Source organism: Pinus tabuliformis, chromosome 3_2 (assembly GCF_031772625.1).
Source record: "Pinus tabuliformis cultivar Carrire ecotype Pingquan chromosome 3_2, CPIR1, whole genome shotgun sequence".
NCBI lineage: Eukaryota > Viridiplantae > Streptophyta > Pinopsida > Pinales > Pinaceae > Pinus > Pinus tabuliformis.
Window position 1 is genome coordinate 191,479,529 of NC_142302.1, and position 144,179 is coordinate 191,623,707.

At 37.3% G+C, this 144,179-nt stretch overlaps 2 pseudogenes; both read left to right on the forward strand.

Moving 5' to 3' along the window:
* Positions 1-25,106: 25,106 nt before the first annotated feature.
* On the forward strand, positions 25,107-110,480 carry LOC149180414 (hyperosmolality-gated Ca2+ permeable channel 4.1-like; annotated as a pseudogene).
* A 2,233-nt stretch (positions 110,481-112,713) lies between these two features.
* On the forward strand, positions 112,714-113,916 carry LOC149180415 (hyperosmolality-gated Ca2+ permeable channel 4.1 pseudogene; annotated as a pseudogene).
* Positions 113,917-144,179: the final 30,263 nt, after the last annotated feature.

Genomic DNA, 144,179 nt, shown 5'->3' on the forward strand with positions numbered 1-144,179 from the left:
CTTGAAACCCCCAAGGCCTCCAAAAAATAAATCTAAAGCCTAAAAACAAATTCTAAATGGATGGAAATGCAAGGGAGGATGTTGTAGAATACCTGATGAGAAGGCGTTCGATTTCGACGGTCGGATTCTATGCAATCTCCACGGGAAGTTTCTTGCCAAAAGCCCTTTTTCTCTCCTCAACAGTAAAATGGTAAAAATGAAATGGTAAAAGCTCTTTTTATAGGTTTTTTGAGTAAATGAATGTCAAATTTGTTTATTTTCCACCATGAAAAGGTATTTTTCAAGTATTTTTATCTATCTTTAAACAGGTATGAGTAATGTGTTGGTTTTTGCGTAGGATAAAAGGATTTTCAGGGAAAAATCATTTTTCACAAACAAAAATATCAGAGTCATCTTTTAAGCCCTTTTCTGACTCCTAAAATATGAAAAGATTGCCGAGCGTTTCTTTTACACTCGTTAAAACGGAATCAAAAGACGGTCCCCTTATAGCCCTTTTCTGACCGTAAAAATAGGAAAAGATTACCAGATTTTTGTCGTTTCAAATTCGATACTGGAAATAAAACGACGTGTCCTTGATCGCTTTTTACTTTTCAGGTCAAAGACACTAATCATGAAAGTACTCCTTGGTCGTAAGATCAAGCGGTTCTCTCAAGTATTATTTTATACTTTTTCGGGCTTGGGAGACACTACTTTACGAAAAAGTTCAACCTGGAGTCTTCTTAAGTTTTTTCAGACTCTCTAAAATTGAAAAATGCCGAGTTTCTCCTATACTGGACTCGTTAAAATTTCACAGTAAAGGACCTGTTCGATTACAAACAGGAACGAACCACTCCTTCTTAGGGTTCGAATCAAAACTAAGTTGGACTCATCCGAAGGATGAGCTTATAATCAAGCATATGTTATCCTCCTCAAGCTTGTAAAAAATAAAGAGGTACTTGCCAAAAATGGTGGGGGAAAAGAGAGAAAAATGAGCCTATTTGTTATCCTTTGTCTCAGAAGAAGCCTTATCACCACTCTTGAACACGACACTTTTCATTCACCTGGGTTGGGAAATCCTTTTCCTCACAGTTGATCAAACCACATTGAAAGTCTTCAGCCGGGTATTAACTTTGGGTCAAATGTCACCAAGCCATCTGTTGTGTCGTTATGTGTTCAAGAGGTCACTGCATATAAACCATTCATCTGCAAAATACCCGTCATCCATCTCGGCCATCCCTGAGTCAGTGCTTACAGCTACATTTCTTCAACTTGATCTATGATTTCGTGTTGTGGGCTTGCCTGCAACGGGTCGCTTTCTATCGACTTCAGCACATTATCTAGAAAGATGACCTAGAAATCGTCAGTACCTTGAAATATGCATGCATCAATGGCAGGTTTCTCGCCTTTGACGACGATTTACATCATTGACTTTCGATCGAAGGATTCCGTGAAATGTTCGACATCAACTCATTCATTCACATATCATGGATTGTACTGGGTACTTTGAGAACCATTGACATCACTGGTGGTCTCTCTCACGCTTGTTAACAGTTTACATCATTGACTGGTAATCAAGTGGTTTCTACCATGTTCGACATCAACTCATTTATTTGCATGGATAGAATCATACCTGTTCGGGAAGTAGAAATGAAGACCCTGGATCTAGTTTCCACCATCCAGGCTGTGAGGAGTTTTGTATTCATTATACAGTAGACTAATCATAAACAGATGGCTGTGCCCATACTGTGTCTACAAAGTCTATGATTATGATGTACTGCAAAATCATTCCTGTATCAGAGCAGTAGATAGTTTGTTAGTTAAAGTTTTCAATCTGAGCATGGGAATGCCTACCTCAGCGATGATATGATCTTATATATGTATTTTGTGTTGAATACTTGCAGGTTCTGACTGGGCTCTCCACAAGATAATCCTTGAAATGATAAAGTACTTCACCCTTCCTAGATGATATGAAACCCTTATCTACTATAGGCTTCGCACTTTAGGGGGCAATCTGTTACACTAAAATTTGTCACCATGACTATTTGCAGTTAGTATGGCTTCATCAACTGTCATACTATCCTCCTTGGCAAATCTCATACCTCTGCTCTCCATGTCAAACTCCAAGAAAGAGAGAAAGTCTTTAAAAATCTATATATCTCTGGGTACGCAGTTTCTCTTAGCCTTACCTGCGTGTACGCACCCCAAGTTCACAATACCTGCGTACTTGTACGCTCTGTCTGTAAAGGGAAGGGTGCGTACTCCTGTAAAGGTCAAAAGGTGCAAGTTTCACTCTAAAAAAGTTACTTGTAGTCATTTCTAGAGCATTCTAGAAGCTTGTTTGACGTGTATGGAGCGCCTCCAGATGGTTCATGTATCCCTATGAAAGAGGAACTTATCCCATTAAGAGGGGAGCTATCCCATCCAAAGAGGGGCTTATCCCATTGATGGTGAACCTGAATAACTTCCTCTAGAGCACTATAAATACATGCATTGGGCCAGAGGGAGGGGAGGTTGAAAGCTAAACATTCCTAAGGGTAGATGCTGCTGGAATTAGGACCCCCTTGTAAAGCTTGAGAGGAGAGATTCCCATCCTTTCCTAGCCTTATTTGGAAGTGGGTGAGCTTATGAAAGTAAAGGAAAACTCTTGCTGGACCCTAGGAGGGACCTGCACAACACCAAGGCTCAGGTTGTAATGGTTTCTTTTGTTTCCACTTAATACAAATGAACTCATTTTTCTCAACAGATTGTTATTCATGATTTGTTTCATATACTCCTTGGTATGTATGATGGATATGTGTTATTTTATAAGTTAATCAGGTGTTATTTAATCTTTTGGCTTGTTAATGAATGCAGGTTTCGAAGAGAAGGAGGAGCTCATCCGGATCGGCGAGGCTGGAGTACTACAAAGCGTTGGACTAAAGGTATGTTAAAATCACCTGATTACTTGTATTCTAAATGCATGTTTAGAGAAAGGTAGTGTTTATTTGTCTTGTTTGTCACTAGAAAGCTTTTGCTTCTAGGGAGGTCGGTTTTGTCCGCAATATCGACTCTTTCCGCTTGACAGCTCACATTTAGCTAAGTAAAACATCCTCAAAAAGACTTTTAGTAGGCTTTGACTTCAAGTAGTTTTTTATAGTTTGTAGCTCTCAAAGTTAGTCATTTTCATTAGTTTTGAGTGTTTTATTTACAAAATATAAAAAATCTCTTTTGAAAAGTTTGTTTTTTGTAGTGATTGAGTGCTTTGAAAAGAAAAGGGAAATTTGTGTGAAATAGATAGTTGTCTCATTTTTGAGTGCTTTGGAAAGGAAAAGCTCTTCTTTTAATTTGTTTAATTGAGAAAGATTTGTGTTTACAAAGTATTTGCATTCTCAAACTATTTCTTAGTTTAGAAGTTCATTGAAGAGAAAAGATTGTTTAAATCATCTTAGGTGCATCTTTTTAGTGATTTCAAGTCGAGTCTTTACACCATGAGTTTCATCTCCGCCACCTCTTGACTTAAACAACAACCACTAAAATTAACACTTAAAGTAAAATTCACCTAGTAACATTTTATTTCTAGGGTTCTGATACACCAACTTAGCTTAGGTTAGTGTCTTGGAGTAGGAGAGTAATTAACTCTCCAAGACAGTGAAAACAAACAAGTAGTTGTATCTTGTGGTAGGAAGAAATCCAATTGTTGCATTTATGCTCTGGGAAAGCTCCTATTAAAGGAGAAGCACGAGATCGTGTCCGAACCAGTGTGGGAATCAATCCTTCCTCATTGGGAACGACGCCAGATATTCACGTATTAAAAACGGTACACCTCGGATTAACCATTGTCGAGGAGCCTGGGGTCACTTGTCGGTAAACCTTGGATTATGTCAAGGAGCCTTCAAGGGGATTGAGCTTGCTACTCTGCCCTTGCATGCATATCGGATCGTAGACTATTCCCCCAGGTGTATTTGTCTCAGTTGGTAGCCTTAGTGACCATATTCTTTAGGATTCTTCCTAAGGTGACAGTGGTGGGAAGATCCCACTGTACCTGGAGCAGACGTCAGCTAGACTCACTTGGATTTTCTGGGGGGTTCACTTCACTCGAGACGGTTAAGTGGAGGAACTTGGTCCAGTCTATTCATTAAGCAGGTTGTCGGGGTAACTGTTCCAACCGCCATTTCTGTACTGAATTCTGCGACGTTGGATTTCATCACCAACTAGTGTTTTTGGTCTGAAAAGTTACTGTTTGTGTGTGTTTGATCTCTAGATTCTTTAGGCGTGTGATTCAAATTTGTTTGGTTCTTTAGAGGATTTAGGTGGTTTTCATTGAGATTTTACTTTGTTTGCGTGTGAAGTAGTTAAAAGTTTTTAACTGTGGTTGAATTACCAAGACAGTCCCGCAGACTTCGGGGCCAGTCTCCTGAGTTTGTAGCCGTGGCTGATTTACTGAGGAAGTCCCGTAGACTTCGGGGCCAACCTCCTAAAGAAGTCCCGAGCCATTTTGAAGGCTTGAAAGTCCTCATAACTCCTAATGGCAGTAAAGTTGGGTCACCTGAAGAAGGAGAGTCTTTGTTGGTTGTACATCCTGATTACCAAACTCTAGTAACAGGCTATAATCCTGAATCTATTTTGGTTTCCGAACTTGCTGGTAGTTTTTCATCTACTAGTGATATAGGTGAAGAACCTGAGATATCTGAACCTATTACTCCAACATCAGGGTTTGTCTCTCCAACTTCTAGTGGTCCTAATTCACCTAGGGTAGAAAGAGTAATCACTGAAAATCTTCCTTCTGGTTTGATAGCTATTGAAGGACTTGCGCCGAAAGAAGAAGTAGGCATCCTTATCCCTGAAAATCAACCTATTATTGATCTAAGGGAGCATGAATCAATATTTTACAGTCCACTTAGAAGTACTACTTGGTATCTTTCTTTGACTAATTATTTGGAAAACCCAACGTTAAGTTTTTCACCACCTCGTGCTCCTTATCATCCTAGAGGTTTTTATACTCCTGTAAATATGTCAGGTCAGTCGTCCATGTTTACTCAATCGCCTGAATCTTTTTTGTACGGCCGTCCTTCTGTTCCCTCTGGGTATCAGTCACTTTCTGGTACTTTTTAAGGAGCATCTCCTCAACCCATTGAACAAGGGTTATTCACTGGAAACAATGGTGCAAAGCCGTTGAGCGTAGAAGACATTCTTATGATGTCAGGTTCTATTCCCAATTCTCAACCTCAAGGTGGCTAGTTACCGCCTAGGGGGCAGCCTCAATTAACGCCTGGGGGGCAACCTCAAGGACAGTACGTACCTACGGTACAATACGTTCCTTAAGGTCAACCCCAGACTCAATATGTACCCCAAGATCAACACCAGTATCAATTTATACCTCAAGGTCAACCCCAGTATCAGTACATGCCTCAGGGGTATCTACCCCAAGGTCAGTACTCGAACCAAGGTTTCCAAACACCCCAAGGTCAATCTTATGTTCAAGGAACGGGAAATGTACCTTTCAATTATCAATCCTACCCTCAACCTGGTTATGGTCCTCAATATTCTCAACCTGTTTTGGGTCAGTACCCCTGAATGAACATAATGTGGGATCCATCGCAAACTCAACAGGTGTTGCAGCCAAGTGTACAGTTGTCATCTAAAACTGGACAACCCTTAGTTTCTAGTTCACCCCAGCAACCAGTCCAGTGTAACATTAAAACTTTTGTACCTTCGGTAGTTTCTCAGTCTGGGCCTACTGCGCCTCGTACTCCATCTCAAACGACTGCTGCAACTGCCGCAACATCTGTTCAATCTACCCCACCTACTTCTGGAGTATCGACAGCTCCGGTTTCTACTATTCCTATATCTACTCCTCAGACATCTTTACCACTGTCTGGATCTATGATTCAAACTACGGTTCAGATGCCTGTAGGACAACCTGGTTTAAGTACGGTTGTAACAAGTCAACCACAATTCACCTATCAACCATACCAGGGACAGTACCAATTCGGTCCTGCTGTCTAGCAGCCACTTTATCAGTATCAACCATATCCTGGGTACACCTATCAACAACCTCAACAACCCCAGTACGGTCCGATTAATCCTAGTTTTCCGGGAGGATACAATATCCCGAATGTGATTCCTATTCCTAGTTATCCTAGATATCCTCCTCCTGGGGCTAGTCTCATGACCCAGAGTTTTAGGGATCCTAATTGGCAGTTACTGTTCATCACAACTTTGGACTTACCTGACTTGTCGCGCCTAACGAAAGATTCGATTAATTATCTTCCGTTTTGGCCGCCAATGCCGAATAAGTTTCCCAGTGACATTCCCAAGTTCGAAGGTAAATCTGGAGAGGACCCGTCGAACCATGTGATGACTTACCACCTCTGGTGTGCATCTAACTCCATCACAGATGATTCGATCTGTCTTAGACTTTTCCAACGCACTCTAATTGGTCTCGCGGCCAAGTGGTACATTGAGTTACCGCGAGGAACTTTTTATAATTTTAGTCAGTTAGATACCTCGTTTTTAACTCATTTCCAGTTGCCAGTCCGATATGAAATGGCACGAAATTGTTAACTTCGCTAAAACAATCGACATCCACGTACATTTTAGATCATATTCATGAGTGGAGACGTCGACGACGTTTAGTGAAGGTATTTAATCCAGATCAAATCTTGGCTGAGTGGTTTGTAAAATCTTTGTTGCCAAGGATCACTGAAGATGTTGCTAAAGCCGGAGTTGTTACTGAGGAGCAAGTGATTGCTCAAGCACAGTACCTTGACTTGCTCTATACTCAGTCAGGTACGTTACACAAAAAGATCCCCGATCTTCCCAAGTCGAATCAAATCACTGCAGCTCCTTCGGGATCTCATGCCGCTGACGGTATGATTGGTACGGTTAACACTAAAAGTAAGAAGAAGTCTTCCAATAATTCTTCTCCTATCATAACCTTGCCTGATTCCCCAACAGGAGATTCTTTTGCAGAGGTTTCTGCCGATATTCACGTTGTAGAGTCATCTACAGCTAAATCAAAATCCGGTGGGAAGAAGAAAGGAAAGAAGAAGAAGAAAACAGACAAAAGTTCAAAGGAGAAACCTGAAAAGGCAGAATCCAATGATGAAAAGCACAAACCTTGTTATCCATGTCTCATTTGTGACGAAGAACATTTTACAAGAGACTGCCCTCATCGAGCAGAGGTTGCGAAGATTGTCAAAGGTTCCCAAACTCCTGTTGCCTTGAAGGATCCATTTCCAAGTCAAGACAGTAAGATGATAGGTTCTTCCTCGAGTGCCAATGAAGAACCCATATTGATGATGTCCCATGTAAGGATTGCGACTCGGTCGCAAGATTATGGTAGTAAGAGTCCTGTTGATGGTAAAGAAGAAGAATTTTCTCATTCTAACCGATCAACCTTAGCTCCCGGTTCCAATCCACTACAGATCAAGAAACCTAACCTGGACTTAGTAATCAAACCGCCCGCCAAGGGTATACTTCGAAAGTCTGCTTTCAATCCACATGCGATAGCGGCCCAGAATTATAACATTGTTGAGGATTTAGCTGTTTCACCCTCGGAAATGTCGGCTTTGGAAGTGCTACAATCATGCCCAGCATAGCGTAAATTACTTTTGTCGGCTATAGGAGCTGTTGATGTTCAGGACCCGAACCTAATAATTTTCGATCTAGAAAATAGTACACCACGGTTGCCTCATCAAATGGCTTTCCAGATCCCAGTGATAGTAAAAAACAGGCCTATTCATCGGACTGTAATTGATGAGGGAGCCTCAACGTGTATTATGTCGATACAGTGTTGGAGATCGCTTGGTTCTCCTTCACTAAATCAATCCCCGACAATTCTTAAGGCCTTTGATGGCCGTGGGTTTCATCCTTTTGGCATTCTATAGGATTTGCCTATAGGGGTTGAAGAAAAAATCGTTAATCTAGATGTGGAGGTGGTTGATGCCCCTCTAGATTACAACCTTCTATTGGGTCGAAGTTGGTCTTACGCTATGACAGCGGTCGTTTCATAGGTCTTCCGAGTAATAAAGTTTCCACATAATGGAAAGATCGTAACAATAGACCAGCTGGCTTACTTTTCATCCGACCCAGCCTCTTCGGAGAGTATTCAGCATGTCGGTAAAACGACTATCCCATATAAGGATGTTGGAGTAGGATTAGTTAAAGATGCCGGTTTACTGGGAACTTTTCCTTTTCCTCCAATCAACGCATCATCTTCATTTGCAACCATTCATATGATTACATCAGATACTATTTTTTATGACAATCCTTGGATCATTCCTTCTGAATCTGAAATAGACTCATTTGGTAATTCCATGCCTTTGAGTCCATATGAAATTGCCTATGAAGCCGTGCAGTCCTTTGCCGACCTGTGTTCAACTGAAAATTACTTAATGAATGTGGTCCGTGAGGGATCACTTTTCACATCAACCTCGGATTTAACTAAGTTTTTTGAACTTGTTCACTCTGATGAGCAAATTCGTGAAATCCTATGTGTAGATGATTTACCATGGGAAGATCTCCATCACAAATCTTCGTTTTTACCTGAGGATGATCGTTTTGAAAATGATTTCTCATCAATATTTATGACTAAATATGTCAAGGAACCTCAGAATCCAATGAAACATCCTGATTCAGAGTTAAATTTTGGAAACATCTCTCGAACTATTCCCATTGACATTTCGGTTAAGCCTGGAATTGTTGAGAACATTCATATAGGTGCCTCGTGTACAGATGACGAAATTCAATTATATAAGGCCCTATTTCAAGAATTCCGTGACGTGTTTGCCTGGTCCTATGAGGAGATGCCAGGAATTGATCCCGCGATTGTTATTCATGAGATCAAGACTTACCTGGACGCTAAACCCGTCCGGCAACGTTTGCGTCAGATTCACCCACGAAAAGTTGCTGCAATTAAAGTAGAAGTTGAGAAACTGTTGAAAGCAGGTTTCATTTATCCGATCCCGTTAACGGATTGGGTATCGAATATTGTTCTGGTTAACAAAAAACAGGGAACAATAAGAATATGCATCGATTATAGGGACATTAATCGAGCCTGTCCAAAGGAAAATTACCCAACTCCCTATATCGATCAAATCAATGATGATTGTGCCGACAGCGAAATATTTTCCTTTATGGACGGTTTTTCCGGATACAATCAAATCAACATTCTACCTGCCGATCAACCAAAAACGGCTTTCATTTGTCCATGGGGGACATTTGCATATTGCAAATTACCTTTTGGGCTTAAGAATGCCGGAGAAACTTTTCAGAGGGCGATGTCTTATGCGTTTCATGACATCAAGCACATTGTGCAACCCTATCTCGATGACTTGCCTGCTCATTCATTACATCGAGCTGATCACCTCATCCATTTACGAGCAATCTTTATGAGGTGCAGGCATTATCATATTCGGTTGAACCCACACAAATGTGTCTTCTGTATAGAAACGGGTCGATTGCTGGGATTTTTAGTTTCAAAAGCCGGCATTCGCGTTGATCCCTCGAAGGTCGAAGATATCATCAATTTGCCTCCTCCTTCGAGTCTTCGCCAACTCCAAAGTTTGCAGGGGAAAGCAAACTTTTTACGACGATTCATTCCTAACTATGCCGAGGTTACAAAGGGTTTTACACGGTTGTTGAAAAAGAACACTCAATTCTCTTGGGATGAGATAGCTCAGAAATCTTTTGATGCACTCAAACACGCGTTGACCCACGCACCGTTGTTGCATCCTCCCAACTACAACCAGGATTACTTTTTGTATCTTGCCACCTCCCATTCCACCATTGGAATGGTCTTAGTTCAGGAAGATGAATTCGGAACGGAACATGTGATATATTACCTTAGTCGAACGTTAAATCCAACTGAGCTGAAATACTCACATGTGGAGAAATTGGCATTGGCAGCCGTTCAAGCTGTCCAACGTTTTCGTCACTACATTTTACTACGTAAAACTACAGTAATTTCGGATTGCAACCCTATGATCTACATTTTGACCAAACAATTGCTAGGGGGCAAGTACTCTAAATGGATCGTTATCCTGCAGGAGTTCGACTTGGAGTTTGAGAAATCTAAGTCTAAGAAATCTTTAGTTTTTGCAGAGTTAATGTGTGACTTCCCGCGTGCTGACACGGAAACTGTGGCAGAGGAGCCCATTGCGGACGAATCTTTGTTTCTAATCAGCACTTTAGATCCGTGGTATGGAGATATCATCGTCTATCTCTAGACCCAATCCTTTCGGTCAGAAATTTCAAAGTCGGAACGTCGGAAAATTCGCTTCCAGTCCCAACAATTCAAAATTATTGGAGATACTCTTTATCGCTGTGGGGCGGATTCTATTTTTTGACATTGCTTAACTCATGAAGAGGCTGAAAGGGTTCTAAATGACTGTCACTCTGGAGCATGTGGCGGTCATATGTCTGGGTATGCCACAGCCCAAAAGATATTGCGCGCTGGCTACTTCTGGCCGTCTTTATTTAAAGATTGTATTACGGCGGTCCGAAAATGCCACAACTTCCAGATTTTTTATCGTAATATGCGCGCTCCACCTGCCCCTATCCACCCTATAATTTCCATTGGTCCTTTTGCGAATGGGGTATCGATTTTATTACATGTAACCCTCACTCGGCCAGGGGGCATGCGTATATCATCCTTGCGGTAGATTATTTTACTAAGTGGGCCGAGGCGATGCCTACACTCGAGGCAGACATCAAGACAGCTGCAATTTTCATGTTCAATCATATAATTGCTAGGTTTGGTGTCCCACAAGCGATAATCACTGATCATGGGTGTCATTTTCGAAACGTTATGATGACCGAACTTACAGGCCAGCTTGGTTTACGTCACAATAGTTCAACTCCTTATTATCCACAAGCAAATGGTCTGGTTGAGTCCATCAACAAATTTTTAGTTATCATGATCCGACGAATCATTGGGATTCATCAATCGAATTGGCACAACATGCTATTTTCAGCACTTTGGGCGTACCAAACTTCAGTAAAAACATCAACAGGGTTCACTCCTTTCCAACTAGTCTATGGTTTGGAAGCTGTGTTACCCATTGAGTGCGAAATCCCATCACTCCAAATGGCCATCGAGTTACTTCCAACTACTTCCGAAGAGGAAAAGCGTTTGTTATACTTAGCTCAATTAGATGAGAATCGACGTGATGCTGCATTGGCGATCGAGACTCACACAAAACGTATGAAAGCTCAGTATGATCAGAATGTGACCCCTCGAAATTTTTTGGAAGGAGACCTAGTGTTATTGTATGATCAAGCTAATGATAAATTAGGCGCTGGAAAATTCGTTCCTATGTGGCATGGTCCCTATATTGTTAAGCGAAAGCTAGCAAAAGGGGCATATGAATTGGTAGACTTTGATGGGGACTCTTTGGGTAAACCCAGAAATGGCCTTTACTTGAAGAGGTACTATGCTTAAAAGAATGGGTATGGAGATTTTTAGTTAGGATAGTTTTTTCTTTCTAGCTGGTGTGTTTTAGTTTAAAAAGTGTGCTTAGTTTAGAGAGTGTTTTTTGTCATTATTCCTGCTTATCTTGGTTTTACTCTTGATATTGCAGATGTCGATGCCTCTCCAAACATACATTGGATTTGCTGATGGTGCTTGTCGTAATACACGGAACATCTCTTCCGCAGCTTGGGTTATCTATTCACCCTCTGACGAGTTAGTTTCTATGCATGGGGTAAGCCTCCGTCAAACAACAAACAACATTGTAGAGTATAGTGCAGTGATTGAGTTATTGTCTGAATCTATTTCATTTTGGATTCGGAGTTTGATAGTGAGGTTAGATTCTGAACTCATTGTGTTACAGCTTAATAGAGTGTATGTCATTAGAAATCCAGTGTTATTAAGATTGTTTTTTAGAGTGCGTCTCTTGGAACGTGAGTTTGATTACATTGAATATCAGCATATTCCAAGGTCTTTAAATACATTAGCAGATGCAATTTCTTCTCGAATGTTAAATAGACATTTGCAATAATCATACATGTAAATTTAAAACCATTCCATAACATGATTTACAAGATAAGCCGGTAAGAGTGATATATATATATATATATATATATATATATATATATATATATATATATAGGAGTGTGTCAAAAAATACATCGTCTTCGATCATAGGTTGAAAAACACCTTATGATCGGCAAAAATGATAAGTACAAAAAACAAAAATGTCACATGTGCCCATAAAAGGCGATCATCATATCACTGGTGATGATTTCTATAAGAAACCACTGCCCGGGCCACCTTGCAAAGGAACCTCCTAAAAGGTCCCGGGACTCCAATCACATAGTGCTGAAGTCGACGATGAATGTCGTTTATAGTGGTCTCAGGAATATCCCCTGTCAAGCGCTCAAGATGACCCTCCAACTCGGCCAAAACCTCTGTTGTTTCATCCTGTGGGGCTGGCACGGGTGCAACTGGTTGCCTCCCCTCGAAAGGCTGGAGAGAGGCTGGTCGCTGTGGACCCACATCTGCATTTGAAATTTTTACGATCAGTTTTGAGACGATGAAAAAAAAAAAAAAAAAAAAATAGGAAAAGTTGAAAAGGATTCTACCTGACTCGTCCCACTGCTCTCCTGGTGGAAGAGCCATGTCTGGGTCACCACGGAAATCTATCCCAGCGTAAGGGAAGTCCTGAATGGAAAAAACCTGGTTTTCCAACCATTGGAAATACTCAGGTTTGAACCGAGCAACCTCTGTCCTCTCATCCGGGTGACGGGCCATGATTGCGACCCATCGCATCAGTTTGGGCTCTCGAGGAAGCCCATCTCCAATAGTAAGATGCTGTGGGATCAGCATAAGAACCCTCTCCAGGCCAAAACTCATGACCAAAGCCCCATAACCAAAGGTCTTTAGTCGTCCGCTCTTGGCCCTGGTCAATTGGCCTTTCACATTGGCCAGCACAACATTGCACCAGTTGAAGATGGTGCCTTGAAAGAAATCAATTGCCATACGCATCTGGGATCCGGTGGCAACATGTAATGCAGCAACTCCGCAAAGTCTGGTGGCTGTAAACGTAATCACCATGAGCTCAGGACAGGATATGGTTTTTATGTCTATCCCTTTGTCTTTAGCCTGGCTGTTGCAGTACTCTAGCCGAAGGCTATTGACAGACTGGCCACCTGGCCTAGTCCCGTATAGAGTCAAGTCTTCGCCTCTCTTAGGCAAACCAGTCAAGAAATAAATGTCCTTCGGCTCAATTTCGAGCCGGTGCCCGCCAATGAAGAAGCACTGGTCCTGTATGCTCCATCTGTCAACCAGCCACTGCAAAACGTCCACTTGAGCCCTCATGCCAGGAATGGTCCAGAACTTGTACAATCCGCACGCCCTCAAAGCATCAAGTGAAGGCTGATGATTCCATGTGGTGGTATCCACGTCCTCATGCTCTCGTTCACGCCAATCTAGCATGATATACTCTCTGCATCGAGTATAAAGATTAATTAGATTGCTAGAAAACATTTTGATTGGTCCATTTTTGAGGAATTTTGGGTTCAAAACCCTTGCTGCGGGGTACGCACCCTCCACGTTAGACACAGTGCGTGGGTCCGCACTTTGTCTACACGGAAGGTGCAGACCCCAAGCTTTTTCCCAATGGATAAAAAGGTCCGCAATGGTAAACCTGCGGACCCCTACGCGCGGGTTTTGCGCCTAAAAACCCTCCCAAAAAATGAAATGAGGGACTAAATCAAAAAACTAAACAGTTGAAAATGAAGAGTGGGATGATGTGGATTACCTGGAGAAGACGGCGCTCGATTCCGACGGCTGGATTTTCCACAATCTTCACGGGAAGTTTTCTAAGCAAAAGCACTATTTTCTCACCAAACTCGAACGGTAAAAATGAATTGACAAAAGCCCTTTTTATAAGTTTTTTGAGTAAATAAATCACAAATTTGTTTATGTTTCACTTTGAAAAGGTAATTTGCAACGCCTTTATCCTTTTTAAACAGGCATGAGTAATGTTTGTGTTTCTGTGCAGAATGAAGGATTATTCAGGCGAAATCTATCATTTTGAACGAAAAAACAAGTAGAGTCATCTTTAAGCCCTTTTCTGACTCCTAAAAAATGAAAATATTGCCGAGCATTTCTTTTACACTCATTAAAACGGAATTAAAAGACGGTCCACTTACATCTCTTTTCCGACCGTAAAAACATGAAAAGATTGCTGGATTTTTATCATTTCGAATTCGATATTGGTCATAAAACGACGTGTCGTTGATCGCTTTTTTACTTTTTCGGATCAGTGACACTAATAACGAAAAGTACTCCTTGGTCGTAAAAGATCAAGCAGTTCTCTCAAGAATTATTTTATACTTTTTCGGGCTTGGGAGACACAAATTTACGAAAAAGATCAACCCTGGAGTCTTCTTAAGTTTTTTCAGACTCTCTAAAATTGAAAAACGTCTAGTTTCTCCTATGCTGGACTCGTTAAAATTTCACAGTAAAGGACCTGTTCAATTACAAACAAGAACGAACCACTCCTTCTTAGGGTTTGAATCTAAACTAAGTTGGACTCATCTGAAGGATGAGCTTATAATCAAGCAAATGTTATCCTCCTCAAGCTTGTCAAAAATAAAGAGGTACTTGCCAGAAATGGTGGGGGAAAGGGAGAAAAATGAGTCTGTTTGTCATACTTTGTAACCACTCTTGAACACGACACTTTCATTCACCTGGGTTGGGAAATCCTTTGCCTAACAGTTGGTCAAACCACATTGAAAGTCTTCAACTGGTTTCTGGGTATTAACTTTGGGTCAATTGTTACCAAGCCATCTGTCGTGTCGTTATGTGTTCAAGAGGTCACTGCCAATAAGCCATTCATCTGCAAAATATCTGTCATCCATCTTGACCATCCCTGAGTCAGTCCTTGCAACTAAATTTCTTCAACTTGATCTATGATTTAGTGTTGTGGGCTTGCCTACGACGGATCGCTTTCTATCGACATCAGCACATTATCTAGAAAGATGATCTAGGAATCGTCAGTACCTTGAAATATGCATGCCTCAATGGCAGGTTTCTCGCCTTTGACGACAGTTTACATCATTGAATTTTGATCGAAGGATTCCGTGACATGTTCAACATCAACACATTTATTCACATCTCATGGATTGTACTGGGTACTTTGAGAGCCATTGACATCACTGGTGGTTTCTCTCACACTTGTTAGCAGTTTACATCATTGACTGGTAATCAAGTGGTTTCTACCATGTTCGACTTCAACACATTTATTCGCATGGAAAGAATCGTACTATTTCAGGATATAGAAATGAAGACCCTGGATCTAGTTTCCACCATCCAGGCTGCGAGGAATTTTGTATTCATTATGTTGTGGACTATTCATAAACAGATGGCTGCGTCCATACTGTGTTCACACGAGTCTATACTTATGATGTTTTACAAGATCATTCCTGTATCAGAGCAGTAGATAGTTTTCTAGTTAGTTTTGATCTGAGTATGGGAATGCCTACCTCAGCAATGATATGATCTCATATATATATATATATATATCTTGCATTGAATTTTTTTACAGGTTCCGACCGGGCTCTCCACAAGATAATCCTCGAAATGATAAAGTACTTCACTCTTCCTATATGATAAATGAAATCCTCATCTACTACAGACTTCGCACTTTAGGGGGCAATCTGTTACACAAAAATATCGTCACCATGATTATTTGCAGTCAGTATGGGTCTATCATCACTTGTATTGTCCTCCTAAGCAAGTCTAAGACCTCAGCTCTTCAAATCAAGCTTTAGAAATGGGAGAAAGACATTAAAAATCAATGTAACTCTGGTTCCGCACTTTCTCTCATGGTCACCTGCAGTCCCGCACCTTCTATATACAAAAGCTGCGTACCTACCTGCTCTGTTCCTAACGGTGTAGGTGCGGACCCCTGTGAAAGTCAAAATGCGCAAATTTTATCTTAAAAAACTCACTTTGGGTTAATTCTAGAGTTTTCTAGAAGGAATTTTGACGTGGATTGTTCGCTCTGAGGTGATTCATGCATCCCAAAAGAGAAGGAGCTAATCCCTTGACTAAAGGAGCTATCCCTTTGAAGGAGGGCTTTATCCCTTTGAAGGAGGGCTTTATCCCTTTGAAGGAGGACCTAGTAACTTCCCTCCATTGCACTATAAATACAGGCATTGGGGTGAGGTCTAGGGAGGTTAGAAGCTGAACATTTTGAGGGTAAATGCTGGTGAAATTGAGACTCTTTGGTTGAGCTTGAGAGGAGAGATTACATACCTCTTGGTTCCATTGGAGAGTGAGTGAAGCTTGTCAAAGTAGAGGAGACATCTTGTTGGACCCTGGGAGGAGCTTGTACAGCGTCAAGGCAAAGGTTGTAAGGTTCTTCTTCTTTTGAATTAATACAATCAAACTCATTTTTCTCAACAAGTATCTTATGTTATTTGTTTCATGGACTCCTTGACTTTCATGTTAAATATGTTTTATGCAATTGGTTTTTCAGGTGCTATTTAATGTGTTTGCCTTGTTTGTGTTTGCAGATTCGCGAAAAGGAGCTCATTTGGATCAAAGGAGCGAGGGCATCCACAAGCTTGCGTTGGACCAAAGGTAGGCCCTAAAAACACTTGTTTGCTAATTGTTTATTGAAACATATTTAGAGAAAGATAGTGTCTAGTTGGTTTGCTTGTCGTTAGGTCTTCTTTAGATTCTAGGAAGGTCTATCTTGTCCGCAAGATCTACTCATTCCGTGCGACAGTTCCCATGATATGAGGTCTAGGAACTAATTCCCAAGTATTATTCTATTCAATTTGCTCAAGTTCTTCATTCATGGCCTTGACCCAACATTCATCTTTGTATGCTTCATTTACATTTTGAGGTTCAGAGGAATATAGTAGAGCTAGATAGCTTGAAGCTTCTGTAATAGTTCTTCTTGTCTGCACACTGTTTGGTCAATTTAGTGTGTTCTAAATTTCTATTTAAAATGTCAATCCGGGATTCGTAATTTGATGAAGTGAAGTATACTATATGTACTAGACAACCATTTCCTTAATCTTTTGTCGTTTTTGAGTTTTTTTAGTTTTTTTTGGATTTATCTTTCCTAATGTGTGATGGCGAAAATGAAAGTTAGGTATGGATGGTGATGGTGATTTCTACAATGATTTTCCAAAACTTAAAAGTGCTCAAAAAGAAAGCTTTAAAACAACTGTAATGAAATCAATTCTTAAGAAGAAGTAAATGTATCAAACAATGAACTAATGACAACGGCCCAGTATCCTTACTGTTGAATGAAAAGAAATTAAAAAAACTGAACTTAAAGTAACTCAAAGCAAAGCAACTAATTCACACTACTTCAACTCTTCAGATCCTTTACCCTTCAGCTCAATCTACCTTGTGGGAAGCAATCATGAACAAGTCAAGAAATATGATATCTAAATGGCAAGAAATTAAATTGCAGAAAGGAAACTAATCACACTACTTTAACTCTTCGGATCCTTTACCCTTCAGCTCAATCTGCCTTGTGGGAAGCAATCATGAATAAGTTTAAGCAATATGATAACTAAATGGCAAGAAATTAATTTGCAGAAAGAAAACTAATCACACTACTTTAACTCTTCTGATCCTTTACCCTTCAGCTCAATCTACCTTGTGGGAAGCAATCATGAATAAGTTTAAGCAATATGATAACTAAATCACATTACAATAAGTAATATTCTGATTTATTGCCAATAGAGTCACTTGACTATAGAAAGAAACCATAAACTGATGAGTAGTATGATGTCTAAGTAACAGAAAAATAAGTAAGAAAATCACAACTTGAAAAAGGACAGTGCTGGAATTAAACTTCAGAAAATGAAAGTTAGCAGGAAGGACAAGATGATCTCATATGTCAATAGCTATCAAAAAGATGAAAATTTGCCCGGGCTGCCTAAGAAAACCTACAGAAAAGCATTGATCAGCTGACAGCTATAAGAAAAAGGAAGTGAACATATAAACAGTAGTGAATTTAAAAACATCAAAACGGCATGTTATATACAAGCTAATGATTATGAAAACAGAAGCATAATGAAATCAAATGACAACTATACATGGCTTTAGTACGCAGGGGCCCTCTGCCACCTCAGCCAGTCAACGAACAGTCACAAGAACGAGCTCAGCAAAGTAGTCTTCTCATGTATTAAAGCAACAACAACATATATAAAACAAAGTACAGTGGGGTGCTAATAGAAAACAATTCTAAAAATTACATCGCAAAAGCTTCTACACAGCGTTCATCAACGCGTTATTTATAATGAAAAAGTGTTGAAACTAACTAACTGAATCCTATGCTATTAATTGCGTTGCCAAAGACACGTAGATCTCCTCAGCCGAGATCTAGCGTAACTGTCATCATGTCTATTAAATCTTCGGAGTGGTAGCTGTTGGATTCAGGTTACGGGGATGATCTCCAGGTGTGCCGGTGTCTCTTTGGGCTGAGGACTGTGCCACGTAAACGTTCACGTGCTCAAAACAAAGACGTGCCACCGCTAAATTCCTTGGTTAGATTTGCCTTTGATCCTTGTTGACCATGACCTTCCATGGATGATTTGGCTGATTTGAAGGGACACGTTCCATGTACCCGTCACCTGTAGCTTGCCCATGTGGCTCGTTTCTTCATAGGACACCTGTAGCATAGCTTTTAACAAAATAGTTGTGGAATCCTGTGCTGGCTGCAGAAACCTGTGCTGGCTGCGGAAACTGGCAAGTTTCTGCAGCTGCCTGAACAAAAATCTAAAGCAAACAACAGTCATAAGCATAGTCAGAAAACCATGTAAAAAGCTCTTTTTAGACTATAATGCAATGATTTAACGGCTTGGTGGATGAAGTAAGTGTAAAAAGAAGGCTGAGAGGGTGTATAGGAAGGTGCAGGTTTGAGGCTCAACACACACCTACCTCTTTCTGTCCCAAAATTTTTGAGTTTCTGGATGATTTTTCTTAACATACATGGACAGAGTTTTTTCTTCTACCATTATCTCTTCTTTTGGTGCTTCATTGGTTTCTTCTTCAGTATCAGTGTGATTTGATGTGGGAGGATAATCCTCATCTTCTTCATAATCTTCGATTTTTATCTGTTTTGGATTTTTGCATGCTTCATCAACCTCTATTATAGGACAAAATGACATCCTCATCAACTTAGAGGTGAAAGACAGCATTACTGAAGCAAAGACCACAATTTCAGGCCCACAATAATGCTCCCTGCACACTTCTAACCTGCTTTATAAAGCTTTTTACCAAGCATAGAGGAGCGTTAGTCACCCTGCTAACTCAAGTTGTTAAACCAAGGGGAGTGTTAGTGAAACTAAGAGATGTTCAGTGGGTCACGCCAACGAATCCGCTCAAAAATATCTAGATATTTATCCCTAAATTTGCTCAAGAAAAGCAAGGAATCTCCAAAAATTGAATTATTTGGGGAAATTCCAATCTGAGAATGAAGGCAAATGGGAAAAATCTTGAAAACAGGACAGGTTCATGGATTTTTCCCTAATGAACTCTAGGAGGAGCTTGGCAGCCCTAACTTGATTGCTACATAAGCAGTGAGAGGGCCACTATGAAACGGGTCAGAGCATTTGAAAGGATATCCAATTAAGTTGTTGTGAATTATCATATACTTGAAGAAGTGACCTGAAAGAGAGAGAGAGAGAGGATGAAGGGGCAAGGGAACATTGATACAATGGATGGTTGTAATCACTCTTCCATTATAGATATAGAACTGAAATTGTGTTCCCTACTCCATAGTTTCGGTAACATTGTTCATTGAGTTGTTCACTTCGATACTTGTCAAGTTGAGTAGTTTAAGTTGTATACAAATATATGTTCATTGTGCATTCTTATATTAGTTTTCTAGATTGTATGTTGTGATGTGTTTGCCTTTCCTTTGTGTATGAATTGTCTTGGAGCCGGATTTGGAGGAGTTCTTCTTGGCTGCATTAAAATATCCAAACAAATCTAGAAGGAATTTTGAGGTAAACACTCTTTCCATACTTGGTTAACTAATATTTGATAGATGACCATGTGTATAACTTGGTAGCTCCTGTAGATAAGCTTACAATCCGTCGAAGGTCCCGGGAAGACCTATGAGTGTAGTTTTCATTCTCCATACACCGTGCATTTTACCCCATAGCAGAATTGGTGACTCCGCTGGGGACTATACATCTAGTTCCCGATTTACCCAGACTCTTCTCAGCTCTTCTCTTTCTTCTAAGAGGTCCTTACTTCTTCAAATCCTTTTCTGATCCACCAACTATCTTGTTACATCCTACTAGTTTGCATTCTCCTCAAAAACTGATCATTAAGGCCCTCTGTTTGAGCAATTTCCCTCACTAACACAAGTTACCAGGCTAAATAGAGCTTTATAAAGCACTGTGCCTGTGTAAAGGGAGACTTAGTGGACCAACTAACTCTCTGTTTACACTTAAACGGAGCATTAGTCTCCCATTTCCATGATTTCTAGTAGTGTCTGTGGACCAAAAGGGGGGGGGATTTTCTCATGGGCTGAAGTAGGATCTGCAACTATATTATGTTAGCAAATTTGGTGTCCTAAAAAATTATTTTTAGGAAAAAGTTTCAATTTTTCTCTCTTAAAATACATTTTTTTTGAAAGAAAGACTGATAAATTGTATCCATCCTTCTGTTGAAATAGTTGTAAGCTGCTTCATTTTGGTTTTTAGTAGATTTTAGGACATATTGGAAAAAGAATCTTTTGGTTATGCAAGTGTTGAATGGCTTTAGATGCACAGATGAATATATGAATATGTGAAAAGATGAATATGTAGAATAAGACTTGTTTGCATAAAAAATTGAAAAAAAAAATTCAGAGGATTGTTCTGCATGATTTATTGAGTCAAGAGTCTCACCATATTCATATGTCAACACCCCTACCGGAGACAAATAATCAAGTACACTTAAAATTTACATTAATCAATCAGTTACTCTTTTGAGCAAACCAACATTAGCTAGGTTAGGATCTTGGGATAAGCATGTGAGTGAGTTGCCCAAGGTTGAAAACCAAAACTAGTGTCGTTAACGAGTGAAAAATCCTTCAGCACTCATATTACGAGGACCACTCCACTAACAATGGAGTGAAATACGAGACAACATCAGACTGTAATTGAAGGTATCCTGCCTTCTCTTACAAATCCTTTGGGCATTCTATGTACTGGGGGTCCCTTTAGGGATTTTGGAACTGAGTCAGGGACTCAGGTTTCCTGCCCACACAACATGTTGTCTACGACTATATCCCCCCTAGTAATGTCTGTGATTTGAGGTATCTCTAGTGGCCAAAAATTCTAGGTACTTACACAAGGTGACTGGGATAGGTTGTCTTGGTACCTAACACAGACGGATCTACTCAGTCTTCAGTTTTTGGGAGGGTGCTCGCCTTCTTGAGAGTACTTGGCCCCTCAATCTGAGGTTCGGGTGAAGCTCTAGAGTAACCGTAACCATACATTGGGCCATCCTTTTCTGTTATTCATTGAGATACTGAGTTTCATCTCTAGTGATCGGTGCTTATCAGACGAGGTACTTTCCCTCTGTTTTTTGATTCATATATTTAGTGTATTTTTTATTTTTAGGTACCAGAGTGCTATCGTTTTTGAGACTTTAAAGAATATCACATTAAAATTTATTTGATAAAACTTAACGGTCACCTTGGCTGCATCTCGCCATCGTCGTCACTCTAGATGATTGTTAGGACTTCCTCCACTCATTGTGGAAGATCCGTCGAGTTCCACTGACTCGGATTCCTCATCTTTGAGGAATCAGTCTCCTAAATCTCACATAGTATCTGTGTGGACGACCGACAATTCCAGTTTGCTGGAGGATTTCTTCACGGAAGGATTTCTTCCTCACTTTAACACTTCGCTCACAAATCCATCAGACCCTATCGTGGTTCCCGTGGTACCTATACTTCCTTCTTTAGTAGACGGAACTTTCCCATCTATCTAGTCGACGAATCACAGGTTGTGGAATTTTAGAGACACTGTTGGTCCTCTACCACTTCCCCAGTCGACGGTCATCACAACACCAGTAATGTGGAATCTCTCTATCCCATTTATCCCAGGTATGACAACTCACATAACACCCTCTAAGTGGAATCTAGCAGATGCTAGGTTCCACTCCTATGGTGCCACAATGCATACCTTCAACAAGTGCCACATACAATGCTCCACTCAATGCAGTACTATGGGCATCGTTCCCGTTTACAAATAATATGGTCAGCCGCCAATGTATAGTTCCAACCCCCAAATTCATATATCTGGGGGGGTTCCCAATATGCACATGCCGGTAGGGAATGTCACAATTCCCCCTCCATTCTCAGGCATGCATGGACAGTCGCTAATTGACATGAGTGTTCCCTCTATCAATCAAAACCATATGGTTAGTTCTGTGTCGGTCGGAAATCCACAAGGGATTGCCAACCAATCCATGGGGGAACCCTACTCATAGACTCAAATGAGTCAAGGGGGCACCGCTTATACTGGGGGCAATTTCATACCTCAGTATCAAAATCCTCATGGAAATCCACTCTACAACACTGTACCACAAAGCAACTGCTACACCACGCAACCCATGTACACTATGGGGAACCAAATGATGGGAGGAGCATAGAGCTCCTCAGGTCATCCATCATCACCATGGTCTGAGTCGAGGGCACCTAACTCTCTGCCTTTTTTGGAAATGTTGGATATTCCCGACTTATACAAGCTGACAAACGACCCCATCTACCACAACTTATAATGTTCGCTGATCCCGCATAACGTACCAACGAACATCCCAAATTTCAATGGAAAATAAGGGGAGGATCCAGGCACCCACCTACCATCTCTGGTGTGTTTCTAACTCTATGGTAGATGATAGTGTTTGGTTACGTATTTTTCCCCACACCCTCACTGGCAATGCTGTGAAATGGTATATTGATATACCATGCATGTCAATAAATACCTTTGATGCTTTAGCGATGGAGTTCCTAAAGCACTTTCAGTTACCTATCCGCTATGAGACTGGGATAGAGATCATTACTTAATTTTGTCAGGATACCTCCACCCACATCTCCGATCATATTCATCAATGGAGACGTAGGCAGAGGTTAGTCAAAGCTCCCATCCCTAATTTTCTCTTAACGGACTGGTTTTGTAAGTCCTTACTCCCACAAATCGCTAGAGATGTCACTCTAGGTGGTGCGGTCACAGAAGACCAATCCATATGTCGTGCCCAACACTTAGATTTGATTTATTCACAATCTGACACTCTTTACGACATAATCCCCCATGCTCCTATTAACCCCAATGCTTCCACCACTCAGCACTATGGAGTGCACACCGACGGGACTGTCAGCACAACCTCTGGGGTTGCTGTAAAACAACTTAGTGGTTCCATTACCAAGCTAGCAGTGGACCCCTCTACCAAAACGACTGCTCTTCCTGCCACTGGATAAACTCTATGCAGTCTACACAAAAATCCGGTGGAAAGAATAAGAAGAATAAGAACAAGACCCCTCCTTCTGAAGAGCAGTCATCCAAGTAGCCCAACCGAAAATAGAAGGTCGCTGCGCCTACTGATGAGGAAAAGGATAAAAGCACCAAATATCCATGCAAACTCTATGTTGAAGACCACGTAACTTGGCATTGTCCACGTCTTCAAGAATTCACAGATTACCTTGCCAAAAGGGATTCTAGCAAGGCACTTGTTGTCCTTAGAAATCCTTTTCCTACTCAACATCAGCAAAATCTCATTACCAACCAACCGCAACACATGCCAGGGGGCAACGATGGTTTGTAACATCCTTCAACTAGTGAAGGATCTTCTACCATTTACACATTGAAACGGTATAACTCGCCACAAGGGCCAAATATTATGGAGCTCTTGTCGCTCTGGTGGTAGAACCATCCTCAGGTCAAAACCCATCGTCGCCCAATGATCCGCATATCGAAAGGTCGGTTGAGGACTTTGTAATTTGACCCCCTAGGGGGCACTTTCACGCACAACACACAATACATTTTCACGTGCCGCCCAGCATTACAATATCGCAGAGGATTTGGCTCAAGCGTCATTGGCTATGTCGGTGCTCGAAGTATTACAAACATGCCCCAGCCAATGGAAAGCTTTACTTTCAGCTATCGGAGGTATTGACCCAACAGATTCCATGCTTGCTATTTTCGACATGGACAAGTGGAAACCTCCCCTTTCCCACCAGCTTGCATTTCAAGTGCATATCACTTCGAATGGTAAAGGTATACACAGAACTGTCATCGACGAAGGTGCTTCAACTTGTGTCATGTCGGCTTCATGTTGGCTCGCCCTAGGTTCCCCAACCTTATCCCTGTCGTCGAACTCCCTTAAAGCTTTCGACAGCCACACCTTTATCCCAAAAGGATACCTAGCCAGTTTTCCCATTACACTGTATGGGAAAACAATGATGGTGGACGTAGAAGTCGTGGACAAGAAAATCGACTATAATCTGTTGTTGGGTCGTAGTTGGACATATGCCATGACGACCGTCATATCCACTGTCTTTCGTATCATCCTATTTCCATTAGATGGAAAGGTCATTACAGTGGATCAATTGTCTTTCTGCACCCCTGATTATTCACCATTACCAAGTGGCTCTGTACCCCTAATAGGAGGTGGAACTGATAATTATGTCAGTATAGGTGCCGGTCTACTGAAGGCTTCCTCCCTTATGGTTTTTTTTCCTCTTTAGCTACCCCAGGTTTCACAATCAGTCAACATGCTTTCATCAATTCCTCATGAACTAACCGATCCCTGGATCCTAACGGCTCCTTCAGACCTTGACACATTCAGAGACAAGATGCTATTGTCACCAACTGAATTGGCCTACCAAGGCATTCAATCCGCATCCACATCTCCAGTCATGTTGGTTATTTCCGATGGTACCACTACCCTTCCCATAGCCACTCCTCCTTTAGATCCATGCAATCAACTCATACCTACAAACAAATCCGTTCAAGAAATTATGAGTTTTGGAGAGCAACACTCGGAGGATTGGCACCATCGTGTCCTGATATCTGATTCGGACATGATGGCTCTTCAAATCCTCTCCTCTGACTTACCAAAAATTGTTTCCTCACAATATGTAATCATCCAAACTTTGGATGCAGAAGGAAACATGGGCGACACTTCCAAGTCATTACCCATAGATATTTCAGTCACGACATGCATCATGGAAAACACCCAGATGCGAGAAGATTGTGGTCCTGAGGAAATTGCAAGCTCCACCTGCCTATATGAGGAATTCCACGATGAATTTGTTTGGTCTCATAAGGAAATGGCCGACTTTAATCCGTCATTTGTCATGGATGAGATCCAACTTTACGACGAAGAAAAACAAAATGGGTGGCCGATCCCTTCCCTAGAAATAGCTGTTGAACCCATGCCCAACCATACTGCCAAAGAAGAACGCCTACTATACCTTAAACAGTTGGATAAAACTCATAAAGATGCTGATTTGGCACTCGCAGCTCACAAGGAGCAGGTACAATCCCAATTTACGAAAGAGGTTAGGTTTTGTTCTTTCCAAGAGGGCGACTTCGTATCACTCTATCATCCAAAAGATAACCTCTTGGAGGCATGCACGCTTCGACCCATTTGGCTAGGTCCCTATGTCATAACAAAAGTCCTCCCCATGGGGGCATATGAACTGCAGGACCGGGAAGGAATCCCACTCAAGGAGCCCAGATATGGGCTCTATCTGAAAAAGTATTGTGCCTAGTATTGCACTGGGCATGTGCTTTGTAATTTTATGTATTCATAAGTTTTTCTTACCTTTTTTGATGTGATTGGATTGCTTTTTTATTTAGTGGAGTACTTGTCTCATGCATTCTTCTCGCAATGCAGATGTCGTTGTTCCCCTTAGCATACGTAGGATACACAGATGGTGCCAGTCATCACACACAACACATTGCATCAGCTGCTTGGGTCATCTACACACCCGAGTCGGAACTATTTTGCTTCGGGGGGGTCTTTCTTGGTACTGCCACCAACAATATTTCCGAGTACATGTCCGTTGTTTCGCTTCTCACGGAAGCGTCATCAAGGGGCATCTCCAATCTGGTGGTCAGGTTAGACTCCCAGCTAGTCATTATGCAATTGAAAAACCATTATCATGTTTGTAATCCAGCCTTGTTACGTAACTATCTAAGGGTGTGACTCTTGGAACGTCGATTTGAAATAATCACATACGAGCATGTTCCTCGAGAATTAAATACAGTCGCTGATTCGTTAGCTAACTATGTATTGGATTGGAATTTGTCTTATTCTTTATAGCGGCATGCATGAGAAGTAAAATATTTAATAAAGTTAAAAATTTGTTACAAAAAAACATTTAAAAACACATTTACACCACCAAAATACCAAAAATCTCTGTATATATATATATATATATATATATATATATATATATATATATATATATATATATATATATATATATATATATATATATATGATAATTGAAATCCAGTTTTTTCCATCAAAATATTCAAAAACTTGGATGTTTTAAGTACAAAATGGCTCAAAGCCCAGCTACAAGCACTCATATGGCTATGCTAGAACACCTGCTAAAAAGAGCCTATTGCTCCAGAAAAGCTAAAACAACTCTAGCTACCCTTCGAAGAGGAACCAGAAACCGCTCAAGTACACCAACGGTGTGCCACTGCATATCAGCGGGAATCTCCCTCATAGGAAGGGGGGGGACACCCATAGTTAAACCCTCTAGGTTCCTTAGAACCTTGTAGAGACTGTCAACATAGGCCCCTCCAGCAAGTAGTTGGCCACCTCATTGCACATAGTGAGGTTCGCCTGCAGGTCGTACTGGTGCCACATCTGTGTTAAGCATAAAAGTTTCATGTCAGTACTTATTTTCACCTTTAAAAAACATTACATATACATTCAAAAGTGCAAAAATACTTAAGTGCTATCAAAATTATTCTCACCTTGAGGACCCCAGTTGGTCCCAGGTGGCAGCATCAAGTCTGGGTCATGGGTAAAGTCCACGCCTTCATACGCATAGTCATCAACAATCATAATTTGGCTACGGAGCCACTGGAAGAAGTCTTCATCGAAAGAGTGCCAGATTGGTCCTCCTCCTGTGCAAGGATCGAGTGATGACCAACGACCCTACCTTGGCTCCCTCAGATCAAAGGGACCTAAGCTCATCCATGGGCGCATGACAGATACCCTCTCAAGGAAAAATGAGACTATGATAGTACTGTACCCAAAACTGCGTTGGGTATGGGTCTTGCATGCTGTTAATTCTGCCTTCAACTGGCGAAGCACTGCTTCACACCAGTTGAACATCTATGGCTGGACACAGTCAACCGCAAGCAACATTTGGGCCTTTGTTGCTATGTGGGGACCTTTTGACCCCGCCAACCACACAACAACCATGAAACTTCCCTCATAGACCGAGATCAAATCCTCTCTATCTGGACTCTGTTGCTGACTAGTCCACTCTCAGGGATGTAGTAGATCTGTACCTACTCTGAGGTAGATCGTGAATCTGACCTGCCACCGGTAAGGTTTGCTTGTGCCCCATGGTACGAAAAACCAGTCAAAAACTAAATGTCATCCCGATCAATCGTCAACACCTAATCTCCAATCTTGAACACTTGCTCATGGTCATCCCAACACTGGATGATCCATCTCAGTAAATCCTCCTACCCTTTCATCAGCTCTATCTTTGCATGCTTCAATAAACTGCAGCAGCGCAATGCAAGTATGCATGCTAGATTGTTTTGCATTAGCAATTCCTCATTGTCATGGGCCCGTTCTCTCCATAGGTGAGTCATTTCAGCCTGCAACATGCACAAAATAACCCTAAAAACAATTAAAATGGGGCAAAATCACTTAAGGAATACATGCATGAGGGTTTTCACTATGCCCTACAGCCCTAACACTACCCCTAGTGCTACACAGGGAGGATTAACGCCCTCTAGTGGCTCGTACAGAGAGTTTAACGCTCCCTATTGGCCATTTGGAGGGCGTTAGTGCGCAAATAAGGCTTTAGGGCACCTCAGATCTACAAAATTCCACCCATAAAATTGCTAAGAAAGGTTTAGTAAGGCATAGGGCAAGGTTTTAGCTCTCACATGGGACTGATGGCACGTCGAATGGTTGCCCGGATCTCCTGCAATGGTCTGCGGAAAATCTGCTCCTCTTTTGCTCTAGCAAGCTCTCGCAAACTTCAAAATAGTGAAAATGATGCATGTGAAAGCTAAAAGCATCTCCTTATATAAATTTGAGAGACGTGATTTTTTTAAAATCATTAAAGAGGAAGTAGTCCATTCTCCATGATTTTTTATCATGCATGAACCTAGATAATAGGAATTGCTGCTTTTTTATAACTTTTTACCGCTTTTGATGAAAGTACTTTCAGGAATGAAAAGCAGTAAAAGCTGCATGCAATTCTCAATAGAGCACTTTTTGAGATATTTTATTGCTCTTTAAAAAATATAAACATCTCCAAGTTTTTATCATTGAGCTCGTTAAATCTATGCAACGATAGTTAGAGCACTTTTTGTGATATTTTATTACTCTTTAAAAAATATAAACATCTCCGAGTTTTCATCGTTATGCTCATTAAATACATGCAACAATGCTCTAAGCAACTCTTTTTTGATCTTTTTCCAGCTCATTAAATAGAAAAAGACCAAAGGAGCATTCTTTTTAGGCACTTTTTTCTCGCTCTTCAAACTGAAAAAATCCCGAGCTATGTCTTTCGGCTCGTTAAACTCAATAAAGATGACCCGAGCATTCTTTTAGGTAATTTTCTTTCTCGTTAAAACTGAAAAATCCTAAGTTTTTGTTACCGGGATCGTTAAATATAGACGGCAACAGTAAGAGCACTTTCTTTATTGGGACAGTTTCTCACTCTTAAATCGAAAAATCCCCAAGTTTTTCCCCTCCTTCGAGCTCGTAAAACTATGAAGAAGGGATGAGCGGTTCTTTTCCCTCTTTTTCTCGCTCACTAAACTGAAAAAGATACCCTGATTTTTCTTCATTTGACTCATTAAAAATTTTGATGAAGTTATTGAGTTTTTCGTCGCGTGAATCATTAAAAATCACGACGAAAAATGAGTTTATTCTGTCGCCTCATACTCATAACAAAATGAGGTCGACATCTATTGAAAATAGGTTTCTCTTTATCCGGGTTCAATAGATTAAAGTATGAAAAAGTAACTAATACGGGTATACTATTAACCTTTTTTCACACCTGGTTAACAACTATGACAAAGGGACCACCATGGAGTCTCTCTTTATGATCTTTTCAGACTTTATAAATATGAAAATACCACTGAGTTGTCTAGTCTGGACTCTTTAAATTATACAGACAAGATATAGAGTCGCTCTTTTTACGATACTTTTCAAACTCTTAAAACATGAAAAATTTGACGAGTTTTCCTGTCTGGACTCATTAAAATAATCAGATAGCGCAAAGAGTCGTTCTTTTTGTGATCCTTTTCAGACTCTTTAAACATGAAAATATTGATGAGTTTACCTGTCTGGACTCATTAAATTAATCAGACGGGGAAAGTGGACAATAAAACTGTATTCTGTATTTGAAAGCATGGTTTGGTAGCAATCGTTCCCCTGAACATGGCACTCCCTCAGATAAACCTTCATTTTGATGGCCTCTCAACACGAACCCTACCAACCCATGAGTTTTAGCCTATATACCCTGATGTAATTGCATCTCTGTATCCTAACACTCTGTAGTGTTCATGAGTCTAGTGCTATCTGGTTAAAACCGTTGTTGTGCCTTCTATTGTTCAAGTGTTCCCATCTGTTTCCTCTATCAACCAATCATATATATCATTTCATCATGCCCTCTGTTGTTTAGACCCAAATGCTCAAAATATTCCTCAAAAAACAAAATCATTCTTGTCCGATTTTGTGTCGACTGATGTAGGACACGTCATTGCCTACCTTTCGACAAGTTTCTTCCTATCGACTTCAACACTCTATCTAGGAAGATAGCCCAAAAACACATTTAGTACCTTGGTACTTGCAGACATTAGTGGCAGGTTACCTTGTGTTTGATTAGGGGTTTTCATTATTGGCTCTTGGTTAAGCGATTCTACGAGTGTTCGATGACAAAGAAATCTTTCACACTCACTAGTTTGCATTGTGCATCTTGGAGACCATCACCATTATCGGTGACCTTCCTCGCATCTGTTAATAGTCTCCATTATTGACTAGTAATCAAATGATTTTTTGCATGTTCGACATCAACACACATCTTATCACATGTACCGATCTATGTTGTTCGGTGAAGCGGAAATCAAGACCTTGGGTAGAGGCTTGCATCATTCAGCCTTGTTTCCTCTCCCAAGCTGCGGATATTATTATTTGGAGACAGCTATTTCAGGATGATCTATTATGACATTGGATCCTCTCTGTTCTTATTGATGGCCAATATTGTTATATCTCAGAAGAGAAAATTATTGTGACATAGCTACTGAGCATGGGAATGCCTGACTCATGACATGATTTTAGCAGTTTATATATATGTATATGTGTTGTATCAGGTTTTCCTTGCCACCCGAAACTTCTCTCTCTCTCTACAATTTTTTTTATAGAAAATTACATTTTTAGTAAAGTATTTCGGCCATCTTCTCTACCACTGATATCACACTTTATGGGGCATCTGTTATAGGACAAAATGACCTCCTCATCAACTCAAAGGTGAAAGACAGCATGACTGAAGCAAAGACCACAATTGCAGGCCTTGATTTCACACTAACGTTCCCTGCACACTACTAACCTACTTTATAAAGCTTGTTACCAAGCATAGAGGAGCGTTAGTCACCCTGCTAACTCAAGTTGTTAGACCAGGGGGAGCGTTATTGAAACTAAGAGATGTTCAGTGGGTCAAGCCAATGAATCTTCTCACAAATATATAGATATTTATCCCTAAATTTCCTCAAGAAAAGTAAGGAAACGCCAAAATTTGAATTATTTGGGGAAATTCCAATCTGAGAATGAAGGCAAATGGGAAAAAGCTTGAAAACAGGGTAGGTTCATGGCTTTTTCCCTAATGAACTCTAGGAGGAGCTTGGGAGCCCTAACTCGATTGCTACATAAGTAGTGAGAGGGCAATTGTGAAAGGGGTCAGAGCATTTGAAAGGATAACCCATTAAGCTGTTGTGAATTGTCATATACTTGAAGAAGTGAGCTGAAAGAGAGAGAGAGAGAGAGAGAGAGGAATAAGGGCCAAGGGAAGGCTGATACAATGGATGGTTGTAATCACTCTTCCATTATAAATACATAACTGCAATTGTGTTCCCTACTCCATAGTGTTGGTAACATTGTTCATTGAGTTGTTCATTTCGATACTTGTACAGTTGAATAGTTTAAGTTGTATACAAATATATGTTCATTGTGCATTCTTATATTAGTTTTCTAGATTGTATGATGTGATTGTGTTTGCCTTTTCTTTGTGCAGGAATTATCTTGGAGCTGGATTTTGGAGGAGTTCTTCTTGGATGCATTGAGATCTCCAAACAAATCTAGAAGGAGATTTGAGGTAAACACTCTTTCCATACTTGGTTAACTAATATTTGATAGATGAACATGTGTATAACTTGGTATCTCCTACAGATAATCTTACAGTCTGTCGAAGGTCTCGGGAAGACCTTTGAGGGTAGTTTTCATTCTCCATACACCGTGCATTTTACCCCATAGCAACCATGACATCAATACTTTCAATAATTCTCCCAAGTCTTTTATTATAACATTTATATCCTTTACTTCGGGAAGAGTAACCAAGAACAATACCTTCATCTGCTCTGGGTTCAAACTTACCAAGTTTTTCATCAGTCCTTTTGATGTAACATTTGCTTCCAAAAACTTTGAAGTATTTTAAAGTAGGAGTCTTACCATACCAAAGTTCATGTGGAGTTTGAGTGTTTTTTACCCGAACATTTGCTTGATTGAGAATAGTGACGGCAACAAATGCAGCTTCACCCCAGAAGGTTGCAAGAGTTCCAGAATCATCTAGCATAGCACAAGCCATTTTTTGAGAAATTTTGTTCATCCTTTCTACCATTCCATTTTGCTGAGGAGTCCTTGTGGTGGAAAATTGCCTTTTTATTCCACGTAGTTCACAAAAGTCAAAGAATTCATCCGAGGTAAATTCCCCTCCTCGATTAGATATGAGGCATTTGATTTTGCGATCTGATTCATTTTCAAGCAACACTTTGAAGGCTTTGAACTTTTCAAATGCTTCATCTTTATGCTTTATAAGACCTATCCAACACATTCTAGAAAAATCATCAATGAACAATATAAAGTATTCTTCTCCATGAGGCGACTTTTTCCTTGATGGTCCACATAAATCAGTATGAACAAGTTCAAGAGGCTTACTAGTTGATCCTTCCTTTTCAAGGAAGTGCGATCTAGTTTGCTTACCAAATTGCCATGATTTTCATATTGTCTTTTCAAGAATGTTGATATCAGGAAGATCACGAACAGCCTGGAATCTACATGCTTTTCATATTTGAGAAAAGCTTAGATGCCCCAATCTTCTGTGCCATAGCCAGTGTTCATCATTTTTTCTTAAATAGCACTGTTGTTGTCCTACCTTGAGTATGTATAAGTTGTTTGGAGTTATTTTACCTTTGATCACGGTTTCTCCTGTATCAAGCTCACGAAAAAACACATCTGTTTGATCGAAATACTACTTCATTTCCTTGATCACACATTTGAATGACACTCAACAAATTATGATTTAGACCATCAACATACATAACATTCCCAGCTTTAACCTTTTCTTTTAAGAAAACAGAGCCTTTACCTTTTATGACAGCAAGAGTGTCATTTCCAAAAGAGACCTTCTTTTACTTTTCTAAGGCATTATATGAGTGAAGTTTTTCTTTGTCATCTGTCATGTGTTTTGAGCATCCACTATCAATGTACCACTGATTTTCTTTTCCTTCTACATACAAGGATATGCAACATATTTCTGTTTGTTGGTTCTTTCTTTCTCCATATTTTGGGTATTAATGGAGTTTTCTCCTTCTGAGACGTTTGCTGAAATTTACTCCTGCATTCAGATTCTTCATGACCGAAGCTGTTGCAGATAAAGCATTCTATTTCATTTTCAAGAAGAGAAAAGTTATTGTAGGACCTTTTCATGATCCCTGTCACATTCCTTTGATTTCGTGCTTCTCTAGTCATGATGGTCTTGTAAGCAACAGATTGAGCAGCTTTGTGTCCAATGTGAAAAACATTGGCCATTAAAGAATTTCCTGCGATTATCGAATCTACTAACCTGGTGATTGTTGTTTCTATTGATATCCATTCTTGAAGCAGATTGAGTATGATTTACCTAAGGTTGGTTGTAGCTTCTATTCATCATTTAAGTAAATTGAGTTTGATTTACTTGGTGATCTTCTTTATGCCTTTGCTGACGATTGTCAAACTCTTCACTGCTCTTTGCTGCATCAAGATAGCTTTTAGTGGAGGTTGACAGCTTCTATGCTTAAGATGCTTCTTCAGTATATCCAAGACCTGCCTTTATCAGAGGAGAATGCTGCACTTTGATAATTTCATTTAAGGTTTCTGATCCTTTAGCAAATCTAAGATTGAGAGCTTTTGTTTTCTCAATATCCTTTCTTAGATCCACAATTTCACATTCTAGTTTTTCATTGAGTTTTTCTCTTTCAGCAAGTTGGAATGTCAAAGTATCTATAAACATGTTCTTTTCTTCTAAATAGATTTTAAGTTTAGAGATTTCTTCATAAAGGTCATCTTCATCTAGAGCATCCAAGAAATCATCATCTTCAAAATCCATCAAAATTCTATAGTCATTACTATTTTCATCTTCATCACTAATTGATAAACCATCACTATCTTCATGTGTATAGTAGCTCTTCTTACTTACACTTTGTTTTCTATTACATTTTGTAGATTCCTTACCTTTATCAAACTTATCTTTATGAGGACATTTGGCAGCATAATGATTGACTCTTCCACAAGCAAAACATTTGAAAGGTAGTTTACCTCTGAATCTTCCGAAACCTCGTTGAAGGTTCTTGACAAAGTTTGCTTCTTCTTCTCCTTCTGAAATATGTCCTGATTCATTCAGTTCTTCTTTTACTGAAGCTTTAAATGCGGCTTCTCTCATATCTAATGGATCTAATTTTCTCATCTTGAAAGCAGTTAAGATTTCGTGCAGCTGTGTCATAGTAATAGTCTTAAGATCCTGCTTTTCTTCTAAGGCAGATACTTTTGATTCAAACTTAGCAGACAAGGATCTTAAAACCTTTTCAACTAAAGTAACTTCTTTTATCTTTTCACCCAAATTCTTCATGCAATTAACAATCTCATCTATATGTAAGAAGTAACTAGCTATACTTTCATCATTATGCATCTTGAGAATTTCATATTGAATTTTGAGAGTTTAGAGTTTTGCACATTTTACCTGAGAGTCTCCTTCATAGCTTAGAACGATTTTGTCCCATATTTCTTTGGCGGATTTGAGCTGCATAACTTTGACAAACTCTGATTGTGACAAACTTCCCAATAATGTATTGACAGCCTTGGCATTGGTTTCATATTTCTTTTTACCTGCTGCATCTGTAGGAATTGCTGATAGAAATACATATCCTCCTTCCACGATTTCCCTGGCATCTATTACAAAAGATTGAAGATAGGTTACGGTTCTTACCTTCCAATAAACGAAGTTTCTTCCATCAAAGATTGGTGGTATGATGGATCCCTCTCTTTCTTGATTACTCATGATGATGGATCTTCCTTCAAGCAATCAAGCTTCTTCTGAAGGACGAGATCTGATACCAATTGTTGGAAATAATACTGAGAGGGGGGGTGAATCAGTATTAGCAAGTCAATAATTTTCATTTCCATAATTAGATTCATATACGCTATTTCAGTTAATGGAACTTGTCTGTATACGCAACTGTGTTTAAGGGAACTAGTGTATATTCAAAAAACTTATGATTCAGTTAATTCATCACATATTGATCTTTAATTAGTGCATAAAAACCATATAAACAGTAACCAGGTGCAGTAAAAACAGAACAGACAATCACACACATGAACACAAGATATAAGGTGGAAACCCAATGTGGATGAAAACCACCTGTTGCAGTTGTCTCTATCTTCTTTTTAATAATAAGAAACCTATTTTTACAATTTTTGTACTAGTGCAGTCTTCTACCAGTACGCAGGCCTCTACCTGCAAAAGGCTACAACCTTCTTTCGTTCTCCAGCTTCTCCTGTAAGGGAGCTGCAATCCCCTAGCTCTTGTACTAGCTGATATGTTTACTATTATGTAGGTGCCGGCCTACAGAAGACTACAACCTTCTCTTTTCTTCCAAGGACCACGTTTCATATATTTTAGGCTAGATCCATCAATAACATCATTCAATCATCACATATATCTGCATCAACCAATATCCTTTGCACCAACCACAACTGAATCAATCAATCACTTTGAAAACCATTCAATCTGATCTTTCAGAATGTTGTAACCAGAACCCAAGCCAGGACCCAGAACACTGCAACAGCAAACAAAAGTAGTTAAAACATATTTTATAAGGTATACGCTACTTCTATGTGTCAAAACTACGTGCATAAGCTATTTTCTCAAGGCAAACCTGCATACAAATCTGCAAATCAAATTTAAGATGTATACGTTGTTTTGAACTGAAAAACCAACATGTATATGCGCCTTTTCTAAAGTGAACCTGCGTACATATCCATCATTAGATTTTATCCTTCATCAAGCACTAAGGTTCATCCTTGGTTTAGATCTAGCTATGCACCATAACCCAATAACCTATATACTAAATCTTGCTCTTCATCAGATATTCAATCCATGAGTGCCTTGGCCTAATGATCTTCCCCTCCTTTTATAGTCTAATTCCTTACTCAATACCATGGACCAAAACTACTTAGGACCAATACCTTGGACCCAATACCTAGGGTCAATACCTCGGACCAGATACCTTGGACCAATACCATGGATCAAAATACCATGGACCAAATGCCTTGGACCAAAAATTAGTTTTCCAAGATATACGCGCCTTGCATTCTGTGAAAGTGTGTGTGTACATATACGCAACTTGTATACAGTGAAACCGCGTGTATATGTGGCTTGGCCAATGGTGAACCTGCGTATACCTCTCTATCTTCATTCTGTAAAGTCTGATCTGAACTATGTGTTGTTATCCTATTGAACTGTGATCTATCATCTGAGTGAGTTGCCATCAAGGACAACGCCTATGTCATAATGCCAATAGACACTAGCAAAGCTCATGAAGGACTTGGCAACCCTATCCTCACGTGCTATATATGCAAGGCTAGGGCCATTATGAAATAGGTCGAACCATTTTAAAGGATTGTTTATTTGACTATCGGGAAGAGTCTCAGACTAAGGTATCAGAAGAGGTTAAGAAGAGAGAGAGAGAGAGAGAGGAGCTGGAGGGGTAAGGGAAGGTTGATACAATTGATTGTTGTAATCATTATTTCTACATCAATATAGAATTGAAATTGTGTTGTCCACTCTGAGATGTTGGTAGTATAACTTGTTTATATGTTTATGCAACATTGTTAGCATGAGTGTCTTAGATATATGCAACTAGATATATTTATAGGTTCATGAATTGTTTATTAAGGTTTTATGATGTGATATTACGCTTGTCTTTGCTATGTGCAGGTTTTGATCTAGATCTGGCTTAGGGGTCTTCTGCCTATCTACATTGCGCTCTCCAACAATGCCACACTAAGACTCGAGTAAATAATTCCTTCTCGCTTTGATATCCATTTTTTAAGCATAGATATCCATGCATCTTTGTGACTGTTGTAGCTAATCTAACTGTCTACCAAGGATCCTAGGAAGATCCTTGAGGGTTTCTACATCACCAAACACTCGTGCATTAATCCCTATAGAAATCATGTTGCATTTCTTCAGGTTGATGTTTGCATTCATATCAAATGCCTAATCAATTCCAAATAGCGTCGGGTAGGGATTAATATCATCCACTATTTCTATTACCTTCAAATAAGCTATAGTGCATGCCCATTCAATGTTTACAGCTACTCCATGTAAGCAACCCATAGGAATAATCTTCTGTTGGTTTTCCATTCACAATTGAATTGGGGACCACTATAGCGTCAGATTTCCCATTCTTTCCCAAGTCTATTTAGGTAAAACATTTGCATCAGATCCCATTTCAAGGATCACCTAGTCCATTTAAAGTTCCCTGATTTGTGTAGCCAATCGCATCTCTCGACCATTCCTTTTCTTACCCTTGTCTACTTTATTCATTGCACATTGTTCATGTAGTGGTTTATCGTTGCCAGCACAGTTGTCTATCAACCCTTGCAGTCCCTCTACTACTTTTTTGGTCCCTTAGGAGCTTCATGAAAGTCTGTAAGAAGGATGTTAACACTGAAGGATTTGTTTCCTACAAAACAATGACTTCTTCAGGTTTCTTTGTTGGTGTACTCTGAGCCTTTGATGTGGAACCACCTAAATCCGCAAGGATATTTTTTGCCTCCATAAAAGCTTCCTCTTCCTTATGCATATCAAATATATCATCTTTGTTAGTAGCCTTGCACACCCATATATTTTCTTTTCTTTTTTTCCTGCAGTTTTATCTTCCCTGGTAGCTATACTGCTTCACATAACTATATTAACTTTGGGCCCATCTTCGCTTGGTTCTGATCTCATCATCTAAATGTTCTGAGTGGGTTGTTTGTTCTTCTTCTCTTGCATATTTGAAATAAGCACGGGACAATCTTCTATAACGTGGTCAAACTGTCAGCAATATTGGCAAGAGGGGTGTGTCGGATTCTGACAATCTCGTGAAAAAGTTTCCTAGTTCCCCACAATTGTAACAAATAATTTATCCACGACCTCTTCCAGCTCCTCTCCCTTGTCCTCTTCCTCGTCCCTAGAATCCTCCATGTGCTACAACTATGACTTGATCCTGCTGAAGACATACCTCAGCCTTTACTTTATATGTCAAAGTTTGGTCTATCATTAACTCATAGCTTCGACAATTATGCTCATCATGGCCTACAGACCCACAAACAATGGAAAAAGGTTCTTGGGAAGTCTATACAAACTTATGCAACAAATGGAAATTTTATGTCTCATGTTTTCCTCTTATCTGGCAGATAATGCACCATGGCACTACACCAATACTCGATCCAACGATATTTTCTCGCTTCAGGGGGATAGGACCTCTCCCAATTAGATACTTATGATATACTAGGAAATGATCCTTGTCATGACCATGCCCTTCACACTTTAAGAACTATACTTCTGCACGAGTCTCATTTTGAACCTCTTTCCCTTTTTTGAGATCTTGCAACTCCATATGCAGGCTAGCCAACTACGACTCAATCTACAGCACTCCCATATTCGTATCCTAAATAGGTGAAGCCTCCAACTTCATATAAATTTCCAATGCTTCAGCTTGCGATCCAGCCTTCTATTGTGATAATGATAATCTCAAATGAGGTAGCAACGAAGAAATATACCAATACTTATGTTTCTCATTTGAGATCTATAGATTAGTCTGTTGTAGTAGACATTTCAGCATTTGATCAAAATCCCATGTAGATTCATTCACCTTCTACTTAATTTCTTTCACCTCACTCACAGGCTGGGCTTGAGACTTAGGCTTTTTGAATTCATTATTCAGCGCATATTTTGTGTCTTTCAACGATGTAGCTAGATGAGTCATATTGTACTTAATATACCAACTCAGCGTCCTATCTTGCAATGTTGTGACTAGTTGTTCTTTCTTCATATCGTCATCTATTATCTATTGTGATTTCCATACAACATCTGATGTAAACCATAATTGATCAGGGTCTTTTGTCCCCATACCCTTGAATATAGGTATCTTCATAGTGTTTTCCATAATGAATAGCGGAGGTGGAGGTGGAGGTGGAGGTGTAAGTGTGTGAGGTGGAGGTGATGGCAGAGGTGGAGTGGATGGATGCGGTATTCTTGTAATACCTTGTTCTATTGTCTTGGCTTACCTTCGGGCATCTTCAGACTATTACTTTCTTTGTCTCTATTAGACGCTCCCAACAAAGGACTGTACACATCACTTGAATCTAGATCTCTTCTAAATGGTCTCCCACTTTGCGTAGCTCCTTTCAAGTCTCATCTAAACATCAATTTAATGGCATAACTCATTTCTCGTACAATAGCATTTTAGTCCAAGTTTTCAGAGACTTCAGATACTTACCTCTTGGTCCTTTGAAAAGTTAGCATTCAACATCGCTATAACTGACAGATGTGTCAATCGTGAACTCAGTAATAAATCCACCCAAAATACTTTCGATCCAAGAATTTATAGCCTTCGCGACCTTGTTTTATGATCCTTCCAGGCGCTTCACTAACTCTGGAGTCCACACAATAGGTTTATCCAACTTCCAGGTAGGTTGATCATCTACCAATTTAGCCAACCATTCATATAATTCACATGAAAAATAGAAGAAGAAAAATTCATGTTCCTCTGTATACAAGTATCTCTGCAACCAATCTTCTTTTGACAGGCATGTATTCCTATTTTCTTGGGTTGGGGACTAGTGCAGCTTCTGATATATCCACTTTTCATTTTCCTTGTTAGTTGTTATCCACTTATGCCACATTACACATTCCTCAGATTGATCTCAGTCCCAGCGACAGAACCATGTGTTCACTTGAGGGGGCTTGGACGTAGGTTCAGAGTTAGTTGTGCTAACCAACAAAACCCTACACTACTAACCATTTCGGTAACAACCCATGTAGCGCAGTCTACAATCTCACCCGAGGTAGTATTGGGGGATGCTAGAACCAGGTTTCTACATCCAAAGGACTCTGTGATGTATTTCTATCAAACTTAGGCTTTATCTTGACCTTCACGAACCCTTAACCCTTAAAACCTGAAAGTTACAACAATTAACAATTAGCATATGTGTGCCCTTCGTCGATTGCACTAAAGATGCATAACATCATATAAATAAATAGATCTACTTCTTTGTGATTCTATTAAATACTCTTCCTGACTAATTTCATTCAATAGATAGTAAATTCAGAGAGAAGCAGTAATACATAGATACACAGATAATTCTTCAAAACAAGCCTTTATTATGCTTTAGATCTTCAATTACAGTCGTTTCCAACCCTACACACGCAGTTGCAGGGGCCCACACACTCAGCTGTGGACTTACCAAAATATCTATGCACATAGCTATAGGAGCCTTCCCCTTCACCTAAGTACATAATAGAAAAAAACAAACTCAAATCCTGCACTTGCATTTTCTTGCTTACCTATCTCTATGACTCTTCTATGACTTCCTTTTATTTTCTTCTTTATTACAATACCATGGTCCAGAAACCATGGGTGAGTCTCAAAACAACTTGACTCTTAACAAACTAAGGGGCTTTAACCTTCCAAAAGCCCTTTTGACTCCTATCGACCTACTCTACTCGCACTCAACTCTTTAAAATGCAAAGACTTTACAAAATTTGACCCAAGGGACCCCATCCCAACAATCCACCTTATTTTTATAGCTGCAATTTGGCCTTACTGAGTGATTATGGCCGAGCCAACGGGCAAGGAAACCTTCGTAAACAAGATAGTTGGGGTGAAGGACAGTAGGGTGTACCTGACTGACATCTTGTCCCTAAAAATAACCCTTACTCCCTCAACCGCTACGATGGCTAATGATTTATGCTTTCTCATAACTGGGATTCTTCATGTAGCTCTCCCTACGAATCATTTCGACCCTTACTCGATTCTACTATTGGTTGCACATTTGGAGTCAAAGCAACAAGAAATTTATTTTAAAATAGTCATGCATTGCTTCTAAATATAGATCAGGAGATAATCGCTAAGATGTTAGGTTTCCCAACTCAAGGAATTAACATTACAGAGAAAGGATTAGATAGTGAATTTATCACCTGGGCTGAAGAGGACAAAGTTGAGTTTCTTAAGACCCTCTTCGAAACCCCTGACCCTGAGCTGAAATATATTTTTCCTACATCTACTCAATTACTTAAACCTTTCTACCAAACCTTAACTTCCCTCATTTTTGTCATCTTTGGTCTCGTTAATGATTCCAAGTTGGACGAGTTATTGTTCTTGGCAATTTGCCTTATCAACCTTCAGTCAGACCAACAAACCATAGAATTTCTGAAATACTTATTATGTGCCCTTACAATAGCTTTATCTATTGCCCTTCCTTTTAGTTCCTGCCACTACTGTTCTTATCTTATCCACATTATCCTTTATAACTACCCTTCATATTTTATGAATCTTAAACTTCTTCTAAGCACCATCGACATTTATGCTAAGGAGAAGGAGGTGTTTTGCTTGATAGATGTATTCTACCCTCTATGTCTCCCTTTAGCTTATTCCCAGTATATTGACTGTTTTGCTCACCCCTTCAAGGCTAAAAGAACAAAAACGAATGTGGTTAAAATTTCAGAAGAACAGACCAAAATTTTGAGATTGACTAAATAGGAAAGCATAGGGAGTTGGTTCTTGTTTCGAGATTCTACAGTAATACGACTGTATGCATTTGATGGGCCACTTTACTAGTTACCTACGTATGTATCACCTTTGTTGTTTGTGTATGAAGTTTTAAGGAAAAAAATTACAGTTAATGAACTTCATTTTGTTTCCAAAAAGAAATGATCTTTATTTGGTTACCCTTATGTCATTTCTCTTTTAATTGCTAAGAAAAAAAATTCCATTGATGCTTTGGAAAAGGAATTCTCTTCTCTTGGATTCATGCAGGAGGATTGCTGGAATTATGACCCCTTAGGTATCATTTCATGACATAAGAAGCAGGATGGGTTATCAACTTACATTCACGAGAGTAGGCCCGAGTTGGAGAAACTAGCGAACTTACTAGCTCTAACTGAGGGGAATTTATAGCTAGCATCATCTATAGGGATGACTGGGGAGATTGCTCAAATCAACTTGAGTCAGTCCCAAATCTAGATACGTGTTGAAGAAAGTGAACCTGTGACATCGTTCTTTGCTACTTCTTCAATCAAATGAAGGTCAAAAGCCATGACTCATCTTGATGTAGTTCGGTGGGTGAAACCCAAGGAGGGTGACGTAGATGCAGATGTGTTTGACCAAGAATTCGAGCAATTTCATGCATAAATAAGGCAAACTTTGAAGAGTATTGAACCAAATGACTCAGGGACACAAGCCCTAGACATCAAGCATTCATTTATGAAGAAGAGGGAAGTGGTAGCTTGTGGGGCAGAGTTGATTGTAATCCTAGAGAAATCCCAATCCAAGGACACCTCAAAACTTAAGGAGGTACTACTTGTAAGTGGGCCCCGTTTTGGTATCGACTACTAATTGTGAGGCAAACATCTTAAATCTTATAGTGGTTCAGCCTGAAATAGGGGAGAATCAACAAATGGTCGGACCCAAAACCTCTTCCTTGACTATAAAACTTGGTAAGGTATCATATATGGAAATTATAAATTTACTTTGACAAGCAGGTGAAATTGTGGCTAAGAGATTGCTTGATTCCTCGGTAGGAAACAGGAAAATGCCAGCCATGCTCGATAAGGTATCTGAACAATTTCAGATAGCTCAAGTAAGCTTACGTACCAAGACCAATCAAATAAGAGAAATGGAGGACATAATAGTGCATCAATCTAGACAAACCAAGGATATTTCTCCTCTAAATAAGTTACTAGATTGAAAGGATAAAGAGATCAAAGCACAACGAGCGATCCTCAAGATCCACGAGCATGACCCTCATGTCTTAATACAAGCTTTTGAGAGGAGAGAGGAGGTCGAATCTCCTCTCCAGTAGATGGATGTTTCTTTAAGAATCATGGAAGAAGAGTGACATGATGCCCTTAAACAGTTAGAGGCGCTCAGGATGGATCTCGTGAAAAAGAGGAGTGACACCTGAAGCTCCTAATGGAGTATAAGGCTACAATCGATAAAGCCATTAGCTCGTTCCAAACTGCCAAGTCAGAAGATCCCAAGTTATTAAATGTAAATATCACTCAATTAGAACATGATCTACAAACACTGGCAGAAGAAAAGGCACAAACGGGCCATAGGATCAAAGTCATAGAGGAGCAAAGAATAATGGAATTAAGGAGATTCAGGCTACTCCGAAAAACAAACATAACAAGTTCAAAAATTTGAGAGAGGTATTTCACATTACTATGATGATTAAGAAAATACTCATACATGCCAAAGGGGATATATGGAGAGAAATCTGGTAGAAGATTACTACGATCAAGGCATATGTGAAAATTCTCTCAGATTGTGAAAAAGCTCTCATACAAAGCACAAGGTTGGAAGCTAAATCTACCAATGAAGCTCTAGATAAAATGCTTGAGGACCTTGATGCCATTATGGATTTGGTCAACACCTTAGAGGATGTTGCCTTAGAACAACTAAGATTACCTCCCAAGGAAAACTACATTTATTCTTTGTGCATGTTAAAATAAAAACGGTTTCCTATCCAGGAAATGCAGCATGAATTTGAAAAATTCATCAAAGATAAATGATTTTAGAACCGAGTGGAGCTATCTGGGAAGATTCGATGTGCCTTCATTCTAGAATAAGGTAAATTGGGTGATATAATGGCATAATTTCTCCGATCGACTCAAAGTAACAAAGCAAGATCTGGGTTGTTTGGCCATGCCTGGAGAAGAGGAAGTTGGACCCTCAATAGTTTTCAATGCTCTTTGCTAGTACTTTACTATTCTGGCTAGGAATAACAATATCATACAAAACCTACCCACCACCAGGTACCAAAATAAGGTCGTGTTTGATAGTAGAGATCACCAAATGCAAGGATGTGCCACGGTTACCTGCTGCTGAGTGGGAAAAACTGGTGAAAGTAAACAATAGTTTTAAATGCAATACAACAGTCGAGAAACTCACTACCACCTCACAGTCCATTGAACCTATTCCATCTATGAAGTCCATTACATAAAAACCCGAGGATTGGAATGAAATTCCCTTTATCACAACACAGGTGCAATCTATTAGTATGCAGGAGGCACACACACTCTCTCCTACAGGGATTATTAAGAAAACCAAGGCTCCAAAGTCACGTTGACATCATGATTCATAAATATTTTATTCCAAAACTTCTATTTTATTTTATTTAGTTTACTGAATTTTAATGTCAGTTTCTTACAGTAAAGAGAGTTACCAAAAGAAGTTATATTTTTGAAAATTATTATTTAAAGCCCTGTTTCCCATCACGAGTGGGTTGTTGTTGGCAGAAGCGAGAAACTTGTTGAATACAAAAGCTGACTATACATGATACACAATTTTTATTTTCAATTTTGAAAGTCTATTATGTTGATTTTAAGTTTTATATGTTCCTCTTGTTATTTTGATTCATAATCATAGAGAAATAAATCTAATGATTTCTCTCATTTAGGAATTAGATCATTTGGTTTTCATGTTCTGATATCAATACTATCAACATTAATGTTGAATTATCAGTCATTAATTATTGATAACTAAAGGTAAAAATTTTGTTTTACAACAATTTATGTCTTAATTGTGATTGTGGGTTTGTCTGTTCTATTCTTGATTATGTTATATGTGTTTTATCGATATTTTTTCTTTGTTCTCCAGATCATGAAGTTTTGTTTTCTCTGCCAGTGGTTCCAGTCATGATATTTAGTATTAACTATTTTCACCTATAGATTAGAGAAAAATAATGAATATACCTGCACCTGATGCACACATTATGGTTTAATCTTGGAAAACAATTTTCACGTTAATATTTTCTTGTTTTTATCTTTTCTTTCTTTCCTTTTCTTATTGATCGCTATTATCCGTGTACAAATTTATCATTACTTCTTTATATCACCTAAATTAGAATCTCGAGATTGAGATCCATTAATTTGTGTTCCTCCCTTCTGTTAATTCCACCAACTATTACAACAATCAATTATTTCAAGCTAGTCTAATTCTATTTACTAATTGAAAATCAAATAGTTCAGATTTTGAAGGTTACCCCCTATGGTGTGTTGGAGGTCAGCAGTGATACCTAGAGTGGGAGGACTCATTAGTTGTCAGTGAATGCATATTTAAGTCGTTTACATGTGGGAACGATTTGAGCACCAACATTCGTTTGGCATCATCGCCATGGATTATTAATATAGATATGTGGATGAATAATGATAACCCTGTTCAACCACATATTGTATTTGTTTTGGTTGATCAACGCAATATCCTTAACAGATTGTATGAACTATCATTGCAGGATTCCCATACACATCAATAATTACAACACAACTGGGATGTCTTATCCATGAGAATATGAACGAGCCTAACCTAATCCCAATGTTCTTGGATGACAACAACCTCACTTAGTCTACAGATTGCAACGGAAGTGCACATCCATCGTTGTCGAGGTACTTTGTTGGATCTAAGATTGTATTTTTATAATTACTTAATTAGAATCTAATTTTTAAATTGGTGTAGTTAAATATTCTTTAATTTGTGTTTTTATTCTTTATAAACATGGACACCCCCAAAGGTTAACCAGATCCAGGTCCGAGATCAGTAACCCTCCTTTAGATGACCTCGAAGTGCTTGTTACTATCGCAAATAGGAGGACACATCTTGATGAATTTAGACATAACCACTCATTGTCCCCTAACCCTCGGGTAGTTAAAATTTTCAACCCTTCACCCTCAAGCCTTTAGGTTGAAGTTTCATCATCATCCTCTCAGACTAATTGGGTGACCTCTCTTTCATCCTCTACACCTTTTAATAATCCACCCCGCCCCTCTGACTAGTATCTATCCTCAGTTCCTAATATTCCACCCATTTCACTTGTTCCTCCAATTATGAATGCTTGGGTAAATTCTCGGTATCGTTCCCTTGACCTACAAGGGTGTTTACATGATTTTCCCCCGAAATATGATAAAAACTCCCATGGTTTGATAACGATGGTGATCGAACCATGGAATATCATGTGATCAAGTTTTAACATTATTGTGAAAATTTAGGGGTGGAATATGACAATGTTCACATGAGACTATTTGTACAGTGCCTTGAATAGAAGCCTCGCAAGTGGTTTAGAACCCTTGCTCAAAATAGCATTAAATCCATGGATAATCTTATCACATCATTTATACAACAATATGGCATTAAAAAGAGTAATCATCTTTGGCTCGTAGAGTTTGCCACTTTGAAATTGAGACCAGACGAATCTATGTCCAACTTTAATAAAAGGTTCACTAAGTGTTGTAACCACTTGCCACCGGCGGTTCTTCCTTCCGATACTACCGCGGTTGTAACATACACCACTACTATGAACAATGATTTGTCCTATGCTCTACGAGAAAGAGAGCCCACGAAATTAGCTGATGTGCAAGCTAAAGCCTGCACTTGTGAAGGAAATCTCATCACTATGGGGAAAAGGTTATCTCGGTACACTAAGTCTGAAGGTAAGAAAAAGGTTATGGATGCCCCCCCCCACCAACTCCCTACCTCTTCCTCTTTGCATGAATAGAAGATTGAGGAAATGTCGAAACTTATTAAATCCATGACTAATAAGATTCAATGTTTAGAAGTGGGAAATACACATGTTCCCCCTCCTCGCGTGAATCCTTTAGTTCAACCCAATTTTTGTCCCCATGTATAGAATCATAATCCAAACTTCCCCCAGTGAAATCTGGCTCCCTTTAAACGTCCTCATCTACAACAAATCTTGTAGCAAGGAAAGAGGCCTGATGAACCCCCTATTCATCCTCCATTAATAAGTAATGCTAACCTTATTGAAGAATATGATGATGATGTAGCAATCCATTTTATGAATCCAGAGCAAGGGGAGTACCCCAATCCAGATTATATTAATTCCTTTGACATATCATTCCCTGATACCCCTAAGTACCTGGAACCAGAATTCTGGGACCTCAAAATTTGATGATTTTCAGAATAGCTGGAGGCTCAATTTCAGCATACACATAACCTTAGGCCCAAAAAAGAGCATCTACCTCACAAGAAAATAAATCCACAACCTCCAACGTATAAGCCAAGGGTTTTTCTCCCTACTGAACCTAACCCTATAGATATGGAATCCCCTCATATAAAAATATTTAATTTACAGAATGAGTTAAACAGACTTAGGGTCAACATGCCCTTAGCTGAAATTATGAAGATTCTCGACTATAAGGAAGAAATAGATTCCTTCCATAAGGCATCTCACCAATCACCATAAAAAATTGTTTCGATGGACATTATCAATGTGGAAGATGACGCCCCTAAGATTCTTTTGGGCCTTGCAGAGCAAAAGAGTGGCACCACGGTTCCTCCTTTTTACATTAGTCTTAAAGTCCACGATTGGAACCTCCACAACTATATGTTAGATTATGGCGCTTCTCACAATATTATGCCCAAAGAAATTGTGGAGAAACTCAGGTTAAGTATAACCCAGGAGTATCATGAGCTTTATTCTTTTGACTCTCGAAAGGGTTAAGTGTTTAGGCATCGTCAAAGATCTTGTTGTAGTTTTGGTTCAGGTCTCGGTCAAAAGCCTCGTCATGGACATTGTCGTGGATGATGTTCCCCCAAACTATGTGATACTCCTTTCCAAGGGTTGGGGTGCTAAACTTGGTGGATTACCCCAGTTAGACCTGTTGTATGCTACTATCCCTGTTTTTGGAGGAGGTACTCGTCGCCTCTACAAGGAGTCCAGGTTAACTTATATGATCAATTTAGAACAAAATCCTGAGAACTCCCCGGTCTACACTGTCAAGGAAAACATGGAAAATTTTGTGTTTTATGTCTCAGAGGAAGAAAAGTACTCCCTTGCCGTGAATACTGGCCTTCTCTCTTTTCCCCTGAATGATAAAATGGTTTGGAAGATGTACTTTGATGATGCCTCTTCTAGGGTCGGATCTGGTGTAGGTTTTGTCCATATACCACCTTCTCAAAAAAAACCTCTTTTTCTTTTAAATTAAATTTTGAAACAACCAATAATATTGTTCAATAAAAGCCCTTCTCCTCATATTAGAAACTGTGTGCAACCTAATATTAAGAATTTATCTATATTTGGCGACTTTGAGATGGTAATTAAGCAAGTAACAAACAAATTTTAGGCTAAACACCCTCTTTTGCATTCCTACAGGAACTATGTTTGGGATTTAGTCGATAATTTTTTCTTAGCAATTAATTTTACTACAGTCCCTCATGAACAAAATCAGTTAGTTGATTCTTTGGTTGTTACAACAACCACATTTGTCCCACCAACTGGAATTAGGATTAAGTTTGAAATAGAGGTCATTTATCGACCTTCCATACCTGACAATATCAAGCATTGACAGGTATTCGATGATGAACAAGAAATTAAGAGGTTCATACAGTTAATCGGAGAATTCTCACACCATCGTATTGATGAAGACAAGGATGTAGGAATGGCTCAGACCCATGCTTCTCATTTAGATTCTAGGATTAGAAACCATGATGTCATCCAACTAAAAAATAATTATATCCCCAAAGGATTGATTCCCTTAGAGAAAATTTTCGGTCGTAATGACATAGTTTCCAACCCAGCTTTTAAACCTCTGAATGTTGAAGTAGAAGTTTTCAACATCTCTACCACATTGAAGGATAAATCGGTTAATTTATCCAAGCTTCTCCCGCCTCATACAAAAGAGCGTTACATCCACCTTCTTTCAAAATATCCTGACATTTTTTATTGGTTGTATGACAACCTTAAAGCTTATGACCAATATATAATAGAGCATCAGATTCCTTTGAAAGAGGGAACTAAACCTTTCAAACAGAACCATCGTCACATTAGACCCCTCTTACTTCCTCCTATCGAGAAATAAATAAAAAATCTTTTAGATGCCAAGGTTATTTTTCTCTTGTGGTATTCCACTTGTGTGGAAAATTTAGTACCTGTTAGGAAGAAAAGTGGTGAGATTAGGTGATGCCTAGATTTCAGGAATCTCAATAAAGAATCCCTCAAAGATAATTATCCCCTCTTGAAAATGGATGACATTCTACAACGAGTAGTGGGAACTACCCACATCTCCATGATGGACAGATTTTTTGGCTACAACTAGATAGTTGTCCATAAAGATGACATGTATAAAACCGCTTTCACTACTCCTTGGGGTATGTTTATATACTAGAAAATTCCTTTCGGGTTTATGAACGTTGGAGCGACCTTTCAAAGGGAAATGGATATTTCCTTTGTCGATGAAAAGGATCAATTCATATTCATATATTTGGATGACATGAATGCCTTCTCTTCCAACAATGACCAACATCTTAGGCACCTAGAGTTTATCTTCCAGAAAGGTCGCAGGTTTGGCCTATCGCTAAATCCGAAGAAATCTTTCTTTGTGATGACAGAGGAAAGTTACTAGGACATATAGTATCCCAGAAAGGCATTAGGATCGACCTAAAAATGGTGCATGTGATTCAAACTATTTCTCTCCCTTGCACTAAGAAAGAGGTCCAAGCATTTCAATGGAAAATAAATTTCTTGAGAATATTTATTCCTAATTTCGCAGAGATAGTCAAAAATATTACTTGCATGATGAAAACGGGTAATGATATTCAATGGGATGAGGAATCAAAGAATTATTTCCAAGAAATTAAAAGATCTATAATGGAAGCTCCTCTCCTTATTATCCCAGATTACACGAAATATGTTATCATTTTTCCATTCACCTTCGAACACACTATCGCTACAGTCTTGTTGCAGAAGAACCAAGATGGGTATGAACAACCTATTTCCTTTTTTAGTAAATCTCTCCAAAATGCTGAGTTGAAATATAATATAATAGAAAAGAAGGCACACGCCCTAGTAAAGACTCTTAAGGCTTTCAGAGAATACATTCTACTAGCTAAATCGACAATGTATCTCCCTCACCTTGCCATAAGAGATATACTCATGCAGCACAACATCGAGGGTCGAAGGGGAAAACCGACAACTAAAACCAAAGAATATGATCTGGAATTAAAACCTATTAAAATCATAAAAGGGAATGGGTTGGCTAAGTTACTAACCGAGGCAAACATTGACATGCTCGGCATCAACTTAATTTCTCTTGAGAGTTCGGTTGCAAAAGATGAAGGTTAGTAGGATAAGCAGTCATGATTGCTGCTACCTCAACTAGATCATGTTACCATCCATCCTGATTTTTTATCAGTAGAATAGTAGAAGGATATTATTAGTTACCTTCAAACTATGCATCTACCTAATTCCTTGAACAAGGTCGCAAAACATTCACTTAAATTAAAAGCTATTAGTTATTGTATTATAGATGGAAAATTGTATTGAAAAGATCCAATAGGTATCCTTTTGAATTTTGTCCTTCCATCTCAAGTCAATTATCTAATTACTCTACATAACAATGGGGTGTGTAGTGACCACTATGCTTGTCGGGCTAGGGCCCATAAAATTTGCAGTGGCCTTCTACTAGCCCACCCTTTTCCACGACGTAAATAGAAAAGTAAGGTCTTGCCACCAATGTCATATTTTCGTTGGAAAGAAAAACCTTGTCGTGTTGCCCCTTTAACCCATTATAATCGAGTCATCCTTCCATAAGTAGGGTTTAGATTTCATTGGGGAAATCCACCCCCCTTCTAGCATCCAACACCATTGGATTTTCACCACAACCGACTATTTTACAAACTGGGTGGAGGTCGCACCACTAAGGAAGATTAATCATAAATCCATAATGGATTTTCTAACTAAAAATATATTTTCTCATTTTGGTTTCCCTCAGAAGATTTTATTTGACAATGATAAGCCCTTTTCTTTAGCTGTGTTTCATAACTTTTGCGATAACTATGAAGTTAAGTTGAGACATTCAACATCTTATTATCCTCAATGGAATGGACTCACTAAATCCACCAATAAGGATAGTGTTATTTTTAATTCTGAAGAATTCCTTACATTCAAATAAGAGGAACTTACACGTAGGGCTAAAATATGCACTCTAGGTTGATAAGATCATCACCAAAAAGTCCATTTGTACTTCTCCCTTTCAACTTGTTTACGAACTGGATGATGTGTTCCCCTTATACCTAGGTACTAAAGTTATGAAAAGCCTATAGATGATAAATGAGGAACCCAATGACTTGCAATGACAAATTAATCAGATGATCCAGCTACAGCAAGAGAGATAACTAGTCTTTGATAGGATAAATCAACACCAGTCTAGAGTCAAACAAGATTTTGACCAACGAGCTAAGAATAGAGTCTTTCTCCCTGGGGATTGGGTCCTCAAATGGGACAAGAGGAATGAAGAGCCCAACAAACATGAGAAGTTTGAAAACCTGTGGTTAGTACCATTTCTCATAGATAAAGTTGAGGGAGAAAACTCCTTTTCCCTCAAGAACATTGAAGGAGAGGAGGTTGGTTGTGCCATTAATGGTCAATTCCTCAAACATTACATTACCTACTGAAGCCTTTCAAAAAAAAACTATATATATATATATATATATATATATATATATATATAAAGAGTGAGTAATAATAGAATATGTATATAATAAAGTAGGATATGTATATGGAAACTTAATTAATTAAAGTAATGAGAAATAACTTGAAAATGAAATAATTACAATTTGAAAAATGCTAAGAGAATTTTAAAATCGTATGAGGCATCTTTTCCCATTAATGATTAACTAAGTGTTGAATTATCTATTGCAAATCTACTCGCAATGCTCTGAGTAGTTCCCAAACGTGATTAGCTTTGAGGTTATTTGATCCACACACAAAACAAATATGGATTCCAATTAATCCCTTGCCTTGTGTCCTGAATACCATCATACACCTACACATATTTTGTAAATCTTGTGAGCTCTTTTTATGTTGCAATCATTTATAACTTGAGTCGGTAAAGAAAAATATTTTTGTCCTATGCGAAAAAGAACTATCATGGTTTGTCCTTACTAATCTTTAGCCTGCCTTCCTAGGATAGTGTATGATGACAACTCCGCGAGGGCTATGGACACTCGCTAGAAGCAGAGCAAGGTAAATGTCATTGAGGAATTTAGTTCAAAACCTACCCATCCCCTATGTTTTGGTTAAAGTTGGGTATGCTAATGACTCCGCCTGGGCTATGGATGCTCGCTGATAGTGGAACGACATCAGTGGCATTAGAAAGCTCCACTGTGGTTCTTCCCGATGTGTCGTGTAAATACAAAGCTATAAAAGCAATCAATTGAGAATGTGATAGACCTTAATAGTTTGGATAAACAAGAAGCAAAGGGAAATCCTACTAGTGAGGTAGTGAATGACTGCATTAGGGCTATGGACACTCGCTAGCAGCGCAGTGATGTTTGGTAGTTACTTTGATATAGGGGTGTCCTAAAACCTTGTGTTTTAATATTTTTTGTCCCGATATCTATATTTTTGAAATATGCTAGCCTCCTCACAGGCAATCTTGTTACACAAATTTTTATAAAATCTTCAAGAGACAAATTTCCCATCTCACCTCTCCTTTTATTTCTTTATATTTTTTTGTTTCATCGCCTAACACATAAAATTTTGGTTTTGTATTGTTGCGGGATTACCTATGGTAGAATCATTTTTCATTTGGCACACATACATATATAATGGGAAAATAAAATAACACTTAAAATCATATTAAATAACCATTTATAGCCATACAAAATTGGAAAGGAAAGCGGAACAATAACATAAGACTACATTTCTAACTTCCTCTTGATCTGACATAATTTTAAACAAGAAGAATTGGTATTCGTTGTTTCATCTTTTATAAATTAATACTCCTACATTTCATAATCTTAATTATATAAACACGAGTAACAAATTTGTCTAAAATTTAGTCCACAAGAAATGTATGAACAAAGCCTTTGTGCTCTATAATACTTAAATTTTATGGAAAATTATACATTTAGCGGGAAGCTCGTAAAAAATAAGCCAATTAATCCATTAAATATAGCCATCAAAAACTTGGATTACTTCCTTAGAAGTGTGGGGGGAGCATGCAAGATGAACACTCCCAACCAGCTCCCACAGCCAGACACTTCCAACTCCATGATAAATTCTGGGTAGCAGCACCAACTGGCCTTTGATTCACTCTACGCGCTCTTCCATTGATTCTCGCAAATGTAGTACCCTATCAATTTTTTCATAAAGAGTCTCACAACGACTTGGGTTACTGCTTTCAATACCCACCATTGCAGTGAGCGTCTTTGTCGCATACGGTCTAGGAAATAATTTTGTTTTTCTTGATGGTGGTGATTATATCACTTAATTAATTCCCGTCATTTTTGCATTAATACTCCCCTTTAATCCATCGCATCACAAATATTTCCTCATGCCATATCGGTACGGAACTTCCCCTTTGAGAGTTTACACTGTCGGTTAATTGTGACTCCATAGACCAACCAGAAAGGCACCTGGCCCATGTTCTTGGTCCCTCGCATCAAAAAACTACCCCAGACGGAGCCAATGTTGGGATAAAATCCCACCCCATATTCAAATTTTTCTAAGTATCCCCGCTCTCAAACTTAAAGAGAATAATAAGAAGCCTTTCGTAAAGAATGATCAGGTTTACAGGGTGGATCTCACTTAAGCAGAGGTTGACGACCAACAATCACGCATCGCATCCTCAACTAACATGTTTTTTATCCTTCCCAAAACCCCCAATGTGTTTAACAACTGCTTAACTCCCCAGCCGATCATTGGAAAAGACTTCATCCAATGGCCCATGGGCGTGCTAACAGCACGAATGGTAAGCGCTTTAAACATGGTCACCACACCCGATGACGCGACAATCATTCGGTCACTCTAGAGCAATGGTTGTTGCACCTAAACCAGTGTATCTTTTAACGGTTTTCTCTCATGCGATGAAAGGGACACTCCTCCTATGGTTGGTGGACCAACCAATGATAATCAAGCACCTGCCGGCTACATTAATTAACCTTTTAATCACCCATTAAACCTCTCGGTGGCCATCTTTTCGCCATTCTACCTATTGGCATAGCCTTCCACATGCTCGCTCATGAGGCATGACCATGGTACTTTTGAAATTGCAGAGCACCTCTTTGGTCAACAGAGTCATTATTATTGGCTGGTAAGTTATTTATTTTGTCTGCCTTATTGTTACAGCTACAATTCAGTCTTATTGAGCGATTATGGCTGATCCAACAAGCAAGGAATCCCTTGTAAACAAGTCGGTTGGGGTGCCATACACTAGGGTGTGCCTAAATGACATATTGACCCTAAAAAAAACCCTTATTACCTCAACCGCTACAGTGGCTGATGATTTATGCTTTCTCAGAACCGAGATTATGCATGTAGCTCTCCCAGCTCAAGGCGTTAACATTACAGAGAAAGAATCAGACAGTGAATTTATCACCTGAGCTGAATAGGACAAACTTGAGTTTCTTAAGACCCTCTTCAAAACCCGAGAACCTAAGCTGAAATTGTTTTTTCCTATATCTACTCAGTTACTTAAACCCTTCAACCAAACCTTGACTTCCCACCTTTCTATCATCTTTGGTCTCCCCGACGATTCCAAGTTGGACGAGTCATTGTTCTTGGAATTCATCTTATCACCCTTCAGTCGGCCCAATAAATGATAGACTTTTTGAAATACTTATCCCGTGCCCTTACAGTAGATTTATCTACTTCCCTTCCTTTCAGTTCCTGCTGCCACTATTCTTATCTTGTTCACTTAGTCCTTTATAACTACCCTTCATATTTTATGAATCTTAAACTTCTTCTAAGCACCGCCGACATTAATGTAAGGAGAAGGAAGATTTTCATTGGAAATACGCAATCTACCCTCAACACCTGCATTTAGCTTATTACGAGTATATTGATTATTTCGCTCACCCCCTGAAGGCTAAAATAACGAAAATGAATCTAGGTAGAATTTCAGAAGAACAGACTAAAATTTTGATATTGAATGAACAAGAAAAGATGGGGAGTTGGTTCTTGTTTCCAGATTATACGGTGATACGTCTGTATGCATTTTACAGGCCACCTTACCAGTTACCTAAGTATGTGTCACCTTTGTTGTTTGCCTATGAATTTTTAAGGAAAAATATTACAATTAATGAACTTCATTTTGTTTCCCAAAAGAAAGGATCTTTATTTAGTTATCCTTAAATTGTTTCTCCTTTAATTGCTAAGAACAAAAGTTCCATTGATGCTTTGGAAAAGGAAATATATTATTTTAGATTCATGCAGGATGATTGATGGCATTATGACCCCTTAGGTTTCATTTCACAACATAAGAAGTTGGTTGGGTTATTAGATTACATTCATGATAGCAGGATTGAGTTGGAGAAACTAGCGAACGTACAAGCACTAATCAAGGAGAATTTACAGCTAGCATCATCTACAAGGATGACCAAGGTGATTTCTCAAATCAACTCGAGTCTATCCCAAATCGAGATACGTGGTGAAGAAAGTGAACTCGTGACATTGTGCTCTACTACTTCTTCAATCAAACGAAAAACAAAATCCATGACTCATATCGATGTAGCTCAGCAGGTGAAACCCAAGGAGGGTGACTTATATGCAGATGTATTTAACAAATCGGTCGAGCAATTGGATGTTGAAATTAGGTAGACTTTGAAGAGTGTTGAACCAAAATAATTAGGGACATAAGACTTAGACATAAAGCATTCGTTTATGAAGTAGAGGAAAGTGGTAAATTCTGGGGCAGAGTTGACTGTAATCCCAAAGAAAACCCAATTCACAGACACCGGAACACTTAAGGAGGTGTTACCTATAAGTGGGCCCCATTTTGTCTCGACCACTGATTTCGAGGAAAACATCTTAAATCTTACAGTGGTTCAGCCTGAAATAGGGGAAAATGAACAAATGGTTTGATCCAGAACCTCTTCGTTGAACATAAGCCTTGGCAAGGTATGAGATATGGAAAAGATAAATTTACATCGACAAGAAGGTGAAATTGTGGCACGGAGATTGCTTGATTCCTCAGTAGGAAACAGGAAAATGCAGGCCATGCTTGAAAAGGTATCTGAACAATTGCAGATAGCTCGAGTATCCCTGCATACCAATACCAATCGGATTAGAGAACTAGAGGATATCATCATGCCTTAATCCAAAATCCCAAGGATATTTCTCCTCTAAATAAGTTACTAGACGAAAAGGATAAAGAGATCAAAGCATTGTAGGAAATCATCAAGATCCCCGACCATGACCCTCATGTCTTAATACAAGATTTCAAGAGGAGAGAGGAGGTCAAATATCGTCTCTAGGAGATGGAGGTTGCTTTACGAATCAAGGAAGAAGAGCAAAAAGATGCCCTTACATAGTTAGAGGTTCTCAGGATGGAATCTTGTGAAAAAGAGGAGTGACACCTGAAGCTCCTGACAGAGTACAAGGCCGCAATCGATAAAGCCATTAGTTCGGCCCAAACTACTAAGTCGAAAGATCCCAAGTTATTTCACGTCAAGATCACTCTTTTAGAATAGGAGTTGAAAACACTCGCAAAAGAAAAGGCACAAGTGGACCATATGATCAAAGTCATAGAGGAGCAAAAGAATAGTTAAATTAAGCAGATTCAGGCTACTCTGAAAAATAAACATAACAAGGTCAAAAATTTGAGAGAGGTCATTCGTGTTACTATGACAAGTAAGAATATAATCATACATGCCAAAGGGGAGATATGGAGAGAAATCTAGTAGAATATCACTATGATCGAGGCATATGTGAAAATTCTCTCAGATTGTGAAAAAGCTATAATACAAAGCACCAAGATGGAAGCTAAATCTACAAACGAAGCTCTAGATAAATGAATTGAGGACCTTGATTCCATTATGGATTTCGTCAACACCTTAGATGATGTTGCCTTAGAGAAGATAATATTACCTCCTAGGGACAAATTCCTTTATTATTTTTGCATGTTAAAAGAAAAAAATGGTTGCTATCTAGGCAATGCAAGATGAATTTGGCAAAGTCATCAAGGAGATAAATCATTTCATAACCGAGTGGAACTATCTGGGAAGATTCAGTGTGCCTTCACTATAGAATAAGGAAAATTGGGCGATATCATGGTAGAATTTATCCGATCAACTGAAAGTAACAAAGCAGAATTTGGGTTGTTTGGCCATGCTTGGAGAAGAGGTGGTTGGACCCTCCACAGTTGTCAATGCTCTTTGTCGGGACTTTACTATTATGGTTGGGATAAACAGGATTATACAAAACCTACCAACCACTAGGTACTAGATAAGGTCGCGTTTGGTAGTAGCAATCACCAAATGCAAGAATGTTCCCTTGTTACCTGTTGTTGAGTGGGACAAACTGGTGTAAGTAAAAAATTATTTTAAATGCAGTGTAGCAATCGAGCAACTCGCTACCACCTCACAATGTGTTGAACCTATTCCACCTATGCAGTCCATATAGAAAAACTTGAGGATTGGGATGAAATTCCCTTGATCACAACATACGTGCCATCTGTAAGTATGTAGGAGGTACACACGCTCTCTCCTTCAAGGCTTAGTAAGAAAACCAAGGCTCCAAAGTCACGACGATGTCATGATGCTTAATTATTTTATTCTCAAACTTCTATTTTATTTTATTTAGTTTATTTAATTTGAATATCAGTGGCTTACAGTAAAGATAGTTACCAAAAGTAGTTATATTTTTGAAAACTATTGTTGAAATCCCTATTTCTTGTCACGGGGGGGTTGTTGTTGGCAAAAGAAAGAAAATTGTTGAATACAGAAGCTAATTGTCCATGATACACAATTTTTATTTTCAATTCTAAAAGTCTACTCTGGCTATTTTAAGTTTTATATGTTCCTCTTGTTATTTGTATTCGTAATCATAGAGAACTAAATCTGAGGCTTGCTCTTATTTAGGAATTAGATCATTTGGTTTTCATGTTCTGATATCAATACTATCAACATAAATGTTGAATGATCAGCTATTAATTATTGATAACTAAAGGTCAAACTTTCGTTTTACAATAATGTCTATCTTAATTTTGATTGAGGGTATGTCTATTCCATTCTTGATTATGTTATATGTGCTTTATCGGTATGTTTTCTCTGTTCTCCAGATCATGAAGTTTTGTTTTAGTGTCAGTAGTTTCAGTCACAATATTTACTATTAATTTTTTTCACCTACAGATTAGATAAAAATAATGAATATGCCTACACGTGATGCACTTATTATGGTTTAAGCTTCCCGGACAGTTTTCAGGTTAATATTTTCTTGTTTTTATCTTTTCTTTCTTTTCTTTTCTTAATGATCACTATTATTCTTGTACAAATTTATTGTTACTTCTTCGGATCGCTTGAATTAGAATCATGGGATTGAGATCCATTAAATTGTGTTCATCTCTTTTGTTAATGCCACCACCTATTACAATGATCAATTATTTCTAATTTGCCTAATTCTATTTGCTAATAGAAAATCAAATAGTTCAGATTTCCAGTGTTACACCCTATGGTGCGTTGGACGTCAACACTAACACCAAGAGTAGGAGGACTCATTAGTCCTAAGTGAATGCATACTTAAGTCATTTACATGTGAGAATAATTTGAGCACCAACACTAGCCAAAGCCTCAATGCATCGTGCATCAGACGAAGATCATGCTCTGGAACAGAGAAATAGAGCAAGTTAAAGTGCAATGGAAGCACTTTGGGCCCAAGGAAGCTACATGTGTGATGGTTGATCAGATGTGGGCATTATATCCTTCTTTATTTGTGGGTCTAAGAAATTTTGCTTATATATATATATATATATCGAGTTGTGTTTATAAAGCACCAATAAGCAGTATGTTGTTCATTTTTTCATTAGTTGTGTCTTGTTATAAGATTCATGGAACACCGAGGATGGTGTTCCCCCAAGGAGGAGAGGTTTGTAACAGCCTCGGGTTAGATTTCCATGTAAATAAATAATGTACGGACATTATAAAGGAAAAAATGAAACCAGGGTCATGGTACACATATTCCAAGTTGAATGAAGGGAAAAACATTACATTGGGATCCACTTGTGGTTAATTATTTATTGGCTATGGAAATTGGCATTGGCGAGAGGCAAAAGGAATTAAATTGAAATTAATTATTACATGAAAGCAAGGACATGAGGCAAAAATGCAAAAAGAGTAAAGGAAAATGAAAGAAATTCCACTTCATAAAGTGGGGAAGAGGAAGTTTCACGAAAAGGATAAAAATAGTAAAATAATATGCATGTAAGGGAAAATGAAGAAAAAGGAAAAATAAAAGAAAAGTGGAGAGAAAAAATTCTAGAACTATTTTTTGCGAAAAAAGAGGAAAAAGAGAGAGGGAACTACTACAACACTTGGACACAAGAAAGACAAGGAACACAAGCAGGAGACGAGCAAGTAAACAAAGGAGAAAGGCAGTAATTTGTGTGGCAGAAAAGAAGAAGGTGTTAATAGTAGCTGACAAGGGAAGAAAAGAGTAGCCAACATGATAATTTTAAAGTTAATAGTGTGCATGTTTGATTATCTTATTGGGATTTTAATGCATGGTTCATTCATAAGTTTACTAGTCAGTTTTTGCTATCATTGGCATGTAGATTTTCCTAGATTGACAGTTATGTACAACCTTACCTTAAGCCATTTCCTGGATAGCCTTGATGTAGTGGGTTCCCTGTTTGATTGAGCTTTGGATGCTAGTGCATTTTGGATCCTAGTTGAGGTGGCCTCAGTAAAATACCAAAGGTGGAGATGGTTTTTTCGAGGTGGGTGAAGACAGGAAAATTCCTCTGGTTATGGTGAAGAAATCATGAGGCATCAAATCTTGTATTGGTTTAGTGATTTCTAGACCTGATGTTAGGTAAAGTCACTGTGTCTTGAGGGTGGAGGTGGTTTCCTTTGGATTCCTTGTTGGGTTATGTTTTGGTTTTTCCCATGTAATCCCACATTCAAGCTTAGAATATGGCATGGAGGTGATTGGGCTAGAAGAAATAATGTGTTTAGTCCCAATCTATGGTCAGGTGGAACATGGAAGCCCCTAACTTGGTTGGTACTATGAATATCTTAATATGTGTTATTATTTAATGAAGATTAATGAGCACAAATTTTGGTTTAATTTGTTTATTATGTGACGGGTTGTCATGTCTTCATTCTAGTTAAATGTGTGTTACCTGCATGGTATATTTCTTATTATATCAAGTGCTCTTGTCATTGATCTTGCTCATGGATGACAAGCTCTTGGATGTTTTATATGGATCTATGAGCTAACCTATGGTTTATTGCATTTAGCATGAGAGGGCAGTAAGCCTCCTTGATGAATCTCTGACAAAACTAATGAAATATTGAATAGAATATGCATCCAAGCTTACAGGCACCTTGGTCACAACATGTTTGTAAAAATGTAAGAACAAAGCTTAGAAATAGATCATGAAGACATAGGAACCTTGTTAATTTTAGGTATGTTCTATGCTAGAGCAATTTATTCAATTTCTTCTCCACATTAGTAATCACATCAGCATAAAGTAAACTGCAGATAGAACATAAATATAAATTGTAGAAGACAAGCAAAGACAAGAGGACACAAGATGTGGTGCTAGCCAGGGACAAACCCCACAATGTGGGGAAACCCTTGATCAATTCTTCTTTTATGTTCTTCAAAGTTTAGCAGAGAAAGTGAGAGAGATAGTACATTTACAATAGAAGTCAATCACTTTGAATTTTGATATCGACATGAGATCAATTGAAGACATATCACTTCAACTGATTCTCTAAGGTGACTCGTTCACCTATCATAGTGTTGCATCTCGTCTATTTGTTGCACATTACCGTGTGACACCTTGTTATACTGTCACATGTGTTGAACCTTGATGAATGAGCTGCTCTCATCTTCATGCTGCTCATCATGCTGCATCTTCCATGGTCTTATTCATCATCAAGCTACCCATGCTCATGATCTCATTCATCATCATGTAGCCCATGCTCATATCATCATGCATCATTATTTTTACCATGCTCATATCATCATGCTACTTATTATGTTGCCCATGATCTCATACATCATGCTGCCCATACTCATATCGTCATGCATCATTATGCTGCCCATGCTCATATCATCATGCTACTTATTATGATGCCCATGATCTCATGCATCATGCTTCCTTCCTTCGAAGACAGATGCTCTGGCTATTTCGGCAGTTCCAGGTAGTTTCGGCTTTTCTGATAGTTCAAACTTTTCTGGCAGTTCCAACAGTTCAGGAATTTCTAGCTTTTTCGACTTTTCCGGATTTTCTAAGCTTTTCTTGGCTTATCTGGTATTTTTGGCTTTTTCGGCATTTAGCTTTTCTGGCAATTCCAGATTTTCCAGAAGTTCCGGCTTTTCTGGATTTTCTGGCAATTCCAACTTTTTCGGCTTTTCTTGCAGTTCCAGCTTTTCTGGCTTTTCCGGCTATTCTGGCTTTTTCGGTAGTTCTGGCTTTCCCAGCTTTTCCGGCTTTTCCTTTCGATCTCTCCTCCTACTAAAACCCAAAGACAAGTAGAGAGAGGAAGAGATCCAAGTGTGCGTAGAAATAAGTTGAAGTCCTCTTCTTTTTATACTAAAATGTAGAGGTTGAATAGACATGACTATTGGGCTTCTGAGCCTACATAAGTTGCTCTCCAACTTAACAATTTGTCCATAACATAAATAAGTTCATAACTTCATAAATACTTATCGGAAATAGATTATCTTTAGATCAATCCTACACCTCTCAATGAGAGGGATCCAATAAAAATATCAGCTACCATAAATAATATGACCCACATGGATTTTGGCCCTAGTTGCCAATTTTAACACTCCCTCTCAACTAGGGAGAACTCCATCCGCTGACCCATATGTCCAACTGTACAATCTATACCATCATTGCCCTGCACTACTCAGCTCTGCTAGCTTTGCTCAGCTCTGCTAGCTCTGCTCTGCTCTACTCAACTCTGTTGGCTCTGTTGGCTCTTCTCTACTCTGCTCTGCTCTGCTGGCTCTGCTCTACTCTGCTCTATTCAGCTCTGCTCTGCTCAGCTCTGCTGGGTCTACTATGCTCAACTTAGCTCTATTGAACCATGAAGAAGAAGAATTGATCAAGAATTTGTCATACCATTCTCCACTGACTTGAAGTCAGTCTCAGAGTGTGTACCATTGGTCCCAGACTAGTGCTCAACCGACCTGAAGTCAGTGTCATAGTAGGTACAACTCCTACCACTAGTCCCAAACCAGTACTCTACTGACTTGAAGTCAGTCTCAGAGTATGTACCACTGGTCCCATACCAATCCTCAGTTGACTCGAATTCAGTGTCATAGGAGGTACAACTCCTACCACTGGTCCCAGACCAGTACTCTACTGACTCGAAGCCAGTCTCAGAGTATGTACCATTGGTCCCAAACCAGTTCTCAACCGACCTGAAGTCAGTGTCATAGTGGGTACAACTCCTACCACTTGTCCTAGACCAGTACTCTACTGACTTGAAGTCAGTCTCAGAGTATGTATCATTGGTCGCAGACCAGTCCTCAATCGACCCGAAGTCAGTGTCATGGTGGGTACAACTCCTACCACTGGTCCCAAACCAGTATCATTGATCCTAGATAAATGATGGTGATTATAGCATAGGGAGTATAGTAGATACAATGATGCATCCATTGGTACTACTATGGTCCCTATCCTAATTTCCCTGCTCATTGATCAGATGAGAGGTACTTCCCATGAGTCCCAGACTACATGGGTAGGATGCCTCGACAGGAGAACTTAATCAATCTTTTCCTCACAGTGAAATAATCATCCTACTACATAATCGCCATGGAGAACACATCATCCAGGCCTCACAGGAGAACTAATGATCCTGCTACACAATCATCTGTCATGGAGAACACATCATCCAGACCTCACAGGAGAACTAATCATCCTGATACACAATTGTCATAGAGAACACATCATCCATACCTCACAGGAGAATTAATCATCCTGCTACAAAATCGTCATGGAGAACACAACATCTAGACCTCACAGGAGAATTAATCATCCTGCTACATAATCATCATGGAGAACACATCATCCAGACCTCACAGGATAATTAATCATCCTGCTACATAAGAGAGTGAATCATCCTGTCCCATAAGAGAGCGAATCATATTGTCCCACAAGAGAGCGAATCATCTTGTTCACAGGAGAGCGAATCATCCTGTCCACAAGAGAGCGAATCATCCTATCCCACAAGAGAGTGAATCATTTTGTCCCACAAGAAAGCGAATCATCTTTTCCACAGGAGAGTGAATCATCTTGTCCTAGTGCGCACCACCAGGGGAGGGTGTCACCCTGTGGTCGTATGTTGCTCCAGTAAGAACCACAAGCCCCCAAATCTCCCAGAGGTTAATGTATGCAACATGCAGGAACCTTTTACAAGGGTCTCTCGATGACTCCAAGTCATTCAGGAAAATCACAAATTTTATCTTTCCCTGGGGCTCTGACAAAGTGTAGCGACCTGTACATCATCTTAGTGCGATGGAGCCTCCTTTCTCATCGACTTACCATATCCCAGATAAGGTAGTATATGATGTCTATTTGCTAGAGCAATCATTGAATACAGGATTCCTCAATAATCAAATCCCACCTCTGGTTGTCACAGAGAATCACAGTGGTATTCATCATGTGTACTCACTGAAGAGTTTCCACAACCAGGCAACTTCATACGAGGTCATACTCATAGTTATGTCTTCGATCTTATTGGTACTTATAACAACCGATTTCTGCTTCCTTCTCATCCATGATATCGAAGCAAAATCCAATAAGAACCAGCACTAAGAAGTCTCTAGTGATCCTCCACACTGCCTGCCGAGTCAACATTCGAATAATCATGCAGTTTTCATATTTCTAGCAGTGTATCTCAATCCATGAGATTTTTCCCCAAAGATATCTCAGAGGATTCTTGGCACCAATCCAGTGAGGCTCAACCAAATATGAGCTCACCATGCTCACTGCAAAACATATGTCTGGACGGAAGTTCACCAATAACATCAATGTGATTGAGTTTATGAAACTCAGAGGCATTTCCCAAATCTGATCCGCCATCACTACCATATAACTTCTTAAATTTAATATCCTCGAGGTATTCACAGGTTTGAAGTTTATCATTCCACATTTGGAATCTAACTCCCTCTTGCTTCTACAAATGAGAGGGTCTACACCTGTCAGAAATAGGTCGTCTTTATGAGGTGTTAGTATGAGAGGTCTATAATCCACAACCTTTGGGTAATGGTTTGGATCAGTTTCACTCCTAGTGAATCTTAGCTTCATCAAACAGCTATCAATCCTCTCATACTACGCCTGGGGTGTTTTTCTTCAAGCCATAGAGGGCTTTCTTTCACCTATATACATGAGATTCCTATTCATGAATCTCAAACTCCATAGGTTGTTCCAAACCTTTGGACTTGCAACATGAGGTGAATGGCCCCCTTGTAATATTTTCCTTCGATACATCTCAGACATGTACCTTCATGCTCTTTTTGAATTCAAACATCCTGGTCACCATCTGACTCACAGACCTCCGGTGCTGAGTCAATGGACACGGTCCCTAGTGGACTTGATACAACCCTGAACTCTAAAACATCTTTGAAAAATCTATTTTCAAAAACGTACCTTTCCATCGATGAGTGCCACCCTAAAACCTTAAACTTCCATTTCTGAGATGGACACCAGGTTCTTCTCGCGATTAGGTACATAAAAGAGATTATGGGGTTCCTTGCTTTCTTTGAATAGTTGACCATTTCCTTGATGACTTGCATTACTTATCATTCCTCTGATCATTGAAGATGTCCCTGGAATGATTGTTATCTTCATCAAGATATGTGTCTCTGCTATTCGGACACTCCTTTGCATGATGGTTGAACTTATTGCAACCAAGGCATCTGCCTTTCCTTCCACCCTTAAATCTGAACTTCCCAATGAAGTGATCTTCTGTTGTGCCATTCTGATAATATTATTTGCTTCCACTTCACCCGTAGCGAACTTAGAAGAGATATGTGGAACTCATTGATCCTTTTGTCTTGTCCCTGTTGTCTTTGGTGATTGCTCTTTCACTCTTTCTTGGGCATTGTCTTCACCTCAACTCTAATACCATGTTAATTTTAGGTATGTTCTATTCTAGAGAAATTTATTTCAATTTCTTTTCCACATTAGCAATCACATCATCATAAAGTAAACTGCAGATAGAACATAAATATAAATCGTAAAAGACAAGCCAAGACAAGAGGACATAAGATGTGTCGCTAGCCAGGGACAAACCCCATAATGTGGGGAAACCCTTGATCAATTCTTCTTTTATGTTCTTCAAAGTTCAGCAGAGAAAGTGAGAGAGATAGTACATTTAAAATAGAATTCAATCACTTTGACTTTTGATATTGGCATGAGATCAGTTGAAGACATATTGCTTCAACTGATTCTCTAAGGTGACTCGTTCACTTATCATAGTGTTGCATCTCGTCTATTTGCTGCACATTACCGTGTGACACCTTGTTGTACTGTCACATGTGTTGAACCTTGATGACTGAGCTACTCTCATCTTCATGCTGCTCATCATGCTGCATCTTCCATGGTCTTATTCATCATCAAGCTGCCCATGCTCATGATCTCATTCATCATTATGTTGCTCATGCTCATATCATCATGCTGCTTATTATGTTGCCCATGATCTCATACATCATGCTGCCCATAGTAATATCATCATGCATCATTATGCTGCCCATGCTCATATCATCATGCTGCTTATTATGTTGTCCATGATCTCATACATCATGCTTCCTTCCTTCAGATATACATGCTCCGGCTGTTTCGGCTGTTCTTGGTAGTTCCGGATTTTCTGGCAGTTCCGGCTTTTCTGGAAGTTCCGACAGTTCCAGAATTTCTGGATTTTCTGGCTTTTACAACTTTTCTTGGCTTTCTTGGCTTTTCCGGTATTTTCAACTTTTCCGGCGTTTCCGGCTTTTCCAGAAGTTTCGGCTTTTCCAGCTTTTCCGGCATTTTTGGCTTTTCTAGATTTTCCAGCTTTTCCGACAGTTCAATATTTTCTGGCTTTTCCAGCTATTCTGGCTTTTTCAGCAGTTCTGGCTTTTCCAGCTTTTCCGGCAATTCCGGCTTTTTCGACTTTTCTGGCTTTTCCTTAGGATATCTCCTCCTACTAAAACCCAAAGACAAGTAGAGAGAGGAAGAGATCCAAGTGTGTGTAGAAATTACTTGAAGTCCTCTTCTATTTATACTAAAACATAGAGGTTGAATAGACATGAATGTTGGGCTCCTGAGCCTACATAAGTCGACTTAACAATTTGTCCATAACATAAATAAATTCATAACTTCATAAATACTTATCGGAATCAGATGATCTTTAAATCAATCCTACACCTCTCAATGAGAGGGATGCAATAAAAATATCAGGTGCCATAAATAATATGACCCACATGGAGTTTGGCCCTAGTTGCCAATTTTAACAAACCTTGTTGACAGAGTTCTGGGCAGTTAGCTTGAATGTTGGACTTAAAATTTTGGAACCAAGTTTGTGGCCACATGCACAAATCAAGGAAATTTTGGCCACATCTGCATGGAGGCAGGGTTATGCATGCAACTAGAGGTATCTAGACACACTGACATGCATGCATGCGTGTAGTTGAGATGTAATTTAAGTCAGGAAGTGGTCTAAGCTCAGGGATAATGATCACCAGGGAAAGATAGTTTGATAGCAGTGTCATTATGAGTCTTTGGGTGTTTACAGTAAGTTTTGAACAAGTGGACCCCATTTACATAACTGCATCTTGGAAGATAGTTCACGCATAGTAAATATCAAGTCATTTTTACCCTAGTAAGCATGTAAAAGTAGGTAAATGTGGGGTGGGGTGTTATAGTTTTACTATCCAAATATATCATTTTGTTTGGCCAAAGTAAATGTTATAAATCTTGGAAAATAAAATTTGAGAAAAAACGTTCACATAAAAACACATTTATATATTTTTGAGGCATTGATTGATTGGAGTAAAACATGTTCATCCTTATAGATCCAATGGAGGAGAAAAGAGAAGGTAGATATAGCTTTGTTTTTCTACTAGATCATATATAGGTTCATTCTCTTAGTCCTTTAATTGCCTAACAATGTTATCAATGGCATGTATGTTGCAATATAAGTTCTAGCACTAGGGTGAAACAAAGAGGTGTTTCCCTCTAGAGGTATATCCCAATTATTTTATTCATTTATGTTCTCTTTGTAAACATCTTCATGTATAACACTAACATGATTATAGAGACCCTTCTAATAATATGAGTGTGGATTTAATATAGGCTTCACAGTGCCTAGGGCTTTCATCTTGCTTAACTTTATAATATCATGAATAGAATATGTTTATAGGAAGCTAAGCCAATTGTTAAAACTATTTGGGTTACAATTCACTATACATGAATCTGCACTAATGAATACATATCTATTAGGTATATTTTTCTTATCATTCTCTACGTATTTTATTTTCAACATAAATTTGTTGCTCAAATTGTAAATGGTTTGCAATTTCTTTTTATTATTTCACTAGTGTACAAATGTATAATATTTATTCATAATGATTAGTTATCTAATACTTGGAGTTTGCTAAAGTTGATGGTTAAGTACACAAATGTAATGGTTTCAAATTTTATCTAAGTTTTATTCTGCAATCAACATTTATTGTTCTAATTTTACATTTCCATCTTTATATTCACTCATATTATTAATTATGTAGCTCTTGTTTTGAATAATTGATAACTACCATACCCTTTTTTTATAGTTATTGGTTTGTTTATACATTAGAGTCTAACTGCATAGCTGATTAGGACTAGGAATGCTTAGTTAGTGCCCTTATGAGGAAATGCTCTCATGACTTTCTTAACTAATTAACTCAGCGTTGTAATTAGTGAGTTTTGGTCTTTATGACACTGTGGGTTTCCCTCGCCCTCTTTTCCCCTTGATAGGAATATATTAGTATTTTCAAGTGTTGTTCCCAAGTTCTATTTTGAGAATCAACACCATCCAGGAGGCATACCCATTTTTTTATCTCAATATTTCACGAAGGCTTATATTATTTCAAGGAAGAGGGAAATTTAACACCAAGTTCTTCCCTCTATAAGGAATTAAGTCAAATTTTGTATAAATCACCAATGTGTGGTTATTATGAAAAAATTCACGCTGTGTGAGATTAAATAAATGACATTGTAATATAAATTTTGTAAATATGTTTCTTTTTTTAATTTCTGATGTGGAGCTCTAAGCCAAGGCCCAAATATAGGATTACTAAGCATATACATGTTGTAAATATATTTGTTATGTGACATGTAGTAGGGGTACTATGATGCACACTATGTTATATAAAAAAAATAATGCTAGAACATAATATATGATGGTATAATATGGTTTCAGGGAGAAGAATAAGCCTATGAGTCCAAGAGAGAGTAAGATGAAACAAGGTTCATGCAAAAGAAATCTTATTTTTCCAAATGTTGGCTTAATAACTCACACATTTTCTATCATGTGCCTTAATTAATCTCTTCCTCACCTTCGACTTATAAAGTCAAATATATATGCATGAAAAGATGAGTTATGGAAAATTTTCTCACATAAATAAGAAGTATGGGAAAGTTATATTATAAAGGGAAAACTCCATAAATGTGGGAAGATGTTGCTCTTTCACTTAGTTCTTCTCCCTCATGGGACTTGACTTATTCTCACTATTATAATCCTTCTTCCAATTTTCATATGGTGTTTCCATTCTAAATATGAAAAATTCCTAAACTGAAATTAAGAATAGAAAATTTGTAGACCTTGGAAGGAAATCTATGAAGTAGGTGAGTGTAGGGATTAAGAGGGAATAGAAAACCATTTCCCAATAACTTCTTTGGAGAAAAAAATTATTCATTTGGGATTTGATAGAATGTGATTAGAAATTGGACTCTTCTTTCCTACATTGGCGCACAACTTGGTAGTGATTCTTGAGGCACTATATATAAAAGAAGGAAAAAGGTTTGGGATGCATTTTGTTGGTAGTCATTAAGAGTTTCATGAGTAATTATTGGTTGGATGAGGTGCTTGGAGTGTTATTTGGTAAGAAAATTGGTTAATTCACGAGAAGAATGAGATGGGTTGAGTGTTCTACAAAGTCTTATATGGTTTATTCTCTTTGGTGGTCTCATAACCTGGCTTGGGGGTGGAATGTGCACTAAATTACTATGGATGGGTGGTGAATCTCTATTATGTAGCATATTTCTTGGACTAATTTTAGAAAATATAAGTATTAATTCTATGTTTTACATTTCTGTAAATAACTATCTATTTTTTATTGTGATGACGAAGAATTCATACATGTAATGAATGTGAATATATTTAATAATGAATATGGAATTAGATTTATTATGTTTTAAATTAACATATGTTTGAATTTTTCCACTTTAATTTTAATATTATACTCAAAAATAAATTCATAATATATCAACACATTCATAATACATACATACATATATATATATATATATATATATGATGTGATTCAGAGACCCCAGATATCAGGGACTACTATGTCCACAGATATTTGTGCTAGGTAGATTCATCTAAAAAGATCACTTCGGCCTGCTAGTTCAACTATAGAACTAGACCCCAGTAATGTTGAGAAAACTGAACCCGTGACCTCTCAAATACCCTATTTTCAAACTTGTATAAAAAGAAAAAGATAAAAAATATTCACTAAAAATCCCGGCGGTGTGCATTGCAAGTTTCCCCAAAAAAATCAAAAATAAGGAAAGCAAAAAGCATCCCCAAAAAATAGGGATCTATTTTTAGTATCCTGAAGGAGGCACTTGTGCTATTTTTAGAAAACTTCCACCAAGTGTCCCTTTGTCCTTGATTTTAGGCCTATGCATCATAAACCCTAATTTTTCCAAATCTATTTAATCGAAAATATTAGAGCTCATTTAGACATTCAATCTTGGAGCTCTAGCATTCACAAGGAGGTCAAGGAGCCTTCGGTACGATCGTCGTCGCTTTTCCAGGCAAGTTTTGCTCTTGTCGTCTTTTGTCGCTCTTTCTATCACTTTTTTTTGTTTGGCTTGTGTGAGTGTTGTTTCACTTGTTTCTCTACATGGTTGTTGGTGTTTTAACTTTTTTTCATTCGTAGAAGTGTTGTTTCAAGTTACAGATTGCATTTCCAAAGTGTCACATGAGTTTTCCTATTTTTTCACCAATGGTCGTCGTTATGGCGACTCTCCTCACATTCTTCATTTTCCTTCCATTTAATCAATCGTTGCACTTGTTTCACATGCATGAATCTACACTTAGTCAAATTTGCACTCAGTTTCACACTATCTCTCAGATCTACTTCTTTCACACTTCCCTTGGGCAGATCTGGGTTTCCCATGGCTAGATCTCACTTGGCATAGCTTGCACTCAACAATATGGAGGCTCAAGCCATTAGCTTGGCCTCTGGAATTGCACAAATCATAGCCTAAGATGGCTCCAACTATGTACTATTTAGTTCCATGAACCAACCTCCCACCTTGGCCACTGAGACTACACAATAGCAGTCTCTCCCAAGCCCGTGCCCAAACTGAATTGCACATTGTGTAGTTCCAGTCATCAAGCTTCCACCTTGGATGATGGGACTACACAGTGAGTAGCTTCTGTTGGAATTATGATACAAGTATTGTCCTTGATGGCAGCTCTACAGGTCAAATCTGTTTTGATAAGAGGTTAACAAGAATATTCAGAGGCAATAAGGCAGTGGTACAGAGGATCAGGAATATGGAACTAAGGTCTATTGATCAAAATAAAGAAGTTGAAGGAAGAAGATCATGTAAGAGCAGTTTAAGAGATACACACAGGTTCACTTAGTCCAAGCAGTGTATACATGTAGGTGCTCAGAACAAAAATAGCATATAACAAACACACACACTCCCACAGAAGGCAAAGCGCGTACATGTTGAAAACCATGGTTTTGGTCCGAGGTATTTGGTCCAAGGTATCTTTGGACCATGATATTAAACCTAGGTATTTACTCTGTGGTATTTGGTCCATGGTATTTGATCCAAGGTATTGGTCATAAGTGGATTCGATCCATGGTATTGAGAAAGGCCAAAAACTATATAAAGAAGAGAGGATCATAAGGCCAGATGTGCAAGTGAATAAGATTCTAAGGAATACTTCTATCTGAAGTATATTTTATGTTGCAGGGTTATGTTTGGGACTAGATCTGAAATATTTAAGTGCACCTTGAGTTCAATATTGGATCAAGATCATGAGACCTGAAATGACTTATTCTTGAATGATTTGATATTGGTTGAGGCTAGATCTGATGTTTTGCGTCTATTTTATTCGTTATCTATCATGATATGGGTTTGTCTAAATTCTGGAATTGTAGCAAAGCTCTGAGTCAATATTTGCAAATCTGCATGCAGGTTCATCTTGGTAAAAGAGTGTATACACACAAGTTTTGTTCTTTCAAGTAGCGTATACAAAACAAAGGCTTGATGTTCAGATATGACTAATCTATCATATCAGTATTGTTGATTTATTGTTGTTGCTATTTTATTGTTGTTTTTCAATGAAGTCTTCTTAGATCTGAATGTAAATCTGAATGCTTAAGGAGTTAGATATTTGATTGATTTATAAGTGAGAAGAAGTGTTTTATGTTGCCTACCTACATAAAGTTCTGTAAGTTGACAGTAGATGTTCAATACATTGTTGGTTGGTATAGTTTGTGATTTAGAATCTTTAGAGGTATACACCAGTTGGGATGAAGGAAGTAGCATATACACACAGGTTTTCTTCATTGAAGTAGTGTATATAGTCTGACACATGAAATTTTGAGGTTTCAGTTGGTTCTGAATGTTGATACAGGTTTCTGGGTTCAGCACAATGATCTAATTGTTTCAGATTAACTGCATGTTGGTTGATGAAGTTTGAGTTTCTAAATTTCTGATGGGTTATTGATGAGTCAAGGTCTTCATATGTCTTGATATGTTCCAGGAGCATCCAGTCTGAAAATTCATGAAACGTGGTCCCTGGAGGAAGAAAGAAGGTCATAGCCTTTGTAGGTTGGCACCTGCATACTAGTAAACAAATTGGCTTGTACGGGTTGTAGATCCCTTCTAGTAGAAGCTGGAAAACAAGAGAAGGTTGTAGCCTTCTGTAGGTGGGTTCCTACATACTGGTATGAGTCTACACCAATACAAGATTGTAAATAGATTTTCTTCTTATTAAAAGAAGACAGAGACGACAGTAACAGGTGGTTTTCACCCACATTGGGTTTCTACCTTAAATATTAGTATTCATGTGTGTTGCTTATGGTTTATTATGTTTATACTGCACATGGTTACTATTTAATGATTGATGAAGTACTAATGCACTGTTTAAAGATCAACATATGATGAATTAACTGAATCATAAGTTTACTGCATAAATGTTGGTTGCATTAAAGACAGTTGCATGTACACGCTAGTTCCCCTCTCTGAAGTAGCATATATAAATTTGATTATGAAAAAGAAAAATTCTTGATCTGATAATACTGATTCACACCCCCTCTCAATATTATTTCCAACAATTGGTATCAGAGCAGGTCCTTTAGAAGAAACTTTATCGCTTGAAGGAAGATCCATCAAGAAGAATAATCACGAAAGCATGGGATCCATCAGACCGCCAATCTTCGATGGGAGCAACTTTGTTTATTGGAAAATAAGAACCACAACCTATCTACAATCTCTTGGAATAGATGTCTGGGAAATTGTGGAAGGAGGATATAAATTTCCAATAGCAATTCCTACAGACACAGCAGGTAAAAAGAAATATGAAACCAATGCCAAAGTTTTCAATACTTTATTGGGAAGTTTGTCACAATCAGATTTTGTCAAAGTCATGAAGCTCAAATCAACCAAAGAGATATGGGACAAAATCATTCAGAGCTACGAAGGAGACTCTCAGGTAAAGCGTGTTAAGCTTCAAACTCTCAGAATTTAGTATGAAACTCTTATGATGCATAGTGATGAGAATATAGCTAGTTACTTCTTACGTATAGATGAGGTTGTTAATTGTATGAAGAATCTGGGTGAAGAAATAAAGGAAGTTACCTTAGTTGAGAAAATTTTGAGATCCTTGTCTACTAAATTTGAATCAAAAGTGTCTGCCATAGAAGAAAAACAGGATCTGCAGAATATCACTATGACACAGCTTCACGGAATCCTAAATTTTTCTGAGATGAGAAAAGGAGGTCCATCATATATGAGAGAAGCCACATTTAAAGCTTCAACAAAAGGAAAATAAAAGGAAGAACACAATGAATCAGGACACATTTCAGAAGAAGAAGATGAGGTAAATTTTGTCAAGAAGCTTCAACGGGGTTCTGGAAGGTTCAGAGGTAAGCTACCTTTCAAATGCTTTGCTTGTGGTAGAGTCGGTCATTATGCTGCTAGATGTCCTCATAAAGATAAATATGAAAAAGGAAAGGAGTATGCAAAAGGGAATAGGAAACAAGTTGGGAATAGAAGGAGTTACTATACTTATGAAGATAGTTATGGTTTTTCTAATAGTGATGAAGATGAAATTGGTCAAGATTACATACTTCTCATGGTTTATGATAGCAATGATTTTTGGGATAGTTTAGAAGAGGATAGTGATGGTTTATCTAATAGTGATGATTATAGACTTCTCATGGCTTATGACAATGATGATTTTTGGGATGCTTTAGAAGAGGAAAACTTTCATGAAGAAATATCTAAACTCAAAATCTATTTAGAAGAAAATAATATGATCATAGATACCTTGACATACCAACTTGATGAAAAAGAAAAACATGATGAAAACCTAGAAGGTGAAATTGTGGGTCTAAGAAAAGATATTGAGAAACAAAATCTCTCAATATTAGATTTGCTAAAGGATCAGAAAATTTAAATGAAATTATCAAAGTTCAACATTCTCCTCTCATAAATACAGGTCTTGGATATACTGAAGAAGCATCTCAATCACAGAAGCCATCAACCTCCACCAAAATCTATCTTGACGCAACAAAGACCAGTGAATAGTATGGCAATCATCAGCAAAGGCATAAAGCTGATCACTAGGTAAATCATACTCAATTTTCTCTAAGGATGAATATCAATAGAAGCCACAACCAACCTCAGGAAAATCATACTCAATGAGTTTCTTACAAAACCATCATGACTAGAGAAGCACAAAATCAAAGGAATGTAACAAGGATCAAGAGAAGTTCCTATAATAACTTTTCTCCTCTTGAAAATGAAATAGAATGCTCAATTTGTAAAAACTTTGGTCATGAAGAATCTGAATGCAGGAGCAAATTTCGGCAAACACCTCAAAATGAGCAAACACCATTAAATCCCAAGATATGGAGAAGGAAAGAATCTCAATCAGAAAGATGTGGTATATCCTTGTATGTAGAAGGACAAGAAAATCAGTGGTACATTTGACAGTGGATGCTCCAAACATATGACAGGTGACAAAGAGAAACTTCACTCATATAATGCCTTAAAAAGGAAAAGAATGTCTCATTTGGAAATGATGCTCCAGCTGTCATAAAAGGTAAAGGTTCTGCTTTCTTGAAAGAAAAGGCTAAATATGGAAATGTTATGTATGTAGATGGTTTAAAGCATAACCTGTTGAGTGTCAGTCAAATGTGTGATCAAGGAAATGAAGTGGTGTTTCGATCAAACAGATGTGTTGTTCGTGAGCTTGATACAGGAGAGACTGTGATCAAAGGTACAAGAACTCCAAACAACTTATACATACTCAAAGGAGGACAACAACAGTGATATCTAGGAAAAAATGATGAAAACTAGTTGTGGCGTTGAAGATTGGGATATCTAAGCTTTTCTTAAATAAGAAAAGCATGTAGACTCAAGGTTGTTCATGATCTTCTAGATATCAGAATCCCAGAAAATAAAATATGCAAACCATGTCAAATCGAATGTGTTGGATAGGTCTTCTGAAGCATAAATATGAAGCATTTGAAAAGTTCCAAGCCTTAAAAGCTTTGGTTGAAAATGAATCAGATCAAAAAATCAAATGCCTCATATCTGATCGAGGAGGGGAATTCATATTGGATGAATTCTTTGACTTTTGTCAACAACATGGAATAAAAAGGGAATTCTCCACTACAAGAACACCTCAGCAAAATGGTGTAGTAGAAAGGATTAATAGAACAGTTCAACAAATGGCTCAAGCCATGCTAGATGAATTTGGAACTCCTGCAACCTTCTGGGCTGAAGCTGCATTTATTGTCGTGACTATTCTCAACAAAGAAAATGTTTGGGTAAATAACACTAAAACTCCACATGAACTTTGGTATGGTAAGACTCCTACTGTAAAATACTTTAAAGTTTTTGGAAGAAAATGTTTTATCAAAAGGACTGATGAAAAACTTGGTAAGTTTGAACCCAGAGAAGATGAAGGGATTCTTCTTGGTTATTTTTCCAGAAGTAAAGGATATAAATGTTATAATAAAATACTTGGGAAAATTGTTGAAATCATTGACGTTGTAGTTGATGAAGCATGCAGAAATCCAAAATAGATAAAATCAACAGAAGATTATGACAATGAGGAAGATGGGGATTACTTTCCCACATCAAATCAAAATTATATTGAAAAAGAAACCAATGAAGCACCAGAAGAAGATATAATGGTAGAATAAAAGACCTTGTCCAGGTATGTTCAGAAAAATCATCCAGAAACTCAAATTTTAGGAGAAAGGGGGGCTAGTGTACAAACAAGAAGAACTATTACAGGGACCTCAAGCTATGTAGCATTACTATCCTCCACCGAACCTCAAAATGTAAATGAAGCATGCAAAGATGAATGTTGGGTCAAGGCCGTGGATGAAGAAATTAAGAAAATTGAAAAGAATGACACTTGGGAATTAGTTCCTAGACCTCATGATAAAAATATTATAGGAACTAAATGGATATTCAAGAACAAGCTGAATGAAAATGGAGAAGTCATTAGAAACAAGGCCAGAATTGTTTGTAAAGGGTAAGCTCAACAAGAAGGTATATATTTTGAAGAAACTTTTGCACCTATTTCCAGAATTGAAGCCATAAGAATGTTTCTTGCTCTTTCCAGTTTTCGAAAATTCAAAGTATACCAAATGGATGTAAAATCATCCTTCCTTAATGGAGATTTAGAAGAAGAAGTTTAACTTGAACATCCAGAAGGATTCATTCTTGGAAATGATGCAAAACTTGTATGCAGACTCAAAAAGGATCTCTACGGTCTGAAACAGACTCCAAGGGCTTGGTATTACCGCCTTGACAAATATCTACACCAAAAAGGTTTTACAAAAGGTTCTGCAAATAGCAATTTATATACAAAGATTGAAAATGATAAATTGCTAACTATTATTGTTTATGTTGATGATATCATTTTTGGTAGCAATGAAGAATCCATGAGTCAGAAATTTTGCTTCAATAATGCAACAAGAATTTGAAATGTCCTTGCTTGGTGAACTTACTTATTTTCTTGGTCTACAAGTTCAGCAAAATAAAGATGGTATTTTTCTTTCACAAACCAAATATCTCAAGCAGATCTTGAAAAAGTACAGAATGGAAGATTCTAAACTTGTATGTACTCCAATGGTCACAGGATGTAGTCTCAGCTCTGTAGAATTTCCCACTGTAGATCAACAGATTATGCAATATACTAAAGCAAAATACAAGATCTACTTCTACAACAAACTTTGCGGAAGCTTAATCGAATATGAGCAAGATCAAATAGAACACATATAACTGAGAATGAGAAAGAAATCACACATGAACAAAGAAGAATACTCTGGGGAAAACCTCAGATAAAAACCTCAATCTCTGTAATATCATACAAGTGGCAAATGTTTAGATTACACAAACCTTTAGCTCACAAGCTATCCAGCTCTCAGTTCAATCGAACAATACAACTCATAGACTGAATAAACACAACATATGCCTTCCTCCAGCCCTCCAAGCCTCCTATTTCCTTGCGCAGTTTCTCTTGGGATCCAATGCTGCCACTTGTGTGAATTGGCCACATCACACAACCATCAAACTCAAAAGTAACTATGCAATCTCCAAGGAATGAATTCCTTCTGCATGCAAGATATATCCTCCATGGAATATTCTTGCAACTAATACTACATTGTCCCATCACCTGATCTCAACTGGGTCTCTGACTGAACTGACATGCATGAGTTATTTATGAGTGAATATTTAGTTATCTGAAGTGCAACAGTTACATCCATGCATGCATTAACTAACTAAACTCACAATCAGTTCCACAAACTGTTGGAACTAATATAACTAGACTTAACTCAGATAATTGAGCTAACTAATTACAACTCAAAGTACAACTCATCTTGATCTCCTTAATCAAGGGATAACTTCCTCAATCAATGGAGAAACTGTTGCATGTCTTCACATAGACTTCATGTTTGATTTCCTACAACTAATTAACTCAAGATGACTTAATTAATTATTTTACAAACAACTGCTAAGATCAAATTCAAATTTTAATTCTCAATTTTAGTTTAGGGACTAACTAAAATTGAAATGTATCCCAAAATTCTATTTATAGTAGTGCTATTTTTAGCATTTCTCGTTGCTATTTTCAACACTCCCTCTCAACAAGAAAGGGATTATCAGTAACCCCAATACTGTCTCTATGAAACTCGAACTTGCATTTTGACAATGCCTTTGTCAAAATATCTGCATCCTATTCCTCAGTCGAAACATACAGCAACAACATGATCCTCTTCACCACACAGTCTCGAAGATGATGGTATCGGATATCAATGTGCTTGGACCTGTCATGAAAAATTGGATTCTCAAAGAGTTTGATACAACTTTTATTATCACAGTAGATCACTATTGGATCCATCCTCTGACCAAACAATCCCACTAGAATCTTCTGTATCCAAATGGCCTTGCATGTTGCCTAACTGGTAGACATATATTCAGCCTCTACTGAGCTAAGTGCAACTGACCTTAGTTTCTTGCTATACCAGGAAACTGCATCTGAACCAAGGTTGAATATTCCTCCAGATGTGCTCTTCTGGTCTGATGGACTCCCTGCTCAATCTGCAACTGTGAAGCCCTGAAGATTCACTCCCTCTATCCATCTATACCACAATCCATACTGAGATGTGCCTCTGAGGTATCTCAACACATGCTTCATTGCCTTCCAAAACACCTTGGTAGGCTGAACCATAGCTTGACTTAGTTGGTTCACCGCAAAGAATAAGTCTGGTCGTGTACTCACCTGATACATAAGTGAACCCACAAGCTGCTGATAAATAGTAGCAGATACTACCTCACCTGAAGTAGCATCCTCCTTCCTCCAGTTATCAACTAGAGGAGTTTGCATGGGCTTGCACTTCTCCATGTGGAATTGCCTGAGTATCTCATTGGCATACTTGCCTTGAGACACAAAAACTTCCCCATCCTTCTGCCACACTTCCATGCCTAGAAAGTAGTGCATAAGACCCATGTCTTTCATCTCGAACTCTCTTGCAAGGTCCTCCTTGCAAGACTAGATCAACTGATCATCACCTGTCAAAATCAGATCATCGACATAAAGAACAATGATCAATGGTTTACCTTCTACCATGATGTGGTAAAGGTTCACATCTGCTTCACTCTTGGTGAAGCCTAACCCGGTGAAATAGCTGTCGATCCTAGTGTACCAAGCACGAGGTGCTTGCTTCAGCCCATACAAAGCCCTCTTGAGTCGGCACACATGCAATTCATGATCGAAGGTCTTGAAACCTTCTGGCTGCTCAATGTACACCTCTTCCTCAATCTTCCCATTGAGGAACGTTGTCTTCACGTCCATCTGATGGATCTTCCAACCCATCTAAGTTGATAGTGCCAACATCGATCTGATAGATGAGTACCTTGCTACAGGAGCAAAAGTCTCATTGTAGTCAATCCCCTCGACCTGTGAGAAACCATGGGCAACAAACCTTGCCTTATGTTTCTCAACACTACCATCAACTACCTGCTTTACCTTGTAAAGCCATCTAGAACTCACCATTGACTTGTCCTGAGGTCTTGGGACAACATCCCAAACATAGTTCCGAATGATGGATTCATACTCCTCCACCATTGCATCAGCCCAGACTGGTTGCTGCACTACCTCCTCGAATGAAGAAGGCTCAGACTCTACACACTCCCCAACCAGGGCCATGTAACCAGTGTACCGCTCAGGTGACCTCCTCTGTTTGCGCTAAGAAGATGGTTATCCCACATTCTCTCACGCATCCAAAATCAACATGTTAGCTTCCCTTGAGCGTTTATGCCCATCTCTAGAAGACTAAGCATGAGTGGATATCTCCACTCCCGAATCCTCTGCATGTGGCTGCTCCACATCAATCTGAGGCTGCTCCTCCTTAGGAACTAAAAGTTCCTTCTCTGCATGAAACTTGAGATCCTTATCAAGTGATACTCGCATGGCTTTCTACTCATCGAACTTCAGATCTCTGCATACCATTGTCCTCTGACTGGTAGGCAGGAACACCCGATAGTTGTGGGGAGTATCAGTGTACCCCACAAGTATCCCCATCTCAGCTGTTGGATCTAGCTTCTTCTAGCCATATTTGGTCACATGGGAATAAACTAATGATCCAAAGATCTTTAAGTGACTCACATCTGGTCACTTCTTGGAAAAGGCCTCCATAGGTGTCTTCATTCCCAGTATACGGTGCAGGCTTCTGTTCTGCAAGTATACTATTGTATTGCATGCCTCAGCCCACAAATGAAGTGGTAGGCTTTGGACATGAAAAATCACTCAATCTGCTCCACAATTGATCTGTTCTTCCTTTCGACCACCCCATTCTGTTGTGGGTTATGGGGTGTCGTCAACTCCCGTTTAATTCCTTCTACAACGCAAAAGTCCTTAAACTATTGGGAGACATACTTTCCACCATTGTCACCACGCAAGGTCTTTATTTTCTTTCCAGATTCTTTCTCTGCCAAGGCTTTAAACTCACAAAACCTCAAGAAGGTCTGATCCTTCTTTTGCATAAAGTAGATCCAACATCTACGAGAAAAATCATCAATAAAAGTAACATAGTACCTTTTCTTAGTAGTGGAGGCTATAGAGAATGGTCCACAAACATCGCTCCAGGATTGCTCCAGCTCTATTGTCTCGATCCTAAAAGGAAGATTTCGCATACTTACCCAAGGTACAACCTTTGCATGTATCTATCTACTCAAGTTTTCCCTTGGGAAGTCCGGTAGAAATCTGTTGCATGATCTCCAGGGCTCCATGGTGCAAGTGGCCCAATCTTCTATGCCATAGCTTGCCAACATCTTGGCTTTGCACCAACATAGCTTTGGAACTCAATGCAGCACGGTCATCTACCTCTAGCTTGTAGAGATTCTTTACTCGAATACCTATCCTCTTGGTATGTCCAGTGTCGATATGCCTTAGGAATACCTTTCCTTTACTAAAGACTACATCATAGCCTTTATCTTCTAGCGTAGCAATGGACACAAGATTCTTCTTCAAACCTGATACATACTTTACATCAGTCAGGAAGAGAGGGGCTCCATGCTCCCTCTGAAACACAACCGTACCTTCACCTGAAACGTGGTACTTTCCATCATCGCCCATCTCGATCTGCATATGAAGATCCTTCTCCTCCAAGGTACTAAAAATATTCTTATCATCGAACATGTGGAATGAAGCTCCAATGTCCAGGTACCAAACACATCCCACCATGGATGAAACCATGCATGCAATGAGAGAGAAATACAACTCAAACTGTGAGGCCATTGCCTCACCATCTGATCCCTTCGAGGATCCATTCTTGGATTTCTTTTGTGGACAATTTGTAGCATAATGGCCCACTTCATGACAGTGAAAGCATCGCACTTTCGATTTGTCAAACTTCTTCCCACGGTGGATTTGGAATGGGATGTCTTCCCTTTCCCTTTCCTCGCCTTACTCTCTAAGGCTAGATTTTCCACATCATCTTGCTTTCATGAGGATCCATCTCTAGTGCTTCTTCTTATCTCCTCCTGCATCAGATCCGACCAAAGTCATTACCAATTTGGCAGTTTCTCTCTTCCATTTACTGAGTCTTGGTAGCTATGCCAGCTCTTAGGAAGACCGAGGAGAGCTAGACTCACCATGTCATCATCGATTGTCATGATTCCTACACTTCCAAGCTCATCCCTGCAAGTGGTGAGCTTGTTCAGATATGTAGAGATCGTGTTGGCCTTTTCACACTTGATTTTCCGAAGCTTGTCTTTTAGCACCAGCTTCCTCTAATTGTTGTTGTTCTAATATAGATCTTTCAATGTTTTCCACATTGAAAACGGTGTCTCCTTCCCATGGAGACTCGAGACTATGTGGTCTCGAACTCCCTCCAAAAGGATTCTCCTTTCTCTAGCCACACATTTCTTCCATTCCGCCAATTCTATAACATTAGCTGCTTCTGGCTTGGGGACTTCTTGATCAATTAAGTCCTTCATACCATTATACTCTAATATTGCTTCCACGTGATCCTTCCAAGCTATATAATTCAAGCTTCCATCAAGGGCATAATCGAGTCTTAAATCGTTGAATGCCATTGGTGAAATTGAGATGTGATAAGCACTCGATTTCTATATTAATGAACTTCAAACTTCGAACTTCTCCCTTCTTTGTATACTCTTCTCTCCTTTGATCACCTTTGCTCTGATACCATGCAAAATTTCCCACTGTAGACTAACAAATTATGCAATATACTAAAGAAAAATACAAGATCTACTTCTAAAACAAACTTTGTGGAAGCTTAATCTAATATGAGAAAGATCAAATAGAACACATATAACTGAGAATGAGAAAGAAATCACACATGAACATAGAAGAATACTCTGGGGAAAGCCTCAGCTAAAAACCTCAATCTCTATAATATCATACAAGTGGAAATATGTTTAGATTACATCAAGCTTTAGCTCACAAGCTATCCAGCTCTCAGTACAATCAAATAATACAACTCACAGACTAAATAGACACAACATATGCCTTCCTCCAGCCCTCCAAGCCTCCTATTTACTTGTGCAATTTCTCTTGGGGTCTAATGCTGCCACCTGTGTGAATTGGCCTCATCACACAACCATCAAACTCAAAAGTAACTACTCAATATCCAAGGAATGAATTCCTTTTGAATGCAAGAGATATCCTCCATGGAATATTCCTGCAACTGATAGTACATTATCCCATCACCTGATCTCAACTGGGTCTCTGACTGAACTGACATGCATGAGTTATTTATGAGAGAATATCTAGTTATCTAAAGTGCAACAGTTACATGCATGCATGCATTAACTAACTAAACTCACAATCAATTCCACAAACTGTTGGAACTAATCTAAATGGACTTAACTCAGATAACTGAGCTAACTAATTACAACTCAAAGTACAACCCATCCTAATCTCCTTAATCAAGGGATAACTTCCTCAATCAATGGAGAAATTGTTGCATGTCTTCACATAGACTTCATGTTTGATTTCATACAACTAATTAACTCAAGATGAATTAATTAATTAATTTACAAATAGCTGCTAAGATCATATTCGAATTTTAATTCTCAATTTTAGTTTAGGGACTAACTAAAATTGGAATGTATCCTGAAATTCTATTTATAGCAGTGCTATTTTTAACACTTATATTTTCAGCATTTCTTGTTTCTATTTTCAACAAGCTCAAATGATGAATCAGTAGTAGTACATCAACCAACTTATAGATCCATGTTTGGCAGTCTGCTTTATCTAACAGGTACTCGACCTAACATCATGCATGCAGTGTGAATAGTTAGAATATTCCAAGCAAATCCAAAGGAATCACACCTTCAGGAAGTCAAAAGAATTTTCAAATATCTTCAAGGAACTCAAGACTTTGGAATATGGTATCCTAGAGATGCAGATCTTACTCTTCATGCATATACAGATGCAAATTGGGCAAGAAGTGTTGATGATAGAAAAAGCACTAGTGGTGGTGCATTCTATATGGGTTCTAGGTTAGTGTCTTGGTTCAGCAAGAAACAAAGTTCAATTGCTTTATCTACAGCTGAAGTAGAATATGTGGTTGTTGCATCTTGCTGCACACAACTACTTTGGATGATGCAAACTTTTCAAGACATTCAGATCACATGTATTCCACCCATCTCCATTCTATGGGATAATATAAGTGCCATCAGTATTTCAAAGAATCTAGTCATGCACTCCAAGACCAAGCACATACCCATCAAGTACCATTTTCTATGAGAACAAGTGCTTGAACAGAAGGTCAAATTGGAATATGTCCCCTCCAAAGAACAGGTTACTGATATATTCACTAAACCACTGCCCAAAGAAACATTTGAATATCTCAGACAAAATTTGGTAGTTGTTGCTGCATCATCCTGCTGTTAAATCCAATTTTTCAGAGGAAGTTTACTACACGTTGGTTTCATGAAGTATATGCATAGGTACACATGGGTTCCCTTGGCTGAAAGTGCGTATATGTTTTTCTAACAAACAAAAAAATAGTGGTATCACGGGTTCAGAGGGAGCGTTCACATTCCACATTGTTGGCATTATGGTTGTTGAACTCAGTTATTTCTTAGTTGCATCAGTGATTAGTGTGATATAACTTCTTCTGTCATGGTCTATATTTCAATGAGTTCTATTGGTCATATGATGTACTTTATTTTCCCAATATCCTTGGGATGGATGATGTAATAATTGTTGTATTTATATCATGTATAAACTTTGGTATATCCCCACTTGGTTGGGCAGATGAGTCAAATATGGTGTATCCCCACTTGGTTGGGTGATTGATGTATGTATGAGTTCGTGGTCATGGGGAGGTCATACTCACTTTGTTGAATTATAGTGTCATGTTATTATATTGAATCATCTCTCTACAGACTCGGCATGTACTCAGGGGGAGTATGGATAGCATCATGTAAAGGATGAGAGTAGAGTGGTCCGTCCTTTGCCCTTGATGTCAAAGGGGGAGAGTATTTTGGTATTTTGGTGTTGTATGGTATCTCTAACAGTATTTATAGCTTGCAGTAGTCAACACCATCATGGTTTCCATCAAGTCCAAAGGGGGATATTGTTGACACTATGATACAAGTATTGTCCTTGATGGAAACTCTACAGGTCAACTCAGTTTTGATAAGAGGCTAAGAGGAATATATAGAGGCAATAGGGCAGTGGTACAGAGGATCAAGAAGATGAAACTAAGGTCTATTGATCAGAATAAAGAAGTTGAAGGAAGAATATTATGTAAGAGCAATTTATGAGATACATGCAGGTTCACTTAGTCCAAGCAGCGTATACACGCAGATACTCAGAATAGAAATAGCGTATAACATACACATGCACTCCCACGTAAGGCAAAGCGCATACAAGTTGAAAACCATGGTTTTGGTCCAAGGTATCTTTGGACCATGATATTGACCCTAGGTATTTAGTCTAAGGTGTTCGGTTTGTGGTATTTGATCCAAGGTATTGGTCCTAAGTGGATTCGGTCCATGGTATTGAGAAAGGCCAAAAACTATATAAAGAAGAGAGGATCATAAGGTCAGATGTGCAAGTGAATAATATTTTAAGGAATACTTCTATCTAAAGTACATTTTATGTTTTTGGGTTATGTTTGGGACTAGATTTGAAATATTTATGTGCACCCTGAGTTCAATATTGGATCAGGATCATGAGACCTGAAATGACTTATTCTTGAATGATCTGATACAATTGGTTGAGGCTAGATCTGATGTTTTTCATATGTTTTATTCGTTACCTGTCATGATCTGGGTTTGTCTGAAGTCTGGAATTGCGGCAAAGTTTTGAGTCAATATTTGTAGATCCATACGCAGGTTCATCTCGACAAAAGAGTGTATACATAAAGGTTATGTTATTTCAAGTAGTGTATACAAAAGAAAGGCTTGATGTTTAGAGATGATTGATCTATCACATCAGTATTGTTGATTTATTGCTGCTGCTATTTTACTGTTGTCTGTCAATGAAGTCTTCTTAGATTTGAATGTAAATATGAATGCATAAGGAGGTTGATATTTTATTGATTGTATAAGTGAGAAGAAGTGTTTTCTATTGCCTGCTTGTGTAAAGTTCTGTAAGTTGACAGTAGATGTTCATTACACTATTGGTTGGTACAATTTGTGATTCAGAAATTTTATGATTCAGAATCTTTAGAGGTATAAGCCAGTTGGGCTGAAGGAAGTAGCGTATACACGTAGGTTTTCTTCACTGAAGTAGCGTATACAGTCTGACACATGAATTTTTTAGGTTTCAGTTGGTTCTGAAAGTTGATATAGGTTTATGGGTTCAGCACAGTGTTCTGATGGTAGCGATTTGATTGTTTTAGATTAACTACATGTTGGTTGATGAAGTTTGAGTTTCTAAATTTCTGATGGGTTATTGATGATTCAGTTCTTCATATGTCTTGATATGTGCCAGGAGCATCCAGTTTGAATTCATGAAACGTGGTCCTTGGAGGAAGAAAGAAGGTTGTAGCCTTCTTTAGGTCAGTGCCTATGTACTAGTAAACAAATTGGCTTGTACAAGAGCTAGGGGGTTCCAGCTCCCTTCCAGTAGAAGCTGGAAAACGAGAGAATGTTGTAGCCTTCTACAAGTGGGTGCCTATGTACTCGTATGAGTCTGCACCAGTGCAAGATTGTAAACAAATTTTCTTATTATTAAAAGAAGACAGAGACGATAGCAACAGGTGGTTTTCAACACATTGGGTTTCCACCTTAAATCTTGGTGTTCATGTGTGTTTCTTATGGTTTATTATGTTTATATTGCACATGGTTATTGTTTAATGATTGATGAAGTATTGATGCATTGACTAAAGATCAACATATAATGAATTAATTGAATCATAAGTTTATTGCATAAATGTTGGTTGCCTTAAAGACGGTTGTGTGTACACGCTAGTTCCCCTCTATGAAGTACAATATAAAAATCTAATTATGAAAAAAGAAAAATTCTTGATATGATAATACTGATTCACCCTCCCTCTCAGTATTATTTCCAACAGTTTCCACAGTCAGTCAATCATACCTGTCAAGAAAAAGTGTGCAATTTCTCACATCTAGTGCCCATATTTCTCCTTGAACTTTTCTTGAAGTTATTTTTCTTTTAAACATATGTTTTCTTTCCATTAGTGTCCTATATGTCCCACAAGTACAACAGTTGTTGAACATCTCTCTAGTAGTCATTATTAACATGGCATCTAAGAGAGTTGCATCAAAGGAAACCATCAAGAGAAGTACTAGGGAAGCATATGAGGTTACATCAGTTGATTTACCAATGTATGTAGATACTCAGTTGTTTATTAAGAAGGGAACAAAATTGACATGGCAATAGATCAAAGACACTTTTGCAAAGGACTTTGAGGCATATTTAAAGGATCGACAGGTTTATCTCAATATCCAGTAGTCAGGGTTATACAAGGTTACAGGCAGGTACCCCTCCTTCCTATGTGTAGACATCATCAGCTAGATTGTCTCACATATGGATGAACAAACTATGACATCGAGCAGTGTCGGTTGGTAGAAGCTTGCCACCTTCAAGGCAGAAGACTTTCAGCAGATGTATCATTTCCCCGAGCTAGTGAAGCACATGGACTCACTCTTCTATGCCACCAATAGCTATGTGAATATAATAGATATTTTCAAGCACTGGGTTAAATACCCATCGAAGTTTTGGCAGAAACCCACCCATGTTTACAAGACAAAATCCCCAAGGAATGCTTATTAGTTCTTGAACATCTTTTCTTGCAGAATATATGGTCAAGAGAGCACAAAAACCTTTCCTAAAGGGTGGGCATTCATACTAGACCAATTGGTGAATGATCAGAGGCCATTCAACTGGTCGGATCTGTTGGCTCAATAATTGAAGTCCCATGTAGCTAAGGCTCGAAGTCCACCCAAGAATAAGCAAGAAAGGTGTTATATGTATGCATACTTACTGCATGCAATCTATGCACAATAGCAGTTCCCTGGCATGAGCTGGACATGGACACCAGGGGATACTGTCGTGAACATCTATTGCAAGTTTCTTTCTGACTGTAGTTATCAAGGAGTAATGAAACAACTAACTGACCACTTTATCATCCCTCTATACAAGCCTATATTTGAGAAAGATCCACCTTGCGTGTCCCGAGAAGAAATGGAGGCGTTAGTAGACATTGCAAATTGGCATGTCTCACTAGGTGGTACCTTCATCAGAGTGTTTGGTAGAGAGAAACCTCCACATGTCTTACCAAGGTATGCCATTGAAAAATTGATCATGCAAGAAGTATCATACCACCTTGCTATAGGGTTGTCAACAGTACTACATAGGAAGAATAAAGAACCATGGCCCACTCTTCCTTTTCAGATCGGATTATATGAGATTAAGAACTTAAAATATGCATATGTCGAGGCTCAAGACATAGTGAAATTCGAGTTCGACATCTAGGACTTTAATCTGTATGATCCCCACAGTATTTGCAAGGAATATTGTATGAGAGTTTACTTTCTGTGGATCAATAGGGAATTTCATTGACCAGAGGAGGATCCTTGGAGGTACTGCAACAATGTCTCTAGACTTAATGAGTCAGTTAGTATACCAAGGACTTTGAAGCCTGCTCCACAAACAGCAGCAGATCCAAAAGCAACAACAACAGTAGCAAAATGCATCAATCCTATGGAGGAAAAGGGAAAGAGGAAGATTTCTGACTATCAAGAAGGAAAGAAAAACTGCAAAATGAAGGAATATCCTATTATCGTGAAGGAAACTTTGGTAGTGGAAGAAAATAGGGAGCAATGGATGAAGATAGAAGAGCAGAGGAAGAGATAAAAGCAAAGTTTGTAGGAAGCAAAACTGAAGTTGCAGGAGACGGAGAAGAAGTTGAAGGAAGAATAGGAGTTGAGGAGGAGAGAATGAGAAGAGAAGAAAAAGTAGGAAGAAGAACAAAGGAAAGGTGTGATGGCAGAGGAAACAACATTAATATAGGTTGAAGAGACGGAACAACTAGAAATTGAGGAGGAAGGTGAATATATGTAGGATTGGGAGCTTGCTCAGTAGACTAAGAAATTGATTGAAGTGACAAACATGGAGTTGGAACAGGAGATGATACATTAAGATGTCGACTTGATGTTGAGAGCAACACAGCTCATCCATCACTCTCCACCACCTCAAGTCGTAGAGATAGCCTTGAGAGAGAAAGGAGATGATGTTATCCTTGATGATGATCCAATCGTGGATGTGCACAATATATCATTTGATGAGTTCTAGAAGACGAATGTACAACCACAGAGGAAACACTTTCCGGATGATCACACATCACCTGCATTCATCAAGGAAAGGTTGATAGTGTTGGACACCAGGAAGCATCCAAATTCCATTGTCAAAGCCAACTCGGCCTATGCAGGAGCAACAAGATCAAATGTTCAGTATCTAATGGCTGAGAATAAGTTACTGGAAAATAACTTGCAGGCTGTCAGGCAAGAGGCAGAACAACTGCAAGAAACATCGCACAATACAGTTTCCACATTGGGGGAGATGGGGACAACAATACTTGTTGAATTATGAACACTTGGAGAAACCATGCAGAATCTCTATGGTAGATTTACCACCATGCATAAAGTAGTTTTTAGTTTAAATTTCCTATAATAATGGCGTAAAGAGTGTTAAAACTCTCAAAAAAAATACATGCTTCCATCTCCTATGTACAAGAGTGGAAAATGCGGTACAAAGGAGCCTTGCTTGACTTAGTGAAGAATATGAAGCCACAGGCAGAGCTAGAGAAAGCGAAGGTTCAAATGTTGATTCGGAATAACAAGCAGCTCACCTCATTCATCGATGGCACATAGGCCTCATATGTGTGGTTTCATAGTAGTTTGGATGTCTTGGTGAGAACACACCAGATCCCATCAATTGTTTCCCTCATTGATGATAAACCCAAGAACCAAGTTTGGCAGGAGATCAGTGAGTACTTAGAGCAGCTAAGACAAAAAGCCACAAGGGAAGACATCGATCTAAATGCACACAACATGCAAAATTTCATCGGTGGTCTTGTCATGGTCAAGACAATGATGCTCGTGCTTCAAAATGAGTTGGATGCAAGTTCCAAAATGGTGTACTCAGACACCATGGAGGCTAGAGTATACTTCTAGAAAGACATTGTTAAGAAGTTTGGGGACACCATCACATAGTACCAAGCTTGGCACCAAGATCGAGAAACAAGTAGAGGTTGTCGAGCTGGACTTTCCCCAAAGTTCAAAATCATAGTGTTGTGTCTTGTTAGGTTTTCTCTACCCTATGTTTCATTTTGTGAAGAAGTTGAAGAGTCATGATGGTAGTCCAAAGGTAACAAAGGGGAGTTGAATAGTCAAAACCCCTTATTATAATAAAGCCTCATAACTCATGTAACAGGATTTTGGGAGCCAAGATTTTTGCTAGGCTTAGGCTTAGAAAGAGATTGGGAGTATTGGAAGAGCCTTGGCTTCTCCATATCATAGAGCGAGTATACTTATTTAGAGGAGAATGAGTTCTTTACTATAATGTTCTACTATTTGGGCTAGTGGTTGTCAACGGTGTACATATGGTTGGAAATTTCACTTATAATAATAAAATCAAAGCTAGCACGCTTTCATGCATATGTTGTTAATATAGTAGGACTATTCCTGTTCTATTGGAAATGTATATTATTTAACTTGCACATATGATTATGAACTATTTTGTATGCATTTGAAAAAATCTTATTGAATGTGTGTTGTTGGATTAACTCGTCACTTTAACTTGTGGACTATTTCACATCTTAGCTTGTGATGTTATTTCACTTGTGTGTTCCTTTCAAGTTGCATACTATAACAGGATTCCAATGGGTGAATTTCCTTTTCCCCTTCGTGTGTTAGAACCTTCATGAATTGCACTTGACTGTCCAAAGGGTCACACACTTCCTCCCACCCAAATTTATCGTACTTTCTGTGTGTTTTCATGGTCAAGGCATTACATTACCACCCACTATTGGGACACCTAAACCAAACGGTGTGAGGTCTAGTTGGGACTTCATATTGGGGAGATCCCCTAAATGTTGGTGGGTCCAACACCATCAACATATGTGGTGCTAGAAGGAGGGCCAGATGAAATGTTAAGCCCTTTAAGTCTATTTTTAATTTATGCACACATTTGATGAATTCGTCCCAAACCATAACCCCAACATGTTTTTATAACTCTACAAATTTTGAAGTGTTGGCAAGCATTTTAAATGACTTGTCTAAATTTAAGTTCAATGGCAAGGGAGGAATAACCTTTCTTAGGCATATAATTGATTTTCTTGGTTTTTGTGATAGGAATGACATCCAGTCTGAGGATGTTTCTTGTGGGTTGTTTCCTCTCATGTTTGAAGTGCGTGCAAAGCAATGGTGTCACACATTTCCTAAGGCCTCCATACACTCTTTCAAACAGTTTTTTGGTGAATCATGTCATCCTTACATTCTTTATGATCGTAAATCCCTTAATAACAAAATTTTAAAATTTTGAAAAAAATGTGATGAATATCTTCAAGATTATCATGATCCTTTTGTTCATTACTGTTTTGAATTTCCTAAAGATGAATTTGATTGGGAATTTTTAACATGAAGATTTCAATATCTTGTTCACATTTTTGAAAATCCACATGAGTTCAAATCTTTCAAACCTCTCCCAACATACCTTGGTGGGAGAAGATGGGAATCCACCTGTTGATCTACCACCATCTCCTCCTACCCCATTTACTCAAACATTTTGTGCAGATTTGGGTAGTAACTTTGATGGTTGTGTTGAAGTGCTATCCCCTCATCCTCCATCCTTTGTTCCCTCTGATCCTCTAGATGTTTGAGTCATGTGTTCATCTATATCATATCTCTCTTGTGATGTTCATGAGGATCAAGTTCTAGATGGTTTTGGTGTTGAACAACCAACCTGCAATATCATTCTTGATGAGTATGTGTTGGATTCTGAACAAGAATATGTGGTGAAGGATGACCTCCTTCTGTCCACACCTCCTCTACTTTATCCTGACATCTTCCATGATTCTTTTATTTCTGTTCAATCTTGTTAAAAATCATTTTAGATGTTTCTACTTCCGATCATTTGCAGATCACGTGGAATGCCAGTTTTTTAATTTGAACGCGAAGAAGACAAATCTATCTTCCCTTATCCTCCCAATCTTTCACCTTTCCTTTCCAAAAACATAGAGGTTGAAATTTCTCATTTTCCATAATCCCCTCTTTATTATTTGTCAAATCATGAGGATGCCTCTATTCATGATCTTGAACTTTTTGATTGTGGTTGTCATGATCTTTTCATTTATTCATTCGATCATGATGTTGATTCTTCCACTATTGATTTGTCTAAGGAACTGGTCTTTGATGATCCATATTCTGATGAATTGGAACCTACCCAAGCTTTCAAGGCACTTCAGCCTGAGCTGATGGTTATGTTAGGTTCTCATATCCTTGAGGTTAGTGCCACTCCTGATCATAAATGCATTAAATATTTCTAGGCTCCTCATCACTCTGTTGTTCACATTGAAAATAAATCTCTGTTACAATTTTCTCATCCTCCATATTTATCACATGATCCTATTGCTCAATCATTGGAGGGGTCATACATAGCAAGGACTATTGCAAAATGGAAATTTTCTTCTTTCTTCATTCCCCCCCCTCTCACCCCCCGCCCTTTCAAGTTCGAAAGTGTGTACATGCTTGTCTTCAACTCGCAATGTCGTAGGAAATCATGGTACATCCACAGAGTGCCTTTCATGCACTTTTCGTTTTTACATTTCTGTGAATGAATTTAAGCTTTGAATGTTCTGGTTTCCATTGTCTTATCTTTCTTATTTTTTGGTTTACTTGTATATCTTTTTGAACATGCATGCTCTCACCTACATGGGTCAGCCAATGCACTGATGGCTGCATTGGAAGTATCACTTTACGTGAGTTGGGCTATGTTCTGCTAAGGTTAGGAGTAGGAGTAGTTGTTCTTTTCTTGTTTGTTTCTTGATTTTCTTTATATTGTTTTAGTTTATCCCTCTTCTTTCCTTTGTTTGTTTGCTTTTGCAGTTGTAGGTTAGTTTTCACATGAAACCATGTTTGGCTTCTTAGATAAGTAGGGTGAAGTTCAAGAGGAAATTGTATTGCTATTAATACAGCTTATATGTATATTCCCTCTCTTTATGTGAATCTTGTATTTATTTTAGTAGATGATACCCTGATAGAAAATACTTTCCTTTCAAAAAGAGTCATGGTCAAATCATGATGCTTGCACTTTTAACTAGTACCACCCACTAATCAATTTTTTGTTTTTTGCTTAACCCTTGTCAACTAATTCAAGTTGAGTGAGGAGAGGGGGGAAACCTTAACAAGTATGTTAGAGGTATATATAAATATCCTTCTCTGAAGGAACAACCTCTTCTGATCTCAATAAGTCGGGATCCCTCTTTCACCGCATGAAATAAATAAGTGCATATGCACAGTTCTTTGAACAAATAAAAATGAAGAAACGACAAATAAAATAAAGGGAGAAAGAAGAGAAATGTTTCATGCACAGATAGGTCAAGAAAGTAACTCCATTGGGGTATTGTCTAGGCTTGCTGGCAGTGAAGCAATGCTTGTGTTCCTAAAGTGACTCTACCAGGGTACTATCCAGGCCTACTGGTAGTGAAGCAACACCAGAGATGAAACTAAAACCATGACAGTATTTTTTACTTATGCATCTATATACCCCTCATCCCTAATTGAAACAACTCGGTTTGACTTGGCTTGATATCTGTGTTTCCGATAAAATTAAATGGCAGGGAATACATCTTTAAATCGAGCTAAGTGAAGAAGTTATGGTAATCAAAGATCTAATCAATACTTCGAGAAGAGTTAGAATCTCTTTGCATGAGGCAAGGTCAGTACAGAGAGTTGGAGTTATACCAATGTGTCGCCAAGGTTGTAGCGACTACAACCACCCTCCAAAATTTTGCCTACGCTTCAATTTTGGAGCCTTCCTTCTTAACCACAACAACTCATCTCACACCGATCTAGGTATTCGTGCTTCAATTAAGACTTATCCTTTTCATTTTGGATTGTGTTTTCTTACTTAGTTGATTTTATAACTGACAATTTGATCTCCTAACTTGGTCCCACAGCAGTTCTGGGATTGCCCTAGAAAATATGCAATCCTTGAGGGAAACTAGCCTTGTTATTGGGAATCGCGTAGTTCTAACTGCCAGTGAGCCTTGAGCTCAGGAAATTCACAATCATGAGGGGGTAGACCAGCACTAATCCCAGATATTGTGCAACCCACACTAAGCTCAGAAACTACACAATGTACTAAGCCAGAAATTTTCCCATTTCCCAGAACTTCATTGTCTTTCTCGGCGGTGTACATGGCACATTTCCCCAGAAAAAAAAAAAAAAATAAAAAAAATAAAAAAAATAAATAAATAAAAAAGCATCCTAAAAAATAAGGATATATTTTGAATATCCCAAATGAGGCACTTGCGTTATTTTCATAGAACTTCTACCATGTGTCACTTTGTCCTTGCTTTTAGGCATGCGCATCATAAACCCTAATTTGCCCAAATCTATTTAATCGATGTTGCTAGAGATAATTTACACATTCGATCTTGGAACTCTAGCATTCCTAAGGAGATCAAGGAGCCTTTGGTATGATCATCGTCTCTCCTCTAGTTGAGTTTTTTTTTTTCTTTTGTCGCTTTTTGTTGTTTCTATTGTGTGAGTGATATTTCACTTATTTCTCTACATGGTAGTTGGATTTTTAACTTGTAGAAGTGTTATTTCATGTTATATATTTATTTTCCCAAGTGTCGCATGAGTTTTCATGTTTTTGCACCAATGGTCGTCGTTGCGGCAAGTCTCCTCACATTCTTCATTTTCCTTACGTTTAATTAATTAATGCACTTGTTTCACATGCATACATCTACACTTAGTCAGATCTACACTCATCTTCACACTATCTCTCATATCTTCGTGTTTTCAAACGTCCCTTGGGAAGATCTCGGTTTCCCTTGGCTAGATCTTACTTTCCACAAATTTCACTATGCAATCTGGAAGTTCAAGCCACTAGCTTGGCCTCTCAAATTGCATAGAGCATAGCCTAAGATGGCTCCAACTATGCACTATGTAATTCCAGGAGACAGCCTCCCAACTTGGCCACTAAGACTGTCCACTGAGACTATGTAATGCACAGTCTCTCCTAGACCTTTTCCCAAATTCAACTACGCATTGCGTAGTTCTAGTCATCAACCTTCCACCTTAGCTTTTGGGACTACGTATTGCGCAATTCCCACAGTCAGTCAGTCACCCCTATCAAGAAAAACTACACAATCCCTCACATATAATGTGTTAGGCCCCTATAATATTAGTGATTCCCCCATTACTATTGTCATTATATCCCTTATTATTGTTGTTGTGCCCCTATTGTCCCCATATTATTATTATTGTGCCCCATAAAATCCCTCTATTGTTATTTTTGTGCCTTTATATTATTATTGTTAGGTTGGCTTGGTTATATTGTGACCCCTTAGACTCATATATATAGAAAGGAGGTTTTGTCATTTGAATCATCCAAGAATTGTTCATTTGTGTAATGTAAAGGAGGTTGCCCCCTCAAAGAGGCTTATTTCTAAGGTTTTCATCTATCTTTTCTATCTTTTTGTGAGCTGGTTTCATAACATTTGGTATCAGAGCTTTGGATTCTAGGGTTTCGCTGCTCCAAACAGGTTATCATGCCATTTTCGCGATAACTTTTTTTCTGCGATGTTTCAGAATCTAAAAAAAAAATCTATTTGGTCTTAAATAGCTATGAACTTCGGGTCCAAATTTTAGATATTTTCTCGCTATATTTGCAGATATATGATCTGAGGAAGTTGGAATTTTTGCAGACTCCCGAATTACATTCCAAACAGGTGACTTGGGGAAAATCGTCATAACTTTTGTTTTGAGCATCATATTGAAATATCGTAAGAATTTTCAGAAAGAGAATGGTCTATAGTTTTCTCTGTATCAGTTTCAGGTACTAAGGTCAAAACAGTGACACATGGCACGTCGTACAAATTCGCTCTACTGAACTAGTCTATAATCAAGTCACCGTGGGAGATGTTCCATAACTCTTCCTTGGAGAATCCAATTTCGATCAGACTGGTGGCATTGGAAAGAGGACACAGAGGACTACTGTAGGTCACGATTTTAGAACTGGGAGATCCAAAATTACAAAGGTACATCAGATTCAATATCGAGCTCCTACAAAGTGAAAAAAAAAACGTGCGTATTTTTTTAAATGTTTGCATAAGCTTGGTTTGAAAAATTAGTTTGAAGGAATTCAAAGGGCATAGTGAAGCATTATTGTCGATAATTGATGCCCTGAAGAAAGAAAATGGAAACACCTAGTAAGCAACCTGAAAGCTCTAGCATGACTCATGAAGAAGAGGAAGAAATGCAACATGATATATCAATATTACGAAACCAAGTGCAACAAATTTCACTCGCACAAAAGGTAAAAAAAAATAATATGGATGGTTTAAAGAAATACATAGAAGCTAAGATGGATGGTTTAAAGAAAGGCATAGAAGCTAATGTGAATGACTTGAAAGCTAAGATGGACAACATGGAAACTAAGATGGATGGCATGGAAGCTAAGATGAATGGCATGGACACTAAGATGGAAGCTAAGATGAATGGGATGGACGCTAAGATGAATGGCATGGATGATAAGATGGAAGAATTGAAGATAAATTTGAATAATTTTCTACAAGAAATGGTCACTAATGGTGAAAGGGTAGTAAAGGAAACTCATGATGGGAACAAAATAAATGTTAATCATGATTTCATAGACTCTAATGTTGGATTGAAGACCCACAATGTTCCAAAAATTGATATGAGGAAGTTTGATGGCAAGGATCCCGGAACATGGATATTATAGATGGAGCAATTTTTTGATCTCCATAATGTTAAAAACACACAAAAGGTACGTATTGCAACTTTATATTTGGAACCAAATTAGTTTGTATGGTATCAATGGCTTTTCTCTCATAAACAAATTGTCACTTGGGAAATTTTCACGGAATAAATGATAGCACATTATGAGGATACAAAAAGCAACACATTTTTTAGCCAATTGATAAATCTCAAACAAAAGGGTTCAATGATGGAGCACATTAAGGACTTCCAAAAATTGAACATAAGGGTAAAATATATTCCAGAAGAGTATAGGATTGATGTGTTCATAGGGACTTTAAAGGATAATATCCAACATGAGGTTTGCCTATGGGAACCTGACTCATTAGAGAAGGCATTCAGGTTAGCAAGAAAAATGGAAAGAAAAATTATGGCAACCAGGAAGCCTACCACTCACAACTATAAAGATGGAAGTGTTGGGGCCACTAGCCTTCCACAACCTACAAGGTTGACACCACAACAATTGGAAGAAAAAAGAGCAAAAGGGCTTTGTTACAGTTCTAAGAGAAAATACACTAAAGGTCATAAGTGTGCTGAGAAGAAATTATTCTACATAGGTTGTGAAGAGGAGGAAGAAAAGGAACAAGAAATGTCAAAAGAAGAGGATATAGTCCAGGAACAAACCCTAGATAAAGAAGAAATGAATCTGACCATATCTTGTAATGCATTGGTTGGAATTACCACTCCTCAAACTATCAAGATAGAAGGACATATCAAGAAGAAAAAGGTAATAGTGTTGATTGATTCAGGAAGTACCCATAATTTTATTCATTGTAAGATAGCAAAGGAATTGAATTGCTTCCTATATATAGCACCAGAGTGTCAAGTGATGATTACAAGTGGAGGAACCATAAATTGCTCTGGAAAGTGTCATAATATCAAGCTATCCATGGGAGAATATGTATTGAATAGCCCAATGCTTTCCATTCCAATAGGTGGTGTTGATATTGTACTAGGGGTCCAATGGCTAAAATCCTCGGGTACAATAGCTTTTAATTTTCAAGAAATTTTCATGAAATTTTCTGCAAAGGGAAAGGAAGTTGAATTAAAGGGTATTGCAAGGAAACCAGGAAATATAATCAGCTCTAACGATATGACAAAGCTTATAAAGAAGGAACAACGAGGTGTAATAGCACAATTATGTTCACTAGAGGTTCCCACATTCAAATCATCTATTTCTCTAGATCTCCAAAAATTCTTGGACAATCATTCCAAGGTATTTGAGACTCCCAAAGGTCTCCCACCTATTTGTGATCATGATCATGCTATTCATTTGATTCCAGGAAGTGTTCCTCCAAACATCAGGCCGTATAGATATCCCTGTGCCCAAAAGAGTGAAATTGAACGTATGGTTGTAGAAATGCTAGAGGCTGGTATAATTCAACCTAGTCAAAGTTATTTCTCTGCTCCAATAGTATTGGTGCACAAGAAGGATGGATCATGGCACATGTCTCCGGATTATAGGGAGCTCAACAAGCTCACTATTAAAGATAAATTTCCCATTCCTATCATTGATGAATTATTGGATGAACTGCATGGATCAATTTACTTCACCAAGTTGGATCTCCATTCAGGATATCATCAAATCAGAATGAAGACTGAAGACATTCCGATAGAACTCATGAGGGTCATTATGAATGTTTGGTCATGCCTTTTGGCCTTACCAATGCACCTTCTACGTTTCAAGGTTTGATGAATTCCATTTTCAAACCCTTCCTTAGAAAATTTGTGTTAGTATTTTTTTATGATATACTAATCTACAGTAAGTCTTGGAAGGATCATGTTGAACATGTTGACAGGGTGCTCAAACTATTGGAAGAGAAACAATTATATGCAAAAAGCTCCAAATGTTTCTTTGGAGTACAAGAGGTGGAATATCTGGGTCATATTATATCTCATGAAGGTGTTAAGGTAGACCCTAGAAAAATTAAAGCCCTTATGGAATGGAAAATCCCCACATCCATAAGGCATCTACGAGGATTTCTCAGGTTGACAGGGTATTATCGCAAGTTTGTTAAGAATTATGGGAGAATAGCAACACCTCTAACAACATTATTGAAGAAACATGCATTTTCATGGAATCCAGAAGCAACAAAGGCCTTCGAACATCTTAAAGAGGAAATGTGCCAAGCACCGATCTTAGCAACGCAGGACTTCACAAAAACCTTTATTGTGGAATACGATGCTTTAGGAAATGTAATTGGTGTTGTTTTAATGCAAGATGAAAGACCCATTACTTTTGAAATTCATCCAACCAAGGGAAAGTATTTACACAAAGCTATTTATGAGAAGGAAATGTTGGCAATACTATGTATGCACTTAAGAAATGGCAACCCTACCTAATGGGAAGACACTTCAAGGTAAAAAAGAATCATGATAGTCTTAAATACTTTTTAGAACAAAGATTACCCTTTGAAGAGAAACAAAAATGGGTCAAAAAGATGTTGGGTTATGAATTTGAAATCATCTACAAAAAAGGGAAGCAAAATGTTGTGGTAGATGCACTTTCAAGAAAGGATGAGGATGTGGAAGCATTGTTGTGTGCCATTTATATTATCCAACCATATTGTATAAACGAAGCAAGGGAGGAATGGAAGAATGACGAAGACGTATGGGCACTCATTCGAAAGTTACAACAATATTCCAGTACAATGGATACATTTAGCTAGGAAAATGATTCATTATGGTACAAAGATCGCTTATACCTATGTAAGAATTACCAACTCAAACAAAAGATTCTTATGGAATTGCACAATTCTCCCTTAGGAGGGCACTGAGGATTTTTAAAAAATTACCACAGGGTTAAGAAGGAATTTTTTTGGGGGTGGCCTTAAATCGGATATTTAAAATTTTTCGTGGAATGTTTGGATTGCCAACAAAATAAAGTTGAAACAATTAATACGTCGGGTCTATTAAAACCTTTATCCATTCCAAGCCAACATTGGGAGGAGGTTTCAATGGATTTTATCACAGGTTTACCCAAGTCCGAAGGAAAGAGTGGCATCATGGTGGTAATTGACAGACTTACCAAGTATGCACACTTTTTTGCATTATCACAACCATTTAAAGCCAATACAGTTTATACTACATTTATGGAAACAATTCAAAAGCTACATGGAAACCCAATGATTATTGTAAGCGACAGAGATCCCATTTTCACTGGAAATTTTTGGACAGAATTATTTTTTTGTCTCGGTACTCAGTTAGCTCATAGCTCATCTTATCATCCTCAATCTGATGGGAAAACTGAGATAGTAAACAAATGTTTGGAAGGATATCTGTGTTGCTTTGTATCTGATAAACAAACACAATGAGTCAAATGGTTTCCTCTATCTGAATGGTGGTGTAACACTTCCTTCCATACTGTAGCAAAAATGACCCCATTTATGACACTTTATGGATATCGTCCACCATCCATCACATCATATTTAAGAGAAAATTCTAAGTTTCAAGTAGTGGAACATCACATCGAGCATCAACAACAAGTTCTCCAACTCTTAAAGAATAACCTCACGTTGGCGCATAATAGAATGAAACAACAGGAAAATCAACATCACAGCGAAATAAGTTTTGATGTAGGTGACTAGGCATTCCTACGGCTACAACCATATAAACAAATGTCCCTCAAGAAAATTAAGAAGGATAATAAATTATCACCAAAGTATTATGGTCTGTACAAGGTGTTGCAAAATATTGGTACTATGGCATACAAATTGGAGCTTCCTGCAGCTTCTCGAGTGCACCAGTTTTCCATGTTTCATGTTTAAAGAAGGTTATAGGTGACAAGCTACCAATTCAAACAATATTGCCAGAACTTGACGAGGAAGGAAAAATTATATTGGAACCAAAAGCAGTCACAGAAACACGAACTCAACAGCTATGAAATCGATCAATTTTGGAATATCTCATCAAGTGGAAGAAATTATCCGCTGAAGATTGCACATGGGAGGATGAGAATTTTATATAGAAGCATCCAGAACTACTCAAGCATTGAGGACAACACTTTTTTGAAGGAGAGGGGCATGTTAGGTCCCTATAATATTAGTATTCCCCCATTACTATTGTCATTGTATCCCTTATTATTATTGTTGTGCCCCTATTGTCCCCATATTGTTATTATTGTGCCCCATAGAATCCCTCTATTGTTATTTTTGTGCCTTTATATTATTATTGTTAGGTCGGCTTGGTTATATTGTGACCCATTAGACTCTTATATAGAAAGGAGGTTTTTTCATTTGAATCATCCAAGAATTGTTCATTTGTGTAATGTAAAGGAGGTTGCCCCCTCGAAGAGGCTTATTTCTAAGGCATTCCTCTATCTTTTCTATCTTTTTGTGAGTTGGTTTCATAACATAGTGCTTGGCTTGCTACTTGAACCTACCTTGAAGTTGTTTTTCTTCTAAACTGATATTTTCTTTCCATGAGTATCCTCTTTGTCCCATAGGTATAATAGTTGTTGAGCATATCTCCAGCAATCAATGTTAACATGGCATCCAAGATAGATACATCAAAAGAAACCACCAAGAGCAAGGCTGGGGAAGCAGTTGAGTAGATATCAGTTGATTTACTAGTGTATGCAGCAAGGAAAATTTTAGGGGCTAATTTTTCATTCTTTTTCCAAAAAAAATACTCATTAATTTCCATTTTTTATAAAAATTATTCGCCTAAATTTTATATTATAAAATTATTTTACCTTAAAAATCACCAGTTTTTTTATAGACTATTTAAAATTATTAGAAATTTGAATACTTTTACAAAAACATTGCCAAACATTTTACAAATTGCATATTATGTACTAGTGAGATTCGCCAAGGTTTCTAAACTTTAAAATAAATTTCCATCCTTAAAATTTTCCCTCGTATGCAGATACTCAATTGTTTATTGAGAAGGGAACAACACTAACATGGTAGTAGATCAAAGACACTTTTGCAAAGGACTTTGAGGCAGATTTAGAGGACCGATAGGTTTAAGTTAGTATTTGGTATTTAGGATTATACAAGGTTGCATTTAGATACCCCTCCTTCCCATCTGTGGACATCATCACCTGGATTCTCTCACATACAGATGAACGGACTATGATATTGAGCAGTACTAGTGGGCAGAAGACTTTCAGTAGATGTATCACTTGCCCGAGTCAGTGAATCTTATAGATTCACTCTTTTATTCCACCCATAGCTATGTTAATACAAGAGACATTTTCAAGCGTTGGGTGAAAGAGCCATCGAATTTTCGACAGACACCCACCCATGTTTACAAGACAAATTCCTTCAAGAAGGATTATCATTTCTTGATCATCTTTTCTTGCAGAATATATGGTGCAGAAACCTTTCTTGAAGGGTGGGAAGTATTACTAAACTATATGGTTAATTATGGGAGGCCACTCAACTAGTCAGATATGTTTTCTCAATAATTTAATTTCCATGTAGCTAAGGCTCGGAACCGCCCAAGAATGAGAAAACAAGGTTTTATATGTCTGCATACTTACTGGATGCAATATGTGCACAAAAAAAATTCCTTGGCATGAACTTGACATCAACACCATGATATACTATCGTGAACATCTATTGCAAGTTTCTTTCCAACTATAGTTATCGAGGATTAATGGCATGACTAACTAACCACTTTATCATCCTGCTATACAAGTTTATTTTTTATCAAGATCCACCTTGCATGTCCCAAGAAGAAATGGAGGTGATAATAGACATTATAGATTGGTATGCCTGACCAGGTGGCACATTCATCAAATTTTTTGGAGAGAAGCCTCTGTATGTCTTACCAAGGTATGCCACTAAGAAAATGATCTTGCAAGAAGTATCATACCACCTCACTACAGGGTTGTGAGCAGCACTACATAGGACTAAGGAAGCTCCATGGCCCACCCTTCCTTTATGGATCACATTATATGAGATTAAGAACTTAAAATATGTAGATGTTGAGGCTAAGGACATAGTTAAATTCGAGTTCAACACCAAGGACTTTAATATGTATGATCCCAACAGTATTTGAAAGGACCATTGTAAGAGAGTTTAGTTTCTGCGTATTAGTGGGGCATTTCATTTTCTAGAGGAAGATCCTTAGAGGTACTGCTACAATTCCTCCAAACTTAATCAGATGGTCAGTATAGCAAGGAATTTGAAGGTTTCTCCACAAATAGCAGCAAATTCGGAAGCAACAGCAACAACAACAGTAGTAGAAGGAAGAAATCCCATGCAGGACAAGGGAAAGAGGAAGATTGCTAACGATATAGAGGGAGAGCAAAGCTACAAAATAAAGGCAAATCCTATTATCATGAAGGCAGCTTTCGTAGCGAAAGTAAAGAGGGAGAAACAGATGAAGAGAGAAGATCAGAGAAAGAGAGAAAAGTAGAGGTTGTAGGAAGCATAACTGAAGTTGTAGGAGACGGAGAAGAAGCTGAAGGAAGAATAGGATTTGAGGAGGAGATAAGAAGAAGAGAAGAGAAAGTGGGAATAAGAATAAAGGAAAGGCACAATGACAGAGGAAACATCGCTGATATAGGTTGAAGAGCCAGGAAAACTAGCAGTTGAGGAGGAAGGTGAACAGATGCAGGATCGGGAGTTTTCTCATCAGATTGAGTAATTGATTAAAGTGATAGACATGGATTTGGAACAGGAGCTGCAACATGAAGATGTTGATTTGATGCCGAGAGCACCACTGGTCATCCCTCACTCTCCACCACATCTAGTAGCAGAGCCAACCTTGAGTGAGAAAGGGGATGTTTTTCTCCTTAAATCTGGTCATGGTTGTGTACAATCTATCATTTGATGAGTTTTAGAAGAGGGTTGTGCAAGCGCAAAGGAAGAGCTTTCGTGATTATCACGCATTGCTTGCAATCATCAAGGAAAGGGTGACAGTGTCGGACACTAGGAAGCATCCAACTTCCATTGTCGAAGACAGCTTGACCTATGTAGGAGAATCAAGATCAAATGTTCAGTATCTAACAGTCGAGAATGAGAAACTACAAAAGAACTTGCAGGATCCTAAGAAAGAGGTAGAACACCTCCAAGCAACATAATTGCATAATGAAATTTTCGCATTGGGGAAGATGAGGACAACAATACTTGCTAAAGTATCAGCACTTGGAGAAACCATGCGGAAGCTCTATGACAAATTTTTCACTATGCATAAAATCATTTTCTGTTTGCATGGCATAAACAATGGAGTAAATATTTTGTTAAAACTCTCAAAAACATGGATTCAAAACAATGAGCATTTGGCCTCATCCATCGGTAGCACACAGGCCTCATATGTGGGGTTGCGTAATAGTTTGGATTTATTGGTGAGAACATACCAGATCCCATAAATCGATTCCCTCACCGATGCTAAACCCAAGAACTAAGTCTGGCAGGAGATGGATGAGTACTTGGAGCAACTACGACAAGAATCCACGAGGGAAGACTATGAGTTGAGTGCACACAACATGCAAAATTTCATCAGTGGTCCTGTCATGGTCAAGACAATGTTGCTCATGCTTCACAATGATTTGGATACAGGTTCCAAGACGATGTACCTAGATGCCATGGAGGCTAAAGTCTGCTTCCAGAAAGACACCGTTAAGCAGTGTGGAGACACCATCACACAGTACCAAGCTTGGCACGAATATGGAACTGAGAAATAGCAAGTGGAGGTTGTCGAGTTGGACTTCCCCAAAATTCATAATCATAGTGTTGTGTCTTGTTAGGTTGTCTCTACCCTATTTTGTATTATATGGGTATAAGTGGAAAATGTAATATTATTTGTAATTATCTCCTAAGTGAAATTCCAAGTGTCAATATTGGAATATGAAAAATCGCCATGTAATGTAATGTGTGTGAAGAGTCATGAGGGTAGTTCAAAAGGTCACAAAGGGGTGTTGAAGAGTCACTCCCTCTTGTTAGAAATGTAACCTCATAACTCATGTAACAAGATTTTGGGAGCTGAGTGTTTGACTAGGCTTAGGCTTAGAAAGAGCTTGGGAGTATTGTGAAGAGCCTTGGCTTCTCCATTGCGTAGAGCAAGTATACTTATTTGGAGGAGCAGGTGTTCTTGATTGTAATGTTCCAATATTTGGGCTAGTGATCGTCAATAGTGTATGTATGAATGGAAATTTCACTTATAATAATAAAATCAGAGCCAACACGTTTTCATGCATATGTTGTTAATATAGTAGGACTATTCTTGTTTTATTGGCAATGTATGTTATTTAATTTATGCATATGTTTATGAACTATATTGTATGCATCATTACGAATATTTTTAAATGTGTGTTGTTGGATTAACTCATCAATTTAACTTGTGGACTATTCCGCATCTTAGCTTGTGATGTCATTTCACTGGTGTTTTCCTTTCAAGTTGTGTATTATTACATTCTTCCAAGGGGTGCACTTTGTTAGGGTCCAACCCTAACCCCCTTATTTATGTAATAGGATCGAGTCATATTTATAGTCAAGTAAAGAGCCAATAAAGCCCATATTAATAATTGTAAGTGGTTGACCCACATTTAAAGAAAGGACCACAGATAGTTGCAAATGGGCCATGGTATTACATAGATGGTATTAATAAGGACCATGGTATTGACCCATGGTATTTCATGTATGAATCCTATATAAAAGATAGAGACTCCCCTCGAGGAGCATCGTGTCTTATTTTATAATTGAGCCCTGCTCTATTGGAGGTTGCCCCCTCGAAGAGGCAAGTGAACATTGCTTTCCTTTCTGAATAATAAAATATTTGCTGTTATTTTTTATTGTTTTGTGTTCTCGGTATATTTCTTGCATATTTGGTATTCGGGTATCAACTTCTTCCCCTTAATGTGTTAAAACCTCCATGCATCACACTTGACTATCCATAGGGTCACACACTTTCTCTCACCTAAAGTTATCATACTTTCCTCTGTGCGTTTCCGCAGTCAATGCATTACATTACCACCCACCCTTGGGAATCCTACTTCAAACGATGTGAGGTCTAGATGGGACTTCATATTGGGGAGATCCCTCGAATGTTGGTCGGTCCAGCACCATCAACAGATGGATACCTAATGGCTTGGTTAAAAGGGTCCCTTTAATAAAAATAATGACTTGATAAGAAAAGGTTAATGACTTGATAACAAAAGGTAACCTTGAATACATATTATCATACTTCAATGGTTTTTCTGATTTTTCAATTCTAGTAATTTGTAACACTTTAATAAAATTAAATTTAACATTATTAAATATGCATTGTAAATGAGATTCAACAAGATAATTTTATTTTTTAATTTATATGAAATTGTTTTCCACTTAATTATTTATATTCAAGTCTGTATAGAGGAGGCCAAGGTTGTTGCCAATGTTGCTCAGTTCCATCATCATAAATTCAGGGAAGCTATTGAAAATGAAAGAAGGCCTAACAATCTCAACAGAGATGATGGCTGGAAGATCAGTAGATGTTGGATCCCTGCCCTTTCATCTTAGTGTTTCTTCCCCTCCCCCCCCCCTTTTTATCTTTTGCGCTTTCGTCGTTCCCCCTTGTGCCTTCCTTTCTTCCTTTTCCTCCTTGATCTTTGGTTTTCCATTGGATTTTTTCAAGTCCTTCGCCTTCTTTGTTTGTATGTCGCTCTTCCCGTTTGATTTTTTTTTCCTAATTGATATTAGTAAATATAATCTTAACTAATATATATATATATATATATATATATATATATATATATATATATATATATATAAAGTATTTATTTATTTATTGATGTTTTATTATTACTATTATTATTCTTTTTTTTATTTTATATATATATATATATGTTACTTCTTTTTTTTTCCTTTTTTTTCTTTTTTTAATTAATAAATAATTTACAAGTAAATTACCTTTTTATACCAACCATTAAAATTATGTTATTTATTTATATATTTTTATGAACATCCTAATATTATTATATACATATGGTCCCCCTCAGAGAGGCGATGACCTCTTCTAAGTTTTGCACTACCATGATATTTTTTGTACATTCTGTAGTTATTACAGCTTTTTTGATTTGCACCTGTATAGCGTTCTAAGTTTTGCACTACCATGATATTTTTTGTACATTTTGTAGTTATTACAGCTTTTTTTATTTGCACATGTATAGCGATTATACTCTACAGACCTGTTTTTGTATAGCGATATTGCATTACTATGAGGGACACTGATCCTATACTGTATCCTTGTGGGTACTTATATGTAATTTTGCTTTTTGAACAGTGGTGAAAATCACACTACAACATATGCCAAGGCATCAACAACATGTAATTTCTTTTAATAAAAATTATGAATTTTCTTCTTCGGGAAAAAAAAATTATTATATATATGTATAGATATATAATTAATAAATAATTTAATAAACAAATAAATTAACTTTTTAAACTAACCATCATAAGTATGGTATTTATTTTTATTAATCCTAATTTTCTCTTAACAATCTAATATTATTATTTTAATTAGAATATATATATATATATATATATAATATATATATATAATATAAATATAATTATTTTTAAAAACCTAACCTAACCATTAATTTGTTTTATTTATTTGTACCTAATTTAACTTAATTCCATAAATAATAATTATAATAATTAATAAATAATAATTAATGAATAATTTAGTAAACAAATAAATTAACTTTTTATACTAACCTGTATTTATTTATATAATTTTATTAATCCTAACCTTTTCTTATCAACCGAATATTATTATTTTAATTATATATATATATATATATATATATATATAAAAGTAATAATTTAAAGAAATAAATGAATTTAAAAAAAAAACTAATCATTAATTTATTTTTACCTAATTTAACTTGGTTCCATAAATAAAATAATAAATAATAATAATAATATTAAATTAATAAATGAAAATTTGACCTGGGTCTTAGAGTAAAAAATTAGCCGTTAATCTTTTGTAGCCGTTGGAGTATCTGCTTAAACTATTTAACATGCTAGACTCGATCTGTTTCTTCAACTTGTTTAGACTATTTAACATGCTAGACTCGATCTTTTGTAGCCGTTGGAGTCTCTGCTTAGACTATTTAACATGCTAGACTGGATCTGTTTCTTCAACTTGTTTAGACTATTTAACATGCTAGACTCGATCTGTTTCTTCAACTTGTCTTGACTATGAACCACGGACAAAGGTCTTTTTATATATGATTTACACTGCAATTCTTCTTATATTTATATTTTTTTTATAAATATTTATATTTCTAAAACAATCCATTAGTTTTAAAAGTATATATTTATTCTCCTGCAAAGTGATTCAATACATATGGTTTATTATAATAATAATAATGATATAAAACTCAAGTTAGAATATCAAATTTACCATCTATTTAAAATGAACTTTAGAAGTATTTATATAACTAAATTCATATACTATGAAAGTATTTACATAAATGCATTTAGTAGGTTGGTATTATAAAGAATTATCTATCTATATCATATAAACAATGTACATTTCATTTAACATTATTCAATATGCATTGAAAATAAGATAAAACGATATATTTATATATCTTTAATTTATATAAAATTATTACACCGTGAGGTGGTTCTCACTTCCCCAGCGCCCATTTTGTACTGATGTCTAGTGGTGTGTTGGATTGAACATTAGACGATTGAAGAAAATTGTGATGTCAGATGAATAGTTAGCAAATAATTAGGGAAAAAATAGTTATTTAAAAGATAATAAGACTTGGCACAGGTAAGGCAAAGTTGCATCACCTCTGCACATTCTACTTGGTGAACAATGAATAGAGATCAATTCATTCACTCTTCGGGACTTCCTTTGGATTTTTACGTGTACGCTTCCGCCTATGTATGGTCGCCACGGTTACGGGAGAAGAGATAAATTCAATTTTTAGAGCCAGATGCACAAGGTTCCCCAATTCGTTTGTGTTTTTCGTAACTCGCTAGAATTCCAGAGGGTTTCATTAACCCGCTAGAATTCCAAAGGGTTCTGTTGATGGTCGATTTATTTGAAGGAGCCTTTCCTCTACTTTTACTTGGTCTATGGTTTGGAGTGAACGACGAAGGGTTTTCTATTCATGAACAACGGCTTTGAAGTCGACTCTCGAAGCAAGCTGATCATTTTCCATTTTGAGCCTGCCCACATAAAATACAGAAGCTTCCCACGTTATGATTCCATTGTTCTTGATTTTTTTTTTTTTTTTTATATATATATATATATATATATATATATGAAGGAATAAGGTTTATAAAGACCATAATCTAATATTTTCAAATCAAGGGATCAACTTTGGATGGTGGGTAGACATCATTGTATTGTATGTTTTGTCCATATTCTGGAGCTGGAGCTCTTAGGAAGTTGTTTCTGTTTTAATGTTGTATAAGGGATTTGATTGGTTATTTTTGTGTTTTGGTCTCCATTCTGCATGAATTTGATGAAGAAGTGACGATTCTGAGAGATTGGGAGCTTGGTTTGAGGCCTTATACAACTTTTTTTTAAACCCTTGTCCTTTGGCTTGTATCTCTTGTAACCAAACAAACAAGAACAAGAGGAGGGAATCAATTATGTCTCTAGCTTGTATCTCTTGTAACCAAACAAACAAGAACAGTAGGATGAGGGAGGGAATATATTATGTCTCTAGATTAAACCGTGTAGATTCCAGGATAGCCCAAAAACTGTTTTCTATGGGCTTTATTGGAGTATTGCCGCTATTGTATATATTTGGATCAACCGTGATGGATGCAAGTGGGAATTTTGGATTCAATGGAACTGATGATAGTTTAGTTATACCAGAGTCTCAGGCCCCATCTACTGATACAAGAGGAGAGGTGACATGGTGCAAATATATTGAATATCTCTTCCACTGGGGCATTGTGTTTTTTGCTTCGGTTTTTGTTTATGAAATTGTGAAGCGATCACAAGGTGTCAGGACCTTCTAGCGTGGTTGGAAAATTATTGCAAGTGTGGCATACGACTGGCCAATATATTGCTCGACCTGCGGAGCTAATGAAGCTCATTTTATTTATATGGAGGGTGGAAGTTTTGTTGCCTATGCTCTGATTTCCTCTTTTAGCAATCTGTCTTCTCCTCCCCCTTAATCTCTATGCAGGAACAGTCCCTACGGAAGATCAATTTTCGAAAATTACTGTCATATTGAGAAGGGTGCATGTATTGTTTATGGTGGTTGTCTTTAGAGTCATAGCGCCACCAGATTTGAATTCTCTGGATGACCTGGTACATGATCTGGTGAAAGTTTGGGATGATATTGCATGGTTGCAGGCTCGTATCCACGGGAGAACACTTTCCGAGGGGCGGGAAATATTTTTGGAATATTATGAGCAAGATAGAGCTGCATACACTAATCTCTCCGCTAAAGGGTGGTAGCATGGTTCACATTTTTTTGGTGGGAAGCACAAATTGAGGCAATTTGTTTTGAAATTGCAAGGGGTCAAGGATTGGATTTTTCATTTTGGTATTTACCAAGGAAGAGAGGTTGAGGATGCTTGAAGCTCGACTTGCAGATATAAAAAGCAGGTTAGAACCGTATAGAAATGACAAGCTCAGGATGTTGGTTTTGCATTTGTCATATTCAAGGATGTTAGCACTGCAAATAGGGCCCTTCAAGATATAAGAACTGAGGAAAGGAGGCCATTTGGAATTTTTGTCTCTACTATGGAGCTTCAGCTTGAAAAAAGTCATTGGAAGGTTGAAATAGCACTTCCGGTTGCTGACATATATTGGCACCATTTAGTTACCAACAAATTTTCAATGAAAATGCGTAGGGTGGTGTGGCTGTGAATGTTGGCCTTCTCATTCTGCTTTTGTTTCTTAGCTCACCACTTGCAATAATATGTGTGTTACGAACTGCTGGGAGAATTATTAATGCAGAGGCAATGGACAATTCCAAGTTATGGTTGGCTTGGGGGCAAAGCTCCAGCTGGGCAACGACTTAATTTTATAGTTCTTGCCAAATGTATTGATTTTTGTGAGCATGTACTTGGTAATTGTTGCAGCTCTTTTTTCACTTTCCAAGCTTGAAATCCATACGATTGTCTCAAGAGAGCACAGGCTACATTGGTAAAAACATTTTGCTTTTTCCTAGTCAATTTGCTTTTTTTGCGGTCATTGATGGAGTCATTCTTGGAGGGCACCCTTATAGAGAGCGAAGATGAAAGTTTGGAATATTCTTTGTTATCTGAACATTACTTCAGTTTTGACAGTGGATATGACTTAACTCAAAATGGGAACTTAAATGGGCTTGATATACAAGGTCAAGATCTTTCGGTTTATCTTATAGCCAAAAACCCTCATTCAATGATGCATACTTTTGATTTTGCTCAATATTACACATTTATTCTGATCATCTTTGCCCTAACACTTATTTATTCTGCCTTTGCACCACTTGTGGTGCATGTAGGTGCATCTTACTTTGGGTACAGGTATGTGGTAGACAAATATAATTTTCTCTTTGTTTATAGGGTCTGGGGATTTCCAGCAGGAAATGATGGAAAGCTCATGGAAACTGTGTTGAAAATAATGTGAATCTGTGTGGTTTTGTTCCTACTTTCTATGTTATTATTCTTCTCAGTTTGGGGAGATTCTGGGAGGAATAATTAAAACAATGAAGGGAGACATATCAACCTTGTCGTTGCTACCTCACGCGATGGAATTCTCATCCGGTGTTAAAGTTGATGGTGTACCAAAATTTGGCAAACAGTTGAAGAACCCTTTTTTCATCCTCGTGAATTCAAACTAAATCTGATTAGATCTTGTGCTATTATGTAAATTGTCAAAGCACCTTATTACCTACTTTCACTATTGTAAATTGTCAAAGCACCTTATTACCTACTTTCACTATTTTATGTGTGGTCATTCTATTTTAATTAGCCTATTGTATTTATAAATACATTTATGTAGAAAATGGTCCAAAATAAGTGTTGGCGGAGACCATTTTTTTAAAGAAGCTTTTCACCTTCTTTTGAGAACCAGTGTTGAAAATATTAGTATTAGAAAAATATCGGCAATATCGGTGAAAATATTGGCAAATATCGGAAAACATAAAAAATGCATAATATATTCATTTTTTTCAGATTTTTAAACACATAAAGCAATAACAACATGAAATAAACACATTGGCACATAAATATGAAGAAAGCACTGATATATATGATATAGTGGATGTAAAATAAAAATGATACATCAAATGTGATACCAAACCCTGCTGATCCCTGATAATTGTCTAATCAAGGACTCAAATATGGAGAACCAATACAAAATAACATCATATATATATAAAAGTATCTCATCATCATGATTTATAAACTTATATGTTGCAAAACAAATAAAACTAGCAGCTATCTATTTAAGATCAGGGCCCTCTCCCTAATAGCTATATTTCTGTCTTTTTCATCAATTGCTTCAAGAGCTTTTTATATAACCTCTACATTAGAAATCATACAAGGCATTACATCATGTTCAGGAAGTCTAGCTAGACGGTATTTCAATCGCATAACCTCTCCTTCCATCTTGGTCCCACACAATTTGCATGATAGATATCTCTGATTTGTCCCACCATTAAGCTCCCTATACTCCCAAAATGGGTCCAAGGCTTTTGGCATATTTGTAGTGAACTAATTAAAACCTAGGGCACCAAAAAAACAAAAAATTGGTATTAAACACCCAAAAAGAATAAAAAATTATTAAGTTAATAATCACCTCATATATATATATATATATATATATATATATTACACTATTTGCAATGTGAATGAAAAATGGCAATAAGTTAAAAAAAAAATGAAGCTTGTTGTCCCATAACGGAGAAAACCCTTGCATTAGCTCATGGGCATGAAAATTATAGAAAATGGAAAGAAAAAAAAAAGTTGGTAGATAAAGAGGCAAGCAAGCATAATCCTAAATCCATAAAAAATAATAATTAACATATTGGTTTTTAATAACATACATGTTAATGGAAGAAATGAAGTTTGTCTCACCGTTTTTCAATCTTTGATCCACAAAAAATTCTTATTTGGTGGTGATAATGGTTGTTTGATCCTCAATCGCTCCTTGACAACCACCACAAATATCTTCCCCTTCCTTCTCCAACACTCAGAAACAAAAAGAAGCAAATGAAATGACCAAATTCCCTTTTCTAGATGCAACCCAGCTTGCCCGACAATTTTTCCTATCGCTGAGCGATATTTTGTTGAAATATCGGCGAAATTTTGGAGATATTGACAATATTTCGGAAATATCGCGATATTTTCTCAGTGATATTTCTTCTCTTCGAAAATATAGTGATATTTCTAAAAATTGTCGATATCTCCACGATATTATCAACACTGTTGAGAGGAACAAAATATGTTTTAGCATGGTGAACTTTAGTTGACTTATGCTCTAGCAGAATATTGTGTAAAATGAGAGAAATTTCATTCAAAATTTAGTTCAATTTATGGGCATGTTCGAACTTTGAAGTCACACTCAGATAATTATTGTAAGGATGAGATGGGCCGCACCTTAACTGATAAGTATGCTCATTCGTTGAAATGAGGGCACTCTGAGATGACATATACTATTCCAAAATATGTAAAATTTAGATAGGATTTACTTTCACTAAATAGAGGTTCATTGTAAATTTAAATGACTATGAAAAGTTAAGAAGTTTGATATTGGTAAGACTATCATTGGGCACGATGTTTTTCATTGTTGTTATACATGCTAAATTGGGAACTTATGTCATTAAATTTTACAAAATTCTAAACCATATTAATTTTGAATTGATATTGTATGGTTGTAGGCTCGTATCCAAGGAAGAAGACTTTTTGAGGAGCAGGATATGTTTTTGGACTATTATGAGCAAGATAGAGTTGTATACATTGATCTCTACACTAAAGGGTAGTACCATGGTTCACATTTCGCTAGCATGAAGCACAAATTGAGACAATTTGTTTTGAAATTGCAAGGGGTCACGGATTGGCTTCTTTTCAATTTAGACTTTACTAAGGAAGAGAGTCTAAGGAGGGTTGTTGCTTGACTTGCAAATCTAAAAAGTAGGTTAGCAGTTTACCGAAATGGACAAGCTCATGGTATTAGTGTTGAAATTGTCATATTCAAGGATGTTAGTACTGCAAACAGGGCCCTTCATGATATAAGAACTGAGAAAAGGAGGCCATTTGCAATGTTTGTCTCTATTATGGAGCTTCAACTTGAAAAAATTCATTGGAAGGTTGAGATAGCACCACCGACTACTGACATATATTGGCACCATTTGGTTACCAACAAATTTTCAATGAAAATGCGTCGGGTGGCTATGAATGTCAACCTTCTCATAATTATTATGTTGTTTATCTCACCACTTGGAATAATAAGTGTGTTACAGAGTGATAAGAGAATTATTAATGCAGAGGAAATTGACTATGCTAAGTTGTGGTTGGCTTGGGTGCAAACATTCGGCTGGGTAGCAACTTTATTTTTCTAGTTCTTTCCAAATGTTTTGATTTTTGTGAGCATGTATTTTGCAGCTATTTCTTCAATTTCCAAGTTTGAAAGCCATTTGACTATCTCAAGAGAGCATCGGGCTGCATTCATAAAAATATTTTTCTTTTTCCTAGTCGTTTTTATTTTTCTGCGAGCACTGATGGAGTCATCCTTAGAGGGTACCCTTCTCAACATGGGTTGATATTATATGGATTGTGATGATTGCAAGAAAATTTACCTAAACATGAGTGCATCTTTCTTGTCCAAGTCTTGTCTTTCTTTGCTTTCCTTCCTTATTACAAACACTTTCTTGAGCATATCTTATAAGTTCCTAGTCCCAATTCCTTGGATAAAGAAAAAAGTGTAGAGATTTTGAAATAATGACTTGATATAGCTGGCTCCATAAGAAACTGACGTCCACCTCACAGAGAGCCAAGATGATAGTTTGGAATATTCTTTGATATCTGAACATTACATCAGTTTCGACAGTGAAGATAATTAGAGTTATTTTAACACGCTTATTATCTAGTGAATTTGAACTTCAAAGTTTGTCTACCAAATTTTTTATAGAAAACTAACAACATTGGCTGGCTTGTTGCTTGAAACTACATCATCTCTTGAAGCTTCACACCTTATGGACTACCAGCGGAGCATAATAGCATACATATGGTTAGATGTTTTATTTTTCCTACTTATATTGTTATTGGTCTTGATGGTGATGCACAGTTGTGATGTAAAATATATGAAGATAGAAACCTTTGCATTGTTGCACTAATAATATGTTGTTTTTATTAACTTCTAGAACTTGAAAAAACTTGGTTTCTTCACTAGTGGAAGATTAGAAGGAGAATCTATGACAAATAGTGCACACGACATCGTTTACACAAAATAATTTTGATTTCTTACCTTGCACTAGGTAATCTAGTTTACATAGAATAATTTTAAAATGCCTGATATGAATGGGTTTTCTACTGATATTCAGTATATAATGAAAATTGTAAGCATTTCCCTTGTTTTAAATATCCATCCCTTTTTAAATCGATGGCATATTGTCTATCCTTTTATTTAGCAGACATGGTGCTTATCAATCTAGGGTGGATATTGATGATCATGGAAGACCTTTGAGTCCAATTTAGTAGGCATGACCTTTAAGTCCATCTAGACCATATGTATGAATCATGATTTCAAATCTTGGCATTGTAGAAGACGATTACAAAAGTTCTGTGATTTTTAGGTTATCATCAGATAGGTAATAAATGGAAAAGATGTCACAATGTGTTTCAAAATTCTATTTTGGAAGAGGTTAAAGATTTGAGAGAATTTTCAATTATCTTACTCTTAAGAAAGTGTATAGGGAGGAAGATATGGAAGCGAATGGTTTATCCAAGGTGGAATTGTGATGCAACTTGGTACGTGGATTATAATAGAAAATAAGGATGAGGACATTTCTAAATATTATCACCTTCATTTTCATGAAATAATGTTGGGAGAAAGAGATACTGATGTTTAAAGTATTTCTCATTTTAGATTAAAACTTACTTTTTAACAATTCTGATTATATCTCTAGCATGGAAAGAATATATGAGTCTCTTAGTCAAAAAGTGGTTTTTCTTTTCTTTTCTATCTTGATGTGTTAGATTTTATAAAGTTGCGAAGGAGCAGCTTCATATCCCGATTTTATGCCAAAAACACATAGAGAATGTAATTTTGTAACTCATTTCTATTGTTTGCTGAGAAAAAACAAAAGAAAAAGACTACTACCATTTGCAAAACATATCTTTTAGTGTAGGCAATCTCAGAAATAAGAACGAAGATGGGACCACAGGAACACAGACGACCTCATAGTTGCATGACAAAAGCATAGTGACCATCCGTACAAGATGAAAATGATTTCTCATCATCCTCTCTCTTTGAGATGTATGTATCAATAATGTTGACAGTCAAAAATAGAGTTTCCTTAATGAGCCTAAATTTTATCTCCACCTATAGAAGGAAGATGGGACACACATTATTAGGCTACTAGTAGAATTTAAGGCAAAGTTATAGGAATGGAGGAGAAATAATTAAAAGAGTGTAATGTAAGCACTGCCTAATGGACAAACTTTACCTGAGTGAGCTAATCAATCAAGAGAGCCCTTAATCCTCATAATTTATGGTTCATTGCACCTACAAAAGAAAGTTGGGACAAATATTATTAGGTTATTAGCAGCATTCAAGGAAAAAGTTACAAGAATGGAGGAGAAATAATTAAAAGACTGTAATGTCGGGACTGCCTAATGAATAAACCCTACCTGAATGAACCAGTCAATCAAGAGAGCCCTCAATGCTCATAATATCTTTTATTTTTGCTTGTTGTGGCATGTAGTATTTTTAAGTTGTGAATCACATCTAAAACTTTGTCATTGATTGAAGGCCTATGTCTCTCTCGACAATCATGCCTAAGCATCAAAACCCACTTAAAAAATTCACTGAAAGTATGGACAAAACCTCTATGGTTTTATACAAACAATAAATATCTTGTAATTTTCCGAAATAACCTCTTGATCTTCTACATCAACATCATCAATGTATAATACTTTATCAATTGAGTCTTTGTTCCGCTTTATAGTGTTTCTTCACATGTTAGGAATTTTGACATGAAAAACTAGGAAACAAATTGCAAAGATGACAAACCATGTTGGCTGATAAGGATTGCCATTAAAAAACCTTAACCTAAACTGTGGAAGGTCTACTCAGGTTTGATATTGTCATCTAATATTCTATATTTATCACAATAGAATTTTCAATTTTATGTGCCACTTGACCATTTCCTTCTTCCCTGTAAATGACACTTCCCTTTTGTGTTTCACTCAAAAGAGACCCTCATCAGGTCCATATAAACGTTGGGGTGTCTTATTCAACAAATTAATGGTTTATCCTTGCACTCAATTTTTACATGGAACTTAGTATCTAGCATTTAAAAAATAGAAAAAATCATGAATAAATACTTGTACCAAAACCCTGATTGTTTTGCCATTGTTGCAACATATTTCTTTACTTGAACAACCATAGAGGGAAAATCAAGTCTTGCACATATAGATCCACTTTCAAACTATCTAGCTAGAATGAAATGTGCATATGTTGTTTGAAGACAATTCTTCCACTTGTCACATGGATTGGATAAAACAAAAGTTCCAAAAGAAAAGGTCTCTAGTGTCCTGAAAAGCAATGACAAAACTCCAATATGAATAACCAAGAAATCTATGTCCTCCCCAAAAACTTCTTCTTCATATCTAAGAACACACTAGAAAATAGAGAATTTCATAGCCAACATTCAATAAAATAAAAAAACTGGTTAGTGGGGGCCTTAAAAACTATGCTCTTAAAACTAAGTTCGCGAGGAAAAAAATCCTTCCAAAATTTTCAATCTATTTTTATCACATCCTATGAAAACCAATCACCATTTCCCCCATTTTTGAAGTTTGATTTTAGATTTGGAGAAGATTCCATTCAACATGCGACTTGAACTATTCAAGGCTATAATAATTATTTTACAATTAATTATTCAGATTAAGATGTTCCTCAGAGTGAGATAAAATATGAAAATGATGACCCAAGAAAGATTGGAAAATGAGTATCTCTCAGGGCAACTTAATTGGGTGTGATAATATAGTTGTTATGTATCATGAAAACTGAGATTCAAGATTATTTGTGGTGTGCTAGTTGGGTGAACTAACCAGTCTCATTGCCAATTTTTCATATATATATTTATATATATATATATATATATATTACTCCTAGATTTGAATTTCTTATTGCAACTAAGCATGATCGTTCATCGTGTTATCATATTGGAATCATCTTTCAAGGAACTTAAATTTTATCTGCAGTTTCGTTTTTCCCCTAAAAGAGTAAAGTAAGGTCTTACCTAGAAAAATGTGATGACTAAACCAGGGGCTTTGTTTATATCGAATATTTTCAAGGATGACTCAAGAAAGATTGGAAAATGAGTATCTCTCAGGGCAGCTTAATTGGGTGTGATAATGAAGTGTTATGTATCATAAAAACTGAGATTCAAGATTATTTGTAGTGTGCCAGTTGGGTGAACTCACCAGTCTCATTGCCAATTTCTCCAATATATATAGAGATAACTACTGCTAGATTTGAATTTGTTATTACAACTAAGCATGATTGTTTATCGTGTTATCATATTGGAATCGTCTTTCAAAAAACTTAAATTTTATCTGAATTTTGTTTTTTCCCTAAAAGAGTAAAGTAAGGTCTCCCCTCGAAAAATGCGATAACTAAACCAAGTGCTTTGTTTATATCGAGGATTTTTTTGAGAAGGGTTCAAGAAAAACCATATCAACTGATACGTAGAATTTTCCATATGAAATACTAGCTCAAAAAAACATTTTCAAGTTCAAAAATGTAATCAACAGGGAAGATGTATCATGGATGGTCGAAATGTATAAATCAATATATTCTATAAAAAGATTATTTGAATTCTTTTTTCCCTTTTAAGTGTAAGCACATTAATTTAATTATACTCTCACTTCACGAGCCACCTTTAAAGCTTATGAATGAAAAGACAATTCGGTTTAAAATGTTAATTTTGAAATGAGTACGATATTAATGATTTTGAGGAATATTTACTTTAAAACATGTTATAGGGCACTTTTATATGTAGCATTTCACAGGGAAGATGATGAATTTTATATCTTTAATGGTCATGGATGGGATGAGTAAAAATATTTTATGTTTTTAAATTGATTGATAAATATTATTGGAATTGGGTAAATTGTTAATCAATATAATTGTAATTTTATATTTTCAAAATTATAGTTTTGAATGTATAAATTAGTTCTTTTTTTTGGGTAACATTTTAATATTAGTTGATTAAAAAAAAGAAAGGTGAATAATAAAAATAAATAAAATTGATGTTTTAAAATAGTAAAAAGGAGACATTTGTCTAAAAGTATATAGAATAATTCGTCAAATTATAGTTCAGATCGAGATTTAAAGAGCCATGTTAACAAAAGGTAACAAAGAGCCATATTAACAAAAGGTAACAAAGTACATAAATGAGAGGGGTATTAGTAAGTGAGGCTTCATTGTTATATGCTTTTTTCAACTTAGATACTTACAAAATGTCATTTACCTAGAAATGGTTGAACATCTTTCTATTAAGAGAGTAAATATTCCACCAGAGTAAAAACTAGATTTTGATCATCTTTTTTTCTTTTCATGGTTTAAGGTACTCTTTTGTTTTTGTATTTTATTTAACTCGTGTTGTCTTTTCTTATCTTGAGTTTTGAAAATTAAGAAAATTGTTTAAATTGTAAATATTATTTTTTTATTATATAGCTTCAAAGAGCTCCGTGAATTGTTTGTCCAGTGCACACCTATTTTGATTTTCACAAATATAAATAGTTACATGTTTTTCTTTTATTAATCATTAGATGGTTAATTCTTATTTGCATGGATATGTTCTCTTTACTATGACAAATTGTAAAAACTAGATTTTGATCATCTTTTGTTGTTGTCGTGATTCAAGGTATTCTTTTCATTTTGTATTTGATTTAAGTCATACTATCTTTTCTTCTATTGAGTTTGGATAGATGCAATCTTTTCCTCAAGATCAAATCGAGAGATAGACGTTTGTTAAGAACTTGTCACTAGAATTATATGTGAAGCTCTCTTTTTACTCTAACAGCTCATTGATGCTAACAGCCATGTAATAGTATCTTTAAAATTTCTCTGAGTCCTCAATTGCATTATGCAAGTGCAACATTATCTGGAATGTTTTAATATAATCATAATACAATACTAGATTCTTAAGGAATTTCATTATGTTGCTGTTGTGCATGTGGTATTTTTAAAAAATTATGAATGGTTTATAAATTTTATAAACATACGAATGGTTTATAAAACAAATTTCAAAATTTTGTGACTTCATGTGAAAATTAACAATAAAAGTAGAGATAATTTGAGGTTGGAGACTGAGTCTTCCCATGATTGCAGCCATACATGCAAAACCAAAGACAAAGAAAAAATTGGACCATGGTACTATGGACCATATAAACTTCCAAAAAAAATAAGACTTGTTTCTTATACCTTGCAGCTTCCAACACGTGTCCAATTACATAATCCCTTCCACATTTCATGCTTAAAATTTGATGGGACAAAGTGTTAAATCTTCAAAAACTCTTTAAATGATAATCATGTGATTTTGACTTCGGAATGCATTTTGGCAATTTGGGAGAAGAACTTCGAGCTAATATACCATCTAAATATCTCATTTAGTGGAAGGATCTGCCTTGGATGATGCCACATTGGAATGCCAAGAAATATTACGGCACCCAGCAATGCAATTGCTTTGGGGCATACCAATTCAAAGGAGGATTGTTACAATGTTGAAGAATAATCAGCTTCATCACTACCTGTTGGCATTTCTAGGGTTCACTCGGACAAAATTTTCGCAGATAATTGAAATGTTTAAGTGTTTTGTTAGTAACAGAACTTCATATCAGTTGGAGTACTTTTTTGTTGGTTAATTGAATTTATATATGTATGTTATACTTTGAAAAACTGTATTTATCCCTCCTGCAAAGGACAAAAGAGCTAACATGGGAAATTAGCTATAAAAGTACTCATATGTATTAGAGTACCTACGTTTTCAAATTTTAGGGTTATATTAGTTATTTAAGGCATTTTTCTAAGTAATTTACATGAAATTTTTAACATTTTCAATGTTTCTCTTTGTTGATTTGTGGGTATTATTTGTTTCTTATAATGAGTTTCCATATCATAGTAGTCCCTATCTTGTCAACTTTCACTACACCCCTTCACTTTTCAGGAGCCAGAGAAAAGTGAGAACACATTTTAGGTCCAACCAAAATACTTACATCTTCTTGAGAATCATAATTATCCAACCCAAAGACTTGGCAACTCCTTACAAAATAATAATTGAGCTACTTTTCATTGCTTTCCTTAGCAACATCTAACATTAAGACGAAAAAACAGGTTGGGATTTGAAATAGGTGAAAATTCTTCAAGTATTAAGTTGTTTGTAGAGGAAGACATAATTGGTAAAAGGTATGTTTAAAATAGGATGCATTGAATTCATTTTAATCCTTTTGGTTGGATTTCGAATAATTAACTCAGAAAAATTTAAAGTTCTTAATCTGGGGGTTGTACTTTCAGATCTCTTGCTAGTTGCAGATAATCAAAACAGACTACAAGTACATACGGGATAGTTAATTTAAAGATTTATTTCCCTATTTCTCTTTTTTAAAAAGTTTAAAATTTGAGAATGTAAATTTTGAATTTATGATATTAATCAATTCTTCAAAATTTAAATTTCAAAGTTTCTTTTACAAAAACACTTATAAATATATAAAATTTTATAATTGCTTTACTTCCATCTTCTATGCCACTCTTCCCTACACGACGCCCTACCTTATCGCGTTCCCTTTCCAACATGTGGTGCAATTGCTAGTTTTAACATTATTCAATATGCATTGCAAATAAGATTAAACGACATATTTATATATCTTTAAATATATAAAATTATTTTATATTTAAATATTTTTTTAAATACAATAATTGTAATATTTAATGTAATTTGGAAAAGACATTTTTTAAACAACAACAATTCATTATTTATATAAACATACCTTTACTCTCTTCCAAAGTGTTCCAATACATTGTTTATTGTAATAATAATGACATAGAATACTAAGGCTTACTTTATATTAAATTGAACTTTAAAAATATTTATATAATTAAATGCAATTATCAAGCTATAAAGTGGGATAAATGCCTTCACATTTGTTTGTCAAGTCAAGGTAGGTAAACCTACGAGGTGAAGACATTATAAGAAAATTGGCTTCTTAGGTGTTTCTTATGCAAAACTAAAACACAATCCAAGTACAGGTAATTCTCATAATTGATTTAATTCCCAATATAATTAATTTAATTTCCATCATAAAATTCTAGACATATTAAATATTATTTACATCATTACAATATTAAATTTAATATAGATATATATATCATAATATATTAAATCAACCTATAAAGATATATATATCATAATATGTATCATAACAATAAAGATATATTTCATAACAACATTAAATCAACCAATAAGATATATATACCATAACAATATTAAATTAATAAAGATCATATATATCATAATATGACAATGTAGGTAATTATAACAAAATCTTAACACACATTAAATCAATAAATACACATCACATTACAATAAAACAAAACATAATATATATTAAAGCAAAATATACATATATATCATAACATAATAAATCAACATATACTTATCATAACACATTAATACCAACACCAAGCAATATACATATATAGGTATAAAGAAATAAACTTAATACACAATACATATTAAATCAATATTCACAAAATAATAAAACAAAGCATAATATACATTAAAATCAACATACATTAAAACAAAACATAATATATAATAAAACAAAACATAACATATATTAAAATCAATATATAATAACACAAAGCATAACCTAGATTAAAATCAATATATATTAAAACAAAGCATAACATATATTAAAACCAATAAAACAAGACATAACATATATTAAAATCGATATATATTAAATCAAAACTTAGTATATAATAAATATATATATATATATATATATATATATATATATATATATATATATATATATACATTAAAACAATCAGCTTCAACATAGTTTAATACATTAAATCAATAATTAGTTTAATAAACAAAACAAATTATGTCAAAACATAATAAATATAAATAAACATTTATATACAAATAAAATAAAATAATAAGTCCATTCATAACAAAAATCATGATTAAGCCAAAAAAGATTTAAACACATTTCAAATAATTAAAAGGATAAATGATAATAGTAAGAAAATATTTAAAAAATTAAAAATTAAAATTTTTTTATCCTAAACCTAATTAATAAACCTCTCTTATTTAAATCTTGTCGGTCCTGCACTCTCCCTTTTCTTCACCTATTTATTCACCTCATCCCATCTCTGACTTCTTCAATAAATCTCATCTTGATGATGAACCACAGAGGCTGGTTCGAAACGTCGATGCACTTAAACAACAGATGCGATGAATCCGGAAGATACAACCACACAGAATACAAATCGCAGAAGTCTCAAATCCATAATTGATTTAATCTTTAAGATTTCTAAGTCTAATTATTGACCTTGTTGAGGTAAAATTGAAGATTCAGATAGATGCATTACACCATCACACTAAATACAATTTCCGAAACTCTACTTGTTCAGTTAAAAATGGCTTATAAACGTAACAAAAAAGAACCTTTAAGGATAAATCAATGTGTTGAGGTCCATAAGAAAATTCATTCCAATCCAATGACAAATACTTTTAACTTAAGACTCAAATTCCTTTAATCATTACTTAAATCATTATTAACTCTAATTAACTCCAACAAAAAACTTTAAAATGCAGTAATATTCAATCTCTACTAAATCTTGTCCTTCAACGATGTTCTATCACCAAAATTGTGTCATTACAAGAAAAACAGAGTATGTATTACAAGAAATTCAAAAAAGCTACAAGAAATAACAAGATTACTAAAGGAAATTGCACGAAATTGTATGATTACATGAAAAACAAAGTGTGTACATCTTGCATATATATAACAAAAATAATTAGAAGAATAAACTCATAACACAATGAATCTGATAAAATACATTACAAAAACCAATACAACACATACCAAGGGGGCCTCCTGGGATATGTTGTCAAAGATGATACACATAAACTAAAATAAATCATACACCATATCACAGAAAGGTCTTCTTGTATTAACACAAGTTCATAAAATTAATAGAAAATAATAGTCTTGTTCAGAGATGATGAGTGAAAATGTATGACTAAATTGTTTCTTCCTCTTTCAACCCTTGTTATAAAAAAACTACTAAATTAGAACTGAATTTTCCAGAGCATGGGGTTCAATCCAAAGTTTTGAGAAAAATAAAATATCTACAAAGGAAAAATAATGATCTCATATAGTCCTCCTTGATCTCCTTCAACTCAAATACTGATTTCTAGGCCCAACTACTAAAATTCCAACTGATGGAGATAGTTTTGCTAATTTACTTAACTGACTGCAGAAATTGTTGTCTGAGGCACCTTGCGTTGACTAGTCATTTACTTGAGGGTTGCGATCAACTACAAAGAGGCTAGATAGATAATTATCCATCTGATGAATATTTTACATGTGTTCCAAGTGTTAGAATCAGATTAGTTGACGTGGACCCCTATATATCTTGGAGGAATTACAGGAATTCTCCTTTACATTATCATTCTGAAATTGCAAGAATTCATGTAGGTGTCAATTTACAAATTAGTACCTAAATAAATGCTTCTAATTAATATTTATAAAATAAAAAGATAATATTTTTCTTATGAAGGATAATTACCATTAGGGGATGTTTGTTGACTGGAGGGAATCAGGACGGGATCAGGATGGCAGGAGTTTGAGAGCTTAGGGTTTTAAAAGATCTGTATGGTGCTGCCGCCACCGACGCAAATCTCATCACGGCCGACGCAAAACTCATCTCCGAGGACGCAGCAAACGCAGGGAATACCTGCAGGATACCACGCTGCAGATTAACGGAATCGGCCTCATCGCCATGGATCTGGCTCCCCTTCACGGCGGATCGGTCTCTGGTGGCAACTCGAACATCTTCCAGTTTACGGACGAGCCCACTATGCCTGCACAAGGGCTCCCCATACAGAATGCAGTCTGTTTTTTATTCAATAGGGAAGGGCAAGGACGATGCAGACTACCTCCGCCCAGATCTGCGAATCAAAATACACAATCAATTTGGTTTTGAGAAATCAAGTAAGCATAAAGGCAAGGGAGCAGCGATCTGGCCGTTAGTGACCGCAGGAACACTAGTTCTATTATGGATGCATCCGGATCCGCTACGGCTACAGCTGGAAAAACCTAGAACCACCATCGTTTCGTCAGATCCGGAGCTCAAACAGATAAATTAGGGTTTGGTTAAGGTGGAACCGACAGATCTGAAACAAATTTTCATCAGATCGGTAGAAGGCAAACACTACTGTATACAAATCAAGGAAGGGATGGGCGTTCTGGAATTAAAAAAGCAGATCCAGATAAAAATGGGCACTCCGACAATATACCAAAATCTTTTATTTTCAGGACTCTGCATGCAGGACCAACACACCCTCCAGCACTATGGAATAACAAAAGATTCAACTATCACCCTTAATCTGAGACTTCGAGGTGGATGCCAGGGAAATAGCTCAAAGAATATGGGCTCTTTCCGCGATGCAGTCAAAGGAAAGGAACCTCTACAACACAGACCAACACCCACATCTGAGATTCCAGGGCCCTACATTGTGGAACAGAGGCCAGAACCACCTGAGCTTACAATAACAATGCCGGAGGTAATAGATCTATACTCAGATTTAATTCACAATGCTATTATATGCAGATTTAATGGTTATTGGCCCAAAGCCGATGCACTTCATCAATGGGTTTTCACTTCATGGACACCCAAATGTGAAATATATCTATGCCCTAAAGGGTTCTTCATGGTCAGATTTAACACAGCACAGGAAAGAGACAGTATCATCAATCAGGGGCCATGGTTTTGGGGCAATGTTGGTCTCTTTATCACCCCCTGGTTCCCAGATTTTGATGCCAATACCATGGTAGTTTCGACGACGCCAGTTTGGGTAAGGCTACATAACCTCCCACTCCACTTCTGGCATCGGAAAGCATTAACATCCATTGGGAACTCCTTAGGAAAACACCTTAAAATAGATGAGGACAGAGTTAACCAAGGCATCTTCACATATGCCAGAATATGTGTAGAGGTGGATCTAAGTCAAGGACTCCCAGATCACATCCTATTGAATTTTAATAATGCACAGTGGACGCAACAACTTGATTATGAGAACACGGCATTCAGATGTCGCAGCTGCTTGCAGACAGGGCACCTACAAAGTGCATGTCCACTAGCTAGTAGGGAGTCTAAAGGCAACAAGAAACAACAGAAAAAACCAAAAGGATGGCAGCACACCAAACCACTGGAGGAGGTAGCTCTGAACACGGAACCCACAGACGCACAGAGAAGACAGAAAAAAACGATGGAGGAGAACATCGAAGAGCCCAAATTGGAGACAAATAGCCTGGCACGGCAGCAAGAATTACAGCTGGAAATAAGCGGAGCCAAACGAGCACATAGCCCGGAAGGAACAGACTCGGACAAAGAACAACCAGTGGACACAGAGGAAAACTACCCAGTGAACACGCAGGAATACTCACAGGCCATCATTGTCCCCCCTTCCGACTCTCAGGGTTGGCGTAGGGTGGAGAAGAAGAAGGGCAGAAAAGCATAGGCTTTGATGTAATTGTACTCTTTTTCCTTTCTCTCTATTCTTTTTTTTCTCACTATTTGCACGTTAGTTATGTAACGTTGCGTTGGGTGCCACAGCACTTGTGCCCATTGGGCAGCTTATGGAAATGCATTATGCATCTGCAATTGTAACTTTTCATTTTTTAAATAAAAGGTTACAGATTTTTCCACTAGAAAAATTACCATTATTATAACCTATTTACGCATTATCCTCGCAAAAATTGGTAAAAGGGAACAATTTTGGCTCAAATTGAGGATATAAGAGGTAGAAATAAGGTGGTCAAAAGTATCAAAATTTGTACCCAACATATCCCTTGGGCTAATTTTTTTGCTTGTCCCCATGCAACAAAATTGGATTTGATCTCCTCCCAAAACTTAATCCAAAATTGTAGAACCTAGTGCCTCATACTTCCTCTACTGCCTGGATAAGAAGGTTTAAATTAGTATTTGATGAAGTCCTCTTCTTTTATTTTCATGCAAATTTATGATTTTTATTATTAAATTCCTATTGCGTTTGTTGTGTCTTATATTTTATTCATACAAGGATCTATAATTTTTTTTAATATTCTTGTACCTTTCCCTTAGATGGGAACTCTACTCCTTCAACTTTGCATTCAACTCCTTTACTACCTTGTTTGCTCATTCTATACAATACAGTTTCTTCTTTAACTTTTTAATCTATTTTTTGATTCTCAAGTTTAGCTTTTGTTTTCGCATATTGAGCTTCCTCATGTAGGGGATGTTCTTAAAAAATTATTTTCTCTTCTTGAAAATTTTGGAATTGTTCAGTGTAAACTTCCTCCAAATCTTCCTAGTAGATCATCGAGTCTCTAGTGTTGGTTTTCTTATGTGGTTATTTCAAATGTGCAGGGTTAGAAGTTTCCCCATAAACTTTTCTTAGCACCTTTTCCATTCCCCTTGTCATTCTACTACTAGTTGTTTATGGAACCCTATAACTAGCTTTTATTTTTCTGCCAGAACGACTTGAGCCAATGACTTCCACATAGGATATTAATCCTTCCTTATATTGTAACCCTTGTTTTCCTTGCTCTTTATCCTCATTTTGTTCAAGTTACTGATGAATTTGGGGATTTTTCTCAAGTTCAATATTTTCCTGTAACTCAAGGGTAGACTTAGGTTTTGCTTATCTCTCAGGGCTATCCTCTTCATCATGATTTCCCTCATTATCATAACTTCATTAGGCTTTCCAACTATGGCTTCTTCAGCTCCAAACTTGTTCCTTTGTACAAATTCACCCTAGGTCTAGTTTAACCTACTCAGTTCATCCAGGACAATTAACTTTATTATCCCATGGTGGTAAAGTATGCATTCCTTATTGGAATGGCGTTTTTGAACCATGGTGGCCATTTTCAGTAAAATATTGCATAAGAAAAATAGAAAATTAATCTTTCTATTATTATCCTTTACATAATAAAGAAAATTTATATGGTATAGAAAGATAATATTATACCTGCCTTCACAAGTTACATACTTTTCGAGGAAATACACAATTCCTTCCCATGGATATTGAAGCCATCGCCTCAAGACTCCCTTCAACCAGTCAGGGTTCTAGTTTGACCTTTTTAAGAATGGCATCCACGCTTTATTCTTGATCCTTGAACCTAAACCATTTCTCATCAGCTTGCTCTAATCTTGTAACCCTAGCAAGTGTTTCTTCAAAGAATGAGAGGGTTATGTTCCCAATACTTGTGGCTTTTCCATTAAATGTATTTGCAAGTGCGTCAGTCACCATTGTGTAAAATGAGAGAAATTTCATTCAAAATTTAGTTCAATTTATGGGCATGTTCAAACTTTGAAGTTACACTCAAACATTTATTGCAAGGACGGGATGGGCTGAACCTTAACTGATAAGTATGCTCATGCGTTGAAAACAGGGCACTCTGAGATGGCATATAATCTTCCAAAATATGTAGAATTTAGATAGGATTTACTTTCATCAAATAGAGGTTCATTGTAAATCTAAATGACTGTATAAAATCAAGAAGTTTGATATTGGTAAGATTATCATTGGGCATGATGTTTTGCATTGTTGTTATACATGCTAAATTGGGAACTTATGTCATTAAATTTTTACAGAATTCTAAACCATGTTAATTTCAGGATGATATTGCATGGTTGTAGGCTCGTATCCATGGAAGAATACTTTATGAGAAGTAGGATATATTTATGGACTATTATGAGCAAGATAGAGTTCCATACATTGATCTCTCCACTAAAGTGTGGTACCATGGTTCACATTTCACCAGTGTGAAGCACAAATTGAGACAATTTGTTTTGAAATTACAAGGGATCGAGGATTGGCTTCTTTTCAATGTAGACTTTACTGAGGAAGAGAGGTTAAGGAGGCTTGTTGCTCGACTTGTAGATCTAAAAGGTAGGTTAGCAGTTTACCGAAATGGACAAGCTCAGGGAATTGGTTTTGAAATTGTCATATTCAAGGATGGTAGTACTGCAAACATGACCCTTCATGACATAAGAACTGAGAAAAGGAGGCCATTTGCAATGTTTGTCTCTATTACAGAGCTTAAACTTTAAAAAAGTCATTGGGAAGTTGAGATAACACCACCAATTGCTGACATATATTGGCACCACTTGGGTACCAACAAATTTTCAATGAAAATGTGTCGGTTGGCTACGAATGTTGACCTTCTCATAATTATTTTTTTGTTGATCTCACCACTTGGAATAATAAGTTTGTCACAAAGTGATAGGAGAATTATTAATGCAGATGAAATCAACAATGCTAAGTTGTGGTTGGCTTGGGCGCAAACGTTCTACTGGGAAACAACTTTATTTTTCTAGTTCATGCCAAATGTTTTGATATTTTGTGAGCATGTACTTGGTTATTCCTACATCTATTTCTTCACTTTCCAAGTTTGAAAGCCATTTGACTGTCTCAAGAGAGCATCGGGCTACATTCGTAAAAATATTTTTCTTTTTCCTAGTCATTTGATATTTCTATGAGCACTGATGGCATCATCCTTGGAGGGCACTCTTCTCAAGATGGGTTGATATTATATGGATTGTGATGGTTGCAAGAAAATTTAGCAATACATGAGTGCATCTTTCTTGTCCAAGTAATTCTTTCTTCGCTTTCCTTCCTTATTACAAACACTTTCTTGAGCATATCTTATAAGTTCCTAGCCCCAATTCCTTGGATAAAGAAAAAAGAGCAGAAATTTTGAAATAATGACTTGAAACAACTAGCTTCAGAAGAAACTAACGTCCACCTCACAGAGAGCCAAGATGATAGTTTGGAAGATTATTTGTTATCTGAAAATTACTTCAGTTTCGACAGTGGAGATAATTAGAGCTATTTTAACATGCTTATTGTCTAGTGAATTTGGGCTTCAAAGTTTGTCTACCAAATTTTTTATAGAAAATTAACAACATTGGCTGGCTTGTTGCTTGAATCTGCATCAGCCCTTGAAGCTTCACCACTTATGGACTACCAATGGAGCATAATAGCATACATATGGTTAGATGTTTTATTTTTCCTACTTATATTGTTATTGATCTTGATGGTGATACACAGTTGTGATGTAAAATATATGAAGATAGAAACCTTTGCATTGTTGTACTGATAATATATTGTTTTTATTGACTTCTATAACTTGAAAAAACTTGGTTTCTTCACTGGTGGAAGATTAGAAGGAGAATCTATGACAAATAGTGCACACGACATCGTTTACAAAAAATATTTTTGTTTTCTTACCTTGCACTAGGTGATCTAGTTTACATAGAAAAATTTTCATATGCCTAATATGAATGGGTTTTGTACTGATATTCAGTATATAATGAAAATTGTAAGCATTTCCCTTGTTTTAAATATCCATTCCTTTTTAAATTGATGGCATATTATCTATCCTTTTATTTAGCAGACATGGTTCTCATCAATCTAGGGTGGATATTGATTATCATGCATGACCTTTGAGTCCAATTTAGTAGGCATGACCTTTGAGTCCATCTAGACCATCTGTATGAATCAAGATTTCAAATCTTGGCATTGTAGAAGATGATTACCAATGTTTTGTGATTTTTAGGTTATCATTAGATAGGTAAAAGATAAATAAGATGTCACAATGTGTTTCTAAATTCTGTTTTGGAAGAGGTTAAAGGTTTGAGAGCATTTTCAATTATCTTACTCTTAAGAAAGTGTATAGGGAGGGAGATATGGAAGCAAATGGTTTATCAAAGATGGAATTATGATGCAACTTGGTTCGTGGATTATAATAGAAAATAAGGATGAGGATATTTCTAAATATTATCACCTTCATTTTCATGAAATAATGTTGCGAGAAAGAGATACTGATGTTTAAGGTATTTCTCATTAAAAGTTACTTTTTAACAATTATGATTATATCTCTAGCATTGAAATAATATGTGAGTCTCTTAGTGAAAAAGTGGTTTTTCTTTTCTTTTATTTCTTGATGTGTTAGATTTTATAAGTTTGAGAAGAAGCAGCTTCATATCATGATTTTATGCCAAAAACACGTAGAGAATATAATTTTGTAACTCATTTCTATTGTTTGCTAAGAAAAACCAAAATAAAAAGACTACTACAATATGCAAAACGTATCTTTTAATTTAGGTAATCTTAGAAATAAGAACGAAGATGGGACCACAGGAACACAGACGACCTCATAGTTGCATGACAAAAGCATAGTGGCCATCCGTACAAGATGAAAATGATTTCTCATCATCCTCTCTCTTTGAGATGTATGTATCAATAATGTTGACAGTCAAAAACAGAGTTTCCATAGTGAGCTCAAATTTCATCTCCACCTATAAAAGGAAGATGGGACACACACTATTAGGCTACTAGTAGAATTTAAGGCAAAGTTACAGGAATGGAGGAGAAATAATTAAAAGAGTGTAATGTAAGGACTGCCTAATGGAAAAACTTTACCCGAGTGAGCTAATCAATCAAGATAGCCCTTAATCCTCATAATTTATGGTTCGTTGCACCTACAAAAGAAAGTTGGGACAAATATTATTAGATTATTAGTAGCATTCAAGGAAAAAGTTACAAGAATGGAGGAGAAATAATTGAAAGAGTGTAATGTCAAGACTGCCTAATGAATAAACCCTACCTGAATGAACCATTCAATCAAGATAGCCCTCAATGCTGATAATATAATTTATGTTTGCTTGTTGAGGCATGTAACATTTTTAAGTTGTGATGCACATCTAAAACATTTTCATTGGTTGAAGGCCTATGTGGCTCTCGACAATCATGCCTAGGCATCAATGCCCACTTAAACCTTTCACTTATAGTATGGACAAAACCTCTGTGGTTTTATACAAACAATAAATATCTTGTACATTTTTTGAAATAACCTCTTGGTCTTCTACATCAGCCTCATCAATGTATGATACTTTATCAATTGAATCTTTGTTCCGCTTTATACTGGTTCTTCACATGTCAGGAATTTTGACATGAAAAACTAGGAAACAAATCACAGAGATGACAAACCATGTTGGTTGATAAGGATTTCCATTAACAAACCTTAATTTGAACCGTGGAAGGTCTACTCAAGTTTGATATTGTCATCTGAGATTCTATATACCAAAATAGAATTTTGAATTTTACGTGCCACTTGACCATTTCCTTATTCCCTGTAAATGACACTGCCCTTTTGTGTTTCACTCAAAAGCGATCCTCATCAGGGCCATGTAAATGTTGGGGTACCTTATTCAGCAAATTAATGATTTATCCTTGCACTCAATTTTTACATGGAACTCAGTATCTACAATTTTAAAAAGTGAAAAAATCTTGAAGAAATACTTGTACCAAAAGCTTGATTGTTTTGCCATTGTTGCAACATATTTCTTTAACTGAGAAACCATAGAGGGAAAATCAAGTCTTGCACAAATAGATCCACTTTCAAACTAGCTAGCTAGAATGAAATGTGCATATGTTGTTTGAAGATAATTATTCCACTTGTCACACAGATTGAAACAAAAGTTCCAAAAGAAATGTTCTCTAGTGTCCTGAAAAGAAATGACAAAATTCCTAGATGAATAACCAAGAAATCTATGTCCTCCCCAAACCCTTCTTCTTGAAATCTAAGAACACAATATAAAATAGAGAATTTCACAACCAACATTCAGTAAAATAAACAAACTGGTTAGTGGAGGTGATCTAGGTGGATATTGGTGGCCACCCGCCAATTCCACTTGGACCCCAACCATTGCTTCTTTCAATTTTCAGTTTCCTTAATTGTAGCACAGTTTACTATTTTTAGCAGTTTTTTCAGGTCCTAAACTTCCAGATCCATTTTGAGGCCCTAAAAGACATTTTTTTGGAAATCTACACCAACAAATTTTTGGCTAAAATCGCCTTTTTCTTCGTAGTCCTCGGAGAGATATTTTCAACAGGTTATCATGCATGTCAAACAGAGATAATATGACGAAGCCGCAACCATGGGAAGTTGGTTGTCCAACTCACCCCAACGGGGCCCATAAACTCTTGGTGTTACATCTCCTCGGGTTAGGGTTTTCGTTGTTTAGGGTTTGCTCTTAATGTTCAATAATAAAAAGCCCTTGAGCCTCATTGTAAGGCAGTTCAGAGGCATGTAGCCACCACATCTCTTCTCAGAGATAACCTACAATCACCCTAGCTAGTTTATTTCCATTTCTATTTGTAAGCATATTTCAGTATTCTCCATTAATGAAATGAAGTATTATTTCTGCTGCATATTTGTATTTGTTTTTATTTCTGTACTTTATTGTGTTTCTGTTTAAATCTAGATCAGTGGTATCAGAGCGGTTTGATCTTTCTCTGTTTTTCCTTGCATGTCCCAACGAGGCTGGGATATAAGGAGTTAGGGCTTGAATTGGTCGAACCTTTGCAAGACCAGCCTCGCAAATCCCGACAACTTCCCATGGTAGATGAAAAGAAAGACGAGGGGGCAGGAGATCCTATCAAAATATTACTCTAAGAGGCCCTTGAGCGACAAAGGAATGCAATGATGGAAAACTTTTCCCAGATCCTTCAGCGGCTACCCAGGGGTGACACATCTCATTCCAGTAGCTACTCTGGAAATGCAACACCCTTTAAGGTACAAGTTAACTTTGACATTCCCATATGTGAGGGTCAGATAGATGCAGATGCCGTAGATAAATGGTTAAATATTCTAGAAGGGTATTTTTTTGGTCATGATTTTTCCGGCCGAGAAAAGATTACTTTCGCTCTTCTCAAAGCCGCCCCCACTTCAAGGACTGGTGGGAAGCCTACTGCAAGTAGAAGGATGAAAGTACGACCTCATTGTTTTCAGCCGCACCCACTTGGAATTCATTCCGGGCTGCCATCAAAGAGTAGTACTATCATGTCGAAAGCTATGAGGATCAATGCATAAAGTGGACAATGCTGCGGCAGGGAAGGGACCAAGACGTTCCGGAGTTTACCAATATTTTTCATACACTTCACACAAAGATGGGTATCAAGGATTCAGAGCAACATTTGGTACTCAAATACCGCAGCTGCCTGCACAGGTACATCCAGGATGAAATAGAATTCCTGAACATCTCCTGGCTTGGAATGACATACTGATATGTCGTCAAGATCGAGCAAAATTTTAAACAGAAGAAGCGAGACTTTGGATCTGTGAATTTGAAGCAGGGGAAAGGTGCCTCCAAACCGTAAAACAAAGGACAAAGCCAAGGCGAGGCGGCCCAGGAAAACCCACCAAAGCCGCAAGCAAAGAATAGCACTGTGAAGCCCGAAAAGGACACGAGAAAGTGGTGTGAGTTCCATAAGAGCTCCACTCACAACACAAGTGAGTGTCGGGCCAAGCACTCACTAGTGACCGAGCTAAAGGATTCAAAATTAGATGCATGTTCTAACTCTGAGTCAGAACCTGATAAGGGGAATGACGAAAGGACGCAGATTATCGATGCAGAGCCCAACGCCACCGTTTCCACCATGAAGATCTAGAAGGAGGAACCCGAAGATCCAGCGGAGGAGGAGCGCCTCTTCCACTCCCAGATGTGGGTAAAGGGCTCCCCGCTACGGTTCATTGTCGACAGCAGGAGCCAAAAGAACCTCATTTCGACAGAGGTAGTGAAGCGACTGGGCTTACCGACCACATCACATCCACAACCGTACACCATTGGGTGGCTTCACCAAGGACGGGATCTTCGCGTGAGGCAGTAGTGTCGCCTTCCATACAACATCAAGCCCTTCATGGATGAGGTATTGTGATGTTGCTCCCCTTGATGTTTGTGATGTATTATTAGGCCAACCATGCTTGTGGAAGCGACATGTTGTGTATGAATCAAGGCCTCGTGCTATTATTGTTAATTTGGGAAATAAGTTGCACAGGATACTAGATGTAGCACTGCATACCGCCATCTCTTTGGTTACTGCAAAACGATGTAGTAAGCTCATTTCCAAAATAGGGAAATTTGTTTCCCTCATGATACACCCTCTAGGAAAGAAGAAGACAGTGGCCCCGACCTCCAAACAGGGCCCCTCCGCACGACAACTACACATGGACAAGGTCATGGAGGAGTATGAGGACATCTTCACCTCCCCTGTAGGGGTTCCCCTACACTGTCAGGTCAACCACTCCATCGACCTGACCCCAAGTGTGTCGCTGCCCAATGGACCAATCTATTGGCACTCTATTCTAGAGAATGATGAAATCAAGAGGTAGATTTAGGAGCTACTGCAAAAAGGTCACGTCCGACTGAGTTCATCACCCTGTGGGAGCCCGATTGTGTTGGTACAGAAGAAGGACAAGACTTGTAGATTCTGTATTGATTATCAGGCACTGAACAAGATCATTGTCTGGAATAGGTACCCGATCCCACGGATTGATGACATTCTGGACCAACTGAAGGGGGAAAAATATTTCAACAAGATTGATTTGAAGTCAAGATATCACCAGGTACCAATCAAACCCTCCGATGTGTGGAAGGTTGACTTCAAAGCCAAGGAGGGCCTTTTCGAATGGTTGGTTATGCCTTTCAGGTTAATGAATGCTCTTGCAACCTTCATGAGGCTAATGGATGACATCTTGTGGACATTCACCAACTCATTTGTAGTGGTATACTTGGATGATATCCTGATCTTCAGCTAGAGTTGGAAAGAGCACCTCCACCACATCTGACAAGTTCTCTAAACACTGCAGAAACACAAGTTATGTGCCAATTTAAAGAAATATACTTTTGGCATGATCCATGTTCAGTATCTGGGATACATTATTGATGAACGGGGGGGTGCATGTGGATCCAGCCAAGATCCAATTCATTCGAGATTGGCCATCTCCGACCACTTTGACAGAGCTCCGCAGCTTTCTGGGTCTCGCCAACTTCTACCGCAGGTTCATGTTGGGATTTTCTCATATCACTTGGCCCTTGAGTCAAGTCACCAAGGGAGGAGTGAAAGAAAAATTCTTTTGGCCCAAACCTCAATAGAAGCCATTCACAGAGTTGAAACATCGCCTCTGCTCGGCACTAGTGCTCGCATTACTAGAATTGCAACAACCATTTGAGATCGAGACAAATGCCTCTGACTATGTTATTGGGGCAGTCCTTACTCAACACAGGCATCTAGTGGAATATCACAGTGAGACACTTTCAGACATAGTCCGGAAGTATCCCACTTATGACAAAGAGATGTATTCCATTATGCAAGTCTGCTGACAATGGAAGCATTACATTTTGGGGAAGGAAACGGTCATCCACATAGACCACCGGCCCCTGCAGTTCATACAGACTCAAGGAAAGTTGTAGAATGATCGCCATCAGAAGTGGTCAACATACCTACAACAGTTCCATTTGAATATCAAGTATAAGAAGGACCAATAATGTTGCAAATTGCCTCAGTTGACCACTGATCGTGGCATTAACCACCCTGCTCAACTCTTGTGGGCATGAGACTTCTGGTTGGCCACTTCCCTACGAAAGTGACCTAGAATTCGGCCACACACACCAGACACTCTTGGAGGGTCAACATGTTCCAGATTTTCACCTCCAAGATGCCCTGTTATGCCACCTGGGTCACCTTTTTGTTCCTTCAAGCGAGTGTGTCAAGATGATTTGGGAAGCACAATACAGTTGGGTTGTTGGGCATTTCTGGGTCGAGAAAACGGTGGCAGTACTGCAGAAGTATTTCTACTGGCTGAATCTTCGACAGGATGTTGGGAATTACATCAGAGCCTGCACTGCCTACGCCATTGCCAAACCGACCATCAAGAATCAAGGCCTATATACCCCGCTGCCTACCCATAGTCGACCTTGGTAATCCATCTCCATGGATTACATGTTGGGCCTTCTTTCTACTAAGCATGGAAACGACTATGTTTTCGTGGTCATCGACAGGTTCTCGAAGATGGCAATTATGGCAGCCTACAAGAAGAATATCACAGCATAAGCCACTGCTAAACTCTTCTTTAAACAAGTGTGGGTACACTTTGCGATCACACAATCTATCATCTCAGATTGGGACAGCAGGTTCCTCAGTACATTTTGGTCCAGTCTCTAGTTGATGTTAGACACCAAACTCACTAAGTCCACAACCTTCCATCCCCAAACTAATGGCCAGACAACAGTTGTCAACAGGATGATCATACATATTTTGCGCATGTGCAACTCAAAGCATCCACGCACATAGGATGAGAGCCTCCCCTATGTTCAACACAGCTATAATCAGGCTCTCCACAGCTCGACTGGCCACAGCCCTTTTCAGGTGGGCTTGGGATTCCAACGACTATGTCCCATTGATGTGGCCATGCCATTTGCAACTACTCAGGAAGATTCGGCTCATGTCCATTTCGAAATAGATAAGGCAAACATCTTCATTGAGCACATCCAACATATCCACCAACAGGTCCACGACATTCTGGAGAAATCAAATGCCAAGTACAAGCAGCGACATGATCAACATTGGGTGTCACACAAGTTTCAGGTGGGCGACAAAGTCTGGTTGCATTTGCAAAATGAACTCCTTACCAGAGCCTCTTGGAAACTCAAACCACTCTGATATGGTCCTTACACCATTACCAAGGTTGTCGGCGACAATGAATTTGAGCTCAACATTCCCCCATTCTTTGGCCTGAACCCAGCGTTCAATGTAGACCGCCTTCGGCCATACTTTCCACCATTACTAGACACATCCGACATTGCATAACAGCTCACACCAATAGATTTAAATCCAGATTGCATGGAACAAGCTGCAACTAATTGGATCATGGACACGCAGGTCAAGCACACTCGCCACCAGAAGATCCAACTGTATCGAGTTGTCAAAGCAGACAAACTCCTTCACCAGGGCAAGTGGCTCACCAAGGACCAAGTTCAGCAGAAGTTTCCTCATCTCATTGAGGAGCTCAATGCAATGGGGACCATTGCTTCTTAAGGTGGGAGGAATGATCCAAGTGGATATTGGTGGCCACCTGCCAATTCCACTTGGACCCCCACCATTTCTTCTTTTAGTTTTTCAGTTTCTTTAATTGTAGCACAATTTACTATTTTTAGCTGTTTTTTGGGTCCTAAACTTCTGGATTCGTCTTGAGGCCCTAAACAATGTTTTTTGTATCTAAAATCATCTTTTCCATGGTAGTCCTCGGAGAGATATTTCCAACAAGCTATCATGCACGTCGAATGGAGATAATATGACCAAGTCGCGACCCCAGGAAGTTGGTTGTCCAACTCACCCCAATGGGGCCCATAAACTCTTGGTGTTATATCTCTTCGGGTTAGGTTTTAGTTGTTTAGGGTTTGCCCTTATTGTTCAATAATAAAAAGGCCCTTGAGCCTCATTGTAAGGCAATTCAGAGGCATGTAGCTACCACATCTCTTTTTAGAATTTCCCACTATAGATCAACAGACTATGCAATATAATAAAGAAAAATACAAGATCTACTTCTACAACAAACTTGCGGAAGCTTAATCAATTTTGAGCAAGATCAAATAGAAAACATATAACTGAGAATGGGAAAGAAATCACACATGAACACAGAAGAATACTCTGGGGAAAGCCTCAGCTAAAAACTCTGATCTTTGTAATATCATACAAGTGGAAATATGTTTGGATTACACAAAGCTTTAGCTCACAAGCTATCCATCTCTTAGTACAATCCCTTTGTTGCTCATAGACAATCAACGGCTTCTCACAAACCTTCTCCTCTGCCCTCTAAGCCTCTTATTTCCTTCCACAGTTTCTCCTAGGGTCCAATGCTGCCACCTATGTGAATTTACTCTCACACAACACATTAAACACAAAAGTAACTACGCAGTCGTGAAGGAGATAATTCCTTCTGCATGGATGAGCTTCCTATATAGGAAAATTCCTCCAACTGATAATACACTATCCCTTCCTCTGATCTCAACTGGGTCTCTGACTGAACCGACATGCATGAGTTATTTATGAGAGAATATTTAGTTATCTGAAGTGTAGCAGTTGCATGCATGCATGCATTAACTAACTAAACTCACAATCAATTCAACAAACTGTTGGAACTAATTTAACTAGACTTAATTCAGATAACTAAGCTAACTAATTACAACTCAAATACAACTCATCCTTATCTCCTTCATTAAGGGATAATTATTGCATGTCTTCACAAAGACTTCATGTTTGATTTTCTCCAACTAATTAACTCAAGATGAATTAATTAATTATTTTTCAAACAACTAGTGCGACTAAATTCGAATTTTAATTCAAGGACAAATTAAAATTGGAATATATTCTAAAATTCTATTTATAGCAATGTTATTTTTAGCATTTCTTTTTTTTGCTATTTCCAACAGAGTTGGAGTATATCCTGAAACGCTATTTATAACAATGTTATTTTTAGTGTTTCTATTTTTAGCATTTCTTGTTGCTATTTTCAACACTCCCTCTCGACAAGAAAGGCATTCAACTCGAACTGGATCCTGAACCTTTGGAATGTTTTGCATGCAACAATTCTCTCAAGTGTTGTTGCTCCAACAACTCTAAGAACACAAAAAATATCCAACCTGAATCAGAATGATTCCTCTGTCATCGAAGTCTCTAACTGCTATTGCCTCTGTTGACTGAAAACTTTGCACCTTTGCGCCCTTCAGTATCTGGTTGTTCTAGCCTCTGTCACTTTGATCTCTGACTGCATCAATCACACTGATTCCTCCTTTTGCGTTCGTGTTGTTGTTGGTCTTTTCTCTTAGCACTGCATCTGCACTGCACCTCCTCTCATCATGTTGCATCGTGTTGTCCACTGCTACAATAAAACTCAGTTACTGAGAAGTAAGTAACTGATCTCCCAACTTACCTCCCTATTGGGCTAGAAACACCCTTTGATGTTGAAGCTCCCTCTGCCACTGACAAGTGCTCCCTCTCTAACCTCTGCCCTGTTGCAACAACTCCTTGCATCTCACACCGTTGCACACCTCTCTGTGCCATCCTGCATTGGTGCAACACTCCTATACCTCTCGCATTGATGCAGCCTGCTAACTCTGTGTTGTCTTGGGACTCTTTCACTGTAGCTCTCTCTGTTGCTCCATCTACATCCGTCTCTACCCACTCAGCTAGTCATACTACTCCTCGTTGGGGCTTCCGTAGCAAGGTCTAATCAAAGAGGTTGGGTACCTCAAGGATCCTACCCCTATTTCAGTGTTCTTGGAACTATCACTCCACATCGCCCCACCTCCCACTTGGAGGTATGGATGCATGTGATCCCTCTGTCCACTTGGCTCAAAATTTCCCCTTGTTGGAGGTCTCTGTGTGAGTGGATGCCTCCACTCAGTCTCCTCTCAGCATCTCCAATTGTGGCTCCTCCACAATTGTCTGAAACTTCTTCTTGGACTGTATGTTGAGAGGTAATTTACTATCACTCTCAACCACCAAGTCTCTAACCTTTGCCTTGCTCTTCAAGGCTTTGCATGCATCTTGAACCTCAAGAGCATACAGGTTTTTGGCTAGCACACCAATCTATTTCATCTTTCCTGTTGTCATGAAATTTTCTAGAAAAGAGCTGATTTTAAATCAGCGATATCTCCCTCATCCGAGCTCTGATTCAGCGAATTTGTTTTTTGAATTTGGGTCTTTTTCCGCAAGGAATCTAGATCCGCTATTTGTTTTTGAAATTTTTTCACAAATTTTTTCAGATCTGCTCTGGAAACTCACGGCCCAATTTTTTTTTTTTTACTTCAAATTTTTTTCTTCGTATACTGTTCACTACTCCGATCACCTTTGCTCTGATACCATGTAGAATTTTTCCTGAAAAACCTTGCTCTGATACCATGTAGAATTTCCCACTGTAGATCAACAGTATGCAATATACTAAAGCAAAATACAAGATCTACTTCTACAACAAACTTGCAGAAGCTTAATCAATTATGAGCAAGATCAAATAGAACACATATAATTGAGAATGAGAATGCAATCACACATGAACACAGAAGAATACTCTGGGGAAAGCCTCAACTAAAAACCCTGCTCTCTGTAATATTATACGAGTGGAAATATGTCTAGATTACACAAAGCTTTAGCTCACAAGCTATGCAACTCTCAATACAATCTCTCTGTTGCTCATAGACAGTCAAAGGCTTCTCACAATCCTTCTCCTCTGCCCTCCAAGCCTCCTATTTCCTTGCACAGTTTCTCCTGGGGTTCAATGCTGCCACCGTGTGAATTTATCTCTCACACAGCGCATTAAACTCAAAAGTAACTGCACAGCCCTGGAAGAGATAATTCCTTCTGCATGGATGAGTTTCCTATATAGGAAAATTCCTTCAATTGATAGTACATTGTCCCTTCCTCTAATCTCAACTGGGTCTCTGATTAAACTGACATGCATGAGTTATTTATGAGAAAATATTCAGTTATCTGAAGTGCAACAGTTACACGCATGCATGCATTAACTAACTAAGCTCACAATCAGTTCCACAAACTGTTGGAACTAATCTAACTAGACTTAACTTAGATAACTGAGCTAGCTAATTACAACTCAAATACAACTCATCTTTATCTCCTTAATTCAGAGATAACTTCCTCAATAAGAGATAACTTCCTCAATCAAAGGGATAACTGTTGCATGTCTTCACAAAGACTTCATGTTTGATTTTCTCCAACTAATTAACTCAAGATGAATTAATTAATTATTTTTCAAATAGCTAGTGAGACTAAATTCGAATTTTAATTCAAGGACAAATTAAAATTGAAATATATCTTGAAATGTTATTTATAGCAATGCTATTTTTTGCATTTATATTTTTTTCTATTTCCAACAGAGTTGGAGTATATCCTGAAATGCTATTTTTAGCATTTCTCTCTTCTTAGAGATAAGCTACCAATGCCTGAGCTAGTTTATTTCCATTTTTGTTTGTAAGCATATTTCAGTATTCTCCATTAATGAAATGAAGTATTATTTATGCTTCATCTCTGTAGTTTTGTTATTTATTGCGTTCTTGTTTAAATCCGGATCAGGAGGCCTTAAAAACTATGCTCTTAAAACTAAGTTCGCGAGAAAAAAAATCCTTCCAAAGTTTTCAATCTATTTTTTTCACATCCTATGAAAATCAATCACCATTTCCCTCATTTTTGAAGTTTGATTTTACATTTGGAGAAGATTCCATTTAACATGCGACCTCAACTATTCAAGGCTATAATAATTATTTTAGAATTAATTATTCAAATTAAGATGTTCCTCAGAGTGAGATAAAATATGAAAATGATGACCAAGAAAGATTAAAATATTAGTATCTCTCAGGACAACTTAATTGGGTGTGACAATGAAGTGTTATGTATCATGAAAATTGAGATTCAATATTATTTATGGTGTGCTGGTTGGGTGAACTCACCAGTGTCATTGCCAATTTCTCTAACCAATTAACTACTTAACTAATTGGGTGTGATAATGAAGTGTTATGTATCATGAAAACTAAGATTCAAGATTATTTATGGTGTGCTGGCTGGGTGAACTCACCAGTATCATTGCCAATTTCTCTAACCAAATAACTACTTAACTAATTGGGTGTGATAATGAAGTGTTATGTATCATGAAAACTAAGATTCAAGATTATTTATGGTGTGCTAGCTGGGTGAACTCACCACTGTCATTGCCAATTTCTGTAACTAACTTTTATAGTATGTTCACTGGGTAAACTCACCATTCTCATTGCCAATTTAACTAACTAACTAATCCTAGATTTGAATTTCTTACTGCAACTAAGTCGGATCATGCATCGTGTTATCATATTGGAATCATCTTTCAAGAAACTTAAATTTTACCTGCAGTTTCGTTTTTTCCCTAAAAGAGTAAAGTAAGTTCTCGCCTAGGAAAATGCGATGACTAAACCAAGTGTTTTGTTTATATCGAATATTTTCCAGGATTGTTTTGAGGAGGGTTCAAGAAAAAACCATATGAACTGGTACGTAGAATTTTCAAAATGAAATACTAGCTCAAAAAAACATTTTGTAGTTCAAAAATGTAATCAACAGGGAAGATGGATCATGGATGGTCGAAATGTATAAATCAATATATTCTATAAAAGGATTATTTGAATTCTTTTTTCCCTTTTAAGTGTAAACACATTAATTCACGAGTCACCTATAAAGATGGCTCTAAGATGAAAAGACAATTCGGTTTAATTTCATGTTGCATATAAGTTAAAATGTTAATTTTTAAATGAGTACAGTATGAATGATTTTGAGGAATATTTACTTTAAAACATGTTATAGGGCACTTTTATATGTAGCATTTTAGAGGGAAGATGATGAATTTTATATCTTTAATGGTTATGGATGGGATGAGTATAAATATTTTATGTTTTTAAATTGACCGATAATTATTATTGGAATTTGGTAAATTGTTAATTAATAAAATTGTAATTTTATATTTTTTAAATTATAAATTTGAATGTATAAATTAATTTAGTTTTTTTTTATATTAAATTTGGTGACATTTAATCAAATAGCAAAAGGAGACATTTGTCCAAAAGTATATAGAATAATTCGTTAAATTATAGCTCAGATCAGGATTTAAAGAGCCATAATAACAAAAGGTAGAAAAGTACATAAATGGGAGGGGCATTAGTAAGTGATGCTTCATTGTTACATGTTTTGTCAACTTAGATACTTACAAAATGTGAGTTACCTAGAAAGGGTTGAACATATTTATGCTAAGAGAGTAACTATTCCACCAAATTAAAAACTAGATTTTGATCATCTTTTGTTCTTTTCCTGGTTCAAGATATTCTTTTGTTTTTGTATTTGATTTAAGTCATGCTATATTTTCTTATCTTGAGTTTTGAAAATTAAGAAAATGGTTCAAATTGTAAATATTAATTTGTTATTATATAGCTTCAAAGAGCTCCATGAATTGCTTGTCCAGTGCACACCTATTTTGATTTTGACAAATATAAATAGTTACATTTTTTTTTTTTAATTTTGATTAATCATTATACGGTTAATTCGTATTTGCATGGATATGTTCTCTTTACAATGGCAAATTGTAAAACTAGATTTTGATCATCTTTTGTTCTTGTCGTGATTCAAGGTATTCTTTTCATTTTGTATTTGATTTAAGTCAATATATCTTTTTTTTTGTTGAGTTTTGATAGATGCAATATTTTCCTCAAGATCAAATCGAGAGACAGATATTTCTTAAGAACTTGTCACTAGAATTATATGTGAATCTCTCATTTTACTCTAACAACTCATTGATGCTAACAACCATGTAATAATATCTTAAAAATTTCTTTGAGCCCTCAATTGCATTATTCAAGTGCAACATTATTTGGAATGTTGTAATATAATCATAGTACAATACTAGATTCTTAAGGAATTTCATTATTCTCCTGTTGTGCATGTGGCATTTTTAAAAAATTATGAATGGTTTATAAATTTTATAAACATATGAATGGTTTATAAAACAAATTTCATAATTTTGTGACTTCATGTGAAAATTAACAAGAAAAGTAGAGATAATTTGAGGTTGGAAACTAGGTCTTCCCAAGATTGCAGCCATACGTGCAAAACCAAAGACAAAGAAAAATTTGGACCATGGTACTATGGACCATATAAACTTCCAAAAAAAATAAGACTTTTTGCTTATACCTTGCAGCTTCCAACAAGTATCCAATTACATAATACCTTCCACAATTCACGTTTAAAAGTTGATGGGACAAAGTGTTAAAACTTTAAAAACTCTTTACATGATAATCATGTGATCTTGACTCCGGAACGCATTTTGGCAATTTGGGAGAGGAACTTGGAGCTACCATCTAAATATCTCATTTAGTGGAAGGATCTGCCTTGGATGATGCCACATTGGAATGCCAAGAAATATTACGGCACCCAGCAATGCAATT